Here is a 144,179-nt window from a genome sequence, read left to right as displayed (position 1 = left end):
TTCGATCGAACTGTGTACATGCGGGTTGGTAAACGATCGTGTACTCGGTTTTTCCTCTTCGTTGGCATAGGTGTGATTAAAACTCGAGCACTTTGTTCGACGAAAGCCCCGCGGAGTCCGACAGGAAAGGCTAATGAAAGCAACTTTGCTGATTTTCAATCTCCAACTCGCAACTCTGTCTCTTTTCGTTTTCATGGAAACGTTTCGTTTTCGTTGCAAATTAAGCTGGATTGCGCTTCTTCGACCCGTTTCCACTGATTGTCAGGCATACTAGCTAGAAACTTGTGTTGTTTCTGTTGTTCGGTCCTCGAGTTTCATGCCATTGATGAATTTGCCGCCATTAAGGAAAACTCTCCGAAAGGAGAGTTCCGATGGCGACACCGTTCTACCAGTCTTTTCGGCTAAATGAGATTTGAACGAGGATAGGGCGTGTTTTTCTTTGTTTTTCGAGGAGGAGTTCGCAACACCGGGCTTTTAATATCTTAGGACAGGTGTAATGAGCTTTTTCTGGCTGTTGTTTTTTAGGACAGACGAAATTGGGCTAAGTTGAGATTGTTTTGCTTGCAAGGATGGGATCCTGCAGCGTGAGCTTTTGTCTTTGCCGTGCAATAATCGTGAAAGTAACCGTAAGCATCGTGTTTAATCTTGAAGTCGATTTAAACAGCTATAATTATTTTTTGGAATTTTAGTAGATTAAGCAGGGAAGAAAGGATTAAAAATAAATTGAAGCTCGTTATAGTTTTATGTTAATACGCGTTAGACCGCGGTATTATCGAGTAAAGTATTTCTGAAATGGTCTTTAAGACACATACTTATTGCCGAACAACGACTTTTCCAAAAGAATTATCGTTGATTACACGAAGCAGGTTTGCCGAAGAATTAAAAACGCGATGCAATGGCGCGTGTTCGCCGGGAAATCTCCGCGCGATTCCTCTTTTTTAAATATTTTACAAGCTGAAAACGGCCAACAGGTTAACCATATTTGCTTGGAAGTAACAGATGATATTCGTCCGTGGGAAAACTTGCTTCGAGCGGAAAATCGAAATTTTTAATCGCGTTCTATGCAGCGATCGAAAATTCCCGTACAAAAATCTACAGAGCTGTAAATACACGATCGAAAATATACGAACCGCCGTGGAAAAGCTCGATTGCCAAGAACGTTGTAAATCCCAGTCGAATCGAAATATCATACAATGTACAATGTATAAAATATTCTATACAGAACCATCGTCAAAACGTTGAGTTAGAGTGTCGATCGAAAGAAACTTTGAGGAGTAAAACGGATAAGATGCTGTAATTTAACGAAACTGGATTACAACGAACGAAAGAAACGAGTGTCTAACGTGATTCGATATAACGACGATATATGGACGAGCGTTTGGAAAAAATGTTGGACGGAAATTTTACTTACGCTCGTATATACACGAGTCTCAATTTTAAACTTGCTTCTGCTTGCCACTGTTTCATACGGTATATAAAATATTCCAGTATATAGAATCCATCGTGGAAACACTTAACTTAAGCAAAAACCTTTTAAACGAAACCTAACCCAAAAGCCAAAGGCCCGTATCTTTTAGGATATTTGTACGAAACGGATCGAGCAACGGTTCACATCCATTCAGAGTCGTAGTATCAGACGGTCGGTCGATGTGTAAGCAACACTCAGTTTGCAGCTAGGCGCGAGGATAATGACAGTGCTACGGAGGCGTGCAGGGAAATCCAGAGAGTTAATTAGGAAGTACCACGGTATCAACCGGCGGTGGTCGACCTTCCCTCTTCAAGAGGAGAACTGATGCAAGATGCACGAGAAGAGCTAAGATCGTGACGAGGAGAGGAGAGGACGGCAGAGGCAAAGAGGAGAGAGCCACGAGTCTTACGTACAAAGACCTTAATGTACACACTCGCAGACTTTAAAGACGAAAGTTAGTTACACGGACACCGGGGGTGAGTTCTAAGGCGAGGCAGAAAGAGAGGGTGAAGAAAGGAGAGGGGGTGGGAGTCTGGAAATTTAGATACTCCTCCGTTGCGTGATCCAAGAAATTTGCCCGATAGCCTCCCCCGTTCTAAGAGGATTCCCAACCCTTTCCGGCTGCTGTCTTTAGCCTAATGAATCGGGTTTAATTGATGAGGTGACGTACGTAATTATTGATACTCCGTGAATTTACGTTTGAGGATAGAGGACAGGAAGCTGACTGGGGATTTTTGTGCGTTCGTAGGAAATTTCTAAAGGTAAAGTCCAAAGATATACGTTCACGCGCATAAATGCCTGTAAGGTCGATGCTATCGAATTTTAGGGAATTTTAGAATCAGAGAGAACGTAGTGGTTCGTTGGATTCGTGGTTACGATAGAATTGAGAATCACTGGTAAGGATGTAAACGTGATAAATAATGAAGCTGGATGGGTACAGACTGGAGAATGCTCCTTCGAAATTATGACAAAAATAAAAAAAGAAAAAACGCGACTGTAACGTTAGGGAGATTTATAGCGGGGAACAGTCGAGTAGTAAAATATGTTTTCGCGGCAATAGTAAAGCAAATTTTTATGGCAAATAAATTTTCCCCGCGATATACCATAGAACCGAACGTTCTCTCTCTTTTAAAAAATTGCTCACTCTGATAAGTACATTCTGTTACGCAGATCGAACAAATTTAATTAACTCTATTAATCCACATTAACGAAGGTTCCATTTCAATTTATCTCCTCGTGTTATTATTTTATAATAATAAATCGCAGAGAAACTTTTCCCGTTATCGAAGAATAAAAAATCAGCGAATAATTATATATCCGAAAACGATAATTTTTGCCGAGCTGTTTAACGGATCAAAGCTACGCGTCCATTAAAATATAAAAATCCATATTCGAACAAATTCCTTGAAACTGTCCTTTGAAAATCAGAAAACCTTTCCTTACCTCTGTGAGAACCTTTTTCTCGTTCAAAACTTGAAACTTACAATCAGGTCGAATCATCCGACTCACCTTGCACTTTTAAACCTAACCTAACCTCACCAACGTGTCCGTCCAAGATCCTCGTGGCCCGAGAACACATTTCCTCTCAGTGTGAAATTATCGAGAGGAGCCCTTGGGCGGTCGATTCGCGAGATCTTGATTTTCTACACGATCAAAAACGCCCGTGGCGATATCCAACATTTTCCAGCGCGGCTTCTCGTATCCGAACGGAAAAGCATAGAGTCACGTGGGACGAAGTGTGGTGGCTCGAGGATCCACGGTGTCCCATGGGCGTTTCACCTATCCAGGTGGTTTCGTATCAACTGATTTTAAAGTCGCCGTCAGACGAGCTAGTTTATGCCATGACCTTCGCGACTTGTTCCATTTTGTCCTTGCACGCCTCCTGTAACGAGCTTTCGTCTTACTCTTATTACTTCGTCCTACTATGTCGGTTCCAAGTATCGCGTTCGTCGGGATATTCTTCCAGGGTCTTTCGAAAGGCATAGGAAATGGAATAATTATTGGAGGAATATTTCTGATTTAGTCTTTAAGTTATTATTAATTCTATATTTTAATTTCTTCGGTATAAATCGCGTGCTCCTTAGTCTCTGAAAATTCTGTTAAATGTAAACCTGTAGTTTCTACGATTTTACTTATTTTCTCTTAACAAACACGAGGCTGAATAAACGGTGGTACGTTTTAAGAATATTTTATATGTAAGAATTATGCGTTAACTCGTGGCTGACTATATTTCTATCTAAATGCTTCGTAAAATTATATAGAATATACTATAGGACTAGTACGCGTACAATTTACGCGTATGGAATTTTTCCATGAAAAATTTATATAATACGTATTATCCAACAAACGTAAGGTTAAAAGAAATATTTAACTATTACTGAATATTCTCTTGAAATATTTTAAATAGATGTGAAAAATGGTTATTATTTTCGCGTGTGTGCCGAATACCTTTTTCGTTTCTCGCATTTGTTTTCCCGTTAACCTCGGTTACATATTCCCGAGCACAAAGAATATTTCACGGTGCACGCTTGGGGATATTTTAAAGCAGCCCGGGGGATAAAAAGTTTTAATAAGGTGGAACGGTATACGATCGTTAGAGGACGATGCCAAATGTAAAATTTCAATTTCAATTTTTTACTCTACAAAATTATATGATTTGGACGTATTGTGTGAAACTTCGTTTCCGAAGAAGATACCTCGCGTCGGTGAAAGCCCCATTAAAAATACTCGAACGCGTTCAAACGTTATGAAATCCCGATGACAAACGACTAAAAATATCATTACGTAATTAAAGTTTCTCAATTAACGTGAAACGAACTACGGAACTCTGTTTATTACTTGCTACCTTGTCAGAATTTTTTAAAAAGCCAATTTTCTAATATTATTTCTTCTTTAGAACGCAATAAAAATCATTTCGTTACGAGCCGTTTTATTTTTAACATTTTCCTTTTTACAATGGTCTCGTGTGATAAAAAGTACTCTGAATATTGTGATTTGATTAAATGGAATATTGATTGAATTTTACAAAAACGTAGATGGAAAATTGGAAATTGATTAATTATTTTTGATTAATAATTTTTGCGTTACACTCACCTTTCGTGACACACGAAATCAGCGATGAATTTTTATTTGTTTCGAATCGTAAGAATATAAGAAGAAAGACGAAACGCGTCTATTGCTTAAAATCTTTAAATATCCTCGTCATTTGGTTTCCAATTAACGCGATTAACTAAAAATATCATTCTGTATAAAAATATATAGACAGAGACTCGGTAATCTTCTTGAACGAATACCTGGTAGCTTTCATTATTAATTGGTTTGTTGAAACGTTAATTAATTCTAATCTCCGAAGCGATATCTCATTTTTAGTAGCAGAATACAAAATTGGTGTCTAAGAGACTAGAATAAATAACAAATATTTAACCTTAACTTTTCGGGACTGACTAGTTTAACTTGTACATGACAAAGTTAGATGCCGTTTTGTCAATATAAGCCTATGAATGAATTATCAGCGAATTAAATATGAAATTAGACGAGGTAGCTTTAAAACTACAATGCAATCAGAAGTTTAGACGCTTCGTCTACAGTAGAATACGCTATAAATAGTCGGACACTTATTTAAAAGTCAGCCGTTGTAGAGTATATTTTAAATTTCTTATTGTTTTAAGCGATAATGTTTTTCAAATGACTGATAACTAGGATTTGGTACTATATTTATTCTAATGTTAACAAGGATCCTTTTTTGCACTCGTATATACGATAACTAGTCAGACACGTATTCAAGGCGTACTCGGATCCTGTGGAATATATTTTAGATGACTAGTTTCGAGAATTTATTCCAGTAACAAGTATAAATAGAATACTCCATAACTGATTAGACGCCTGTTTTTAAGGTATACTTGAAAGCTGTGTAGAATATAATATCTTCTATCGATTGTTTCGCAACATTGAAAAATTATTTGCAATTACCTATGCAAACTCCTCTACTAATAACTATCTTTCTTCGCGGTAATAAAAAATAATTTGTACAAAATCTGTTAACGTTGTTTCGCGTGCACTCTTCGCTATGCATATACAAGGAATCATACAACAACTACTAAACGGTTTGTTCGCATAAAATCGTATTTTGTACAAATCTTTCTCGTGTCCAATGCCCGCGAACATGTCGTATGAATATTTAGTCGACGTCGGCGCGCGCGAGAAAATCGGCTATTTAACATTCGTTAAAATTATAACGTCCGAACGGGTACGAGTGGCCGTGTAATCGAATACCGCGCGTATAAATATATAATCGAACGATGGACAGGGGGCGCGTGCACGCAATTCATGCGTCAATCCGATATTTCCGTATCGGCGGCAATTTGGCCGAGCAGCGAGCGCGTCTGAAATTCACCGATTGCACGTCCAACTGAATTTCCATCCCCCGCGGAAGGATCGACACAGAGCAATCCCCCTTTCTCGTTCCATCGCCCTCCTCCTTTTCGATATTACATGCTCGATGTTACAGGCGAATGCGAGGATAGGAAAATTAATACGTTGTTATTTCACGTAGGATTATTTGTAACGAATAATGAGTCTTTCTTATATTTTATTTTCTCTGTAATATCGATAGCTATACTTTCGCCGATTTCCAGAGTATAGTTTGCTGTATCCACGATTTTCCATCACTTTTATCGCGGGGGTTAATAATTTTATTTTCTACGGTATTATGTAGCTAATGATATCGAGAATACTCGGTGTAATAAATTCGGAAAGCTATTATATGAAATATTTGCTAAATCATTCTTGTATTTTGTAGCTGTTTAATACCGATATATTTTTCAGATTCGAAGAGAATGTTTTTGAATGTCTGGCGTATTGAAATGGTTGTTTTATCAAAAATGTTGCGTATCAGGTGTCACAGGATAAACAACGCTATATGAAAATGGAACAAAAATAGAATGTTAAATGTTTATTATATTTAGTACGTAACGGGTTTAGGGGATTTCCACGATTGTCATCACCAGATTGCTATTATTGGCAGATACATGGAGTTAATTAAATGTTACTAATGTCATCTGGTGGTAATTATTGATGTGCGGTGGTAATTACCGATTAATAACATCTAATGCAAAATAATACAAAATAATATGCTATTTGCTATACTAAACGTACAATAGTAGCCTACGTTTACACAATATATCTGTAAACAGCGAAGAATTATACTTCTCTTAACGAAAATAATAATTTTTACTTACCGAGATCTCGCGAAAGTCGATTTGGTATATTCTCCCTTCGAATTGGACGTCATAATTATCTAAAGCAAAAAAAGAGGAAAAAAGTTAAATACCACGAGTGTAACTCGTAATCGATATCACGAGCCGAGTCTCCATTTTTGTTTTTCGCCCTACAGTCCAATTTACGCTTTCTAGCAAAGCGTTCAAGCTCAACAGAGCGGAGGTCGAGTGAAATACGCGAGTAATCGTCAGAGCTACCACCTACGGTACGTCGAACGACAAACAGAACGTAAGGGGGTTGACGATTCCTCCGCCACCCTCGCCCCTTACCAGCTGGTCGTTTGCGAGCCCTGCATACGCTTAATGTCAGCGCATTTGAAAATCGGGACAAGGGCGTAATTACGCGTTAAGAACTTGCCGAAGAGCTTTCAAATTAAGCGAGCGGCTGCAATTTTCGGCGACCTTTCCGAAACCCGGCGTATGTGCACACTGTTCTCCATCAGCGAACCATCTCCCTCCCAGTACGTGCGTTTTACTCTCCGTTCGCATGGTAGTGAAATGGAGTAGCGTGTGGGTGATCGATACATTGCGAGCTTCGTTCGTTTGTCTGTTCTGATTTTATGGACGATTTCGGGGAAGGGGTGAAGTCCAATCGTGGCTCGAGTGGTGTCGGATAGGGTGTAAAGGGTTGATGTTCTTTTCCATGCTAGACGAAGAATAAATTGTTACGCTGTTAAGGTGCTACGACAAGGCGCACAGACACTGGAATACTAGAACAGAGCAGGCAAATATTAAAAACACGACAAAATAAAAATTCCACCTTAAATCTTTGCGAACGTTTGGGAAATTACTGTTCCGTACACGTTCTCCATCTGCTTACCATTCGCTCTGAACTCAATCACTCCGGTTGCCTTCAAACAAAAGCAAACCGCCATAGCTTGGAAGCAAAGCGGTCTGACCAGGCTGACGATAAAGGGGGTCAGGAAAATCAAAAGGTCGCATCGAGTGGCTGGGCTTGGAGGTTAGAGCTTGGTCAGCGGCGCGCGGAAAAGTGGATAAAGTTGTTTCTGTAAACGCAGGGGTTACACACGTGATGCAGATGGATAAACGCGTGCACGTACACGAGAATCGTCTATATACAGAGGCTGTGGCGAGGCAGCGAACGCGCGAATCCGGGCGACGCGGTAACCCGTATTAGGGTCACGTGCAGATTTGCCACAGCTAGAGCCTATCTTATGCGTCCCACGTACACTCATCTCGGAATCAGAAAGCCGTCATAAACGATGCAAGGGATATATCTTCCTTCAGCCTGGTCAAAATTCAGAACCGTGAAATCTCGCGTCATACACCCGTGAAAATAGTTCGTCAGCCATGGTTCTGAAGCGCGTCTACGAATCGAGAGGCGACATTTTTTGGCTTCAAACGTTCCTCCAGTGACGTACCCAGTGCGTCCTATACCGTGTCCGTAGTAAGAGCCGAGGTTCGGTTATAACTGCAATACCGAAGTTAAAGCAACAGTGAGAAAAATGTCTAAATGGATTTTGTTATGCTTACGCTAGATGGTAATACGTAAATTCGTATTAAAAATTAATACGTAAATGTTTATATAAATATAAGTATGACAATATACTTGTTGAGGTTGTTAGATGTATGCGAATACAAAGGAACGCGTGGATAAACAGTAAGGTAGAAAATATACAGGGTGCGCCGTTAGAATTCGGACAGAATTCAATTTGTAGTTCCCACCATATTAGAATTCAGATGTTTGTGCTGATTGACTCTGAAGTTAGTTAAATATGTCAATAAGTCTTCTATAACCTCAAAATGACAGAACTCGTTAAGCAAAACCCGGAATACGATAGAAGAGCGGCGATTATAGAAAGTCTTCGCGCCGGGTGGATGCCAAAGTGAATCGGAGGAACGACCGTTGGCTGGCCCACAATCTCGAAGATGTTCCTGTTGTGGGCAAAACCAAATTTCCAGCAAGTGTTCACGTTTTGAGCGTTGTCTCAAGTGAGGGCGACGTCATGCCTCCGCACTTCTTCCAAAAAGGCGAAAGAATCACAAAGGAGGTTTATTTGGAGGTCCTGAAGACAGTAATAAAGCCGTGGATGGAAATTACGGCTTCTGGAAGGCCGTATTTATTTCAACAAGATGGCGCACCTGCTCACACAAGTCATCTTGTTCAAAATTGGCTCTCTGACAATGTGGACATGTTTTGGTCGAAAGATTTCTGGCCTCCTAACAGTCCCGACCTAAACCCATTGGACTATTACGTGTGGGGCGTTATCGAGAGACAAACTAATAAATGCAGGCACCCCAACGTCAACTCCCTACGAGCTGCTATCGAGTCAGAATTCGCGACAATTAAACGCGACCAGTTGAAGTCAGCGTGCTCGCGCTTTAGAGCAAGAATAGAGCAGGTCATAGAGGCAGAGGGTGGTTACATAGAATAAAAGTTCTCAGCAAGGACCCTTTAAATGAGATATAACAACATTTTCATGTGTTTTTGTGTATTGACTTAAATAAACAACTTTCTGCACAAAACTTCTTTTGTCCGGATTCTAACGGCGCACCCTGTATATTTTAAAAACTAAAGTGTAAATACAAATGGGAATATAATATGAGCTGATCCAGATCCGCACGCTAGCAGTGTTACCCTACGACTGAGAACCCCGAAGCCAACGTCGCCTATCTACTGTTTATGGTTTGCCTTCGACCCAGTCTTTTGTCAATGACACTTCGGTGCTTGAGAAAAGTAGAGTTTTCTTAGAAGCGATGACCACTTCAACATACTCAAATTATGAAAAATCCACAATGAGGAATTCGAAGAACAAGCAATTTTTTATTATCCGTGCGTTTCTCCACAATTTTTACGAAGAATCCCACAGTATAACAAAGATTTCTAGGAATCTAAATAATCTGCACTCGCATAGATCGGAACCTAATGTAAAAAGAAAAGTAAAAGACCAGGTGTAGAGTTTTCTTAGAAGCGATGGCCACTTCAGCATACTCAAATTATGAAAAATCCACAATGAGGAATTCGAAGAACGAGCAATTTTTTAATTATCCGTGCGTTTCTCCAAAGCATACACAAAATTTTTACGAAGAATCCCACAGTATAACAAAGATTTCTAGGAATCTAAATAATCTGCAATCTGTAAAAAGAAAAGTAAAAGACCAGATGTAGAGTTTTCTTAGAAGCGCTGACCTTTTCAATAATACTCGTAAGAAAACTTCTGTAAATTCTACGTAGACTTGAATCTTGAATAATTACAAAGCGTAATAAACACGGTGATACGAACTTAACAATGATAACCAGGACAGTGAACGCAGAATTACCTTCTCTAACCAGCTACTCGATACCTAAACTCAAAACACACATCACGCGAACATCACACGGACCTCCTAACCTCCTCGGTCATACCTCACGCTTAACCTTCCCTCGGCTCCCAATTCCACCTGGCAAATTGGAAGCAGGTGCTCATTTGGCAGTGCTGGAAACGAGACCACCTATTCTGTTCCCGGAATCGATCGCCTCGGCATTAAACCTTATCAAGACACGGGTCATCCAGTCGTCCATTAATATCTCGTCAAATAACGTGTACACACACGTCGCGGGAGTATCAACCGGTTCGTGGGGGATCAATATTGAAAGGAATTTCCAGGAGGGCAAACTAATGTGTCGTTCGTGGAACGGCGCGAACGCAAACAGCGTCGAACGAACGAGGCGCGTTGCAGACGCGCGTAATTTCCAACGATAGCGTCGCCACGCGGCCATTAGACGCCAGCTGAGTGACGCCGTGGTAATCGCGAACGATAGACGCCCGATCAATTAGACACTCGAGTAATTTGCTACTCTATCTATTGCTGTCGCACTCGCCCGCCTATCTCGCTCTATCCATCTAGGCTTGTTTGCCACGACGAAACGCGAATCGGATGTGCCCATCCGTCCAGACGTTTCCGGGCACGTTCGTTGAGCCCGCGCGCGGATATCGACGCATCCTCCCTGAAAGCGGACCAACCCGATATTGACTTTCGTTTCAATATTCAGTTTCTTGAATAAAACAACAGCCGACCGCTGGTCTGCTCCATATACCGACGACATCCTCCGTCAGTTCGCTTTAATCATCTTCGTATGATTGTCTTTCCGTTTTGTGCAGCTTTATGGCTTTGACGTGTTCACGTGTCGTCGCATTTGATGAAGCTTGAACGGCACATACAGCTCAGGCAATTGCTTCGGATATCCTATATCGAGCGACGAGGGATAAGACGAAAAGAGACGACCGTGTTTAGAAAAATTTCTGCCGAGTTCAATAAATCGGAGACACTAACTTTCCGTATGATTAACGGAAGATAGAAGAAGTTGGTGTTATTTAGAGATATCAGTACGGGAAACTTGAATATAACGGGCTGACGATAATGGCTTGAAATTAATTTTCTTCTGTCAACTATCGACCGCGTCGAGATAGAATTATACGGACCGAGTACTTCCTACAATTATCTCGCATCTTCCAATCATACGATCTTAATTCTACTGGAATGAAACGTTTTCGAACCAACGAGTTTCGCAATCGTACAAATTCCTTCCGTCGTACAACGGACGTTGTTATAAAATTAGCAAACCGGACCGCAAAAAGCCAAGACGTATCTAGCGTTTACAGGTGCAAAATGTCTCAGGAACGGAAAATAAATTCGCAGAAGGATATTAATGATCCTTAATGGCCCCCTCCGATACGTCCTCTCGCATACGGAAAAAGTTTAATCGTACAGCTTGCAAGTTCGAGCGGATATCGCGCGCCGTACAACTATTTTGCAAAGTGCAGCTGCTTCGTTTCGCGAATCGTAAGTTCCCGGGACTCTTGTTAATTTGATGAAGTGGAGGACGATGGTAGGAGGTATCGCTGTTACCCTCGATCTGCATCGATCCCTTGTGTCGGTTGGGAAGAAAGGCACCAGGATAACGATGGGGGAAGCGTTAAGGGAGTTGAAAAGTTGTCTGAAAATCGCTCGTGCCTCGATGACGCGGAAAAAACGGCTTGAAAACTTCTTCGAGAATCGTTACCCTTATTTCTTCTGTCCTTTCGTCGAACCGATAGCTTGTGCAAAGCGTTTCGATGTTTTTAATATACAGCCGTGTTTATATATATCTCCCAACTAAATATACCTTCTTCAATGGTCACAAATAATTCACAAGTTTAAGTCAATTAAAGTCAACGAATATCGATGAATTTAAAATGTCACGGAGGCTCGTTAGACATTCGTAAGGCCTCTAATATTTCGAAATTAATATTTTATGTGGGAACCATAAGTGGGTACAGGAGATCGAGAAATAGAGCAAACAGGTTGAACGATGATTTGGAGAAATACGGAATCTATTTTATGAACCTACGTGAAAGATTTAATTTACTCTCCTAAACCTGAATCTTCGAAATTTCGTTAATTGAAATACTAATATGCGAGATAGTCATTTTTCTTCATTTGGGGAGCAATATAGCGGAGATTTAAGAATATTTTGTCCCACGGAATTGCTCTCAACTCTTTTAAAACGTTGTAATTTGAATAAATGTCAACAGCGAAATTTCGTTCTAGGAGTTTTAAAGCTTTTATTAAAAATGATACGTATGTAAAAAAAAAGTGATTTTTTTACGAATATTGACTATACCAAAAGTCAGAATGGGATATAGTATCAAGGTATGACTGATATGTATGATTGGAGCCAGAGACAAGTAATCATAGGTGCACTCGATCATGTTTGAACCAGGACGTTGTCATGGCCGCGTCAATATACGTCAGAGAAAATTGCTTTTATTTTAATTGAATTTTCAAAAAAATAGGTATCACGCGCCGTGTAATCAGGTTACACTATAAAGGACTCTTCTATCAAATGCATCTGCAACATTTTATAGAAACATCGGGAACGTTTAATTTTCAGCTTATACATATGGAAGATCAATGAAAATATAAAAGAAGTGTTTTATATCGTTTCGAAAGATAAAATACTACGTAATACAAACATAATTCTTATACATAAATTTTCGTGTTAGTTTTAGGAATCAGTCGGAAAAATATCCGGCCGTTTGAAAATTTTATCTACCAAATATATACATATAAATAAAAATATAAAAGCAAATGAATAATAAGATACAATGAGAACGATGAAAAGATCTCGGAATAATAACAATCTGTTATAAACTTTTAAAACAAAATTAAAGCGTTACAACTGCAGTGAACCATTAGACAGATTACACGCAGCCTCGTTAGATAAACGACCTGCATTAGCAAACCACGAAGGAATTCCTCTTTAGCAAAATAACACACGGAGAAAACAGATAAATCAGCAATAGGTGATCGTTTCTCTTTAAAATGAATCAAACGAAGTAATAATTTTATCACGAAATAAATTCAAATTACACCTTGGAAATTTCTTTTCCGGTACATCGAATCCGAAACTTACGATCGTAGATATCCATACAAATTTATTCTAATTTTCAATTATACACGCTTATGTTTCTGGTCGTATCTATAAGGATCTAAATTCTCACACACAGTCTAATCGGAATAAATTAAACCGAGTCTTACTGGAATCACGGAAAACGATAGGTTTAAGTAACTCGTATTGCCCCTGATAGTAATTCACCAAAGTCCCCAGAAACTCCCTAGCATGCCGGGTAATCCCGAAACAAAGCAGCGACACCACGTGTCGCCTTCAGAAACGTTCGGTGCCAAGACGGTATCCAAAAGTTTTGCAGGTTACTGTACGAGGCAGGCTGTGCACAGACGGCGTGTCACGTATCAGTGTGTTAGGTAGAAGTGCGCTGTTGCGAAACGTTCCGCGCTTGAGCACGGTAATGCAAGTTTGAGCGCGGGCCTATACAGGACACGTCGCCTGGAATACCGGTATACTGGCGTGGCAACGTTCCGTGGATCTGTTTTGCGCGGCAATAAGAACAATTATGATAATAATTGAATGGTTAACGGTGGCACGGCAAGAAATTCCTACTCGAACTTCGCCGACTGTCGTCTCGCTAATACTTTACTTATTAGATTGCTAGACGTCGCGGCCGCTAATGGAAAACGTGCAATTGAGTTGGCTCGATGCTGATGGAATCTAGCTGGGCGTGTTGTTACGTCTCTGCAACTTAGTTGCGAAGCAGCACGTTTCTTTGTTACGTTCTTTCGTTGGAAAATCGAAATAGCGCGTGGAATTCTTTTATTTGATGGAAATGGAAATTTAAATGGTTACTTCACTTTAGGTTACGTTGCCGGCTATAACGAAGGATCTTTCGTTCCTCTGCGCAGTGGATAACGTATGGAACCACTTTATTCGCTTCTTTATAGGAAAATAAGAACGGTACGAAGAATTCTTTTATTTGACAGAAATAGAAGTTTAAGCGAAAATTTCAATGTTAGGCAAAGTCCTCGGGTACGATTTATGGTTTCTCTTCGATCCCGGGGGTTTTTTTCCTTTACTACAAATATTTCGTTTGGTTTAATTATTCGAGAAATTCCCGCAAGTTCCACTGCTCGAGAATAATTTTTAGAAAGCAAAGAGCGTAGAATGGATGAAACGTTTCTTCAAAACAGTGGACTTCAAAGGTACAGAATTCCTGGATTATGTGGGATGAAAATCGAGACCCTTGAAGATCATCCGTATAGATCGTGTATACTGTATACACTGATTGCAGGCACGTCTATCAATTATGCACGTACGTATCCACAACGACGCGGCAGAGATCACATATCGAATGGTGCACAGTGGCAGCGTTCAATCGCATGCCACAGTCGTGTCGATATGCCTGTGTAATCCATGCATTCTGCCAAAGGCACAAAGGTGCCGGGTCTTTTCATCCTCAGAGAACGATATTTCCAGCTGACTCGTAGACGCGGTTAAGACTCTCGCACAGCTCACCATACCGCGGTAATTTCGTCCAAGAGAAACTAACGGCAGCGAATTTGAAACTTTCGTTGATCGTTCACCTTTGAAATTTTCGACAAAAATGTGACTTTTAATTTCATATTACAAAACGTTTAAAAAATCGCTGACTTCCTGGCAGTTTTCTAAATAGAAACATCCGAACTTGAATACACAGATCAAAAGGGTTAGCTGATTCGGCACACGTAGATCGGAGGGAATATAAAATATATAAGTAGGGCAACGTAGATTCGCTAGTTGTATGCGAGGAATCAAAATTTTCTAGCCGCTAACTTTTAACGAATCGAGTTTCCCGCCAATCGTCTAAGGTTGCAGGACTTCCGTACTCTGTCTCCCTTTCACCCTCGATATCTGCAATCTTCGCCTTTGACAGACTGAGTAACTCGGCACGACTAAGAGCGTTGCCAATTTACATACACGGTTATCGCAAAACAACTTTCCTCCGCAACGTTCAACGTAACAACTTGGAAACTCGTCGTCGCCAACTTTATGGCGGTTTTCCTCAAAAACACGTGCCCAGAAACATGTAGTAGATGAGAGTAGCGAAAAAAAAGAAAAAAGAAAGAAAGAGAAAAGAAAAGAATTAATGAAAAAGCGCGGAGAGTGGAATAAAAATGTCTAACATCTGAGGAATAAGTGGAATTTTCTGGAGAATGTGTTAGAAAAATGAGAGTGGATCATTAAAACGGAGTAACGAGTTGCTCCTTTGTCCTCGTGCAAGTTTACGATTCGTTTTAGCGAAATAACTGCTTTACGCGCGGCGTTCTGTGGCTCGGAGTGCGGTCAAGTTATTGAAACACACAAGGGAAGCGTGATTTTTGAGATTTCTGTTGCAAGATTGTCGGTGACATAGATTTTAGCGGAGCTGCGCTTTGTTTGAAAGGATCGCGTTATTCGAGGTTAAGATAGGTCGAAGGCCGTGCAACGCGTTTCATTCTTCGTTATGATTCGACAAGAAGGACTTTCGTTCGCAATTTTTAATTACGTTATTTTAACGAGATTCTCAACGGAGTCATATGTGCGTTGTAAAAGTTGTTAGGGCTCGTATATTATACGTATTATTATTCCGGAAATATATAAAAGGAATTTAATTTTCCTTAAGCTTTAAAAGAAATCTAAAACAGCGAATTTAATTTAAGTTCACTGGAGAAACGAGAGAAAGACTGAAAGAGAATATCGAGTAAACATTTTCCAAGGGGTCTACAAAGAAATCCAACGCCACGTTCGTTCTATGTATGTACGTAGGAATCGAACGACTATCTTCTTCGCCAATTTCAATAAATATAGGAATAATCGCGCGCGCATGTTTGCACCATTCTCGAGAGCGTTAACGCTTCAGATTTACAGCGAAAAGCATTTCTTGACTGTTTCCATGCCGTTGCAAACGACGAAACTCTTTCGCGTCTTACCAGTTGCCAACAATGGAAATCGTTCCATGACCTGCATTATACCCATAACACAGATTTACGATGCATGCCGCGTCCCCTGCAATATTTGCGGCGAATTTGTCATTTCGCCCGCTGCGGTTATTACTTTCTCGTTGTTGCTGGCCACGGTGATATCCACCGCTGTCCACCGTACTAAACAGAGGAAAACGAATCTGTGCGAACGATCGCAACGTGTCGCCTGTCGTTAGTGTCCTTAAAAAAGCTCTAATACGATTTGATCGATTTGCTTCGTTCTTGAGAGTCGCTGAAATGATCTGAATTATCTGACAAAATTGTCCTATAAGTAGTTGCGTGAATGTTGCAAAGCAACAAAATGCACGTGGTACGCAAAAATGTCCAGAGTGAAATATTCATCGTAGCATTCCGCTAGCTTCGACGAATCTTTATTCAACTTCTATCTCTTCTCTTTTCTTCGCGAAAATATAAATTTACACAAACGTCCCTGGTCCAACTATAATTATTATTTTTCTTTCTCATTTCCCAATACAACTTTGCGATGCGTATTATGTGTCTATATAATATCGCATCGCCTGGGCTTAATTCCGCACGAATTTTCGTCCAGCCTGGTAATTAAGCTCGCATTCTCATTCCACGAAACCGTATACCATGATCATTCGTTTATCATCGACGCTTACGAACGCGATACCGCGTCTCGCCTCGCTAGGGAAAATGGTGTTGTTTCCGCCGCTCAAAAACTCAATTACGCGCGTTGTTCTCCGATTACTATCGCGTGTTAAGTGTTAAATAATTTTTTTCCCTCTTTTGCCACGCGTGCTCCACGCAGTCGGCCAGCGTGTTTAATTGGGACAATCATCATCGGACGATTTTTTTTCACCGAGAACGATTCGCTTGTTCCGGTCAAACACACGCGAGCGAGCTCAAACGAGCACAAACGACCGATCTACACGTTTTTTCCGCCGCTACAACCAGATGAAACGAAATATCGAAGTTCCTCGTTTAATTTAACTAACTTGTTGGGATGTGCGAAACACCCCCTCCCCTCTATCTACCTCGTTCATTCCTTTTTCTATCTACAGGGTGTTAAGGAAAGGGGAAACGATATTTGTATGTTAGGATTCTTGACATCGAAACGTCGTTCGAGGCTTATTTTCCAAGTCGCAGACGGTTTAATTTTTTGGTTAACCAAGAGCAATTTGCTATTCGCGATACCGTGTTGCAACTGGAAAAGTGGCTGAGAAGAAAAGTAGCGCAGAGACTGCAGACATCCAGACATCGACGAAAGTTTAGGTAGAGAAGCGTTGTTTCAGGCTCGTTTCCCAAGCTACATACAGTTTAACACCCTGTATACGTTTCTTTCAATTTTCCATATTTTTCTGTTTTCTTTTTTTCGATAGGCAGAGGGATATTTCTGTTTTATTTCGCTCGTATTATGCGTTCGACGTTTCCGAACAAGGGTACTCTCTCGCTTTATCGATCGACACGCGGTATTTTCCATCCCTGCCTTTACCCCTCTACGGAGGCTCGTCGGATCGACGGTTCTTTATTTGTAAAAATGAATTTATTAAACTTCGAAAAAAGTGCCGATACCACTCGTCGTTATCTAACCCGCCCGCGGCGGCTTCTTCCTGCGATTTCAAACTCGCAAAAACACCATGATACTCGTAGAATGTGTGCGAGGGCAGAGGATTACTTGCTTGGTATTCTCCCTTTTTTTTCGTTTTTTCCGGAAGTGGTATCTTGGTAATGTTCATTGTACCTGATAGAATTTGGTTATAATAGAAACTGGTTCGGTGTAATTGAGCATTTGTGCCTGTCACGGCACAAGTGTACGGGGAAATTGTGGTGGCAGAGGTTGATAATCGTGACAAATTGATCCTGATGTAGCTTATGCAAAATGTAGGTAGGTTACATTCGTAAGAAGGATTTTTATTCGATACGAAATGATAACGAAAATTACAAAATTCTTCCTCAAATTGTTTCAAAATGTACGCTTCACGATTTTACGTGTCATCATTCTTTTCGCAAGTTTCTCGCTTCGTTTGGTTAACCGTATCTGATTTTGTATGGCGTAAAGTTTATGTAGGGCGTGCATTCTTCTTGCTCTTTGTTTTACATAGAGTTGTGTTTTAAAGCGTGGTTAAGATGTAAAGGGGAAGTCTTGTAAGCCCACAAGGGAGGCGATAAACCACTACTGCCACTAAATTACCGTATAAATTACTGCATAAATATTAAAAAGTTCTTGAAATGATAAATACGTAGAAAATTGACTTAATCCTTGTTCAAGCTGAATTGAAAATTTGCAAAATTCGTTCGTCATTCACATTCTACGATACTAAAATAAATACAGAAGCGAGAGATCTGTGCTCGTCTGGTTCTTCGTGGACGATGAAGGATACAGGACGGTATATTCGTCGTCGGTGGCCGTCGTCCATTATACACGTTACACTGACAGTCTAATATCGTCCCGGGAGGCTGCAGGATTAACTTGAAATTTAATGGGTTTTCGAATTGCCATGGGAAGAGAGTCATTTGCGAGGGAGGTGTTGGGGGCGCAGGGATTTATGGGGGTTGCAGCCCTCTTGAAAAAATAGAAATAAATATATCGCTATCGGAGGCTTAATGGGTTATTAATTAAAAGCGTAGCTTCTGAAGCTTTTCACGGCGCTACGTGTTTGTTATATAATAAATCGGCCTTTACCACCTTGATTTATGGCTATTTAAGCTACACTCGTTCGAAAGGACACGCTTTCCAAGTTATTTATATCGTATTTTATATTGCGATTAATTCGTGTCGATATCCGTTCTCTTTTACCGGGTTCTGCAAATAAATTATTTATTAATAATGTTCCATAGAAAAGTTTATTACTCGATCGGCAAAACTCCATCTCTCAGCTCATCGGTACGAAAAAACGGATTTAAAGTTGAAATTTGTAAGTTTACCCAGATTCTTTGTTGAACTGGGGCTGCTTCTTACGTTTCAAGTTTATCTTTTCATAATTTAAATATCCATCTCTGTTAAATCGGTATACACGAGACTGGAAAAGTTCTGCGGTATTTTAAAGTTCTTTCGAAGTGAAACGGATTTTCCCTGCAGCGGCCCACGATTTTTCATCTTCAATTTCATCTTCGAATGCACGCGTGCATTTATTTTCTTTGATAATGACCACAGGGAAAATGGGAACGTAGTTAAACGAAGATATAGGATAAAAAAGGGAGAATATGAAAATTCTATTACGAACATCTGCAATTTCCGCAATAGATTCGTACCTACTGAATCAATTATCAATGCCTAAGCGATCGCTTAAAATACCGGCATTAAAATACATGTCAGTTCTATACCTAAATGATTGAATATCTCAATACCGTAATGGATATTTGGATATCAAGGTCTCCAAATATCAGAATTTTCCGATATTCAATAAGTAAATATATGTCGATGTTAAAATATCCATAAAGGTATACGTACAAAATACTAACAAAATATTATTAATGGCTCGTTAATGGTAAATTATTACTTCGTTTGAATTATTTAAAAGAAGAGAAAAAAGAATACCAAGGCAATAGAACAATGACTATTTCCGCGAACAGTCTGTGCAGGTTTCAGTTTACTTAAGGTCCATTACATTTTCCACGGGCCGTCGATATTTCATAGGGTCGACTATACACGAGCGCGCAACACCGAAATAGAATGTACTAATGTTCTTCCACGAGGTTGAAACCTTTGTAAATGCGCGGAAGCAAGAAATCAGGAAACACTAGGCGGAGCTTGTTAACAGGAACTTCTTTGAAACTTTCTGTTCGACGTTTGAACGTCTCTCTAAATTAGCGAGCTTCGGAAACGTGACTAATAAAAAGCGGTAATAATATAGCAGTTTACTTCGCGTTTCTACATCTTCAACCTTGTATGCGATTCGTTTCTAGAACCAGTCAGATATCCTGTTTCGCTCTTTTAAGCTCCACCAACTTGATACAAAATCGAAGAAGGAATTACGAATCTATCAGCTTGCAATTAACGTCTGGTATCTCGTATTTGATCGCGTAATTTATATTTTCTCGCTGGTATAATATTTATTTATTCTTTCGCCTCGTATCATATCCTATAATATCTTTATATCCCGTCGATGTAAATTTCTCTAACCACACGAAGAAGTTTCTCGACGTAGAAAATTAAAATATGTACGAAATTTAACGCGTTTAAATACGTTTCGTCGCTGTTACTACGATGCTACTGTATCGATACCATGCTAGTAGTATTACTAGCGCGATATCCAATATCGTACAATGTATCCGTACGTAATAATTTTTACTTTACGCTAACAAATCTTTACGTCACACCCTTCATCGTGCAACTACCCTAAATTTCGAATAAACTCTCGCCAAAATGCAAAAGAGTAATATCGATTTCTCGAAAATTCTCGTGCAAAATGCTTTGAAATGTTGGCGAGCCGTGGCGCATGGCCTTCGGAGGCGCCTGGAGGAGCGCACGGCCCTGCTCGAACAAAGTGTAAGTACGCAGGTAGGAACAAATTGCTTTTTGCGAGTGGCGCTACACGCGTGTATGCCCGTTCATAAAGCATGTATAATAAACACGGTTCTGACGTCGCTGCGCTTGCGTGTGTTCCGACGGAGTCCAACGGGTAGTGGGGATGGGGTGGTTTCGCATCGATCCTTCAGCTTTATCCGTGCTACCGGCCCGTACAGTGGAAGGTCCTTCATTTGTACAACCTTGGTCATCCTTCGTCGCTGAATGTCAGCCCTCCTCGCAGACGGATGGCTTTTCCTACGTCTCCACCTTTGTCCGCCACCCCTATCTGATCTTCCCTGATCGCACCACCTACCCGTGGTTTCACCTTTCAATAAGTTTCTTCCACTGTGTCATTTTGCTTCGCACCGACATTCTTTTGTTGGAGTTTGCGTTAGCCGACTATTTTATGATTCGATACTTGCATTTTTAATTCCGACTTGGACTAATTCTCAGGAGGAAAATATTTTAATATTTTGCTGTAATTTTCCTTCCAATTTAACTTCCACTTTATCAGTCTTCTTTATCCGAACATCGAGGCAAGGAATAAATTCATTCGTACTTTACTCTTAATTACCAAGTGCAAGACTTCACTTCCAAATTGTTACCTTTATCAGGTTCAACCGTAGTTTTCCTAAGATTAGTTAAGGATTCTCACTAGCTCAAACGCTCCTGTCGAACGAAAAGTTCGCTTATGTTGTAATTGATAAAACACCCAATAGACCTCACAAAAGATATAACTTAGAAAAAAAAAAAAAAAAACGAAGCTGGTACCCCGCTGGGGGTAACCGCCCACATGCTATATTATTTTTTATTTATATTTTTTTCTTCACCAACAAGATATAACACTTTACCAAATGTCCGCAAGGACAAATTGTAAAATAACCAAAATAAAATAAAAAAAAAAAAAATGTTGTAATTGAAAAATATCCGAGAATAGATTTGGTCGTGAAATACCACAGTGGTTTCTTCCGCGTAACCCAAACCTGACCGATCCCGTTAGAGTCATCTATGACCCGGTCGAGGGTTAAAGACCCGCGTTTCTGCCGTTGCGCTCGGTATCGGATAACTGTTCTTTCGAGATCAATTGATATCGATCGCGTCTCCCGTTGCAGATACATGTAAAAATGCACGGTATCCAATTCGCATCGCGCATCCTATTGTTGCATCGTATTCGTCTACGTCCGGATGTTAACAAGATTCAACCATAAGGTATTCCGTGGACGAAGGCGTGGATTTTCCTCGCGAATTTCTCCATTTCACGGGCGATTTGTCCACGAGCGTGCGAGGTCACTACGCGACGACTTTTTAAATCTCGTCTGACGTCTCGCCAGCCCCTTCCTCCGGCATCCTCGCCGATTTTACTGTCGCAAACTGATCCTAGATGCCGTAAATCGCTCGTTGTTAGTTCCGCCACATACAGAATCGTTCGTCCACCGAGTTGTCTTCGCGTTGAGAAGCCATGGTAGTTGGGAAGTTATATTGAATGGGACCTGTGACCGAATTCTTTCCAGTATATTCGCAGTGGTAGCGAGTTATTTCGTTGGGAGAAAATGATCGTGAAATGGATGTCGTTGGTTAAAAGTACCCCGACATTTGTCTGTTTTTCGTAGGATCCCATTTTGCCACCGTGGACTTCTTCTTTAATGATACTGATTATCGTTTCAAGATATTGCAGAATATTATTGCGATGTTGATGTAGATTAATTTATGCGCTTGTATAACGCATAATAGAGATTAGGTTTAGATTAGGCGAAGATTCGCTTCCTTCGTTAAATATTGTAACGTTGCTTTTAGAAAATTTTAATTAAAATTTTAAGAAATTTTTATATGCAGCTGTACGCATTGTTTATATTTGTATTATGTACGTATTATATTTTTATTTGCTATATTTTTATTTTTATATGTTTGGTTTGTACCCACCCTGTCAATAATAATAACGATAACGATAATATATGACACACTTATTACTTATCGTGTATCTTGTGGATCGTCGCACTTTTAAATTTTCCATAATCCAATTTCTCCTTTTATTGCTAAACCGAAAGTTTCAAAAGTGGAAAATTTTTGTACCAAACACCGTGAAGTACGTTCGTGTAGGAATTTTCGTTCCTGATAATAATAGCCGTCTATAAATGTGAAAAATAAGTCGAGAAATTCGATGATCGGCGACACGCTGATAAAACACGTAGAACTATGTTTTTTTCGTTTTATTAGCAAAGTGGCGACCATGCATAGCAGCCGAGCAAGTTTGGGAAAAGTCGCTAGCCATTCGTCTGCCGGTGTCGGTGCTTTCGGTCAGCTTTAAAACTTCTTCGGTGATAGTTTGTCGAACACCGTGAGAACAAGCGAAGGATGCTCGAGTTTCCAACCCCTCTGGTCTCGCCTCCTGGAAAAACGGATAAATTAATTGCTTCCGTGTTCGAACGTGCCGGTGTCACTTCGTGTCGTGCGATAATACCCAGTCGGTTATTGTTGATATTTGAAAAATCGACGTTCTTTGAATATGGAAGCTTCGAGAGATATTTCCACCGATGAAGTTATACGTCAGGGCTGATATTCAAATAAAAAGATTGTTATTTTTTGAATAGCGAAAAATAAGTAGAAATAAGATACTCGAAGAACGAGTGTCCTTTGAACATCAAAGTTAAGTGGAATATCAAAGTTAATGCTTATACGAAGGAATCCTTACATTTAGCTCGTATTAAACATCGATAATTAAGAAATACGACAAACCCATCTGCGTGAGTTCTACTCGGCTACGTAACATCTTTTCCGGACAATAATATTTAACACTTCAGGTCTATACGTATGCAGCGTTGAAAGAAAGATGTACGTACTGTTGCTTGGCGTAATTCCAGTTATCCCAGTAGCTCGAATAGACGTATGAGTAGTTGATAAGGTGGTGACTAAGATTCCGACCGAAGTAAACGAAAGTCGACCAATTTCTACGAAATCTTCCATAATTCCGAATACAGATAAAATGCTCGAACGATCCTTCTTCCGTTTCACTTTGTTCCTGAAAATGCATCCGTAGCCAGGCAATTACAGAGCTTCAGAAATTTTGAACGCGACGCACAATCAGCTGCATCGTCTGAACCGAGAGTGGGAAGTGGGCAACGGGTCCATTATCATGGCGAAAAGTTAAATGAATTATCTTTTCAGACGGTGGTTGCCTTTATAGGCTGTTCGAGGGTCATTATAACGGGAGCTTGGCGAGATATAATCCGAAGATGCAAAACGCGGAAAAGTTGGTAAAACTGACGTTCCGGTAATTAGATTCAACGGCGCAAAAGGGCAACCGCGCTGCTTGACAGCGGAAAACTTGCTCCGATCCATTTCAATGAGCGATTATAAAATCCGTCTGCGGCTCTATATACAGAGAAACTTCCGGCCCCTGGCACCGTCCCGTATTTTGCAATTATTATTTTCATTTACATAGTAACCGGCCTGTCCTTCGCCCTTTTCCTCCGACAGAGTAACATTACTCCTCTTTTTTCTCCTCTTTTCTCTCTCGTCGATCGTTCGATTACAAATAGATCTGGCGAAGGAGACCGACGTTTAACCGTCCCTTTCGCCACGCGACGGGGTAGACAAACGACACAGATTAATTGCAATTTGCGTGTATGAAAATGAAAGAACATATCCATCGATGCTTTGCTGCAGGAATATCTACGTTTCTTAATTTCATTATACAAATACACGCGACTGATACTCCATTCTCAAACGACGTATTCCCGCGAGTTCGTTTATCGTACACATCTAAGATAGATGTGAAGCAGAGTATTTCCATCGAAGGTGACGAGATTCACGAAAAATCACTCGATCGATGTAACCGGAATTTTGTAAACGGAGAAAATATCTATCCACGATTCTCTTCATTTTTACTAAACGAATCCCTCGGAGGACTTTCATCAGTGGCGATATCACCACGTCTCGTTCCATCTTAAAACCATATCGTCTCACGACATAAGCTTGCGTCGAAAAATCGTTATACACCAAGTTCCTCATGAATCGTTTGATCACGGCTGTTGGATAGCTTGGTAAAACGAAGGAAGCACCTTTGACTCCAAAACCTTGCCTCCTCTAACCCAGCCTGTCTTAAAAGGGTTTTGATATCATAGACCTCTGGCAAACCCATAAACCATTAGACGCGATACATAATTATTCACGCTTCATTCCGTTTTCCCATTTCCTAGCCACGTCATAGAAAGGAAATCGAGGTCTAGCTTTAACGACAGCATCAGTTCGGTGTGTACATCTTTCATAAGTATCACGACACTCGTGAATCGAGAATTAGCGAACGAAGGATCGCTGGAATGAGAAATTAATAGGATATTTTCCAAACATTCGACGATTATTGGGTCTTGTCTTTGATCTAGAAAAGTGAAATTTTCGATGGTCCTCGTTGAATAGTCGAGCACCGCACTCGTACCAAGTTCGAAGCTGTTTCCACAAGAGAGTGGCTATCAGAAAGTATTTCCACGTAGTCGTCTTTTCCAATGAAACGCTCCAAAGACGAATAATACAAATTTCTTCCAAATACTCATCGGTGTACCGATTACGGTATTAAATTTTTGTAGTTGCATTATACGTAAGCGAGACGAAGGACATAGTTGGATCTAATCGAATAGCTAAATGGTGCGCTCTGGTGCTTGCTTTTTGTAGCCACTATAGATTCGACTCTAGTTAAAGCTACATCATTGCTTCTTCTTTCGAGTACTCGGCAGATGCAAGTATAGTTAGCTTCGAAGCTACTTGGAATATGCTTGATCCCATCGCTACCGGAGTTGTCCTACGTTAGCAGGAGGAGAAGGGTGGCGAACGAGAGAGAACAGAGAAAAAGAGGATGATCGCGTTGCAGGGGTGGGTGGAAGGCTGGCTGCGCTTGTCCGCAGGCTTGTTTCTGCGCTTTGAGCATGCATTCTGTCGTGCCGCGAACATGGGCGAGTTAACCAGCTCGCGACTATCGCGAAAATAACGCCGTGGAAATCCGCTTGAGCGGAAACGGGTCGTCATTCCATCGATCCAATCTGCCTACCCCTCCTCCGCTTCATCCCTCCTCCTCATCCCTGTATTTCTTCTTCTTCTTCCTTTTTTTATTATTTCTATCCATCCCTTTTGATCTTTTTTCGTTCTCCTTTCCTCGATCTCTGCTAGCTGGAGAGCTCGGCCTTCGCGTTTTCGGCCCGAGGAAAATCCGACTACCAAGCGAAGCTACTTGATTTATATCGCGATAGCTTGTTTGCGTACAAATATATTCCTGATGGAAATCGGCCGCTTTGACTCGCGCCTGGTGCTCTTCGCGATTTCAGGCTAATTTTATTAGCTTCCATGTTGCGCAAATTTTCGTCCGTTTGTTTCTTCCACTGCTTTTTTCTTTTTCATTTTGAATTGCAATAGGATTTTCCTTCGGGAGATCTCCATCGACAACGCGAGGAGAATTCTTCCGCTAGGGAACTTTTGTTTTCTCGGTTACCGATCCAATGTACCATTCGTGTAACTCTTTTCTGCTTGCATTAAGGAACGTCGTCTTCTTTATGTGGAATGGGTTTTATGCCGTATTTTCGCATACGCATATTTATTTTTAATGTATATTTACATATCTTTTTTAGGAAAGTAGAAAAATTTATTTCACGTACAAGTACTTGGAGATAACCGCTGGCAATAAAAGTTTCGATAAAATATATTATTCTTTGATGGGTTTGAAATGTCTACAGCCCTTCGATTTTTTGCGCAGCGTGTGCGGTTTTACGTGAAAAACCATGTTCAAATAAAAATTCAACAGGAATATCAACATGTTCCTAGCTCGAGGAACTTAAGAGAGCAGAAAAGTATATTTTTAAAAATTTACAATTTTCATCCAATTTTATCGGAATTTTAAAACAATGTTCCATATGTATTACTCTTTGCTAATGTCATTGATATCATTCTTCCTGTACAACGCAATGATCGCTACAGTGTTCATTGAAAATGTTCAATTTGTAAATTTTTAATGGAATAATGCAAGTTTCATCGTATTATTCTCAAAATCTGATCTATCTAGTTTTAGTTTCTAAAAAATATCTATCTAATATATTTAATTAGAAAAAATAGCTCAGGAAGCGCTATTTAAAAATTCCAAGTTATTTTGTAGCCGTTGTATGTTAAGGCTCCGCGAGACACATTTCGTTATTTGTCTAGATGTCTGGAAAACGTGCTTTCTGTCTTTACAGCGGTTCTCATCCGTGTCCCATCGACGTGTCGATGACCCAAATCGGAATTTATTAGAGCACGGGGTATGGAGGTTATCGGAGAAAAATGGAGAAGCGTCGCGAGATCGTGTCTAGCCATAAGTAGCGATCGCAGATAGGGGGTGGGCCATACGAGCCGGCTTGCATAAGATATCTCCAACCTCTATGCATCCTTGTACATGTACACACGCCTTCATAAGTATTAGCACGTTTACTCGTATCGTACGAAACGCGATATTCCATCTACATTATCAAGTAAACGATTGATCGATCAGGATTTTTCACTCGTGTTAAATAACGATTCGATGTGTACGATGCAAGCTGGTAGAAACTTTGTTTTGCTAGAGTTTCAGCAAATTATTAATGGATTACTGATATTTATGATAACAATACGTTTCTACGATACTTGGTAACGTAGAACGATTTTCCACCAAAGTTCTACTTTTCTTAGTACGTTTCGGAAAATATAAATTTTCAGAAAAATTCACAATTCCAACGATAAACTAGGATATAAAATGGTGTTTTACAATGTCAAAGCGACCATGTTACGTGCGACTGTCAAAACGCGTTACCATCTAAAAAAGTGGGAAAATTTGACCAGGATCGTTTTTATCACGAAGCTTTAAATTTTTTACGAGCTTAATCGTTTTTTATCGATCGCTCGAACTCGCTCAATTTTTCCTAAATGTCCAAATACTTATGAACGGGGGTGTACACGGGGGGTCGTGTGTATCCACGAGCATTTCCATTCTGTTCGTGTACACGTGGCGGCATAGTGTGCACAACGGAGATAGGGGAATGTAGTGCACCGATGTGCCGCGGCCCCGGCATGGAATTATTCGTGTACAGATAACTCGACTTAACGACATCTAGAAGCGATACTTCAACGCACCGAGCATGGAAAATTGCGCTGATAATGCCTGCATACGTTCTTGTTATTTCGCAACCCGCCGCCGTACCTACGCGTCCATTTATCAGTATACGTGTAATTTGAATTTCGCCCAAGACACGATCTTCTCCAAGAGCAAAGAAAGATCAAGAACTGTCCGACTTATCCGCAAATCTATATTTTTATAAATCTATGGGATATCATAGAAACTACCACGCTTTCTGTATTCTTTCTACGTTTTTCTCTTTACATTATGTGCGTCTCGTGTATTTTTCTATCTTAAAAGTTCCCGTGGATGCATAAAATTCGCAGTCCAGTTATAATTCCTCCGTGTTGCGACGTGTTTCCGTATCTTCGGAAAACGCATTACGTTCTTACGATAATAGACGAAAAACCGTTTTATGGTTAAAATCGCGATGCGGTGAGTGGGTGCATCGTGAGATACAAAATATAATTAAAAATGATAGAGATGTTAGTTTTATGGGACAATTGGAAATTACATCAAAGTTGCTGTATGAAGTTGTTGCTGATTGCACACGTAGGATCTTGTAAAGACAATTACGACGATTTTCATGGTGCCAGGGGGAAAGCAGATTGCGACACTTTGCACAGAACGGGCGATATTAATATACACGGGCTGTATTAGCGGCTTGCATGAAATTTGAGTCAGGTATTAATCATATCCCAGAGCTTCCATACTAATTTGCTGATACCGATGAATCGCATTAAACATCCCTAGTACAATAAATTTCTAATACAATCGACGGTGTGTTACATGAACCACTGAACCGATTAAAGTTCCCTGTACATGTGCAATATTCGCGAATTAGAACGGTTAAATGAGTGCCTCGTCAGCCTTTGCCCGATTATTAACTGGCCCAGAACAAACCGTTAGTGTAAACGCGTGCGCCACCGTATTTATAACTTTGAAAGAAAAACTACGAAAATAGGGAAAAATATGGAAGAAAGGCTCTGACTTTGCAATTGGTAATTTCACTCGCATATTTAGCAGGCGATCAGAGGACCCGAGAATCCGGAAAACTGTGAAAACGTCTAAGTGGAGCGATCGTACGAATTTACGTTTCTTTGTTTCTCAGAAGTTTAACTTTGTAAGGACATAACAAATCACGGTGCAGCGAATCTGTGCGAAGAACGAGAGTAACACGAACGCGTTTAGGATAAACGTTGGGATATTAAAATTCGTACGACACTTTGGGATGCTCGCGAGTAAAGTTTGGTTGGCGTGGTTGGTAATAGCAGCCGGCCACGGTGGCTCGTAAAAGATGTTATAAAATTCTAGTAAGGAGTTATGCGTGTGTCTAAAAAGCGTTATTAGGTCGACTTTATAGCGGCAGAGCTAGACTATCGAAGGAAGTTCTCGCCGGTAGCGTTTCTTTAAACTTACTTTCGGCGTGCTCGCCTGTGCAAACGTGTTCGCAAACTCAATCGGGAATTCTCAATGCACAGTAGACACCTTTAAGGAGAAATTGGCGTGCTGTTGAAGCCTCTTAGCGCGTCTACGTGCCCCGATGAATCGGGCCTTTCTTAAATATCGTCGGACGCCTGCCGTCTACTAAATCTACCGAACACGATCGATTTTCCAACCTTGGAAAATCTGTCCGAGCCTACGAACAATGACGATAATAGTAATAACAACGACGATGTACGATTTCATTTACGGTTACAAAATTGTAGTTATTACGCCATCGATAAACTTAGATTTAATTCGTTGTAAAGATATTCGAGTTGCGATACAAGTCGGAATTATAGCGCTTGGAAATTAAATTTCCAGACTCGAGTATTTTATGCTTAAAAATGGTATCGGCAATGAGATACGTCATTGACACGCGTCAGTCGAGTTTTAAGTGGCCTCTAAGCTCCCAGATAGTCAGCCATCAGGAAATGTTTAAACCTGTCCGGCAACCTCGCAAACCGACCAGCGAAATTGCGGCGTCTTCTGTTGTCGCCTTGTGAACTTCGCCATTGCGCGAAAGTTAAAAAGACAATTACCGTGGAACAATATAAATGTTAGAACAAGAGCGTCTCGGGATCGTAACTCTTCAATGCCAGTTCTCGTTCGCCATGATAAAAGGCTCGTATAAAATATCGCTATGTCATTAAAGTTACGCCACTATTACACCCAGTTACCTTTTCTATCCGTTGCTTTTCCGCAAATGTGTCGAAACGCGACACTTTCCATATGGAGATTAAGGAATCGAATCTTTCGAATATTCGAAAAGTTGGCGCAGTATGCGTATCTGCTAGCGAAGACAAGGATCGCTTGATTCGTGAAATATATTTTTTAAATTGAATTTTTAAAACTGCTTCGCGATCTTCCGATGGAGAAGCGACCAATATCGTTATTAATAGCTCGTTACGTTATACGTGTACTGAAAGAACACGTTGCGCGAGTTCCATTACAGAGTTGAACAAAAGGAATTCTACAAAACAATGCATCGTTTATGGCGCAAAACGTGGATGGAAAAAAAAAAGCGTGACAAGGAAACAAGATATCATTGTTCAAGCTGTGATATTGGTTTACGCTTTTCTTGTTCCAATCCCCACATTGTATCCTGCTTTATACATAACCGATCGTGTCTTTAGAGACGAGCGTTGAATTTTCGTAGGGATTAAATGTTGCTATCCTATGTTTTTAAATGTTTCATACGTATATTACAACAACTAATTTCTCTGTGCTTTCGAAGAACAAAAACGATAAATTTCCTACTTAAAACCTAGCAACAATGGTGCGTCGCTTTTTGAGAAATTGTGCCGGGCAAGGGGAATTTCCTGCGCGTCCACTTTGTCACTTCGGCGTCAGGAATCGCGTCGTAAGGCGAGTGGTTAATATTATCTGCGATCAGACGATATTAATTAACTTGCGATGGCGCTTTTCGAAAAACTGCGCCGGAAAAGGCACTCTGCGCGTCCTTTGTCGCGAACCTTGCCTCTCCCGAAGCATTGTGGCATCGAGGGGTGGGGATATGGCGCGTCAGGGGTAACACGCATGCGCGGCGCACAGGGTTGGTCGCGTTGCCTGCCGACTCTCCGACCCGGCGTCGTCGCCAGTTATCGGCGAACCGCGATTCGATCCTCGTCGTTTCGAGCCGCGCTAGCGACGAGATGTAAACGCGACTCGACAAAGTTTCCTCGTACACGACGTTGCTCTGGTAAACGTGGCGTGTCGGCTATACACGCGTGTTCACTCGTCACGCAGGACCATATTTTCTCGTGGTGCGAACGAAAACCCTTGGATTTCGAGGCGTCTCGATATTATTATAAAATATACTCATCGCGAAAGGTGTTGTGTGTGCTACGATCATTTCTATTCATTTTCCTTTTTCTTTTTCTTTTGGAGCAAACTTGTTGTCTTTGGTTTTATTCGCTGGTGACATTTAGGACATCGAGGTGTACGATTCGAAAGGAGCGTGCGGTGGACCACGGTGGAAAGCACGAACTGCAGTTAGGTAAGTTTATTCGTGATTTTCAACGATTCTGATGAATGCAACGCACACGGTACCTATAGCGCTTTCGTATGCAAGCATTTTACGCGTCGACGCGTTTTAAGGGAAAACGCGAATCCAGATACTCGATTTAGATATTTTAAATTACTCGATTAAATGAGAATCGGCGATTGTTATCCCGACAAGCGACCGTTCACAGACCTCGATGATCGTCAAACGTGTTGTCGGGGTCACGATCTTAAACAACTTGCTTCTGTAAACATAAACGTCGCACGGTTTTACTTTGTACTCGTAAACATACTGTTGATGTTTTCTTTATCCCCATGTAGATTACCTTTGAATTTGCTTTATGTACGGATATGACGATAGATATATACGTTGTTTTCGCATAACTAATTGTAAGCCGAGTTTCTTTCTTACCTCTCTGTTTACAAATTGAAACGCGAGGCGTATGAGCGCGTCGCGGTACGAACACAACTACAACGTCGTCGTACTCGTACATAAAGCTACCTGGAATCTGAAAAATAGCTCAAGACTGTTTACTGAACGGCGGCGGCTACAGTGTAGGAAAAAGTTATGCAGCGCGATTATCTTAACGTAATTAAATATTTTTAGAAATAGGCACACTCTCGCTCGGATAATTAATTAAATAAAAATTAGGAATTTATGTACGTGTATTGTAGTAGTTGTAACGTCGATGAACGACTTATTTCTCGAGAGAGACGATCGGGGAAATGTGCAACTCGAAGCGTCGAGTAATTGAAATTGCCACATTTTTCGCAATATTAATTAGCGTGTGAAATGATCGATAGAGGAATTTACAGAATAATTTCTACAGGATAATTTCTCGATAGTTCGGATAGTTAACAATTTAAAACATGAAGTTTTTAAATGAGTATCAGGGACGTAGGAGTTTAGGAAGCGATTTATTAGGGAACAGTCGTAGTGCGCAATTACTACGTTCGTTTCATCGACAGAGGCGATTGTTGTCGTCAGCCTTCTTAATCAGAACGCTTAATTCCAGCGGTGCAATAGCTTTAACCTTCGCGACGGCCCTTGAACTCGATCCGATCCGAGCATTGTCGTTTACCATTCAAATCCGCATAGAATGTACGCGAATCGAGTTACAACTTTTCGGCAAAATTTCATTGATAGCCACAGACTTCTATTCTCCTTCGCTCCTTTCTATCCTCTTTTGTCTTAAAATATCGGCTCAGGCTCGCGATAGATCATTCTCCAACCAGTATGTATACGAAATTTATTTCGCTCGAATTTTCAATTTGAAATTTTCGCCTCGACTTATAAAATCGAAATACGTATTATAATATTTGGTATCGAGTTTTTAAAATGAAACGTAAAATAACGACGTTAGTTGCTATAGGAATACACTTTTGTTTAAATAATTATTTGTATTTTATAATTATTACGCACACTACTTATTTAAACGATTGTAATATAAATTGTATTTGCCACTATATTTCTTACATTATCTTAAATGAAATAAATTTGGAAAATGGATTATTTTAATGCTTGTTATGTAATTTTATTTAGTGACCATAAAGGAGCTTATAGGGCAAGGGGTTGATATTAATGTATTTCGTTTATTATCGTGAAACAACTTTTTACGCGAAAAAGATCGTAAAAGATTCTTGCTACCCTTGCTCGAACCAAGGGTTGCTTTACACCGTTCACTGCACTGTACTTGAAGCATCATCAAGCCTACGCAGCTACGTTTGAAACCGTAAACGCTAACCAGCCTACATTTTGTTGGAATACATAGAACGTGGAGAAGACTAGGCGCGTATGTTATCGTAGAATAACTTTGAATCTTAAAATACGTTCGCTGCCTTCGTGTAAATCGAAGATCGTTCTATAGTTATTCTTGTATACAGTACGTTGCATTCTACTTCGAGCTGCAGGACAAACTTCGTGAATTGTAAACACTATTTTCCTTGAAATACATAAAATCTACGCAACGATCAAGCGTACTAGGTGTTTTTTCGTTCTATCGTCGTACCTTCAAGTTGCGAGGCCACATTTAGGAACGTAAACAGTAACCAGTCTATTTTTCTTTGAAAACACAAGAAAGAAGTTAACGATATTGTATAAATGTTCTTCACACAAGCGATGTACTTGCTTTAATTTTAATATTGCGACATATTTAACAATTAATATCGCAAAATAGCTTTTTCGCGAAATCAAATCGTGAAATATCTCCGTTACCTTTGTTCCAATTAATCTAATAATCTTTTTTTTTTTTTTTTTTATTTTGGTTATTTTACAATTTGTCCTGAAGGACATTTGGTAAAGTGTTATATGTCATTGGTAAATAAAAAAAAAATATATAAATAAAAAATAATATAGCATGTGGGCGGCTACCCCCAGCGGGGTGCCAGCTTCGTTTTTTTCCAAGTTATATCTTTTATGAGGTCTATTGGGTGTTTCTATCTAATAATCTGGTGCAATTCTTAGAGTTGGTTGTATTCTATCATCGAGCTTATTTTTCCCTCGATGTATAAGATCGATAACGTCAAACATCTATTAAAATGCTTACCGACAATTTGTCTTTGAAAGTCGGAAAATAGGGACGGCAACTTGACGATTTAACGTAATCAGTATTCAGTATTATGGAAAAACACCCTTGCACAGAAACTTGGGCTCTGAAATACACCTGTTACACTTACTCGAGCCAATAATAATCGTTGTATCATGATCCTTGGGGTCCGTCGCACCCTACTTTAAGTTTCAAGAACCGCCCTAGCTCTGACATTGCAAATACTAATTTTTATATATTTTTTTCTTTTTTTTTTATCCTCCGCGGAATTCGAAATTTCTCGAATTATAAAAGCATTCGCAGAAAGCGGGTTGACTTTGGAGCACGTGATACGCAGATAGATTTGCTCGGTCGTGAGCCGCCACGTCGATTCCGAGCTCGTTAACCAGCAACGTTATTGTTCTAAGGGGAGCACTAATTATGAAACGGGGTGATACTTACGCCGGGTTTGGTAGTGGTTCTATCGCGGAGAGTCGATGAACGCTAATGTTTGGAGCGTGTTCCTGGGCGCCGCGTGTGCAGTCGAACCTCGGCGAAGCATAGTTCGCCGAGATATAGGCGAGTTGTGGCATCGGTATGGCTGATATTACCAGGCCGGTAATGTACTGGCCGTCCCGTGCGCGCTGCGGCATTTCTCAAAACTTTGAAGCGGTCTGTGGTTACAGTTTGAATTGCTTCATTAGATCTTACTTGTACGGAACTAAAGCCATCCGGTTCAATCCAAACGATGCAACGTTTCCTACCCTCTATTCCTCTTCCTATCTTTCTCTCATCTGTCTGTCTGGCTGTCTGGGTTACTAACTACCTTTGTGAGATTTCCTACTCGCATCGGTTTCGGTTTTCGCCAGAGTAAAGGCCTCTTCGTTTGTGATTGCCACAGGATCCACTGGTTGTCCGTTGAATAGCTAGTTCCCGTGTTAGCGTGTGTAGCCTATTCGCAAATGGATTACAGTGCGATTGTATTTGAGGATTTTTTCTGTGGGAGGAAAGTAGGACTTCTTAATTGGAAATTTGCAACAAGATGAACGACTCGGTCTTGATTTTAAGGGACGAATTCGGGGGTAAATTTTAGTTAAAAATAGAGAGAAATAGCGATGTCAAGGGAAGTATGTAATCATGGAACTAATTACGGGTTAGTAGAGTTTCCGTAAAAGTGTGTTGGAAGGGATTTAATTTCTTAATTTCCCACAAGCAATCGCCATTTTTCACTCGTGCTGCAAGTATCAAACCATTTTGTGATATACGACGGAGGATCGAAATTTGTGAAAGATTTCCAACGTCTTTCGGTGGACTTGGAGATGGTGCGTGAGAATCGAGACGACGTTTATTACAGAAACGAGTCGAAAAGGAAATATGGAAAAGGAGCTGCGAGGAAAGCTGGCTAACGTTTCCGGTCGCCGGAATGAACTTTCGTTACGAATTCAGCTTTTCCAGCAATTTTCATGGGAACACCGAACGACAGGACCTCTTTCACCCCTTTCACCCCTTCCACCTTCTAGAAACGCTCGATGTAGCGTGAATGCTGATCGTTGTGAGAGGGAAGCTTCGTGTGGCGAAATTAGCTGTCGAGAAACATTAGCATTTATTAATATTCATCGTGAATTGTTCGTTGAACGCAATTCTTAAAACATCGATATACATATGTAGAAAGAGGTATTTGTAGGACGGTGCGTTGTCGATGTTTTCTGGATTGTATTCGTTTAATCCTGTGCCATGTTTCAGAACGATATCTCGATCTTTCTTCGTTCCAGTTGGCGTGTCTCGAATGTTTCGAAAGATTGCCTCGATGCGTTGGTCGTAATTGAATTTTTTTTTTTTTTTTTTTAACATTGCAGATCTGATAAATGGGAAGTCATATTTTTATATCCGAGTTCTCTTGCATGATTGACCTCATATCGTTAGTCAAAATTTTACAAGTCACGAATTAAAAGTTATCGGTATTCGTAAATCTTGTTGCGAGAATAAAGCGGAGATTTAGAAAGAAATTTCGCAGATTGAGATATTTTACAAATTAGTTGATCGTTCTACTCGACGTAAGATTATTTCAAAATAATTCTCGGTAAATAAAGACGCTTGTGATCGAAGTATGTACGAATGAATTTTAGCAAACTTTTCGAATGTAGACTTTCAATTTCTTTAAATCTGTTTCTGTATTCGTTCGCAGTATGTTTGTAGTATTATTTCGGTCCGAGTATTTCTCCATGTTTTTCGGAATATTTGGTCAAATATTTCGTGGAAAAGTTCGTTTAAGAATTGCTTAGTTGTCAATTGAGAGAATAAAATAAAAGTAAATCGTTTCCTTTTGTAAAATTCCATAGAAAATTTTTCATATCTCGGGTCTTTTAAATCTTCGCGATAGATAAATTATTCCAAAAGGTATTTTTAAACATGGTACAAAAGATTTCGTAAAATTTTTTGCTCCATCGAGGCAAAGGAAACTCAATTTTCTCTCATTCGCTACACGAAATTTTCAATCTTCTAGATCTGTAAAAATAAACTAAAATTACAACCCATTGATATTTCGAACCACGCGTTTATTCTATCGAAATTCTTTTGCGAATTATTTCGTTGCTCTGGTCAAAACTGTCAAAAAATCTTCGTTCGCTCTGTTAAAAATGTTTTGAATATTTTCGATTTTTACGTCTCAAAGGTTAACAGAATAGACGTATTGAAAAATATTTCAAAATTTTCGAACGAAATAACGTTTTCTGACTTACATATAGCTGTGAAAGGAAGGAAAATATAGAGGAGGATAATATTGGGTTCATTCTTGTTATTGGATGAAATTTATATACGTCGTTAATAGGAGACAGCAGGGGCCAATACACGTATTAATTAAAAAATAATTTGTTTTTCATTTCTGTATCGCGATTCGCGGAGCGGCGGTGTTTTAATTGGAACTGAAAAGTTGCCTGTGTTTCCGTGCCATTAATTACTCGGCTTCCTTTGATTTTCCGTTCCCCTATCTTCGATATTAATTTTCAATAAAAATGTTTGCACCAGAATACAAATGGATTCTCCGTTATGAAGCATTTTATCTCGTAATAAATTAATTACTTCTTTAACAAATGTACGATGTTGCACTAAACGCGAATGATTATCGATCAATTACGTATTAGGCTAAGTATATAAAAAATTTCGGATCTGAAATTTACCCCAAACTAGACCGTTCCGTATCCAATCTAAATGACAAAGCAAATTACTTTACTTGGCTGAAATAACCCTAGTTTTCGTCTATTACGTGCACTTGTACGCTTGATACAAGCCTAGCGCAAAGTTTAAAAGACAAATTCCATTATTCAACGACCTGTATCCGCGACACGGCAGCCTCGAAAGAAACCTCGAACCCGTAAAAACATAAAAGACCAAGAAAGGAGTCGAAGTTTCCCCAGTTCCATCTTGGTTAATTCCCGCCTAAAATTCTTCATCCCCTAGGAAACTTGAGTGGCACCCTCTGTCGAGGGTGATCGCTTCGCGTGATGTAGAACGCATAAAAATTACGATTCCTTGCACGGAAGGAACCACCCTTGTCAAAAAAGAATGGAAGAAAATGATCAGATTCTGAGGTGGCAGAAAACAGAGCGGGGAATGGAGGGGAGGGGAAAGGGAAACGACGAGAGGAGTATTTCGTCGGTTGATTTACCCAGAGCGAGCTACGTGGCGTTCAATCTCCATTTGCCGGCACTTTTGAATAATAAATCCGCTAATAACAACGGGGCTGGTATTAAATTCCGCGTAAACGAAGCAGCCGTACCCACGAGTCGATACAACCCGCACGCCTCTCATTTCCTTGCACCTCTCTCATTCTCTTGCACTCTGACACGCACGCACACGCTCAAACACACGCACAGATAATACACACATATCGGTTGCTAATTGAATACACGTCCGGCCCGAACTTTAATAATATCAACAGTGATGCATACATTAAGCGACGGCTAAATTAACCAGCCGTATGGTCTCTACCTGTACGATGACTCGCGACCATCATTAACGTCCTTAATGAAACAGGATGAATCGCTAAATACGGATATTTTATTGGGCGAGGTTGTAGGTTACTCTTAAAAGTACTTAAGGATTGAATTCGAATTAATAATCAAATTTTAGATTTTTAACTTTCACCAACGATATCTTACTGGGAATAGGGGTGCAGACTCTTGAAAGGGTAAAATTCTCATAAGACGCGAAAAGATTTCAAATCGAAGTAATTTTTTATCAGCAGCTGATAAACAAATGTCATTAGACACGGGGAAAAAGTTGGAAAATCTCCAGTAATCCTGCAATAATAACATTGTTAGACACGATAGCCGAGACCGTCGCACACGAGACTTAACCTCGAAACCTACGTTGAGTTAGGTCTCAACGTGTGTAGGGTGCTTGACAGAGAAAACGCGCGTTGAGATGAAGGCAATAGAGAAAAAAGCTGGATGAACGGAAAGAGAAAGATTCGTAGAGAAGAGCCGGGTTGGAGTGGTCTAGCGGCGGAAGAGAGGCTCGCAAGGGCAAAGAAAAGCGGAGGCAGAGGGAAATTTTGCTGGCCGAAGAGAAAGGCTTGGATTCCACTCCCTCCAGCTTTAGCCACCCTTTCCCCTTCTGCTCGACCTTCCCCAAAACATCAGCCTCCCTCCGGTCTCCGGGGGTCAATGTCTGCAACCTTGCTTCTCGCGACGGTGGCGCCGCACAATTGCAAATCCTGCGCGTGCTACGACGCGAGGCTGGTCCGACGGATGACTTTATCTCTCGAATGGATGCCGCAGAAACAACACGGTCCACTGCCGGGCTATGATCACCAGCCGTCAAAGTTCCGATAATTATTTTTTACTAGAAGCGAAATTTCTGGCAAACGACAGCAACGACGAACGAATTTTACTAATTTTATTATTTCACTCGTACAGTACGAAATAGCCGCTCGTTACTATGTTCCTAAAAACATAGGAAATTTTCCTAAAGAAAATTTTCCTATTCCTAAAAATCCTAAAGAAAATAAAGGAAAATTTTCCTAAAACGAGTCAAAGTCGTAATAACCTTAACGGAACCGCGAATAAGGCTGAACAATAATTAACAAGGCCCAGGGAGACGACCAAAAATGTATTCAAGTTAGGCCACTTTATCCGTGCTTTTATATTGCATCGTAGTTGCGTGCGCAGTCCACGTACATATATGGTGGACAGGATTTGACTACATTATTTTTGTATCCGGATTTCGACCTCTCTTCAATCCCTGTCCTCGTCTTTCGCGGATTTCTTTCGTCGGCAATTTTCTGCATAATATATCCGAGGCTGCGGTTCGCGGGGTCAATGTCTGCCAGCTCGGTTTCCGTTTTACTCGGGACACGAGATATCTACCTGCGTGTGTGCACACACGGGTGGATAGGTTACGCGAGTCGTGAGATCCACAGGGTGTCTGGTTTCTTGCTACGCTTTGTGCCAGACAACGATATATCCAACTGCGTGCGAGCAGTTTCGCAAAAAGCAGGAGAAACGACAGCTGTAACGCGGATCTGCTTCGAATTAGGCCCTGTGCAGCTTCTGTTGCCAAGGTAGAAACCTCGCTGAAAGATTTTTTGCGTAATTTGCACGTTAGAATGCGAGATGTTAATTTAATTTGAGGATTTCGCGAAGAAGAATTTTGACAAAATCGTTTGTATTTGGAAAATGGATTGTTCGGTCGATTGGAACTTTCTATTTGTTACCAGCTTCGATTAATACCAAACCTGTCGCTGGATTTATTTTTTACTGTCGCTAGCTTTATTTATTACTCGGTTTATTGCTGATTTGTTAGAAACCTGCCACTAGATTACGCAACTTTGCACAAAAGGAGAACCGAGAAAATTGCGCTATTTTCGATTTTACGAATTGTACGAATGCCGAGACATCCTGAGACATCCTGAGACATCCTGAGACACCCTGAGACATCCTGAGACACCCTGAGACATCCTGAGACACCCTGAGACATCCTGAGACATCCTGAGACATCCTGAGACATCCTGAGACACCCTGAGACATCCTGAGACATCCTGAGACATCCTGAGACACCCTGAGACATCCTGAGACATCCTGAGACACCCTGAGACATCCTGAGACATCCTGAGACATCCTGAGACACACTGTATGCACGGTGACGATACACATGGTGTGGTATCAGATCGCAATACCGATCGACGCCGGATAAATCGCGATTATGGGCTGTTTGGACGAGTGCAAAGGGCGAAATGGCGCGTATGGTGGCGTATGAATGACGACACAGGTGTACTTAGCATTTTCGTTTTATCCGAGCTGCGAAGTGTAACATTATCGTGATGCGGAAAAGGCGGTCGACGGAAAGTGCAAATTGGCTTCGATCGTAATCTCTTTGACGTTAGGATCGATCACCGTCTACGTATCCAACGTTTTGATGTTTTGGCGTTTCGGTATTTCGAGACGGAAATGCTGAATTCCAACAATTTCCTTTCGAGATAATTTGGCCCTGCCGATACGAGTCGTCGCTACTCTTTCGACCCTGTTTTTCCGACTCGATTATTTTAGCTCTTCCACCGCCTGGTTTTTTCGTACAGAGATATTGTTCATTTTGTCACTCGTCGAAATGAAAAATTTTTTAATTAAGACGATCTCGCCAATCAACTTGGCGTCCTGTCTTCTGTCACCATTGTTGCTATTTTCCAGCTTCGCGGCAACGATTTTCCACTAATCCGATTATATATCGAGTAAAGAAAAATGTAGATTCTCATGAAAGATGGGCGACGTGTATATTTACCGAAGTAGGTTAAGCTTGGATCATAGGTACCAGCTTTTTCATTAGGTCTACATTTGGCCAAAGTTTCCATTAAATTTTAGCCATCGAAACCTTCTTCGATCCATTTTATTTAACGCAGACCGCATCTCTGTAACTTGTAATTGTATCGATAATTAGAGAACACCCTGTACATTCTCACACTTATCATTTCAGTCACCGACTAAACACAAACGGAAAGTGTAGTCATTGAATTATTAATCGAAGAAACAGTTTTCCTCGCGCATACGTAACGAAAAGGTGTTGCGTAAATCCTTCACAGCCTTCCTTCCGGAAGGAACAAAATTGATTTAGAATATATTCACTGGATTATCCACGACTGCAGAAACGAAAGCCGAGTATCGACGTTCATCCGGTGCAATTCGAAACGCGAGCTTCGCGGGGATTATAAACTATTGTTAACGCGGCGATGTTTGACGAGTCGCGAGGGGAAAATTCTCGACGAGCTCCTTTGGGTACAAGGTACAATGCAATCTGGCTGGAATGTAAGTGGAGCCGAAGGTAGCCGACGATGAGAGGGCTGGAACTCTCGCGAGATTCCCGTGTCAATCAGTCAGTCGGAATTCGAGAACGCAAGATTTTTTCTGTCTCCCTTTACAGCAGCACGGCATCTCCGTCTTTCTTTCGCTATAGGCGTCTTTCTCGCAGGCTGAAAATCTCAACTGTTGCGTCCGTTCGATGGAAAATGCGAACCCGCTGCGAAAACCCAATTACCAGAGTCTGGCGTATGGTCGAACCGCGCGCCTCTTTGAACTCGTACACGGCCAGTCCGTCGATTAATTCCGCGTTTTTCGCCCCGCGCACCCGGTCCATGGGTAATCGATCGCCAAGGAGAGACCGTTCAAAGTGAATTTTCCTTTCTTTTTTTTTTGTTTGTGGTACGATGCAAATGATTTTTGAATACGCGTCTCTTGGATGAGAATTTAGGGTACTCGGATTGGTCGTGCCGCATCTGTGGAAAATTTGAAGGGGCGAGGAATACACAGAGTATCTAAGGATATATAAAATATCCAAAGCATAGTAATTGTAGTACAAAGCGGAGGAAATAGATTTATCGAAAATTATTTTTGGAAATGCTACTCGAGGCTGTAAATCTATCCTGCAATTATCGAGCAGTCAGTTCTTCTTTAACCTTTTCGTGAAAGAAACGAGACTACCTGTAAAGTTATTTACGCCTTGAAGTTAGAAGGCAAAATTCGTTGAAAGTGGCAAAAGGAGAGGAATTTTACAAGACGAGTGTAAGTTTCGTCTTTTATCCTGTCTAAATCTTTGTAAAAGAAATAACGCGAGCATATAAATTAATTACTTGGATGACTACGAAAAGGATGACTCAGGGTCAAGAGATCCGTGAAAGCCTCTAATTGGACGAAAGTGAAAAGTTGAGCGGCGAAATTAAGCGCGGAGTTTAAACGCACGAGCATTTTTTTTCATTCGGTGGAAGTTTGAAAGCGTATTGCGGAGCGCAAATTTATTTTGACTGTTGGAGCTATCGATGAATCTATTTTGACCATCGATACTGCACCGCTCTCGTAAATTGTACTTTGGCTTTGGTTCCATGCGTACAGTGAAAAAACAAGCCAAAGCTATTAAATTTTACAGTCCAACTGTTTGAAGCAGCCCGCAATATTTCATATTGAAAGAAGCTCGTTTCCCCGATCCTTTCCTATTTGCACCCCTACAGCGTGATTATTAAATAACTCTAACAAAAAAATTACGAAATATTTTTACGACCTTTTATTTCAGCTTTTCTCACCGTAAGATATTTGTAGCGTTACGATATTTCCAGAAGCGAAACACGTTGACACCCGAAAACCATATTCTTCGCGTATGTTTGAGATTCTCTCTAGGAATTTCTTAGCTGTCTGTGCCGTGTACGCGCGCGGACTAACAAACAATTCGCAAATAGACAGAAATTTCGCATTGTAATATGCGGCATTTTGGACGTCGAAATTACCGACACTAGAGATATTTCACGTTATATTTATTCGAAGACGGTTTGGATTCTTCCTTTGGAACGGTCCCTCTAGCCATTTTACACGTATTAGTTTTTTCACAACTTTGTAAGAACGGGTTTTAATTAATGAAAAAGTCATTTTCCCTCCGACTTTCTATAGGGATTACGTGTTAAAAGTTTCAGCTTAGAAGATGAATATCTCCGTTTCGGTAAGGCTGCACTCCGTTTGAAATTGAACAACGTATAGATAATGTATAAAGTAAGCGATCGTGAAAATTTCAAAGGAATCGCAGGAAAGTCAATCCGCGCTGCAAATAACTTAATAAATTACAGCCACTTGAACGTTTCTTTTATGTTGCTGCAAGTTTTTCCAATTCTCAATTGTTTTAAGGATTCAGCAAAGAATCGAGGAAATATCGTCAAATTTTCGTGGCAAGTAATTGCGATTAAAATTTACTTTCTTGCATATACAAGCATATTATTTAACGAAACTTCCTCTACCTGTCCACTTAATTCTGCCCCCGATATCGTACATAAAAGCTTTTTTATCATGAGCGTTCAAAAAATACACTCGTGAGCCATTGGACGTAAAAAATCCACGGAATATTCAATTAGAAATTCGCGCATGATCCCGTTTACGTATTCCTTTTGTTTCCGGTTCTGCGACGGACTTGGAGGAGCAAAAAGGACGGCCATTCGCGTAATGCACCGTGCAAGTATAGTAATGGTGGATAAATGATTTAGTATCGATAACGTACGGTTCGCTGGATATTAAAGGAACAGGGTTTCCTAAATAGTAAAATTTCTTTTTCTTTTTCTCTCGCTTTCTCTTCGAAGCAATCAGCACGATAAGACGCTCGAGGCTGAATGGAACCGTACGCGACGACATATTAGTGACAGATAGGGTATTAGCTGGAATTCTCGCTAAAGTCAATTTTACACGCGAGCAGTTCGATTCCATTCGTTGGAAATAATATTTTTCTCTTCTACCTCTTATTTATCTTCCTTTGGTACTAATATACTGGAGAATATAATAGCTCGATAATGGGGCAGATTCGGTTTTAAAATTATTGCTTGCTGTTGCAAGAAGCATTAGAGCGTGAGACTCGAGCAAATATTCTTTCCACGGTACTCTTTGAATTGAGAAATTGGATTGCGTTGTTGGTTTTGAGAGATAAAAGGATTTTAATATCTACAGCGTGTAATTAACAATTTGACGATTGCTCCTGATTGATATTACCTTTTGTTTATACGGTTTAGATATATTTTTGTTTAAAACACTATGCGTTCCTCGAATGTCTGTCACAGCCTGCGAATATTACATTTCACGGCATAATAATATTAATTTACGAATAAATGGTTAGACATAAATATGAAATATCACGTCGCCACATATAAAGTATTCGATTTCGCTGTGTGTATCAATTTCGTAAACCTTTTGTAAAATAAATGCTTTCATCTTTCTGTGGATCATTTTACGTATAGCGTATCGTATCAAAATTGAAAATTTTGACTTTCGTAAACGATTTCAATTTTTCAGGACTCGCATCCAACCAAGTACTTCTCGTTGGAAATCGAAATAATTTCGTACATTGCAGCGTACAAATATAAATAAAAGTGCCAAGCACAGACACGATACGAATATTAAAATCGGCTGTAAAAATCGAGAATTCCATGTCTGCTTTCCTCCGTCATCAAAAATACTGGTATTCTTCGGGATGATCATCTCCTAAATCGTTCATTCCAAAGTCCCAAAACGATCAACACGTATGCACGGTTTTTTACTCCTGACGTCGGAAATATAAATATTTTTCATGACAAAAGAAATACTAAATTATTTTTTAAACGACAAATTCGCCCACAATGATTAAAAACACGTGTACTATTTTTCGAAAAAAAAAAATAATAATAATAAAAAAGGTAACTGGTCAATTTCAACTGCAATTTCGAAGCTATCCAACAAATCTCTTCGTACGAACGAAACTAAAAGAGGCGATCAATCTGGATGCTGAAATATGGCGGCATTGGGAACCACGAGATGGAATAATCGAGCGAGAACGAATTGTTCGATGGAGTAGTCGTCGCCGTCCAATTAGGCGAACCGGTAACGATCGTTTTTTCCCCCGACGAAATCTCGACAGCGCTTTATAAGCTAGGTCTGATCCTAGATTAGCGTTAATTTTGAAACGCCGGACCGATCGACCACTCGTAAGTGGATTCTTCCGACGAGTGGCGTCGTACTCGATGAGTAGGATTACGTATCAGCTCGGTGCACGACGTATAATCGAGTAACCACCAGTCTATTAGTTTGATCGAAAAGTTCTGTCCCCAAATTTCTCTCGTACTTGTTACTTTATTTCCAAATTTTCGTAAATCGCCGGTGTTTTTCTTTTTTTTTTTTTTTTAAGTATTACGCGATTCAGTCACACGTGGGACGCACTTTGGGAGTCGTAGAAAAGAAAGGAAAATGTTCATACAAACGTATGGTCTGTCTGCCTTTGCTTATGAGATGCAACGAATTTTGTAAGCAGAGCAAATTTATCGAAAATGGTGAAACACTGAGCAGCAGGATCCATTACAGGACGTTCACAGGTTTGTCTTGAAACGCAACGTGGTCATTTTCAGCATCCTTCGTAGAGGCGACTAGATAACACGAAATCGATACAGAAAATTGCTTTTCATCGTTTTCAGATGTACAATCGGCTGCAGAAGTAGGTTGCACGCGTTCACAAACGTATCTCGCTTTACGTAATTTGATTTTTGAAGCAACTTCTTGCGTCTGTACATTTCGTTAACGATCGTTCAAAAAATCAAGCGATAAAAATTTGTATCCATGCGATACCTTTTCTTCTTTCGCGAGAACTATCTAATACTTCAGAATGGAATTCACGACAGAAGATGGTATTTCTTGATGATAACGAGATATTCGAATACAGTCACGTTCTTCTTAAATCATTTTAGAGTAAATGCTAGACGGTTGAATGGTCCGAGAGGTGTAGAACAATGGTAGAATTTAGTAAGAAGGAAAAGTTCTAAATAAATATCAGACAGAAAGGAAGTAAAACTCGAGAGATACAGGAATATTCTGTGAAAGGAGAGAATGTATGAAATTGAAACTTCAGAAACAGTCTTGTGAAAAATATCGCGTGCCAGCCTCTCTTATCAGACATTCTTTGCCGAGTAAACTTTGAAGATGTGCCTGGAAAACATTTTTTAGATTTTGCGAGCGAGCAGATTATAACATAGAGGATTTAACCGAGGAAATTTACAAATTAATCCGCTGATTAAATAATTTCAATGCACTGACTCGCTTGATTAATTATACATGTGTACAGTTATATTATTTCATATTCCTGCAAGATATACAACGCGTTATAGAATAGTATTTTTTAATAAAACCTTGAGTGATTTGAATTCTACTTTAAAGATAAATGGTTTATCCTAAAAGTGATTTATGGCGATGAAATATAACGAATTTTTACCTTTCTCTTGTCACTGATCGCTATAGCGTTCCTCTTAGTCGATTTTTATTTATTTTCGCGTAAGATTTATTTCTCTTAATTATTATCGCGAAGACACGATAGGAAAACAATTATTTTCTTTCCCATAAATCACGAATTCATTAGGGAACAAACCACTTACACCGCAATTAAAATTAACAATTGAAATTTGCTTAATGGAATAACTGAAAATTTCGTCGAATGGTTCGGTATTCTCATAACAGGACAATATAAGTTCTATCTTTTTTGACTTTTGATTTCGTTCCATCAAAAAGTTCACCGGCTAATTAATTTGACAACGAATTTCCTTGAATCCAATAAAAAAAAAATCGAGTTACCTTTCTACGTAATATCCGCGATAATCTTCCTTTATTATTATCGCAAAACCAAACACGTTGATCGTTTTATACGCATTCGTATCTCTCGTCGAATAACAAGAGAAATTTCGTCGTTATATTTCATACGTCGTATAATACGACTGGAATCATCCTGATTAGTCGCATCTCTGGTTCGAATAGGCGGCCGTCAAACGCCATAAATCCGGCTCGATTCATCGCCTAATCTGTAAATTCAAAATGAGTTATTCTCTGCTAGGTAGTTGTGTATGCCTTTCTGGAACGTTGGTTGCCTGATATCCTCCCTCTACACGGACGCTCACGCACACACATAGGCACACAAGTTGGACGAAGCGTACGAATGTCGAGTGTTAGCTGGTTGACCTTTTGACCCACAATTGGTCATCGAAATGCCAGCGTAATCGGTCATTGTTGGCAAACAGTGGAGAAGTGGCCGTAAATGGAGGAGCTGCTGAAAATTGAATTCAAAGTCGCGATTATCGATCCGCCTCTGTTGCACGCGTCTTCTCGACGATCCTTTCAAATGGGATTGATTAACCCCGCTTGTTTCCAGAAACGATCCAGTAATTAATTCTTGTTCGTTTTACAGTCTTGTGGAGTTTGACTTTGATGTTCAAAGTATCGATCTGCCACGTATATCCGCGTATGTGCCTGTTGTACGCGGATCACTGCGATTAATTTCACATTGATCAACGATGTTAACAAGGTACTTTCAAGTTCGCCCGTAGCGTACATTTCTAGCTGTGTATCAAGTTTGCAAGCTCGAAAACTCGAGTCTTTGTAAATTTCAAAGCAGAGAAGCAACCCTTGCGCCACAGTCTTTCTGATGGAACGAAATCAAAAGTCAAAAAAGATAGAACTTATCGCTTATTCTGCGTTATATTGTCCTGTTATGAGAATACCGAACCATTCGACGAAATTTTCAGTTATTCCATTAAACAAATTTCAATTGTTAATTTTGATTGCGGTGTAAGTGGTTTGTTCCCTAATGAATTCGTGATTTATGTGAAAGAAAATAATTGTTTTCCTATCGTGTCTTCGCGATAATAATTAAGAGAAATAAATCTTACAGTCCTCGCCATATTTCCATTCCACCGTGTTAATTTGTGGAAATTGGAAATTCCATCGCCGATTCGACAAACTTTCCAAACGAAGAAAACAAATTCAATAAAAGTGTGGAACGAAAACTTGCCACCAACATAAACGCGAAATCCAAAACATCCTCCAACGCCAGCCTCAAAAATTCCCACCATACTCTAATTTCCCCCAAGGATTCCAACAAATTCCCCACGCATTCAATTTCGTAAAAATGCCCGATCGATCCAATTTCACCATCCATTCTACGAAAGCGAAATAAAATTCCCAAAGCGACAACAACGGTGGAGAGAGCCGTTTGACAAACAGCGTTGGTAATTAAATCGAACATCGGTACACGGGAGGAGTCAAGCGGTTGGAACAGTTGGTAACTAATGTAAGCAATAACGTCGCTTTAAGCTGGACCTAATGACTGTAACTATGGCCAGGATTAGCCGTTAACTTGGCCGTAAACGTTTCCTTCGGGACCTTTCGACCAACACACGGCAGCGAAGCCGCGGAACATAGCTGACCGAAAATGTGGCCGCACTCGTTGCCCCAAAGTGTGAAATACGATCGCGACGGAGCACCTCTTCGAATCCTGCAGCCCCTCGTTTCCGAAGAAATACGCGACTTATACACGGTGGCATCGTACGAATTCGATGTAACCAAATCGCTGTTTACGAGGAATTTCACTTTCTCGCGAGAACCGAGCTGTCGACCTTCCCCTCGATGGCGTAGAATTTTCTGTAAGCTGCGAAATGTGGGTGTTACAGGGGATTCGAGACGCGAGCAATTTCTATTTCCTACATTTTTGGCTAGCAGCTTGGATACTTTGTAATCGAGGTGCTGAAGCGACGAACGAGGGCGTGTAAGTGGCAGTGGACGAAAGAGTGATTTTTAATAAATATTTCAGTTTTTTTTTTTTTTTTTAATGATGAGGAGGAGGATTTTTTTTTTATTTTATTTTGGTTATTTTACAATTTGTCCTTGCGGACATTTGGTAAAGTGTTATATCTTGTTGGTGAAGAAAAAAAAAATATAAATAAAAAATAATATAGCATGTGGGCGGCTACCCCCAGCGGGGTTAAATATTTCAGTTTTTTTTTTTTTTTTATTTTATTTTGGTTATTTTACAATTTGTCCTTGCGGACATTTGGTAAAGTGTTATATCTTGTTGGTGAAGAAAAAAATATAAATAAAAAATAATATAGCATGTGGGCGGCTACCCCCAGCGGGGTGCCAGCTTCGTTTTTTTTCTAAGTTATATCTTTTATGAGGTCTATTGGGTTAAATATTTCAGTGTCGTAGATTTTCGACGTTTAACGTTCTTGCGGATTTAGAGGCTGAACGAATGGAAGAGGAGTTTGGTGGGTTTGTTAAATTTATATTACCATCGAGTGTATTTATTGCATTTGCGCAACTATTTGATACAAATGCGAGCGTTTGATACAATAAAATTGTATTTAGGGTACCTGATATTAAGATAAGCGTGTTAAATCCAAGTCATGTAGAAAAATCCACATAAAGGCACGCGTTGAATGTATTTGTTGTACATGAACTTGCAAGGAAGCGAGCGAACGTATCCATTAATCACACGGGGCGAGGAAAATCGCGTTAACAAGCGGAAGCTCGCGGTGACAGGCGAAAGACACCTGGTAGACGGATGTAGGAATTTTTCCAGCGAGCCAGGAAATTTCGTATCGATCGTGCAGCCAGATTAGCTACGCGTACACCGGTTAATTGTCGGTGTATGAAAAAGAGCAGGTGCCTGGTCGTGTCGACCGAGCTTCAAATTGCGAACGTTTCCGCGTTCCTAAAGAGTCACGGAAATGCGAAAACAAGCGAATCCGCGGAAACTCCACGGTCGAGTATAATATCGTCGGTTAACGTTATTATTCTGGGCCAAGAGAGTCGAGAGGGAGGAAGCGGAGCGAGTTAGCCCGGTATTGTGCAACTCGTGTCGCTTGTCGTCGGCTGGTTCGTTAAATTTTTTAATCCCATCGACGGCGCGCCCGTCCCGACGCCATTAATCTTTCACGCGTCCGGCATGCCCGATGATCGTATCTCGCGGTTCCTCGCGAATGTTTGCCGAAAGGATGTTTGGCCGGTGATACTGGAACTTTGAAACGCGCGCAGACACTTGGAAAAGAGAGAATAAGTACGGTAGTGTCGTCGCAAAGACAGACTTTTTCTTTCTTAGATGGCTGGATTGGAATTTCGTATGGCGAATCCTTGTACGATAACGGCCATACGCGTGTTGATTCGTCACCGATACTCGCTGATACTTGCGTAAAAAGAGAAAGTAAAATGAGTTATCGTAGTAAAAGCCGTGGATTTTTATTTGACGCGTTGAATCTTTATACGATAGTGTCACGGCTCAAATTCGAGATTGCTATATTGCTACGTCGCGTGAGATGGTCCGCGGGACATCCCTCATGGTCAGGCCACCTAAGCCTGCCCATCGTCACGATGCCCCGTATTAGGCCCAAGGAACCCCCATAAACCGCATCTGTTAAACATTAAGATACAGTCATATAGACATCGCCGGTTTATGAAGGTTCCCAAAAATCCGCTGGTCTGTTGCACATCCTCGCTAATTGCGAAGAAAGCAGATGTGCCCTGCGAAACTGCTGGGTTTTCCCCAAGAACAAGGACACCCATGAGCCAAATTTGCAGGAGACTTTCTCCTGCATTGTATTTATTAACATTGGCCATAAGCAATGGGCATCGCGGATCGTTACCCTCACTATTCTACCCAAAAGTGAACAGCGAATCCGCGTCCTTAGTTCAGAAGGAAACACCCTCACCGAGTTTTCCTCAGTAAGAGCAGTAGAGCAGTCGGAGAGTCTTGAACAGTGACGCCTAGAGCTCGGAAGTACATTGTAAATACAAGAATAAAATAAAAGTTTCTTCTCTCATTAAATTCATTATTATTTTACGTGACAATAGCATCGACGCTAAAAAGAGAGAATAAGTACGGTAGTGTCGTCGGAAAGACAGACTCTTTCTTTCTTAGATGGCTAGATTGGAATTTCGTATGGCGAATCCTTGTACGATAACGGCCATACGCGTGTTGATTCGTCACCGATACTCGCTGATACTTGCGTAAAAATAGAAAGTAAAATGAGTTATCGTAGTAGAAGCCGTGGATTTTAATTTGACGCGTTAAATCTTTATACGATAGTGTCACGGCTCAAATTCGTTACGCGTTTTATCAACGATCGAGGTGCTTCAAAACGAATTAAGTTTCCTTAAGATGAATTTTAGTAGATTCTTTAATTATTTTTATTCTTTTATTATTATTCGAGTTTCTTTTCTGGATGGATTCGAAGTTGGCGGGTCATTCGTACGATAGCCAGATAGTTGAAGCTACTAACGAGTTATTAAATTACTGCAGAAAAGAGAGTTCTTAGTGGCCAATTTCGCAAAGGGAAGCGAGACATCTGTGTTAGCCGGAAGAATAATCATGCTACTGCGCAAAGCTCCAAGATATATCGTTTCATTCCACTCGATAAAACTGGGAAAAAAAACTGTACTATACGTTTCTCGAAGCGATATATACATATATTCGAAATATCGAGCTTACAAAGCCATCTTGCAAAATAAATCGCTTCGAACGAGTATTTTCTTTTGTTACGGCGGAAATTCGATCGATAGACGAACGAGGCTCGATCGTTGAATTTACCGCAAGCCTATAGACTATTTTTTCTGTTTCATAGAAGTTTATCAAGTTGGAAGTGTATCAAATAACGGTTACAGATCCGCTAAATTTACGAGATCGCGTGTTACTGGCAGATACAGGCATAACTCGTAGGAATACTATGGAATGTGTTTCGCAATACTGCTGACACTTGTGAGCCGCGAAGAAATATTGGCAAAACTCGCGTAGAATCGTGTAGCTTCGGGCTTTACAGAAAACATTCTTCCCCGTAGGATATTCAAATTCTCTTGCTCCGCGAATTCGTTAAATTTTACGGGTTAAATGAAATAGATTATTATTATTATTCGATCTATTCTTTAGAACGCGTTTCCATGAAAATGAGGTCCGACTAATGGAACGTGACCAGATGGGAAGCGATCATGATAATGTGGCGAGGTAACAGAGATTTTTAGACGAAGGTCCCGGGATTGGGTTTGCACAGTATTCCTGTTCCAATTGAATTTTTATCTTCCTCTTTTTAGAATAATTTTCGTAACTAAAAATGTAAAATAATTTTCATCTAATTTCCTTTTTCAATTTTTTCATTCCATAAAGCACATAGCTTTCGATCAATTACGTCGAATCACTCGAGTTATTTCTTCTTTCGACTATCCCAAATGTCCGGTTATGCGAAACACCCTATAAATCAAATTCCAATCAGAAACGAATGAGATCCGAATAACGTCTCGCTTATGCGGATCGAGTTTGTACGTTAAATAGAGGTTAAGTATATTTTGTAGGAATTGCACGTATTAAATATCTGATATATCAATAGAATTGGATTAGGCCTGGTTATCGTAGAATAAAGTAGATTAAACTCGATCAGTAGTGAATTAAATCGGATTAATCTGGATTAATCTGGAAACTGGTTAGATTAGCTAGGATCTATTCTGTTTCAGGTTAGGTTAGGTCGAATCGTTTCAACATTATGTTGAGCTAGATTGAAATAGTCATACATTGTGCCGGATCCTGCTGGATTAGGTAGCTTTAGAGTGGGTTAAACTTAAATTAAGCCAGGTTCGGTTCAGAGCTGCCTAATTTTTCACCATAATATCTAACATCCTTGCTTCGCTTGCTTCAATGATCTTGGAATAAACGTATCGTGCTATAGATTTCTCCTCAGCTTTTCTAGGAACGAATCCTCAGCGCATTCGTACGATCGAATTTGCATTTATAATATCGTTAACCACATTTGAAAGATGAGGAATTTTCAATTGAACTCGAATTAAAATGGTACATAATATGGAGCTCGTATGGCTATACGTGTATGTGTGCAGTAACTCTGACGTGGTTCTTCGCCGCATGGATAGAAAAGTATCAAACGGATAACCAAGCCTATAGATGACACACATCATCGGTGTAACTCGATCGGATCGCGAGAACCTAACATTTGTTTTCGTTATCCATAGACTACACGTAGCTAGCCTGACGCATTCGCCTAAATCCGACCTAACCTACAAATCCATCTTAATATAGAGAATTTCTTAGAATAGTTTTGTCATTCGCGTTTACACGGCACCATCGTAAAATTATATCCGCGGCTTGGAAACAATTTCTCCAGCCCACGAAACTCCTCTTTATCCGTGTCTACGTTACAGCGTATATCGATTTCCACTCGAGGCGAACGGGATCGGTTCGCCTTAAGAAGGGAATACAAAAATATGTGCTTAAGCCCTCAATCGGCCCGTCTACGTAGCGATTTACATGAGAAGACAAAAACTTGCTTTCGAGGCATCCTCTCCTTCCTTTCTACTCTCTTCTTCTCCTCTGTCTCCATGCTTCTTCTCATCCTCGTCGCCCGAACACACTCTGCACTCTGCACGCCGAGTGCGAACGCGGCGAAAGGAAAAGCTGGCTCAGCGAGACTCGTGCGGTACTTTGCATTTTACAATGGCAAAGATATTATGTAAAGCGACTGCGCGCGCGCGGGCCACCACACACACACACACTCTCTCTCTTTCTCCATAAAACGTCCCTCGAAATTTCTTGATTTTACGGTGCACGCGTTTGTCAATTGTTTCGGAGAATGGTTCAGTTACATTCTTCTAATAGTCGTGCTAAGATTATTCCTTTTGTAGAGAGGAATGTTTGAGGATGTTCGCGGCGGGAGTTTGATTTTTACTATCTTGTCTCGTGCATAACAATTATAAAATTAAATTGTACGAACAGACGCGTTCGCTTTAAAATAAATCCTAAGGGAATCGAATTCTCTCAAGGAAGATTTATAAGCTTCGAAGTTCTTAGATCCATTTTTATCACTCTGTATGCAATCCCAATTAGTCACTCTTCGTCATTGTTAATCATTAGAAAAAATTCCGCTGTTGATAAATTTATCTAACGTTTCCTCGGCTGACGTGAAATTCGACGTGGTTCTTTTCTGCTTGTTATTATCGATTGCTTTTATAATCACGCTCACACTATCCTCGTCTCTTTTTTCGTTTTAACCCGTGCTGCCCTCTATCTAGGGCATCACCGCTGTCCCCGGCAGCCGTCTTTACACACACACTTCACCCGATCTAAAGATCCATAGATCGTTGTTTAAGTTTTATCCTCTATCCACTACAAAAGCTTTCGAACCGTACACCAGGTGACGTGTATAGTAAATATAAAAAGAAGAAAGAAACGCGCTGGAAAGTTGTCGTAATTTTATAGAAAATACGCTCGTCAGCGTAACAACGAATAATTAAAAGCAGAAACGAAAGTAATTCTACACGACTGTGTGCAGTCGAAATCTAATATTTTTAATCAGTATTCACAGTGCCGAATCAAAGAACTTTTGTTTGCGATTTTTTCAAGAAACCTCCTACTGTTTTATAGATCTGTTGAAACGCGCTCCAATTCCTATTAAAGTAATTGGAATGGATTCGTTCCAACTAACAAAATCGCATTTTTCTTTCAATAAATTTATACGCGAACATTTGTTCCCGACTTCTAATGCATTGTTCTATCCATTGGTTGCTTTTCACGTAGCGGTCCGCAAAAAAAAAAAAATTGTTTCTCTCCTTCTAGCTTCTAGTACGGTTGAAAATACTACGCAAAATATACGATAAAGTACGATACACGATAAAAATTCAATGGACTTCACACACGCTGTAAAGTAATATATACCGCGTGACGTTTTGAAGGCAACTTGTATATCGTCAAAAATATCGATCGCGCGGCACCTCACCAAGATCGAAACGGATCGACGATATTGTTGCGAATATCGTCTGTCGCGTGTGGCTCCCTTTAGAATCGTTCAAAAATAACAGATTCTAACCGATGCCAATTACACGAGCGTGCGGGCGATTTCGGCGCAGTTGTCGGAAACAATTTGCCGCAAACGTATCGTAGAAGGTTGGTGTGGAACCGATGCAGGTCCGTATCCGCGCACTTGAGCGCTTAAAACGCTCCCTTTCGCCCTTTTTTTCCCCGGTGTCACTTATCCGCCGTAACGCTTTTAGTCCTTTCCGTGTCTGTGCCTGTGTACAAAGTGTCTACACGCTGCTATTCTCTAAACTGCACACCGTTGCATATGGAAATGCACGCAACGTCGCTTCTTACATTGCACGGACACGTTGGGGCATTTAAATTTATTTTTCCGCTGTTTCCTTTTGTCCCGTGTCTCGAGCAACGTTTACCCAAGTTTGGAACTTGCACCGCCCGTTCTTCAGCAAGGGGACGATTGTTCTTTTGTCCTCTCTTCGTATTTTTCACCCTGTCCGCCATCGGATTACCAGGAATTAGGAGACTCTTTCGTTTTACTGGTTTTGTAGGTTACGCGATTGTTTGCCTCTCGTTCTGTTAACGAAGCTAATCGGGTGATTATTTCCATTACAATATCGCGCTACAAGCAACGGATATTGTCACGATAAAAATGTCAATGATCTTAGAATAGTGCTGGAAAAATAGCCTTCGATGTTCGATCTGAACGAAATGCCTGATACACGGTGATTTGTGTTTGCAATATCAAAGGTAGAGTAAAAAGAATTTGAAGACAAATACGTAAGAATAATATATTAAGAAATGGTTGAAAAAGAAAAGACTTCTTCCTCTTGAGCGATTAATTACGATCGATCGAGCAAAGTTCGAAACAATTAAACCTCCAATTAACTGGACTACGCAAATTTATCCGTTTCTTAAATTTTAATTAAGCGATCCGCTAACGAAGGCTAGACTATCAGGATATATTTAGAAATTGTGTCGTGGAAAGATAAGTTGGGAACGACCAGAACTTGTTTTTGTTCCAGTGAACCGGAAGACCGGAGAAGGTACATACTTGACTTCGTTAGGGAAGTTAGGTTGCTCCCTGCTGTAGCTAAACTTTCCTCGAACTTCGATTATCCAAACTCATTGGAGAATACATTATTTGAAGAATTGATTTGTTTGAACGATCGAACGATCGGGTTACGAGTATATCGTTCGCTAACGTAATAATCTACAGTCTAGTAAGAGAACCTTGTAAAACGAAGAGTATTTCGTTACACGTACTTGCCTATCTCCCCTAACATATTTTTCAAAATCTACGCATAAAGGAATCTTCTTAAAAGTTATCCGACGACGTACGAATGTTACGTCTTAGCAGACTAAAACGCTAAAAATCGCCAAACTCCAACTACCCGAAAATCTGACCCAAAGTCCTCAGTCTCGCGAACAACCCCAATCTTTCGAGTTTGCGAAAACAGGAGCCAGGCTAGGCTCCAAATAGACTCGAAACCGAGAGCAGCTCCAAGCTGTAGCAGAGTTAATGACAGGGCACGGTTGGGCCAATTATTTAACCAATTATTTACTCGGCGCAGGCCGGTAAACCGGTTTTATCAGCAGGTCCCCTGACCACGGCTCGCAATGGCAAACAAGCCGTGGCGTTGCAGGTATCTCGTGTGTCTCGGGCCATGCACTCTTCTCGCCGCGTATCGATTTCTCGCGTCGTTACGTGGTACGCGTGTACACGTTACGTTCAACCAGGCCACCAGGTTATCTATACGGGCCGTTTTAACGCGGACCATTGTCCTTACTGAATCGCATTCCACAGATACTGTCAGTTTCCCGCTGTCGTTGCTCCTCTGACAACGCTATCGTTGCTTACATCGAATTCATTATGCGGTGTGTAGATCGTTTTCATGTTGGTACCGTTATGGATCTCGAAAATTTCGAGCATCTCACCAATGGTATCTATAGGTGAAAAAAAATTGAAATTTATTTGATGACTCGGCTTGTATTTGGGATCGACTGTCATTTCCTTTGACGTATGACGTTAGGACGATGTTAGGGGAATGACACAGAATGGCCAAGTTTACTAGGAGCAAGAAACTGTAAAACTTTGTTATTTTTTAAATTTTGTTACGTCAAAGGGTGGATTCAAGAGACAAGGGACTCGTTGAATCAAGGAATTTGGCTATCGTTGGATTTGTATATTGGAAAATTAAACGACTTGTGGACCGGTTGAGTCGCTTCCAAAGCTACAGGTTACACATTGTATCGTTCAAACGATCTCCAAGATTCATTATTTAAATCGATAATTCTTCGCTCTCCTATTTATCGGATTAAACGGTACAACCTCGGAGCAGTTCAAACATCTTGCCATCTCGAACATGCGTCGCAATTTACAACACCAAACACTCTGTCACTATGAAAACAGAAAAGGGAGGAAGAAAGGCCATACAGAAAAAATTCTCTCTCTCTCTCGTGCATCAGCTAGGGAAGGACTGGTGAACCTCCTCGCTCAAAGATGCATAGAATTTTCCCCGGCTGACGCCGGATGATTCAATGGGTCCATGAACAACCTTCTCCGGACGGAGGAGGTTATGTGTGTCAGCCGGTTCTTCCATTGTACCAGTGCACACGTACACGCAAAAACGAAGGTCCTAGAAACACTCGTCGCGGATTTGTCATCGTAAATCGTCGGTTGGGATAATCCTAAAAGGAAGAGGGAGAGGAATGAGAGAGAGAGAGAGAGAGTGTGGACGGCGAGGGAGTTTTTCCGGTGCTGTCTTCAGCCGGGACACATTTCACAATTAGCTCGGTATTACGTCGACAGGATTAAAGGCGCACGACGGAAGGTTGCCGTGTGTCTGGTATTCTTGACGCCTGGCGCGTTATTTATGTGCCAGTCCCTAATTAAGTTCAGCCTGTAATCGCCCTAATCCACTTTGCCTAGGAGAACGCTTCCGATTCTTAAGTGCGATCTCTTAGTCGACCCCTGTTCTATTTGTACATGAGTCTTCGATATTGTTCGTCGAAAAGCTACGATCGTGTTCTTGGTCCGACTTTGATTCCAATTGCATCGACTATAGCGTTTTACGACGATCGTTTATTATATTTGTACAATTGCTGCATAAAGCCTGTTCTATGGCTACAAGATCAAACGTGACTCGCAAGCGTGCGTGGGACGTAAATATCGACTGGGAGCTTTGTATTCATTGCAATATTCAGAAGTTTGGTAATGATATTAGGAAGTTTGGTAATCTGTTAGTTCGTTATCACCCTTCTCTCTATTCGCGTTAGGTCTGGCCCCCTGGATTTTGTACTTCGTTCGACGCTGCGTCTACCCATGGTTTCGCGTCTAGGTGACGTTTTATTTGCTCCCAGTGCGAAGTTGTAACGTACGTGACTCTTGGATTGTAAGGGGCTTGTTCTTATTGCATCTGGGACCTTGTTCCAACCCCGTTTTACACTTTGCACTTCCGCCACGCTTCAGAATCGTAATTTCCGATGCCGCTTTACCTTTGCTTATACGTTCCGCTAAAATTCCTCCAGTCACTTTATTATTTTCCGCTTTGACGTGTTATTACCTTGATCCTCTTCTTCGGTGTGTCGGTGATGGACGATCACGAGCTTCGAAATTTAATTACAGAGAATAGATTGGTTTATCGCTTATCAATTATCAGTTGCTTCGACCACGTCCAGATGAATTTTTTCTTTCAACGATGGAAACTATAATAGGATTTTATAGACTACGATACCTACACGAGAGGAATTCTCCCAATCGCATCTTTTGTTTCAAACGGTTAATAATCAAGGTAAAGGGAAAGGTCCTCGCGAATACTTTATCAGAGTTTCTTCGATTCGTGGTTTCGGCCAGATTTTTATATCGATTCCTGCGGTCGTTTCCTCGAGAATCCAGATTTCTGGGAAATCTGACGCGAGGTAGGATTCTTTCATTTCGCATCCGCGCGTCCGAAAGTTCGTTTCAGCCGCAACTCCGGGCTTTTGCATAAACGCGAACTCGCGACCGGAAACGTTTCAATATCGCGGCAAGTTGTAGAACTAATATTCCCCGCTGTGTGTACGTAGAGAGCATGGAGCTCACATATTTACCGTGACACAATTTTGGTAAATAGAAACGATGGAACGTGTAATGGAAGGATCGCGAGTTCCCTTCGAGAATCGATTCGGACTCTTGTTTAAACTGTTCGGAAACGTTCTTCGCTAAAGTTTCCTGTCTTTCTATCTGTTACTTCCTGCAGCGGATGCCCGCTGGGCGTAAAGTTGTTTTATGTAACGAATAAATCGAATTTGTCAGCTTCGAGTGTCCCCCGTACTCTTGGATATATGAAATTTTTTGACCAAAGGAGAAGGAAGAAGCGAAGAGCGAAAGAAGAAAATTAGAAAACGGAAAATTGAACAGCGTGTACTTAATTCTAGAGACACGAGGATTATTACAAACGTAACGTATATGGTTGGAGACGTATTACTCGTAGCGGACGGATAAATATTTCAGTGAATTATCGTTCGATATAAGCGAAACGATATTAATCGATGGAAGAGTCGTTTCGCCATGAATACCCGAGGGATTGACGTTCAATTTTTAGAGGTGTACGAGAACAGACTCGATAATTAATTCGATCAGATCAGTCCATAAATCGGCCCGTAATTTCCTGTCGTAAATGTTCGATGTCCGCGGAAGTTTGCCGAGGATGATTAAGTGTACACAGTCATTTAATATAGGCGCCTGCTTTGCTTTATTAATCTTTCATCATTCCCTGTTCCGTTCGCTTCGTTTTTCCTTTGTTCTTAGACCCTGCGAGCCGAACTATTATAAATTTAAGCTTACACGAAGCCTTATGATTCTATGCTCGACTTTCCTCCGATAAAAAGCATCGAAAATCAAGAGTAAAGGTTCGATAATCGTTTTCTTTAATATCGGATCGATATTCGCCTGGCCTTTGAACCGAAAGACGGCCAATATCTATCGCGAAACACGCATGGAGGATAAATCTGAAAGGCTGTTAATAGGATTTACGGGCGTATTGTGTGCCATAAAGCTAATAGAAACTTGTCATACGGATCAAAGAGGAGACTGGGAAAGATGAAAGAAACCTTGGCAAAGATGAAAGATAAATTGGCTTCGTGTTAAAACAAACCCATCGCCGGTGCCCTTCGAAACCGTGGAATTAATAGAAACGACCTGGCATTTTTCTACCTTGACAAACTCGAATTTACAAGGCAGCTTTGTCTGTCGTGGTATTGGATTTGAACGAGAGGTTTTGTGCATTCTTTAACATACCACTATCGCGTCGTGTTTTTAATTGCCATCACCGCCACCACCAAAAAAAAAAAAAGAAACAAATTTCAATAGATTTTTAAGTATACTTTGTAGAATTAAGAATTCGGATAAAGATGTCGATGATGATGTGTTACCATAAATATAGCATGTGGGTGGCTACCCCCAGCGGGGTGCCAGCTTCGTTTTTTCCAAGTTATATCTTTTATTTTTTTTTTTTTATTTTATTTTGGTTATTTTACAATTTGTCCTTATGGACATTTGACAAAGTGTTATATCTTATTGGTGAAGAAAAAAGAAATAAAATAAAAATAAATATAGCATGTGGGTGGCTACCCCCAGCGGGGTGCCAGCTTCGTTTTTTCCAAGTTATATCTTTTATGAGGTCTATTGGGTGTTTCCTTTTTAATCTTCTTGCGATGTTTGTTGTGTTGCACGTTTCAGCTGCCAGCTGGTTCGGGTGTGTTTCTATCCTTACTCTGTATCTTGTTGCGAATCTGGTAATCTCTTCCTTGACCGTTGGTATTCCCAGGTCTTTCCGTATGTCCTCGTTTCTGACGTACCACGGGGCGTTTACCATTGTTCTAAGGATTTTGGCTTGAATTGTTTCTATTTTGTTTATATGGCTCATTGCTGCTGTTCCCCATAGTGGAATTCCGTATGTCCAGATTGGTGTTATGATTATTTTGTATATTTTCAGTTTGTTTTCTGTGCTTAGTTTGGATCTTCGGCTTGTTAACCAATGCATTTGTCTCCTTGTTGTCTGTATTTTTTCTGTTATTGATTTGATGTGCCGTTTCCATGTGAAGTGTGTATCTATGTGAAGTCCAAGGTATTTGACTTGCCTTGTTTGTGTATGTTACCATAAGTTCATAAATAATGGCGATGCGCATACGTGGATCGATTTACCCAAATCTAATTTCAAATCAAACGTACGTGTCGATAAAAGAAATTAAAAACCCGAATTTTTTTTTTTTATTTTATTTTGGTTATTTTACAATTTGTCCTTATGGACATTTGGCAAAGTGTTATATCTTATTGGTGAAGAAAAAAAAATAAAATAAAAATAAATATAGCATGTGGGTGGCTATCCCCAGCGGGGTGCCAGCTTCGTTTTTATATCTTTCATGTAAAAACCCGAATGAAGGTAACTCTAACAACTCTGAACTCAAAGATGACGAACACGTACATAGTTGTATTTATTCGAACATACGTTCGACAAGCACGAACGTGCCTGTTAATGAAATTTCATTGAATATTACGAGGACAAGCGAAAGATTGGCGAATCGATATGCCGAGAGACGTTGGCGTAAATTCAGAGACTGATACAACCGCTTCGAATCCATTTTACAGTAGTCACTTGCCCATTTAAAATCCCTGAAAGCAACAATTATCCCATAGCTGGCTGACAGCATGAAAAGGCTACTATCCCCGGTCCACGAAACTTCACCCGGTCTTTCTATTCTCCTGCTCTTTTTCTCGAACCTGCCATACGCATTCCTAACCTGCCTTTTATGCCAGAGTTTTACTGGGAAAGGAATGACCTCGCTATCCTTAACAAAGAATGTGTGTGGCTTACAACCGAAGGCTGTGGCAGAGCCGGGATTGAAGGCGCGTCTGCATGAAAGCTGCTGCCATTTACTCGGCGAACATCTCAGAAACTGCGCGTCGAACGGACGCAAAACGTCCCTCTGAAACTGTCTACCTATGCGCGTGTTAATGTTTGCTCGTGTATGTTCGAGCATGCGTGTAAAGAAACTTCCTACTACGTGTTCATTTTACGTTTCCATTTGCAGTTGCGGTATTATGCTTCCTCTCATTTTTTGTTTCAGGTGAGTCATTGGATGTAGCCGTAACGAAGCTACCATTGTATCGGGCTGTGAGGTATGAAATGTTCGTTTCCTCGAATTAATCTTTTAACGTTAGTAGTACTATTAGCGAAATTCTAAGAGTCGCAAGTTACGAATTGGTACCGTTGCAAGTTGTCACACGCAAGTGTATATCAGAGGTACGATATTAAAAAGAAAAAGGATGAAATTTTACGAACTACGGAGTATCCGATTGTTCGATTATATTTGATAAACGGATTATAAAATAGTATAGTAAAGAGTACGGGGAAACGACGTAACGTAATAAAGAATTTGAAGCGTTCAAACGAGCATTACACGTGTTACGACCTAATATATTTGGTCCAGATGACGTTGCACGGATCATCGAAGGTTACCTCGATGAGTCACTTGCAATTATGAAGCAGCCAGAGGTTAGAATTTGAATATCAATGAGAAAAAGTGAAAGATTGAACGTTGCAGTGGATTATACGGCGTGTGAGGTTTCCAGATGGCCATTGACCGAGGTAAATAGGCGGCCATTGGGATTAAGTTTCTATGGGGGATAACTCTGACATGGGGACCCTGAAAGAGTCTTTAAAACTGGTTTTCACTGATCTTTGACTACCTGGTTCGGCCCGATTCAGCGATCCAATCGTCCCATTTTTCGTAGAGCGCTAGTGAAAATAAATAACAAGTATCGCTGCTTGAAACGATATTTTATTTACCGTTTTATTTATTGATTAGAAAACCTCTGAAAGCAAACACGATGTATAGCGTTTAAGGGTTTTTATTCTTCCGTTTTGCAGTTTTCCTGATGTTAAAATAATTCTCAATTCCTTTTCGTTGCGTTTATGCGCGTTGACGTATTTTTATACAAAGTCACCTTTCAAAAAAAAAAAAAAAAAAAATATCCGTTCTGCCAATTGCGAGAAAAAATTACGGAAGGACAAGTAGAAACGCGACCACTGCTGCGAAGGTGGGATGCTTTTTTCCCGTCGTTTAATCAAATTTCCGGGCTGAAATTCGAGTATTGATTCGCGTTGCCGTTTAATCGACGTGTTCTAACGTCGAACGAGGCGGTTTCCGGCCGCGTAACGAGATTCGAATCGTTTGTATATCGGTGCAACAACGAACAGGTAGGGGCTACAGTACGGGCAATATTCCAGCCAGCGTGCTAATGTATTTTTAATACGTTTCCCCGGCGATTAATCAGACGGCGTGTGGCCGGCCGTGTGTTTTTAATGTTCGACGCAAACACCGGCCACCCTTTCATGCCCGGTGAAAATTTAAATAAGCCGCACCAGCGAACGCCACCGGAGATAAAGAAAATTGGCAGGAAAAGGGAGAATCGTAAAAGCGTTACAAATCGTGTTCCCTATGCATTCTCTTCCTTCCCTTCTTTTGCCAGCTGAACGTTCAATATTTTTGCCCGAGTATAATTCACAAACTGTCGGGTTTTCATATTCTGAAATTATTCGGTTCTTTTTTTTTTTTTTTTTGGAAATTCATTAAATCGAACTATTTGGAATTACGTAAGGTAGCTTCTCTTGAAGAAATAATTGAGAGTTAGGTTCAGTGATGCACAGAAAATGAAATATTTTATTAATATCGTTACGAAGAGACTCGGTTTCCAATAACGTAAAATTGAAATTAACGATGGCTATTGACATTCCTCATAAAATCTCCGTCGTTATTGACCTAGATGAGTATTGACAAAATTAAGTTTAATGTACTGAAATCGTTCAACGATCCATAGAGATTTGAAATTATCTAGGTGTTTACCTTAAGCGTTTAATTTCTGTACACATTTTCACACAATTTAGTTTCAACTATGTCGGTTATATAATCATGGCCGGGAAATATTGCGAATATATCGATATTCAAAAGGTGTGTCTACAAGCGTTGCAATACTTTCGTAAGCCGCTATAGCCGCGTTACTTGTTTCTATCTCACACTCTTCGTTCGCCATATCCACAGACCGCTCTGTTGGCAGAAAAAAGGGGACAAAAAAAGGAAAGAAGACAGTCCAGTCGGCGTGAAACAATAATTCCCCGAACGGGGGTGGTTTTTTCCGCGGCTGGAACGCCAGAGGAGGCCATTTAACCGCGTTGTAACCGGTGGCTTTAATCTGCGCTGACGGGGTGCGGCTCATTAGATGCGATTAGTCTGCAAGCAGACACGCTCCTTTATGTCCACACGTACATGCTTACGCAGGTACACGTAGACGCGCGAATAACCAGCGCAAACTGCTCGGCTGTCCCCATCAGGATTCAAGCGGCGTGTGTCCTCTGTTGCACACGAGAGTCTGTGTATTTGCCCGCCTGTAAATCTATAGACGTACACTAGTCGAGTGTGCATTTCTCTATACGCGTGTATGTACATTAATGTTGGTAAGTATTTGGCCGTTCTGCTCGATCCGTGGAAATGGCATTTTCAAATCGAAGCAAAGTGCAGTTACATGCAAATTAACGACGAATAAATTAGTCGTTGCGTATCGCTTTTGAAAAATCAATTTCGACGATAATGCAATTAAACTATAGTACTTTGTGACTTGATCTTGATACATTCGTGGGAATCTAAAAGGTGGAAAAATGTATAGAACGTGCCGAGTAAGAATATCGAATATACAGGGTAAAAGTAATTGTAATATTTAGCGGGCGAAGAAGAAGAAAATTGGAGAATCCGAAAACAAAGACTTTCGCATCATTCAGCATCGTCGAAAATAATGGAGCGTTCAGATACCTTTGAACGATAATACAGCCAGTTGGCGAACGTGTATTCGTCATTATATGTACATGTGAGAATAGATAATAACGCGCATGAGAGTACGAGGCAGTCGTCTTGCATGGGCACTGTCAGCAGATTCGGTGACAATGAGGATGCGCTTTTAATAAATTGCCAGCTTCCAGCATGCACGATTTCCGGCCTCCTGCTCCTACCTCCATGAACATTCTGCGTGTAGAAGTGACGTTTAATGGCTGGGGATTAATGGGGTGCAGGTGCGCCACGGGGATGCCGCGAGCTGCGAATTGCTGGGGGACTTTTAGGTGACGAGGCTCTTATTTGGCAAAGCGATTAATGGTTGCGCTGGTGGCTGGTTTCCGAGGTCGAGCATTCGATTTTGAAGAAGTTTGTTATGGCAAGGAAGAAAGTTACGAAGACAGAAAAATGGGAATAGGAACTTTGCGCTTAACTTGCGAGGGATAGGATAATTAAAGGATTATTTAAGAGATAAATTTCCTTCTCATCCGTTATTTAGTTGACGTACGAGCAGTCGGTGAGTTAAGAAAAGATACTTGATCCAACTGGATTACGTTCCAATGTCATGGTACGTTTTCATGACCTAAAAAAATATGACGAAGCTCTTGGAACGATGATACGAAAAATATCAGCGGATGTTTAACCTTCCAATTAATCCATGGCCCTAAATTAATCCTTCTCGTGTAACACCGTGTTTCCGTTTTCGTAAACGGTTCAACAGCATCAACGCCATTCGTCCTATCCAGAATTCTTCGAAAGCTGGCGTTCACGGCAATTTGCATTTCGTTAATGTCGCGCCTTGTCCCGTTTAACGACGCAGCCGACTCCGGAGAACAGCACCCGCACAATTAAAAGTTGAGGCCGACTAGCATATTTGCATATGGTGTAAAAACTCGTTGTTACATGGCTCGCGTGACGCACGAAGGATCAAGAAAAGTCCCTTGTATTTCCGAGTTTTAATACCATTGGTCCACGGAAATACTACTTTAACTAGTTTATGCCGTGGATACGTGCGTCGGTGAGCTACGCGATTTCGTAACCATAAATAACAGGCGTTGGATGATTTGTCACAGTGAAATAGTGGCAATGAAAATTCACAATAATACAGAAAGTATTCGGAGAAATTATTTTTAAAACTATCCGTTATTGGCAAATATTACGTTAAAGTACTAACGCCCGTTAAACGCACTTAACAAACACGAACCAATGGCGTGAAACTCAAGTACCATAAAACGCTTTGCAACGTTAATCCCCGATTTAAATAATATAGGAAATGAATATGAAAAGCAGGAAAAATAATCCACGAAACGTTGCTAACTCATCCTACGCGACACGTAATTGCAAACTAACGACTCGAAGCTCCGGTACTTACTTCGCGTTAAACATTTTACTTATTTGATTATTCGACTCTGCTCTGTTTCAACTTTCTCACCTTCGTCTTCTTTCAAACTTTCTCTCAACTCTAAACAACTACATGGTTGCTTAATTCTTCGAATTATGGCTTGGAAACTCTTTAAAACACCATACATGCCAGTCGTAAAGAGCAATTGGACGATGGTAACCCGAGACCATAAAAGTCACGAATCAACTCTAACTTGGCATCATTTAACTAGGATCGTGAAGTTCGTGGTTGAAAGTGATTAATCTCGTCGAACGACCGCGTTCCTGACGTGTATGCTAGTTACGAGGTTGGCGGGGGCGCCCGAATCGCCGTGAAAAACCGTGTGCACAGAGGAAAAAAAGAAAGAACGGAAACGGGAGGGCGCGTCGAGGCGAGCACAGCTTCGAATTCGTGTTTTTCACGCTTCTACAAGAACGCGACAGTCATAAAGCAAGCGGAATGGTGCGAGAACACGTGTATCGTGACGTGATTTTCAGCTGGCTGTTGTGAATGACTGAGACGTTCCTCCGCTGCGTGGCTTGGCTTACTCCTTTTATCGTAAACTCGGAATACGAGCTCTCCTCTTGCTCGTCCAATCCGATTCCTGCCTTTTAACAAATTTATTCCTAGGCGATTTGTTGCCCTTATTTGCCTTCGTTTCTCCGGATGATCTGGAGTATTGTTGTTCGATACATCTGTGCGATCGTATCTTTGATATTTAGAATCGTATCTTTCGATTTTGGCGCTTTTCTTTCGGCTATTAATTATCAGTGACGTTAATCAAAATTGACGATAACGGGAAATAACCAAAAAAAAAAAAAATTGCGTCTCCCACAATGGTTCTCAGCAACAAAAAGGAATTCCATTCTCGACGATAGTCGCCAGGAACCAAGAAAATTTTCTCGTTAGACCGCGATCTTCTGAAATTTGAGTTATTACTGTTACGATGCCTGAATGTGAGGCATTGTATTCTAGAAAACATCATAATAAAAGCAATATTCCAATGTATCTTGGTTAACGCAATAAAGATGACAAACAACCAGTGTTGATGATTACCGGCGAATAATCCACGAGGACAGACTGTTCTTAAATCACGCCGCTAGCTAAACGAAATTTCCAGAGCTGCGCTGGAATTCTGCGGTTTCCGCGCGGCCTGCAACACCGCCGGTAAATTCTCTCATTTCGTCGAGCTTCTTGTTATCCTTCCGCTCTCTTTCGGCGTTCTCTCTTTCTCTCCCTCCCTCTCTGTCTGTCTCTGTGGCCCTGTTTCTCTGCCTCTTGCTCGCCGGTTTGTCACCAGAAAGCTTCATTATCCCGGGACAGATGACGAGTAAACGTTCGCTTAATGAAATCTTCGCAGTGATTTTACAAGGGAAGTTTCGCGAACCGGAAGAAGCTGGCGTGCAGAGAAGGACGCTCGAATACCAGTTCCAAGCTCTCCATCTTGAGGTACGTTTGCAAGGACGACATTTCGGGCCAACGGTTTTCCAGGTTCCGGAAACTGGCGATCGCTTGGAAATCGAACGGAAATACGCTTGGGACACTCGTTGATTACCACGTGCACCATGTTTTCGATGTTATTCTTACTAGCCTTAGCAACCGTTGACGTTAGATGAGCTGGTTATCGACGACAAAGGATTCAGAGATTAATAGCACGATAAAGTTTATTCGTCGGATATTGGGTTTTGGAGTTTCGGCGCGTGTACATTTACAGTTTGAAACGTAACACGGACATGTTTGGGATTTTTCTTTATTTTTCGTAAGACGGTATGCGATAGTCGTTCCTCGTGGTCCGGACAAAGTAGCACTTTGCAACTGGTAGCGTTGGCAAATTTTCCACAAAATATGCGCACAAAGGATAATAATCTTTTACGAACAGTATTCGAATAGCTTTGCGCCTCGCTCCTTCTGTCTTATATTTTAATAGAAAAATACGACACAGATTACACGAAGTGGAAATCGTAAAGAAGCGTCTCTTGTTTCGAGTAGCCATCCTTCTCGCGAGACACGTGTTTCCGACACGGTTCTTATTTTAACACGTTCGGAATCTCAAACTTCGTAAATCAACTGGCAGTAAATTTGTCAGTCTTTGGACAGGCGAGCTCCTTCCCCGTTGGTCTACGGTGTACGCGAACGGCCAACGCGGCGCTGGACGTTCGGAACGCTTAAAATTGTAAAGGTTATTCCGGAAGGAAGGTAGCCGCTAGGTCCGCGACACCGTAGGCCGCAAGATATTGAAATAATTTATGTCGGTCAATTTCTACCGCCGCGACCCTGGCCTGAATCTTTCATAAGGTCGTTCCGCGCTAGAATGCAATCGCTGCACCACGTTGAATTTTAAATAATGAAGTTCAGATTACATCCGCAAAGGGAGTTAAACCCTGTAATAAACCGGAAGGCAAGTTCTCTGCGTAATTCATCCGAGCTTCGTCTCGATCTGGAACTTCGTATCGCGCTTTCCACGATCCTCTCCTTCGCATACACGTTCCAGCTGATATCAAAGAGGAATGAAAAATCAGAAGGAATCGCTACTGCTGCTATCTGTTCGCTTCTTCCTTATCAGCGTAATTACTTGCGGCGACGAACGTCTGCGAAGATAGAAATCATCACAGATTGCGACGGATTAGAAAATATAATTTGCATCTGTTGAACTGTTTCTTAGATTCTTGCCGATCGTCCATCAATTTATAACGTTATAACGCTTTATGTTCGAGACAGCTGCTCGCGCTGTTGTGCGTATATAATAATTTTTTATCGGATATACGTCTACGTTTGCAATACGCGGTCGCTTGCAATTTTTATCTACATTTTCGGATGAATTTTCAATTTTAGTATTGTAACCGCGCTGGCCGTGACTCGTTATAAATATGGTTCATAATATCGCAGAAAGTTTCACACGCCTTTGCTGTATATTTTTAACGCACGCGATAAATAAGCGTTCGAACAGTATCGTGAGCGACTGTACGTAATATCCGAGCTGGTTTCCGCGTTTGAGATACACGTTGGATGCCGTGCAGCGTCTTGTGTATCGGCGAATCCACTAGCAAGTTGCGGGTAGAACGCACTGCCCTTTCCTCTTCTATGCTAACGTCTCTGTTTCTTCCGTTTAATTAGAAGACTAGAGGAAGAGCGGAGACGAAGCAAGCTGCTTTTAACAATAATCCGACGTTAAGCTCGGCACTGGAAAGCAACAGATAGTTAGAAAAAAGGATAGTACATAAGGATTGTGAGCGAGAAGTAGCGCAAGACGAACGAAATCACGCCGGAGGCGAGGGATTACGTCGCTGCGTAAACACCAAGTTACTTCAATTAAAGCTCCGCTGGCACAACGAGTCCCAAGCTATTTAACACCCTGTTCAGGCGGATGGAAAATTAAGATCGACTGGCTGCACTGTCCTGGGGAGGGAAACTTCGTCTGGGGATCGTCGGCTATTCAAACAACTTCCGAATTATTCGACGATTTATCCGACCTCTCGCTTCCAGACGTGTTTTAAACGAATCTAACCTAAACTGTGTCATTTAAAATCGCGATCGAATCAGCAATCTGTCCAATCAGTGGACCAAGAGGTGAAACGCGAGGAAATTATCACGGACGACCGTCGTTAGCCTTGATTCGAACAGTTTTTGAATTGTTCGACGATTCGTTAGGTCTCGCAGGGTTCTGTCATACTTCGAACGATCCCAAGTCGCGACCTAATCTAAATCGCGTCATTTGGTGTTGCGATTTAATCAAAAATCGTTTCGATCACTCGGTGGACCATTTTTACCTGTAAAATTTTATCCTATGTTATTTTGCACCTTATACGAGGTACAGAGCCTGTAGCAGATTTTACATAAACTAGTTTTACGAACGTAAAGTTGGATAATTTTTCTTTTTTTTTTTTTTATTAATTTGGATATCGGAGTTGAGCGAAACATTCTGCGTATTATTTAGACGTTCGGTTAGAGCGAAACAACTTCGTACAACACGAGGGTTAATCAGAGTTAACCTGCATACCTCCTCCGACAATTCCTCGTTCTAACCACAGACTTTGCCACTCCAGTTCCGAAATAAACGTGTACGTCCCCGAAACATTTCCGTGGCTTCGAGGATAACGAGGGTAAACGCGATTTCCCAGAGCTACAGGGTGGAAAGATCCATCGAAAAACAGGCTCACTATAGTATATCGTCTCTAAACCTTGCTCTTATCGCGGGACTAAGCCCAGGCTAGCCGAGAGGACATAACCTTCGTTGACCCAGAGGGCAATCTTTTATTAAATCTCACCCCTGGACACTCCTTTCTGTTGGCTCGATCCCTTTTCACTAGCTTGCAGTAATCAGAACCTGATTTTCAGATGATTAACGACACGCGTCTCTCCTAGCTCTTTAATAAATTTTAAGATTGTCTTATAAAAGCATCATCGATAATAAGTGGTTTGCGGATATTTCTGCATCCGTTGTTCCTCTTTAATTGTCAAAATAATCCTACGATTTGATTACGATAGCTCTGTTGGAATAATGTTAAACATGGAGCGTGCTTAAGCCACGCGTCCCATTAAATACGTAAACTCGTGAATGAACAATCGACTAGAAATTACGAGATTGAATCTCGTAAGACGAGATAAACAAGGAGAATAGACACGTGTAATTGATGAGGTTAGATTTATCACCTACATATTTAACGCGACGATAGGTAGGACGCGTGGTCGAATCGTAAAAGTGGCGACCGTTCCTGGCATGATTCATCAGGCCGGTAGTTTCAGCGGTAGTTTCTGCTACTGAAATCTTGTGTCCCCTCGATTGGTCTCCAGCGTCTCATCTAATCCAACTTAATCAAGCGACACACTCCCAATGCGTGTTCTCTTGTAATTTATTGGGAACGTGACGCTATTAGTGGCTTGACATTCAACTTGTATATTCTTGGACAGTTTCGCTCCTATTCGATCGCTTTAGGCGTTAACCTCGATAACTCGGAGAGTTATCTCTTCTTCGTACCGAGTCATTTTACGAGAAATTAACACTCTTGTAAATTGGTACTCGGCGGATCGTCTACATCGTGGTGTTTAAGAATCTAGGGAAAAGAATTCTAATCCAGCCAAACATAAGCCACTGCCCTGGCTCAAAAGAAACAGTGTGACGAACGACTAATCACGGTTCATAGATCCTTGAGCGGTGCGTGACTCTGTGAAACGTTGCCGAAAGAAAGACTTAATCGACGGTTAATTGATTCGCGTAAACACGCCCCGGGGAGCAAGTAGCACTCCTCTCTCCCTCTCTTTCTCTCTCCCTTATACATTCGCGTCAAGGGCACTCGTGGAGGCAATTACTCGCTACTAATGAGCAACGTTGCCGGGGCGCAATCGATAGCGCGTCAAACAAGTCAAACTCCGCCGGTATAAGCGGAAGTTAAGTCGAACGAATAGGAGGTTGGGGCTCGAGAGAACGATGGGTTAGGGAATCGAACCGAGAGAGAGTACGAAGAGAGAGAGAGAGAGAGCAGGTAGCTTCGGAAGCAAATGAACCGAGTCTTCCCCAAATGCCGTTGTCCTTTCATCCGCCCTGATTCCAGCTGGCATTGAACTGCACACGGGGAAATCTGATCCCCCGAAGGGGCGAGATTTAGATTGTCGCGTTGCAGGGTGAGGGCTACCAGCCAGGACAACGGTATTAGACAAGTTGTTTGATGATCCGGCAAATTCGAACAGCGATATCCCTCTTGTAATTTCACCTGCTGCCACCTCCACTGGCTGCTCTATCCGATTATGTCGCTTTCCTTACCGGCTTTACTGCTTTTTGGGAAAGGGTTAGGATCGTTCGCTCTCTCGCGACACAAATCGATTTTCTTTTTTCACGATTAGGTAGGAAACGGTTGTTGATCTTTTCAACCGATTGGCGGACGTCGAGGAGAACATTTCGGGTGTTTGGCTTGGTGTGCACATTTTTCACGACTGATTCTTCAAGCGATACGATTGTTCGTGTTTTTAATAGACGGGCGAACGTTGGGGCAAATGTTTTGGGTATTTGATTTAGTATGACGGTTGTTTGAGGTTTTTGGTGGATAGTTCTCGAGGCGATGTTGAAGAATTTTATTAATGGTTCACTCTATCGAGAATATCGATGAGATATTGACAGGTAGCGTTTAATTAAGGCGCAAAATAAGACGGAATGTGGTTGGGACGAGGTTGTTAACAAGTGACGGTAAAATCGGGATGAATAGAGATTGGAAAGATGCGGTTGCTAACCAGATGCGGTAGAAAATTATCCTCTTCTTTGGGAAAGATCGGGACGAAGGATCGAGGGTTCTTATATCGCTTTCACGATAGAAATCCTCTTTTGAAAATTTCTTTTTTAACGCGCCGTAGATTATATCTACACCTGCTTTGACTTCCTCGTGGTAATTCGATGGCCATCAAAGGAAATGTGTCAAGCGGCAAATAATTTCATTTCCCCTGTCTGTTCCTCGATTATACGCTATGTCAATTATAATACCCACTCTTTGTCATTTCTCTGACTTGGGAAAAGTGCTCCTTGAAAATCGTCGAATTGATATTTGAGAATTGAACAGATTCGAATCAGAACCTTGCGATTACAATCGATTATTAATTCAACTTTTTTTAATTGGTTTTATCATTTTAAACCAAACTCTATCTCATTAATATTATTTATATCGTATTATTTGGTTTTTATACATATGGATCTACCAATAATTAAACCCACGGACAAAATTTGCTTTTCAATTTCAAAGTAGCTTTGCGATTAATCACAAATTCCATGAAAATTCTTTGACGATAAAAACGACAGCTTTCATTAAGAATTTTCTCCATTTGAACGTCTAGTGGTAATTAATTCTTAGTGACATGTACGCGACAACGAGCTGCAACTAAATTTATGCGATATGAGAGATATAGGAATGTTGGGTGATTCGTTATCGAGATTTTAATTCCGACTCTTAACTCCAACCGTGATGTATCGCGTTTTAAATCCGAGTTTAGACATGATACGCGGACCATATATAAAGGCGAGCACACATATGACCCTTTCCTCCAAGGCGGAAGCAATTTTTTCAGATTTAGCGAAATAGTCACCTGGCTCGCCGTGTTTCACGTAGGATTTTCTGACTTGGAGATAATCAGTTCTCGGAAAGGACATATTGACGATTGAGATTGGGGACGTTGAAGAGTGATAGTCCGTTTCGATGTTTGCATTTTTTTACGGATTTCCCGACACAATCGAGAGGATTGTCATCGCGAGTTATCGCGCGACGAAAATGTTGGAACTCGTTAAATCGAGGGGGAAGTAGGTTACATTCATCAAGGTGTCCGAGGTCTCAAGAAGTCGCAAATTCGAAATTGCCTCAGCTTGCAAAGTAAATTTTCAAGAAGAGCTGTACGATAGGAGAAAGGGAAGATTGAAATTTAGAAGTGTTGAAGTGATCGTCACTTCTGAGAAAACTCTACATCTTGTCTTCGATTTCTCAAGCGCCTAAGGTCTTCGAAAGCGCATAGACAAAAGAATGCGTCGAGGAAAGACCATAAGCGGTACACGTCCGACGTTGGTTTCGGCAGTTGTCTTTAGTCTCAGGGTAACGTTGCTAGCGAGAGGATCTGCATCGGCTTACATAGTACCACATATTTTGTATTTTACTATTCACAATATATATACTTTCAATACCTTGCAGTTTGCCCACGCATTTCTTTAATTCCATCCACTGAATAACCTTAACAAGAAGGAAAATTTTGAAAGAAAGGTTCAAAATAGCAAGGAGATTAATTCATAGACAGTTAATTTGTTCAAAAGACTCATCGTGTCTCGATGTTTAGTCAGTTCTCTATCTTTTCATTCTTCCCTCTACCACATCTTTTTCGGAAATGCTCCGTCTATCCAATTTTTCCCAGTCAAGCATAATGTTCGCTTAAATGAACATTTCCACGTGTTAAAGATTATCTGTGGTTCATAATTCCCGCCACAAAGGCTACCACAGCGCCTTCTGCCCGTCTCAAGGACCAGACGCAACTTCTCCAGCGCTAAAAAATTAAGAAGGATCGATCTGCTTAGAATTCACTTCCCGAATTCCCGTGTAATATTGCCAAAAAGAAGACCACGAAGAGAGAGAGAGAGAGAGTTATTTTATATTCGCGACGGCTTTCCACTTTGTGGATCGGGGTTCTTAGCGCGTACAAAGTTGGGCAAAGTGCGACTGCGTGGCATAAAGGGAGCAGGAATCCCGCTACAGGGCTCTCTCGGTTTGTTCGTGACGCGAGGGAGGACGCGGCTATATTAGATAAGTTCTGTCGCGCGAAATAGCGCACAGGAAACTGGCTGCTCGCGTCAGGCCAGACCTCAGAATCTCGAGGGGATCCCCGGCTGGTTACCCTCGTTTTCTTCGCGTCACCCTTCCACGCAGACTGGTCCTTCATTATGGCCTAAATGGAGAAAATTGAAAGCATCCCCCGCCGACGTTCCTCCGTCAGTTTCATGCTCTCTTGTTATTTTATTAATACTGCTAGATCGATGTCTGGTCGGTAATCTATCTTTTGCTCATTGTCGGAGGAAATCGACGAGGGTCCTAACGAGTGGTAATCGCTAGGGATGATTTTATGAGCTTGGATGCGCGGATCTTCGCGTGGCTAGTGTCGAGAAAGACTAGCAGGTGGATAGGTTCTTTGGCTGGACGAGGATTGATTGGAATTTATTGGGTGCGATGGAGCTTGAGATAGCAACCAGTGTGTGTGATAAGATAGGGCAATTACGAGACAAGGGATGCATTTGAAAATAGCGTATATACATTTAGCTCGATAAAAATAGAATAAATCTTTGGAAGAAGCCTTAAAATTAGTCTTAGAAGCGTTAGAATTTCAAAGCTAAACTAAATTGTCTGAAAGATATTTCATTCGTTACAACAAATACTTGTACGAATTCGTGCTTTTACGAACACGATTAAGAAAGAATAGAATTCATATAGGATATTAACACTAAACCTACCAGCGCTGGGCAAATTGACCGCTTTCAAACTTCTACGCAAATTGAGCCATGTTTAAACGTTATCATATCGCTTCATAATTGTTAAGAATTGTGGATCTTTGGTGCCGAAATAATGTTGAAGGAACATTGAATATACACTGAGGTCTAATATTAACATAATGATACATTTATTACAAGAAGGATTTCTCACATATTCTTCGATTCACACTTGCACGCGTCTCCGCACTTTCTCTACACTCGACTGCTAACCGACTCTTCCAAATGCTTCTAAACCACTGTCGATCGTCTTTTGTCCTAACTAAGGCCTGGACACACTAATACTCACATACTAGTAACTCTAATACGCATTTAACCCAGTCCAGCACGAAAAATTATACATATCTCAACACGAATAATTTACATTCACGATGTACCAACTCTCTAGGAAAGTAACGCGTTGCTGCTAATTCGTATTATAAGAAAACTATCAACAAGTTCAGAATCATTACTACAAAATACTTGTCAAGTAAAAAGATATATCTCTATATGAATAAAAGTGTAATTTTATTTAAGTCTATAATTGAAATTAAACAAAAGTAAATTTGGACGGAATTTTATGAAAGTTTATCGCTTTATATACATTTAATTATAAATTAACCATCATTTAAGTTAAATCATAAAAACTATTACTTCTTTAATTACCTTTCATCACCTTTATTCACCTTTAATCGTCTTTAATGGCAAAGTATCGGTAGGTTTAGCGTTAATGCAACAACACCTAATCACGATTTAGAACCTGTCGTTTCGGCGAATATAATAATTCCGTTGCCAAATTACCGAATCGATGAAGGGAAAAATTTGATGAAAACATCGATCGCCGACCGTTTGATAAATTGGCGCTGAAAGTGGAAGTGGCGAGGAAAGGCACGTCTGTGTCAAGGACTTCCTCTATGTCGCCCTCTGGCGTGGGTCATCTCTTCGTTAGAAGCTAAATGGAGAAAATTGAAAGCGCCATATTGAAGATGCTGCGCTCTGGGCGTCGTTGCTCGCCCGGTTGCCGGGTCCTTAGGCGTTGTATCTGCCGAACAACGGAACTCAAATCGAGTCGAAATCGAGGAGACGATGGCATCGTTCGTGAACGCACGACGTTCATTTAGACGCCTCTGTTTATCAATCGCTTTAATCGCTGCCGCCAGGTTTCCATTGGCGCTTCCCAGAGGCTTTGTGTCAGGAATGGTTCACGAGTGTTTCACGAGGGGACGACGAGGAAGAAGGGTAACGAGACAATGCGAAGAGCGAAAGAGGAGATCGTCGAATGAACAATACGCGCAAAGATTAAACAAGGAATATTAATTAACTGCAGATTTTTATGCAAATTCATATCTCGCTTAGTCAATTTTCTTAAAATTAAAAATTTTATTCCCTGTATTCGATTTATCTTTCCGCACGAAATTAACACTTTTTTTCGATTAACCGAAGCGGTCTGTACATTCGGTAGCAACATCGAAAAATTGATACATTAAACGAAAAACACGTATCGTCGCAATCTGCCCGAAAAAGGACGAACAAATGAGAAAAGCAAGATAATGCCGGGATCTAGGCTTTATTACGCTATACGGTAACACATGCGAGAATTTTGAAATTTACGAGCGAGAAACAGCACGGTTTCACAGAGAGGGAGAATTAGTAGCGAAATGGGACACTTAAAAACCGTGCCATTTTTAATTGTAACCAGGAAGAAAAACGCCGCGGGTACAAAGGATAACAACGAGATTTTGGCAGGGTTAAAACGCGACGTTCTCATAAATCCTGATAATCGCGGTCCACTTTACGAGCCATTACCGTTCGTTTCCCAACATTTCCGCAATTTTCGCGGCGCACGACAGCCAGAGCCAGGCCAGCAGACGGAAAAGGGAAAATTCTGTAAGCAATGGGCTATCATAGCGGCGACCCGATTAAATGATTATCGGTTTCGGTCACCGCTGAAATCCCGAAAACGCGTACCATGCGAAAAACGACTTCTAGGTTAGTTTTTGCTCCATCTCCTTTGTGTATGGCCAGTTTGGCCGATTTCGGGACTCGTATCTTAAGCCTGTACCGTAAACTGTAACGAGGGATTCAAGAAAATTACTAAACTAGTCCAAGAGTATTCGTCGTGGTTGTACGGATTTAATTTCGAGGTTATGTACGAGTGGAATGCATACGGCAGCTATGAAAAATATTTGTACACCACCGTATTTATATTGATTGACTAGGTTCAAAAAACATTAAATTTCGTGTCATTTAGTAGTACGTGTATGGTTACAAAAAGCTGATATCGTGGAAATAACATGCAGGTCCTGTTGAAAGCACGCTTCGTTTCGGGAACATTTCGGTTTAAAAGGTCGTCGGGAAAAAGTAGAAATTTCGTTTACCGTTTCATTTCTCGACGTTATCAAAAATTTCAACGATCCACAGCAACAGCTTGAATTACCGCGCAACCTGCCCTATAAATCGCCAACTCGCAAAAGTATATCTAAAAACGCACTACCCCCAAGTTTCATTTTGACAGCTGGCAGAGGCAGAAGGAGAGATAGTAGTCTGTCAGAAGACAGCTGGAAAAAGCAAGTACTCGCACGCCTCGTCGCTGTCCGGCGCCGTGTAATTAGTTAATTAACGCGAGGAAGCGCTCGCGTCGAGGGCCATCTAAAAATCGTCACCGTTCGACTGTGCTGCTCTGGTAAAAGCCTAGCTTGTGAAAAGGCGGCCTACGAAGGCGCGAAGTGCAACCACTCGCGCACTCGGGCGCACCTTGTTAATTCTCCATAGCCTGTGCCATTTTATGGCACGGGTCTGCTCGAGGACAACCGCTTAACACGCTTCTTGCGAGCTGTCTGGCTTCTGCTTTTTATTGTCCAACTGGCTGCTGTTTGTTTTTAGCCTGACCAAGCAAGTTCCACGAATGCTCTTTCATCGCGTTATGATCGTTGCTAGAGGCCCCCTGGCACCCTTTGTTCCAAGAATAATTGTTCCTCTTTGGGAGACCGTTACGGGGTTTTTGTTAAACGTCCAGCCATGCGTTAAGTCGGTGCACAAATTTTCAAAAGTGAGATCGGTTGAGAAAAGTGTCGCAGTAGTTGCACCTGTGTTTCCCTTTCTTCGACGAACGCATCGGAGATTGGAGAAATTCTCGATTTTACGATCGATTCGACAGTTGCCTCTGACAGCAGAATCTTCGATAGATCAGCTACTTGGGAGATGCACTGTGAATGGAAAAATTCTTCAAGTTCTTAAAGACTTTTACGATGTTCTGGATATTTTCATACGTTACGATCCGCCACGCATTAATCTTTTCCCACATTTGCGCGCATTTAAATATTCTCGTATAATATTCACTGTATTGTAACTTTTGATAAACGTAACAGTGCATTTCTAGGAAGGTTTGTTAATCGATGTTGAAGACGAGGTCAGATAAAACGCGCTGAACGCTATGTCGAGATTCTTCAAAGGGGGCTTCTAGATGAATGCATAAATTTGCTAGCAGGAAGAACCACTAATCCATGACCGGGGCAAGTGCTTTAACGTGAAACGCCAAAACCGCTGCATAAATTGTACAAAGACAGCCAACTAACGAAGAGCGATTTAACTTTGAGACGATTATGAAACGATGAATAAAGCAATCCTATAGTAATCCAAGAAAATCCAAGGGACGATTCCGCGAGAAGATAGCAAATATCGCTTCTGATCTTTAGTTTGCCATTAACTCTGCTAATCTTCTGTCTAATATTGAATCGAACAAAGTTTTTCCATATTTACGAGCCGCAGTGTACGCGTTTATCCGTGCAACAAGATCGTCGAGGAAATTCTTACCTCGTTCTGTGGCGGCCGTGCAGTCGGTTAAAAATATTCGCGACCCCCCTGGCAGAATTACGCTCGCTGCATGGGTAACCGGTGAGAGCGTTAATTGCTCTCGCTCTTAAAATAACACTCGATTACTCGAGCAGCCGAGCTAGCAATTTCCTAAATACGAGAGTCGGCTAGAAAAGGCCGGGGAGAAAGAAAGAAAGTCAGGCTGCGCGGAAAGGGACAACGCGAGTGCAAAGGGGTTGGAGGGATGAAAAACGAGGGCGGTCGCGAAACGCTCGCCGCATTTAATTCCTGGCTTCTCGTGGCACACGATGAAAAAGAAAGAGACATGTCCTGCCCCTTTCACGAAGCTTGAAATATTCTAAGCAGCGAAACAAACTTCTGCGATTCTTTGTGCGGCAGCTTTGCGCGCGCGCAAATTTCCTGAAATCTCGCCTTTGTTGGCGTGCGCGGGCGCGCGAGCGCCAGAGTCAACGCGCGCTCGTCCCGACCATGGAAAACGTTTAGCCCCGTAAAATGCTATTTTCCTTTCGTCTTCTTCCCTCTCGTTATCTGCTTTCTTTTTTCTGTTTTACAGCGCGAGAGAGATTTCACGATTGTTCTTCGTTTTTCTCGCGAGACCCGATGAAAGAGGTAATTTCACTGGCTATGGCTTGTTGTTACAGTGGAATTGGTTTCCAAGCGAGTAACGAGTTGCGTTTTTATTCAATGCAAATGTTCTCGGGCGAGTTTCTGATTTTGTGTGTAATTATCGTGTAACATCCATCACAGAACATTTTATATCTATGTTGTATGAGCTTTGTAGGAAACATTTCGAATTTCATTAACATAACGATGAAACACAATTCGGATAATTATATTGCTAAAGTTTGAATTCCATCTCAAAACGTATATAGAAATTGCGAGATATTTATCGCGAACATACGAGCAATCGGTAGCGAATAATTACACGTTCCATGGCTACGTTTTATATTTGCGTTGACAGGCCGTTATAATGGGAGAATTGTAGAGGTTTTATTATCGTAGATTTTAGTGCATAACGAAACTTTACATTGAATCTAACAATAAGTATAATTAGTTAAATTGGCTACGTAGGTGCAATATCCACTGATACAACCTTTGTTCCTCGTAAATTCAAACTGTGGTGTTAACCTAATATTAACTTAGTAGAACTTATCACAGACTTAATATTAATTCCGACTTAGTTCACTGTGTCGGTCTATCCTAACTTTCTTATTAGCTTAATATACACTTAGACGTTAGTTCTAACCTCATCTAGTTTAACATTAATCCACACAGGCCTATCAAAAATTACTATCGTTTCACCCACCGAAATTCTGAAACATTCACCTAATTCATACCTAACTCGATCGTAGAAACGCCAACTTTGTCCCAATTCGCACTGAACTTGGTCTAATGTGAGCTTCGTTTCGTGTAGTCTAATGCAGGGGGCCAATTTCTAGCCATTTTGGTTTAATCTAAACATAACTGGGTTTAACCAAATTCGACATTTACTAGCGTTGTCTTACTGCACAGATTCCGATAGTGACCTAATCTCAACCTAGTTTCCGTTGAACCTAATTCTTGATTATGTGTGGCTAATTACCGTAATTTCTTCACTATTCTATTTTACGGGGTCAGAATTGGTCATATTTAAAAGTACCGCGATTTTTTACTTTTTTTAAATGACTTTTCAATTTTAACTACATTGCACATTAACCAAAGTTATACAATCATCCGGACGTTAGAATTTTTCAAAGCACCAACGTTTCTGACTCCCGTACGAAGAAGGATAAATTTCTGCCACGAAATTTTCTTTTCTTTTTGTCATCGCTCGAAACGATTTCAATGTCAGTGCCATCTTGATTTCCCCTCGTTCCGTTCTAAATAAAACTAAGTAGCGCAGACATGCGAAATTTGCAACGGGGGCTGGCATTAACATTGAATTTTCCCTGGCGTGGAATTCGCTCAAGCTAATTGGCCCGCGAAACAGCGGGTGCTGCGTCAGAAATAGCATTCGGCTAATCTAAATTCTAATTTCCGTGTAATTAGCATGTAGTTTCCAGAAGCTTTCATACCGATGCTCTCCCCTCCAGCGCGCATTATTGCATTAGTCACGTGTCTCGTGAATGTCATATTACCTAGTCCCGTGCTCGTAAGATTACTCGATATCAGATCGCATAACGCGAAAGGGAACGTGAACCAGCAGGAATTGCGATATCGGTATCATCCAGGGATCCTTACATTATCAGAAGACGCTGCGTGCTTGATGTTGCCGCTATATTTGCTGATTAATTTTTCCCCGTACACGGTGTAAGGAAATTGCGCATACACCGGTTCATAAAAGTATCTCAACGGACACAGTGAAAGTTCATTAGCACCGCAACGAGACTCGTTTTAGAATCAATTTCAATTTACATTATAACGTGTTGAGCTTGTTAGATGTATGTGAACACAAAGGAACGCGTGGATAAATTGTAAGGTAGAAAATATCATTTTTAAATACCGAAGTGTAAATACAAATCGGAATATAATTAAGCTGATTCAGATTCGCACGTTACCCTAAGCCTGAAAACCCCGAAGCCATCGTCGCCTGTCTACAGTTCATGGTTTGCCTTCGACCCAGTCTTTTGTCTGTACGCTGTCGATGGCTTCGGTGCTTGAGAAAACTAAAAGACCGGATGTACAGTTTTCTTAGAAGCGGTGACCGCTTCAACATAACTGAATTAGAATTTTTGAAATCGTTCGTTTGTGTGGATATTTTTATCAAAATTTGTCGTATGGTATAGCGCAATTTCACTAACGACTTGGTCGATTTCCGCGAATAGCGAACAGCAGCTGCATATATATCTGGTGATAGCTTCTATCTAGCATTTCCGCTCGACAGGGCAAGCTTCCGCTACCTTTGCGTAAACAAACGGTCTCTGAACCTGAAACACACGCATTCCTACTCTAATGTCGTGTCCTGCCATCATCCTACAGCCATCACCTCGGACATTCCACCAAATGTAACCTATCCGCAGCAAATTGTCACACTTTTACTAGATGGCCCACACGTATTACCAACTGGATGTCAGCGAGCGATAAAACCAGCGGGAGCAGCAATGACATTATTTCGTGTGGCCGCAGGTTGAAATTGAAACTCAGCCAAAACTGCCCATACCGGCGTAATTTGGTAAATTCGAAATCTCGAGGCTCGACGAAACGGCATTTTTATTTGGCCGTGGCGCTTCCAGACTCGGTCGTTTCTACTTTCATTATTCAAATTGTTCGCAACTGTTCGAATCACTCTCTCTTTTTCTCTCTCTATTGCGTGTTTATGTGTGTATGCGTGCGTGTGGAACGGAATGGTTATCATTATACGCAGTGAGGGAATGTTCGGAAACGCGCGGCGTTATTAACATCAGCCGAGGAACGCGCGTGCAACAACGAGGAATTCATCGAAAATTAGTTGGACGTCAGTCAATTGAAACGCTCGTGCAACCTACCGGCTTTAATTAATTTAGCCCGCGAGCTCGGTCTATCTGTTTGCTTCTTTCTCATGCGTGAAAGTGTTGTTTCTCTCGATCCGAACTCCAGATGTACGTAGATACGTTCGTAGTTTAAGAATAGTCTTTGGAACGACAGAAGCAGAACGACATTTTAATTGATTTTATTTTATCATGCACGGTGACTCGCACAAATTGTACATTTATCATAGAAAACTTTGATGATGAGCATCGCGATTAAAGAAAGACGTACGCGTTGTTCATTTTTGGACTTGCAATAGCTGAAGCGTGCATAGGTCAACTGAACAACGAAATTTATCTATCTAGCAAGTTTTTGAGGCCAAGATGTTCCGTATGTGAAGTGAAACGCAATTGCGCGCAAGCTAGAAACGGATAGACGTGGTTATGCGACAGTAAATTTTAATTGTGCGCCTGCCTTCATCCACGCCGCGATATGGCGTGTTCAGTTGCCGGGCCATGATCCCTTGTCCCGATTCTGTAGTTGGCACTGCCGTCGTTGCTACAGCATGGTGTGTTGGCTTGTCTGCACATGTGTGCACGTATGCGTGCCGTTTAACTCGCCACCGGGACAGATTAGTTTGCAAACAATTATATTTCTGTCTCTGTCGTCGTCCATTCGCCACTGTGAATCGACCCAGGAGAAGCTAAAGGATTCGGCAATCCCAGCAAAAGGAAAACAACTCGTCCAGGCTTTTCGCAATTAAAAATCGCATTTATCGGGTTTATTAATCGGTGTACGTAGGTTCGACGATCGAAAGAAATTAGTATGTTTACCCATTTCTCTTTTTTATGTGTAAGGCTCGATGATTTTGTTTTTTATAAGCATCGTTTCCCGAAGAACACGTAGTTTGTAATTATTCCTATCACAAGCCGGCTCTCAGGGAAGTTGTAACAAAGCATTCAGAGTGAATTCAATCCGCGGAACATCCCAAATGAACACGCAGAACATCTCTTGCGAGTCAAACTTTTTCAACGAGCGAAACTTTTTTATTAGCGTCCTCCTAGAAACCGACAGCACGGTACGAGGAAAATAGACGTCATAACGGGGCAATAATCGACGAACTGCCTGACCAATGCTACCACCTGTCCAATGGAAAGCGTAAAAATCTCCATGAAGCGGATTGATTTATAACCACGCTTGTAAAATCGTTGAATATCGTTAACGGGAAACGACATTTTTGTCATTCGCTGAAATATTTCGTCATTCTCTGCCAAATGCTAAATAAGAATATTTTATATATATATATGTAAAAAGAAACGAAGCTTGTAATCATTTATCGATGTAGGTGAAAATTTACAAAATTCTTCATATTCGGACGATATTCGTTGCTTCGGGAGAACAAAAGAAACGCATTTATCGATCAAAAGAACGACGATTCAGCGCAGAGATGCGATTATTCGCGTTTTTTGAGGTTATGTTTCATTCTAGGGCGATGGTGGGAGTAAAAAAGCTGCGGCCAGCCCTCTGGCGGTATGTTTATGTACTTTATCAAAGTAATAACGGATCGTTAGGGGCGGTGGAATCGCGGCTGCACGCTGGCCTGGATCTGCACGCGATTTTTAAATGTGAAGATCTGCGATACGGGGCGGGAAAACAGATTTTAATGCCAGCTTACGACGAACCGCCTTTCCAAGTTTGTTATTGAAAGTAGTTTCGATTATATTTCTGCCGGTAATGGAAGGTTGTTTGAGTCTCTTATCGAGAGGAGGGAAATTCGAGCCATAATTTGCCTTGCGTGTAATTAAACTATCTTTTGGTCTTTTTAATATATACGTTGATGGGCTTTGAAATATTTAAAGGGATTTAAAGATGATAGAGATCGCAGCTCGTTTATAATTACTACTCGGATTACGTCATTCTTTTAATGAAATAGGTTTCTCGTCGAGTATCTGATACTTGTTGGTATTTATGTTATAGCTGAGAAATATTTTAATAATTACCGCGTCCAGTCAACTATCTCTAACAAAATATGAATTTGCATAAACATCGTTTAAAGTACGATACGCATCTCAAGCTTTGTCAATAGTATATGAATTCTAATTATATCACATTTTCATTAAACGCGTCCCTACCAAAGCAAAGCATCGTTTGAACCCAAAAATCCAATTCCATACCTAATTAGACGTGCATTTGCAGCCCCCCAAACATTCAGACCCGCCCCTTAGCGAGCGGCAACCAGGCTGGTAACGTCAGAGACGTCCGGCCATTCTTCAAAGAAGGAACACCATAAACGGCTGTCCCTCAGGAATTCATATATTCCTGTCCAGCTATAACTGTAACAGCCATTTGCTCAGCTGTCAGCTCGCCTGTACGTCGCGAAATCGTTTCGTTCAAACGTTCTTCCCTGGATTCAAATTGCACCGAGAGGCCATAAAGCGAATCTTCGGTCCCCGGGTGTAGCGTAGCTTTTCACTGTTTCCCTTCAGTGAAACTTAACGGTTCCCCGTCGATATCGATGTTCCGCTGTCCGTAAGTTTCTTCCGAATGTTGCGTGGAAACTCGGGCGTAGAGTCTGAAACCACGTTCGACCGATCGCGAAAACGCCGTCGACGTTTGCCCGGCTAACTCTCGCGAGACTGAACCTCGTATGTGGCTGTCACCACCGCGGAGGTGGCATCGATATATTATTTTTCGAGTCACCGATGAAACCGTTTTCTCAAGTTCTGGCCCACTGGGAGCCCGTTCTTCCTTCGATTGTTTCCTCTTTCATGCGCTCGATCGATGGAAGTAGTATTTTAACGCTTGCAGAATTATTGGACATCGGATATTTATGCAGAAATTTATACGCTTACTACAACTTTTGCTTTTGCAGAATTCTTTTATACGTTAAAAATATCATAAAATGTGGTCCAAATATCGTAATCGTAAAAGTTTCTGTGTGGATGAGAGACGGTTACAGGTTGATGCAACTTCTTAAAACGCCCCTTTATTTCCATGTCGATGAAAGTCGGAAGCAAAACAGGAAGCGAAGCGACAACCCTTGCGCTTAAACGCCTGCAGGAGCCTAATCCCACGATCAGCAAACACGTTAGCCGCAGACGTATTCCCTTTAACCTCAATTCTGACCGAAACACTCGTCCAACCCCCCGCAACGTGCCCCCCAAAATCACCCTATTCTAGTCAAACGGAAGAACAACAGCCGAACATTCTGATCGCATTATTTATTACTCGGTGGCGATCGTTGAACGCACGCTTTATCGGAAGTATGGGGAGTTTGGTTGCACGTGCACGCGAGCAGAGCTTGTGCAGCGCGCAGCCAGGCCTCTTTCTCACCCCCGTGGCTTTTAAAAGGCCTCTATCGAGCCAGGGGGATGGAGAAAGAGCGGAAGAGGCCATTTAAGCTGAACGTGGCTCGGTACCCGACTGAATAACACAAAGCCACCGTTCCCGGTCCCCCTTCGCTGTGGTTAGACGGCTAATGGCGTAAATAGTCACTCTAACTAGAGACCACCCCCGCTTCTCCCAGTCTTGTCCTTTTCTTCGTCGGGCAAACTCGATCGCCGCATGACCCCTGTTTTAAGATGTTTGCGGACGTGTTTTCGGCCTTTTTCTTTCCATATTGTCGATTCGATCTTCGTTAGATTCGCTTCGTACATTTTCTTTCGATTCGGTCTACCCTTTCATCCCTTTGCCACCTCCAAATTTCCCACTCGCACAGTCACCACGCTTTCCACTAACGAACCAAACATTTAATGGAATTCTCTTGGAACATTGGAACAAGTTTACGGTGGAACTTTTCAGGGCAGAGAAAATTATCAATTTCTTTGAAATTTACAGTTCGTAGAAATTTATAGAATGCTTACGACATGGTTGAATATTTCGATGAAACCTTGAGCAGCGATCGTAGCAGGTCCAAGGCAGAACACTGTTCTCAATCAGAATCTTCTACGTCATTTCCTGGGATCTCAGGTCTGCCAATTAATGCGCTCTGACCTTACTAACGAGTGCTGGGGTTATTGCGCGGCGCGTTTCGGATGATAATGAGCGCAGACGAAACACGTGCTGCGCGTCCATTAGCAGAAACGAGACCGTTAACGTATCTGCGCGGTGTTTGTGTCGAAATCGATAACAGACGATGGCGTGGGTAGCGCGAATCAGCCGATTGAAACCCGACGTTGGCCCCAATAACAAGCAACTGCCACAATATTATCGATGTGCCATGATGGATACACTTGCCGGTTCTCCATTCGGTCTTGTTCAACGAGCAGCTCGTTTCTTCGCTTTTTTCACATTGTTCTTTCCTCGTTCAGATGATTTTTCTTTCAAATCTTGGATCTGTAAGGTTCTTTCGTTTGAAAAATTTCTTTGCAACGAGATATCTTGAATTTATCTTGGAAAGCTTTGGTGGAATAGCTCGCCATGCTTGGTTCGAATATTTATAAGGATTTTTAGATTTTTCGGTTTCCACGATTGTACGATTTCTCTTTGAAATCTTCGGTTTCTGACGCGCGAAGAATTTCTTTGGAACGAGCTATTCGGATTCCATCTTGAAATAATTCTCGGGTATTGCTTGAAATATTCGTAAGAATTGTTAGATTTCTCGATATCTGAAATCTTATCGCTCCTTTTCTATATCTTCGATCGGTGGAAGGTTCCCTAATTAGAAAAATTTCTTTTGATCCGGACATTTTGATCTTATCTCGGATATTTTTAACAGAACGATTCCTGAAAATTTATACGAAGAGAAATTTCGACGGAGTAATACTACTAATGCAATATGAAAATAAAAAAGAGCAACAAAAATTCACCTCTATCCTGATGAGAAGTTTTAGGAAAAATCAAATTTACTCGGAACGAAACAGGAATCTTCAAGTTCCGTGTTTCTCTCGGTCAGAGAAATTCCTAGAAATTGTTGAGCCGGTTGTTGCAGCATTGTCCGATAATTCACAGAGGCTGCTCCGATCGTAACGAAGATAGGAGAGAGGCACGCGTGCCAAATCAGCTGATTGAAACGCCACTGCCATCATTATTCGTTATTACACCACGTGATGGTGATAGGGACGCCATTGTGATGTGCTTTATGGTGTTCGTACATCCTCTGGCTGGGATCGGCTTATATAAGAAGAAAGGGAGAGTTACGGGCGTAGAAAGGAGGGAAATGAGAAACAGAAGACAAAACGAGGAATTCTTCTTGGGAGCGAGTCGCTTTCAGTTCCGCGAGCAAGCGTGTGCGTGAGCTCTTTTGTGAAGATGACAAGCGAACGACCAACGGGGATTTATCTCTGTTTAAATAATTCAAAACCGTGCTGCTGCCTCGTTTCCGAGCGGTTGATCGCGAAATACGTTCCTTTTAAAGAAACCCGAGGATGAGAATTTAATTAAATAACTTTATCGTACAAATCGCAGCTAATTGAGCAGTTCAGAAGCCGCATCGACCGTTTTCATAGATCGCAAAGCGGAAAGAGATATTCTCGCAAACACCATTTTCTACGTATATCTTGCAATTTGTCAAACACTTTGACCAAAAGTCAAACCACGTGAAACGAAGTCAGCAAATCCTACCGGCCGAATGATTTCGATAAATTAAAAGCTTTGTGCTTCTCCCAACGGATAAAATATCACTGAACAGTGCACGAAGCAGGAATTTGAAAAAGGAACGCGTAGAACGTTCGTAAAAACAGACGGAACACGGGGGCGAACATGGGAGACTAAACATCGGTGGTAAAAACGCGGGGCAACAAAAATAGCACGGCGAAGAATAACGAAACTGAACAAAGAGGAAGGGAGAGGAAGAGAGAAATAACAGGTGGCGAGGAATAAAAAATTGGCGAGTATGAAATGTGGCCTGGATAAAAACGAGGCTTCGAGGGAGAGAAGAAGAAAAACAGACGGAGGAAGAAAATGACGATGGCATGAAGACGAAAAAGCGGGAAGAGATGGAAACGGGGTTGGAAAGGCAAGCACGAGCGAGGCAGACTAGTTCAAAAAAAAAAGGAGAAGAGCAACGCTGATAGAAGAGCTGGAAATTCGACAGAGAAGTCCAGGGCTTGTACGACCATTAGGCGTCATTCTCTTCCTCCTTGCCTGAGCTTGCTAATAGTAAAGCACTCTGAGCGTCGACGACCGCCGTTGCGAAGCTCAGGGCCAACGGATTTAATACAGCTGCTACGTTGACCCAGGTTAATTCTGCTTGACTGAAGGTTGAAAGGCATCGATGGAAAAACGACTGGAAGCGTGGAAAATTCGTTTCCACGTCAAGGATGACCACGTTGCGATTGGGTACTTTGGAATCGGTCCTGGTCAAGTCTGCTGTGGGATGATAAGGCTTGTTAAAGTTGTAAACGAATTGGCAATTTGGTGTTTGTGGAGTTTCGAATTAGACGTTTAGAGCGAAAGCATTGACGCTATCGAGGATTAAGATATTTTACTGATTAAACGAAAGAGAGAAAACAAATATTTTAACAAAGATGAAGCTACTCATATTCGAAGCCAGGGTAATCAGAACTCTTGAATATCCTAATAAACCATAAAACGTCTGATTTACCTAAACAGTCAGTGCTCCTGGCCCGTGTGATGCATCCCCCGAAGGCTGTAAAACGCAAAGTTTCGGAATTACGTGTACAACGTTATAGACACATGGCTTTTTTTTTTTTAAATAGTTTATTTAGCCAATATTTGATTTTTTGTACATTTTTGAGATTCACAATAAACAATGAATTTGAGTATAGTGTGTTTAGGCAAAAGTACCGATTCGCGTCGGTACGACGTAGCCATGGTCTAATATGTGTCGTGGATTTTCGGTTTTTGCGTTTATTTTTTTGTTTTTTTGGGTTTAAGTCGCATTGGTGCGTGATTTTTGTGTATTCTTGTGTGTGTTGTATTTTGTCCTGAAACTTGGCCGCAAAACAGGACTCCTCGGTGTATTACTTTTATGCGTTGTGGGATTTTGGGGGGGGGGGGGGGAGGAAAGGGGAGGGTATAGACACATGGCTCTTACGTTTGTTATGACCATACTCGTGGAACCCCAACGACGGATTCATCCGCAGAAATCAATCTTTAACCCTCCAGTGCTTACATCCGTTCGAACAATCCTATTTTCGCCATAGCGTTCACGGTCTTCCTTATCTTTCCAGTCTTTCAACGATCCCATACCACTCTCTGGTCCCTCACATGCCTCTTTTTCATCCCGCCTGGCCATCTTTTACTCGCGGCCAGGATGGGTCGGGCTTGCAGCTGGCCTGGCGCCTTGGAACGTCACAGAGAAAATTTTATAGAAGCGGCCGCACCCACTGCTCGTTAAAGCAATTAGTACCTGTAGCTGGTAGCTCGGCTCATCTCGCTCGTCCATTTCTGCCGTCGCGGCATTCCTTTCGCCTTTTCCACCCTTGTACGCTTTTTTCCGCCGCCAAGTAGGAAATTAAGCGAAATTTTTTCGCCAACACGGACAGGTAGAACGCGTGTGGTATTAATCCATCGAGGATAACCCTGTCACCCTGCTTTCTTGAGATTATGCCCGTGAATCGTCGAGATTTCTGCGCGTTAGCTAAATCACGTGTTTTTATATGATAAGCGCTTTGTTTCTCGCCTGGAATCAGTTGTTGTATTTTTTCACGTGCTTAAATCAGGCGACGTTTTGTCAAGCTGTTCGTTCAGGATTATAGTATGATATTTGTTCGTTTTTTAAACGGAGATTGCAGTATTCGAAGAAGGGAAAAAGAGAGTACGAAGAATCGGCGTGGAAACAAAGAAACAACAGCAAGCGCGTTCCATCGGACTTTCGATGGGCATTTCTGACTGTCGATTTCGAGTTGCTCGCTTCGCGAGAACAGTCCGCGTTCTGCCTGGAGATCGATAGCGATATCTTAAAAAAGTGGCTGTGTTTTTAATTTCGATGCACCGGGAAAGCTTCGAACCTTTTACCAAAGTACCTGGTTATCTGGAATTTCATTGTTATTGAAAAGAATGGCAATAAATGGATGATACGTCAAGAAAGTGTAGACAAATGCTTTTCCGAGAAAGCGATTCCGGGTAGATGCGATGTTCTACCAGTTCCCGCTCACCCATTTTTCAAATCCAATCGCGGCCAAACAGGCGAGCGAGCGAAAAAAAGGCGCGGAACTAAAGGCAGAGTAATCAATAGTCGCAATGGGGGATGAAAAATCACGCGAACTTGGGAACATGCATTCGAGGCGCATTCCGCGGACAACAACAGAGGGGAAAACGAGAAAGATAAGCGCGGAAGGAGAAAAGCTGGACGGAACAGAACGAAACGAAAGCGGGTCAGCTAGTCCGCGCTGAAAAATATGTAACTTCCGTCAAATGGATAACCGCGAATCCTAGTAATTTCTCCGCTTACGTGCCTCTGTTTAATGCCACAAATGCTTCGTAAACATACGCTCTATGTACGTTGAAAGTATCGCGCCATTACTCGAAATTAAACACGAAAATACACAGTGCACTTTTCTGGTTCGTCAATGGCTCAAGATCTGCACTTATTTATGTTAAGATTATTCAGTGGATGGAATTAAATAAATGCGTGAGCAAACTGCAAGGTATTGAAAGTGTATATTTTGTGACTAGTAAATTACAAAATATGTGGTACTATGTAAGCCGATCCAGATCCTCTCTCTAGCAACGTTACCCTGAGACTAAAGACAACTGCCTCAACCAACATCGGACGTGTACCGCTTATGGCCTTTCCTAAACGCATTCTTTTGTCTATGCGCCTTCGAAGACCTTAGGCGGTTGAGAAACCGAAGACCAGATGTTGAGTTTTCTCAGAAGTGACGATCACTTCAACAATTTATTTTCATCGTGTTATTTCGTAGGTTGGCAAAGAACGACAAAGAACGAGTTCACTTTATCGTTATCGCGTGGTCTCGAAGCCGTAAAACCGCAAAGCGGATCAGCTGACCCGCCAAAGTGGCGGGGTTCGTTCAACTGCGACACCGTGATCGGACCGTGGCCCGCTTAACCCCTTTAAAAACTAGGCGGAGCTTTGTGTCCCATCCTGTTCCCTCTTAACGCCTTTTGTTTCTACCATCCGCGAGCCGTTTCGAACCGACGTGTCTCCTTTGATGTTGACTCGCTGTCTTCGTCTTTTCGAGATGTTTCAACGTTCCATGGAATTCTAGTTGCTCTCTAAGCCAGGACCGTGACACCGTTGGCATCCGAAGGTCCTTGAAGCTTCGTGTAAGAAGAATACACTGAAAAATTGTAGAAATCTTATTATTCCGAAATGGCAGTCCTATTATCATTTACCGCCATCGTCTCACCTGGTCCGTCCAAGTGGAAAACGAACTCCTCCTTGATTTTCATTTAGGTCTGTCAGCTGTTTGGAGAAAAACGGGCGATTTGGTAATATTTAGGTTAGACTTTTGGTGTCGTTGGAGGAGAGAATAGCCTATCGTGGTAATTGATAGGTCAATCCGATAGTAGACGTTCGAAGATTCTGAGTGTAAGATAGTAGATGTTCCGTGCGAGAGATGCGAGTTAGAAATAGGTTGAGTGGGTTCTTCGTTTATTAAAGGAAGATAGGAAGTTTTGTAGCAGAGGCTTGTAACACTGGATTCAATTGTAACGGAGTCTTCGATTTCTTTTGTTTCAGAAATAAAGGATAGCATGGTGTGTTATGGCTCCTTGCGTATTGCAGCTGTCTGTCATAATTGCTGAAGTTGCACCGAGAGCAACGTTTCGAAACAGGTAAGTGAATTTTCTCTTTACACCTAGCTTCGAGGAAGATTCCAACACCGGTATAAATAAAGGTTCTTATATTTCATGAAAACTTATATATAAGCTCAAGCTACGTTTTATCCAAACTATAGTTGCTTCGCCATCACCAAACGTATCAAGTCTCCCTGAATTTGAATTCCAAAATTCCAAGAAGCTAATCGAACTCTATCCAAATAGCCTGGAAACTCGTGCAACATACTGACCCCCGCGGAGATGTTATAAAAACATGGGAAAGCAGGTCATGTGACACACAGCAGGGGTTGCTTCGTGGAAATTTGCGAGCGCGCGGTTATTACCAGCGCGAAAGAAGACGCTTTGTGTCGGCTGTCTCCCCTTGTCAGATTCGTCGCCCATGTCTGCGCTAGGCGCACAAAGGATCCTCCTTTGTGTCTGGTCATTTTTGCCGCGGACCTCGAGAGCGTGTCGGGTCGTTTTATCGGACGCCATCCGATCGCTGCGCGTTTCGACGAGTCGCAAAAAGACCGATTGATCGACTCGGCTACACTCTCGCGCCATTGTTACCCAATTGGAGGAGAATCGTTCGCTCTACCGAGCCAGGATCCACTTTCTTTTGCATTCGTTCAATAGACGACACCAGTTTTCTCCAATCTCCTTTTTCCCCCCAAGTCTTTCCAAGACGTCTATCTTGGTTCCGACTGTTCCTTTCTGGTCAAGCTGCTTCTTCATCCGTGCTGTCTCGCAGTTTTGTCCCGGTTCCGTTGTTTGGATCCTATCCCCTTCCGTCTTCCTCTTCAACTTTCTGCTCCTTTTTCTCGAGTGCTTTGTTTCTTGGACACCGGGGCCGAATACTCGCGACCGTCAAAATTAAATTTCGTTAAAATATCCAACAAAGCTTCCACGCTTTATCGACGTTATCGTCAGAGAAGTTGGATTTCAGTCATACCCAAAGGTTGGATAGCGTTCTGGTATCTTTACGCGAATTATCGCGTACTTGTATCGACGTTTCGTTCGAACTGCGTATCGCAAAGAGAACAGGTGTCCTAAGACGTTCGAGCGAAAGCGTAGCTGTATGTGTACCGTCTCGCCAAGCGAATTTTGGCTCGGCCATTACGTTGTACGAAATGTACACCTTAAAGCACGTCCATCATCCTGGAACGTTATATATTAGAACACTAACTTTGGCGCAATAACGCTTCGCGGGTTATCAGTTGCAGGCTGGTCGTTCGTTACCAAGACAGCCGCTTCTTCCACTGTCGGAAGGCTGGAAAATGAAGCGAGGTGGGCAGTATCGAATAGTGGAGCCGCGACTATAACCAGCCAGCCACTAACCCCTGTTCTAATTAAGCCAGGCTAACCCGCGAGTTAGGATTATTACTTGCCCTTGCTGTTGGATGGAGAGAAACCGTCCACTGTTAGTATCAAGTTGGTGCGCGTGTACGTGTGTGTAGAGTACAAGCGAAAGAAAGAAGTTGGAGGTGTCGTCTGGCGTTCTGCCAACCATCGGCTTCCTTTCTCGTTCCTGCGGGAGCTGCCGACAGGAATTCAACGCGTTTAGACGTTACCGAGAGGAAACTCTTTGAAAATTCTTGCAACTACCGATGTAAGCCTGCCACCTCTCGCTGCTATTCGTCTTGGTTTAATGTAACGTGGCTAATATGTACTGGGTGGTTAGGAAAAGCTTATGAAGTTTGTGGGTCGGTGGTAGTGGTTAGGTTCGGAAGTTTATCGCGAGGTTAGGTTTGGAAATTTATTGGGGGATAGTAGTTGGTAAGTAGCGCATAAAGGAGGTTTTAATAACGAATGTTAGTCGACAAATTGATATTTTTAGCGTTACGAAGAATTTTCGCTTCTTTCTTTCCTCTACAGAATCAGCTAAGAATTAAAGGCATCTCGTTTGCAACTCCTTTCACGTAATTCTGACTGTCTTAGTCTCTTTTAATCCTGCTTTACGAAAACATATATTTCAAGGATTCGGGGTTTGAAAATGGAAGCACCGAGTGGGACAGGTTTTCCAAATTGTAGCAGTTCATCTGGCAACAAGCGTAGTACGCAAAGGGAGCGTTTGCGTGCACCAACGTTTCAAACAAAGTTTTCGACAACTACCTACACTTGCTCGAAGGGTCCCTCGGTTGTGTATAAATGATACCTCTCGCGTATACAGTGGGTGGTACAACTTTTTCAGACTCCTCGCTATTACGCCACCCCCCGCGAGTAACGTTGTTTTATTTTCTGCTATCGCCTTTCCGTCGAATTTTCAATTCCTCTCGTTCAATATCTCCATCCGAACGAATTACTTCATTATTTTACAGACACGATCATTTTCTGCGTCAATAAAACGTTAAACTATCGTACTTGAAATACGCCGATCAAATTTCCCCAGTTTTATTCTCGATATAACGCGATCCAACGCCTGTTCCATCGGCGAAAGTGACCGTTGTTGAGGGAATAACGAAGTAGCGCGGCTAATTCGCATTCGTTTTAAGGCAAAGGGACGATAAGCTCGCGAGAAGGATCGGGAAAGCAGAACGAGCCACGATAATACGTCTTTCCTGTCACGTAGCGGCCGATGGCATTATGATAATGCCGCGAATAAGAAGGATTCAGGGGAGGAAATGTGAACGATGAGTGAAGTGGCGCGGTAGAGGCGATGCAGCCTGCCAGCAGGATCCGTCTAATCGAGATTCGATTTTTCATTTTGTTTTACGTGCCAGCCAGACAGAGTATGATAGCCTACCCTCTTTTCACCCATCAGCTAGAACACGTAGTCTAGCGATCGTGTGTGCATCGTGCTTGAACAATGGTAACATGTTCCCCAGCTTGTCCGAATTTTGAGGTTATTTTTCTACTTTTATTGACAATGTGCGGTTCACCGGTGTTTATTTGGTCAGGTCTCGAGCTGTTCAGGGAACAACGGTGATCCTTTTTGGGGGAATTAATGGTCAGACCAGGTTTGTTTCGACTTTCAGTTGGTCGCGAGAGTGCAGCGATGGAAATATCGGCGGATCGAATTATCCTTAATCGTAGCTGAGGGAAACTGTTGTTATACAAGCTGACTTGGTGATCGTAGCGCGAAAGGGAAGGATGTGATTCTGCGTGGAAAAATAAAGATAAAGACAAGGCATGAATAGCGCTTTTTGGTAGTATAGGAACATTTGGGGTTGCTGAAGGGTTCAATTGGGTTAAGATAGCCTGGTACGCGAAGTTTTGCATGCAAGTTAGGTAGTCTGAATCAAGATTTCTCACTATTTTGAACCTAGATTTTACTTGCCGAGGAAGCGAAGGTTATCTTCAGGTTCAGTAGATGATCAAAGGATGAATACTGATGTAGAAGATAAGCCGCTTTGAAAAGATGACTGCAAAGTAACGCGAAGATTCAGCGAAAGGATAAGCAGAGTGAAATGATTAAATATTTTGATAATTATAACGATAGCGGGAATTTCATAGTAGGAAGTCGGGAAAGGATTAGAGCGTAGATTTTGAGAAATAGTGTGGCAGTGGTTTCTCGCAAGACACTTTTATTCTCTATAGAAATAGGCATGATAAATTGATTCTGACGATCGGCTCTGCATATACGTAAGAAAATCGCGAAATTATTCACGATGTATGATATTCTGAAACGGTTCATATTTTATTCAGCGGCGATAAATCCGACCTATTCCTTTAAGTCTGTCCGCGAATTAAATTTTAAACCTGAATTTTCAAAGTTTTATCCATTAAAGCGAGCTCGTGCTATATTTGAATCGAAAGAAATAAAAGAAGAATCGGATTTACAGCTCCGATCGAATGATTAGATTAACGTCTGCAGATTTTACTGCCGAATAATAGATCAAAGATGTGGGGTAGCTGTTTCTCGTACAACAATCGCCTTCCGAGAAGATCGAAATTGAGAAAGATGCGGCAAAGTCGAGGAAGGAAACGCTACGCGTTCGACAGATCCTAAGGTCAAACTTTCAAGTAACGAAATCTTTGCAGAGATATGGTATTTTTGTCAATCGATGGTTGCAAACGAAGAAACGCTATTACACGATGTGCCAAGGTGTCAGCCTGATTTCCTTGCCTTGCCAGGATCGTTTAGGGTGGCCTTAATTGGACAGAAAGCTAATTAGACGACGGTGGTTCCGCGTCCGGCGAGGCAATCCAGACTGAAAGCGAACCGTGAGATTTACGGCGAAGAAAAGGCCACGTAAGAGGGCGAATCTCTCGGGGGAGGCCGTGAAGATGTATGACTCCTTCCGACGGTGCACGATACAAACACGGATAACCTGGATACTGTGCGCAGAGATAAGAAGCTGGCTACCGGAAGGAATGCGAGTTTGATTGGTTATAGCGTCATAGGATCAGCTACTCTTATAGAATTGCGAAGATAAGATAAAATGGAACTTTTATTATTGATTGAAATTGCATTTGAACGTTTATCGTAGGAAAGTTTTACGTGGCTTCTGAACAAGCCGAGCTACACATTTTCATCGGTAGATCGTTATGCATTTATGAAGGAATTTGAAGATGAAGATATTTTTGTATCCGCTGAGTGCACATTTATAATGCAATTTATAAACTATATATTCGTAAAAACATGGATTTGCATAAATATCCGCAGTCTCGTCGCTTTGTTTCGTTTGGTATGATGATTCGTCCAGACACCGCAGACTGTCTATCGTTGCACCAGGCCATCCTCGTACGTCTTACGTCTTCCAATATATGACTATAACGACTATAACGATACACCCGTTAGACTACGCGCGACACGGCAGAGATTGATCGTGGAAAAGCTTGGGTGTAGCGGTTTATGACAAATGTTCGATGGATTTTCAGCAACGACTGTGTGGATTATATAAAACACGGAGTTCGCGAGACCCGAATCGATAGCAGGGAATCGTAGGAACGTTAATTCGAATTGTCAAATATTGAAGCTGCCGGCCAGTTGAATATCTAGTGGAAATCTGTCGCTGGACATGGTGTAATCCTATTAACGGGGCTTACTCTTTTTCACGGTGTGCACCGGCTGGCGTTGGGTTCTCGCGCCCATTTGACCGCCACTGGGCGCCGTCCAACGATCCAGTAATTTTCTACAGTCATTAAAAGTTGCAGCGAGAGATTTGAATAATAGCTAGGAAGCGATACCGACCGCGGTAGTATCAGATTTTCGACTTTGAATTGCTTCGATAGCACCAGGCTTGTGTTTCAACGATGGCCTTAAGTAACGACCAAACCGACATTTTTAGCTGTTCCGTTTATTCTTTGAGTAGACCGTAGTAAGCGCAGAGACGATAGGAATTTTAGATATTCTCGATATTTGATTCGGTACGCGATATAATAAAGATCGTGGAAAACTGTCGAAGAGCCCGAGAGGTACCGAAAGGTCAGTTATCTCCCGGAGACTTCGACTTATCAGTGAAATCGAACAAGGGAAGACACGGTAAGACGAATCTTATTTCTTACGACTCAAATTTGCATTTTCTCGGAAACACTCGGTGCAACCACATCGAACGACGATACTATTTTTCTCGAACGGCCCTCGATTTTTCTCTGTCCGCGGAACTAAAACGTACAGTGAGCTCGAGTTCTCTGTGAAATGCAGGAATTCGTCGTATATGGCGTGTCGTTAATCACGACTTTTCCTCCTACTAAAACGAGGATTATTTTTAAGCCCATTGTCCAACCTTTCGATCACACTGAAAGAATCTTGGAACAATTTCAAATGTAATTTCTTTTTTTTCTTCTTCTTTTTTATTACACTTTTATTACGATTTAGTATCAAACGTCTTGGGAAAATTATATCGGCTAAAATGTGTTTTACAAATTTACGGTATTACGGCATTTTCTGGCCTCTCGATTCTCGATAATTTGTCTAGCGGAATGAAGCAACTCGCTATCGTAACACAGTTTTCTAGCTATTCAACGAACAACTTCGGTTATAGCCAGCTAGTACTTGGAAACGCTATAAATTAGCCAATATAGCAAGCGGGAGTAGCAACTTAAAACGTCTTACAAACTTCTGAAGCGTTCCACGCGTTCACCTTCTTCCTCGGCTTGAGCTTGTTTCGGTTTTCTACTCCTTAGGAACATTAAATATTTTCTTCTTTATTTCTTTTCTTTTTTTTTTCTTCTCTCCCCTTAGCCACGATGGTTTTCGAGGTGGTTCCATGGTTGTGAAGCCGCGCGTACAAGGACTCGTCTTTATCGAATAAAAAGAAGCGAGTCAGGTGGAATTTCCAAGCGGGCACGTCGTCATTTTTGCCAAGTGTTTTTCTCGCGAGGTGGCCTCCTGCTTCCGTGAAATATTAATCTTCGGAGCGGAAGACTGGCGGAGCAGCACTAACAGGAACTCATGCAATATTTAATTATGTCAGAGGGATCCGGCGACGAGGGAAAACTAAAGTCGACAGCTGAGATTTCGCGAAAATATCCCAGCTCCTGCAGACCTTCTGAAAACCTTAAAGATTCCGAATTCTTTGTCCCTCGCCACTATGGAACTGTCGAACGTTCGACGTTTTCAAAGTTCGCGTGAAATTAAAGTAGAGCGCACCTTTGTTCCGTTTGAAACAGCATCTTCCGACCTTCTAACGCCCAGTCAAATTTGCTTCGATTCCCAGTTCTTTGTCCTTCGACGCTGTCAAAGCGTTAAACATGGAGTATTCTCAACGTTGTTGTAAAATATACGTTTTGGTAAAAATTCTTGCTGGGTCAGAACGAAGTGTACTCTCTCTGTGAAACACGTGCAAATTCGTCGACACAATGAACTATCACGAAGAAATTAGCCATGGAGCGAACGTTTGACTGTTGCCGGTTGCGTGTTCATCCCGAATGGATGCTCGTTCGTACCTTCTCTCATGGTAATCGCAGATAGGTACAGGTTAAGTAGCACGCCCATAGAGCAGCGTACTCGAAACCGGGGACCTCCATTAGCCACGATAGAGAGGCTGTGTTAAGAGTGTTAATGCGACTCTCGGGGTTCGTCGCTTCGCTGCCTCCAGTTAGGGTCGATTTCGGACGCAAACTGTTCCTTCGATTAACCGGCGCGAATTTTCCACCTCCTTAATGCACCTGTCTCTTCTTCCACGGTTTTCTCGTCACGCGTTGCACCAGTTTCTTCGTTTATACAAAATTGAATCTTCCGAATTTAACGCCAGTAGCGAGTTGCACGTTTCCACCGCGCATTTTTCCAGGTTCACTGCTTAAAAAACAGAGAAGTGTAAAAATTATTTAAGCGGTTAATCATACTTTACGGTAATGATTTTGCATAACTGAAAGTATAAAGAAATATAGGTGAAATTAGAAACATTAGAGATGACTGGAAATAAGTAACACGCGAAATGAAAAATTCATGATGCATTTTAATATTTGTTTACGATATGGTATCGTTACGGTAGTGTAACTTTTTAAATAATTTCAACACCACTAGATCGCTGTATTTTATTATACACTGTACTCTATAAAAGCAGAAAAAGTGGCGCGACTAATTGGCAACGATTCCAGTTAAACGATAACTGATAATAACAAAAAGAAAGAAAAAAAAAAAAAGAAAACGAGTTGGTAAAATCAAAAAGGGAGATCTCCCCGTTCGGTCACGCAGCGATGTTCTTCGCAGAGGGGAGACCTCCCTATTTGGTTGACTAAGTGTTAAGAGTAATATCGTTTCTATCGTGGCTCGTCGAGAAGAGAACAAAAGAGTAAATTATTTCGTCATAGACGAATAGATTTGAATTTATCACCGGTTAGAGAGCAATTGAATTTAGCGTACCTGTGAAAGATCGAACAAAGCTACAAATGGTTGCGGGAGACGAAGAAAAATCCCACTAGAACGGATCAAATCGAATCGCCTTGAAAGTCGACGTTAAGAGAAAGCACGCTGCGACGACATTAAACTCGCCGGTTGGAAAGATTAAACACTCCATGTCAAACACACAATTCCATCGATCGAGTCGGATGGAAATTCCAGCGATGTCCGCGGTTTAAGGAGAAATGGATCTCTTTCGTCATAGATCGATCGTCGACTCGACTGCTCCTGCGACTCGTGATAGCTTGAATAAATGGCTCTTCCTTTATCCTTAATTCCACGTTACTTCTTCCGAATAGATCGTAGTTAGAAATATAGAGAAGTTGCAGTAATTCAAACAGATATTTCCATCGGAGTTCTTTCAATTCGAGGCAGTTTTCCATTTAATTAAACGGCAAACATAAATACAACGCACACGAGATATTTTAATCGAACATTGCAATTAGTAGGAAGCTTTAATGGAATATCACACTTTACGTAGAATATATCAAAATATACGTAGAGAAATATTTTGTTTCAACGAACCGTACGCGTAAATGATTCTTTTTTTAAATATATGAAAACTAGTAAGATACGCGAAAGAACGTACAATTCCAAGGGAAAATCCTCATCCACGTATTTGACAAAAAGTCATTTAAATGGACAAACACACACCGTCGTGTAATATTTCACAAAATTTCCATGAAAAAGGACGCATTGCTTGGACCGTTCTAGTAATTCTAACGGTGCATAAAAGCTTGTCGCAATAGCAGACCACAGAAATTCGCAAATCATCCGAAAAAGGTTAAGTAAAGTTTGAACAAGCCGTGATTATGCAACAGGAAGCGGTAGAATCTGGAACACGTCGCAGGAAACAAACCTGTCCTGTGTCCGCAAACGTAGTCGTTTGGGCGATCAAAAGAACCGAGCCGACTGGGTGTCGGTGGTTAATCGATATTCCACGAACGAGCGTGCCGCATGCACGGCCGATTATTTGGATTAGCCGAGCGTGTTCTACGAGTGGTTTCATCTTGAACTTCGTTTCGGCCAGGTTGAAAAAGTTGGCGAGCCGCGAACGTTCAGCGGCCGCGAGCATAGTCCGACGGTATCAAAGGAGAAAGTTACTCTATACTTAGGAAATATCGCTTTTAACGATGCGCCAACCCCCGCAAAATGTCGGGGCGGAGTTGGCAACTTGTACCACGGAATTCAGTTCACACCGGTAAATTATTCAGCCTTTTCACAGGACCAGACGTCGTCCCGTGCCTCCTTGGTCTGTTGGCCAACATTGTCTCGGCTTTTTCCTAGAATCTTGGAAAATAGGCTTTCACAGAAGGTTACGTACGAGTGTCTTTGCGTCGGTTTCGACGACTCGCTTTGAAGTTTCTTCGTTCGATGGAAATAAAGGTTTTCCACGAGAGGTCGATTCGTTCGGTTTTTACTAGCACGTGTTACGCTATAAGACGTCGATCGGCTATTATGAAACACCGACAAGTACGAACGATCGATCCTAGTTCGCTCTTTTGCTCTTAAATAGACACACGACGATTACTTTAATAATAATTTCAGACCAGTGTCTCCGAAGACTACGAGAAAGTCAATTTAGAAGAAGTAGAAGCTGAATTCAGATGGAGAATTTAGTTTCTCTGTTAAAATGAAACCCTTTCTTGCGGTAGAAATTAGATTATTGTAATGTAATTAGAATGCCAGGACACCCCTGAGGATTGTATGGGCAAATTAGAATTCTAGGATACCCTTGGGCGTTGTGTGCCGATCTTGAACATTTGGCGGAAGGATACCAAGCGAAAGCTAAGCTTAGCCCTTTAAATCTTTGTATTTGTAATTCACCTGCAAGACCTCCGGTGACCTAGATTTACACATGCGCAGCTTCGTTTATTCAAGCAAGTGGAGTGCTTCCGTTTCCGATAATATCAAGTTATTGTTTCATGAACTTTCACTTGCAACCGCCTGGGTACGCGTTGCTTCAGGAATTCTTCTGTTCTCTTATAAACTTGTAGATGCTAGACGGTAATCTTCAATCCGTTAACTTTTGCGAATTATATTAATCAACGACTTGTGATTTGTCCCCGTTGTCGTACGTTATATCCAATACGTAATTTTCACTGGAAATTTATTTCCACATCGCGAAAGCTTTATCGAGAAATAGAATAGAAAGGTGTCTGTAAATATTTCTCGCAACCATTGTATATCCATAAATTCTGTCCATAAGCGTTCGAATATTTTGACGAGCCTGTGCATATCAGCATATAACTATCGTAGAAAAATTTCTAGTCAAATAGGAAGCCTTTTCTTTTGGATTGGAAAGTGCCTTAGGCCACGTTTCTATCAGGTTGTACGTTACGCTAGGATTTAATCCGGTAAATTAAGAAGGACAGCAGAGATTGGAATACGTTTTCCACGGGAACAACGTAACGGTGCTATTCTCCGTTACTTTATAACGTCGCTTTAGCCTTCTTCCCTCCTTTTTTCTGTCTTTTCTCCTCTCTTCTATTTCTGGCTTTCGGTCAGCGTCAGATCCCGCGGGATCCTCGGCTACTCGTAGTCCCTCGTCGCTTTTGCCCGTCTTCTTTGCCCGCCACTATCTTCATTTCCATCACGGTATTTCCCCGCTGCTATCTGCCGGCTCTATCGGGGTGTCTACTGGCCGCGGCTTTCATCCTCCGTTTTCTTTCCAGTCGCGGCTGGCCCTTGCTTCGATCAAACGACATGCCCTGGATTCCTTTTCCCCCGGACGAGATTTGCATTCGACGCTAACGATGTTGCCTTTCTTGTCAACCTGCCTCGGGTAACTTTCCCTCTGGAATCGGTTTTCAGTACTGCTTTCTCGGACTCTCTCCATTTATTCGTAGTCCTTCTTTCCGTCCAATATAATCTTCCAATTGTTTCGTTTCATCTACCGACTTTCGACTCGTTCGCTCCTGAGATTCGACCACCAAAACTATCGCTTGTCACGTTTAAATTATAGTCCTCTTCTCCATTGGCCTAGTCCTAGAAGTGGTTTCTTCGTATTGTCACTGATCTTGGATTAATCAGCTTCCGGTAATAGATGCAGCTACCAAAATCAAAAATTTATTCAGCACATCTGCGATCCTCCGTTCCACCAAGATCAAAGTGCCAGTCTCCTGTGCTATATCGCGTAACGCTTTTCCCTCAACCCTCCACTCTTCAACAGCTTCCAACAGAAGCAAGAATCAAGAATCAAGCTGCTACGGTTGTTTCCAATCTTCCTGCTTTCTCGCTATCCTTCTATTTTTAACATCTCCTCGATACAACCCAACTCCCAACTCTATCCGTAGCTTCACCTTGGCTCACGTTGAACTGTTTTCAACGGCGAGCGCATCACGAAATTCCCCAGAACGCCGGAGCATCCACGGAGTGACGGTTCGTCGAAGAAATCCGACTCATTCCCATTCCGCTTCTGCCCGGCAACTCCCGTGTCGCTTTAGCCGGTGGCTCGTCTTTTCTCTTCCATTTCTGGCTCTCGGTCAGCGTCAGATCCCGCGGGAGACCAGGTACTCGTGGTCCGTCGAAGGATGCTTTTCCACCCGGACCAAGGGAGAGAACCACTCCTGCTTCTTTTTCCTCGATGTCTCCGTCCCATCCCCGCCTACCCGCCATACTTCACGGGATAACGTGGCACGACGATGGTATTCCCGGCTCTCCTGGACCCCTTCGTCGAAATCCTTAAGGACGTCGTTGACCTCCTTTCCCCGACGCTTCTGCAACTCTCCCGTTTTCAGGCTACAACCCTCTACAACCTGTCTCCTTCTCTCTTCGTCTAGTGGTTTCTTTTCCTCTTCAATTTCTTCGTTCACCCGTCTCTTTCCCTTCTCAATTTCTTCATCCGGTTGTCTCCTTCTTTCTCTGCTCGCTGATTTTGGTAAAATATTCGTTGGCCCGATGGGATAACGACACGATTGGAAATTCGCGAACGTCCACGACGCCAGCGATAATGCTACGTTCGTAGATGTGCACGCCGTGTGCCTAATTTTAGAAAATTCCAATTGCGAAATTGTGCCAACTTTTCCGCTTAAAATCGTCTTTCACGGAGCTACGACGTTTTAGCCCGAAGGCTGGGGCTCTCCTTTTAACCGGACTCTGCAGATTCAATCTTGCTTCGAGCGGATCCTGTCGTTCCTGGCTGGCAGATGAGAGAGCAAGAGGGTAAGAGAGATATAGGGTAGACTCGATCTCGAGACTTGGTTTTCGAGCGGGACGGGTCGACTCGTGTCCTGCCCCATCAACATAGCAGCGAGATGTTATCTCGTGACTCTTGGAGGTAGGTTCTTGGAGCAAAAAGGAATCGAAGCCGGGGCTGTCGACTCCCTTAACTCTTTCCTCGGCTTTGTTCACCCTCCAGCTTTTAGGGGATGATCGTTATGGCGTCTGGCGTTCCGGTGACTCGCTTTCCCAAGGTTTTCTAGCACCTTTCGCTTTAGGCGATGCCGTGATTGCTGAAAAACGAAGCAACGGGATTTTGCAACGTTTTAATACTTTTGCCGCTGATTAAGTAACTTTGTAGTCTTTGTCCCTTTTATTTAAAAATCCCGATTCCTGCACCCTTGTGTTATCTAACGATTTCTCGTTGAAAAATTGTCTCGTTAGTTGAACGTTGCGTACCTTCGAAAGTTGATCTCACTTTCACGAACACCCTATAAGCATTCCACGTTGTACGTATCCACCATTATACCACGAAATACAATGGATTTACTGCGTCAGTTAATTAGTTGTCCGTCATCGGTTAATTAATCGTCGGCCCATTGGCTTCAATTAGTAATTAATCAGACGTCTGCAGAAAAATTACTTCAGATATCTAGAAAGCTCCGAAGATGTTTCTTATTTAGTTACAAAGTCTCAAACGCTATTAGCTTGAAATATACCGTTGTTTATAGGCGAAAGATTCAAACGACATTTTTTCACGCGCCAACTTTCTCCATCATTTTCATACGTAAAATCGACTCTGTAAATATGTCTCGCGTATTTCGCGATCGTTTCATATTTAATTTTACGACTACGCCATATGTTTTCCCAGGAATAAGCTTGTTAACGCGAAAACATTAGCCGTGTGATATTTTACAATTTGAACGAGACGTTGGAATAATAGGTTGATATTGATCACAGGTTGCATTACAATATCAATCGGAGTTCTGAGCAGGTACTCTCAGGTTGATTGTACGTAGTATTGCGATATCAATCAAAGATCTACATGCTGTTGCTATATTGATTGCACATTGTATCGCGGTATCCAACCGAGTTTCAAACAATATATTCATATTGATTATATACGTGTGTATTATTGTACAATAGCAATCTCACGGTCCTAAATAGCATTTTCGCGTTTATTGTATAAACTATATTGTCGAACAATTCGTCAAAATCGAGTGCAAATCATATAGTATAATTAGGTATCAATTAATATTCCAAACAATGTTGATGCAATATTGGTTCTGCTTCGCATTGCAATAGCCAAGACGACTGTTAATGTTTAGTTAATATTTGCGACGAATCGATTTGTACGACACAAATATTAAATTGTGCGGAAAATCCGTGGTATTTCTTACAGATAATACAGAAGTTTTGCTCTGAACTATCGAGAAATTGTCGATGTAAGAGGTATAGTATTTTAACGAGACAGTTTCAGGCTGAAGATATTTTAAGATAAGAAAGTTTAAGATATTTCATTCTCGTTTATTTTGATTTTTGGATCCCACCGTATACGGTTTTCTTTCTAATAGATCGTTATACTATTTGAGCGTGTATCGTAACTATTTACAATTGAACTGAACGTAACTTGCTGCGGATGCTAAAGGAAACTCAAACAGAACTTCAGAGGCTGCAACTTTTGACAAACATTACTGTGTATTTGCCTCAAAATTGATTGGTATAGATAAACACCGAAGACGTATAAAGACACGAGTATCGAACGTTGTATCTCTTTTGAAGTTGCAGCAACACGCGTTAACTAATTGGCAACTCGATAATTAAAACGTTATTCCATATTTCCATTTCGAAGAACAAGAGATTCGTCAGAAAGAATCGTCAGATTGCAAAAGTCTTGGCAGGCAAATTTCGTTATTGCGCGGAACAGCCACCCCATAGAGAATTCCTTTGCCGTTGGTAATTTATTAATTTAAATTGTTATTGAATTTCAAACAGAATTTAGCAGTTTGGTGGGAAAGAGTGTCTATTGGCGCCAAGAGACACAGCGCACAGTTATCTTATCGAATCGTAGGATCGTAGTGTTCATTTATCTCGCACAGCCACTCCGTCATCGAGGACGTTATCGTGGAATGGGTAATTTAACTAAACAAGCCGATTCCGCCGTAAACACGGTAAACAGGATTCCGATTGGATTGCAATAAATTCGCCTAATGAATAAGTTCCATAAGTCATCGAGGAGCGCGCGCTGAAATCGTTCGTTACATGGTTTCCGTTTGGACACGTCGGTTTAGTCCGGTTGAGTCGGATAAACACCGATGATCCTACCCGCAGGGTGGAAATAGCTCGACGACGATTTTGTCATTGGAATATATTTATGCGAAACGCTGTTTGCCGCGGTCGTTCGCTCCTCGTTAGTATCCAGAACAACAGTATAAATTACATGCTGTCGTTGTTAACACTAAGCCTCCATGCTATTACGATCCAAAATTATATTCGTTCTTGGAATATCGGCTGAATCGGTAAACAGTTCCGGTTCGTGCGTGTCGAAATTAAAGTATAGACAAATTTCTACCAAATAGTTTATCCATACATTGCATTATACACGTACGTGAATGGACCTTAATTACAAGGTAAATTTAAGGCATAGTTAATACTGGCTTTAACCCGAAGTCGAATTTCGTGAATCTTAAAATCCCAAAATACTTTGTCAGATTCTTTAGATCCTTTACAATTCGACTTTGACCGTGTCGCGTAATTTCTGAATAATTACACAACTGTTGATTTTTTACTATAGTCTTTATTCTTTAGACTTAGAGTTTTATTACAAAGGTCAATATTGTAACTGAATTGGAATTGAGAATGGAACTGTTTGAACGGTCTCGTACCATCAAAGAAGAAAGCTCGGTGTGGGTGTTCCCTTTGGAACTCAGAACGCGGATTCGTTGTCCACACTTTTTGGTGGAAAAGTGAGGGTAACGATCCGCGATGCCCATTGGTAAATGAATTAGGTAGTAAAGACAAGGAGAGCTAGATATGGCTCGTGGGCATCCTTGTTTATGGGAAAAGTCTTATCTTGCCAGACACCCGCTTTCTTCGTATTAGGTAAGAGTCGAGTGCAACAAACATAAACCGAAAATGTTTAAGTGAAGAAAACTGAAACTGAACAGATTCGGTTTATGTCGTCTTCTTAGGCCTGCTGCGAGTTATTAGAACAATAGATAGGTCTTGGCGTCCGGACTACGGGGAATCTCGCAAGGGCCGTCACATCTGGCGTACCACATGGCAAAAAGAAAAGTTGATTCGTGACAACCGATACGTGCTATCAGGTGCAATCTCGATGTTTCCACGATTCGAGGTCATTTGCATCGTACAGGGGATTAGCGAAATAATTATTGGCACAAGGACGCGAAGTTGGTCGGACGTGTATTATGTTCGCTTTGACTTGGCGGCGTGTGTCAATTAGAATTCTCCAGACGAGATCCGCGAAAACGCCCTAAAAAGTGGATCTACTTTTCATATCCTTAGTTGGAGCGGTCGGCGCTAATTAAAATTCGCGCTACGGATTCCCCTTGGTGAATTCTTCCGCGAAGGGGGGCGCTCGTTACGGAGCCGGGCGTAAGCCAAGCCAAAAAAGGCGAGCCCCGCACGAAATTCTCCTGGACGGATTCAAAACACGCTCGTGCTTCGTTTCTCCGGCGAAACTTTATTAACGCCGACTGCGGGGGTGAGCACGGTTCCATAAATCCCTACCATCGAACCCCTCGGGCCTGCTTCTGTATATTTTAAAGCCAAAACCGTTCGTTCGCTATTGATTAGCATTCTTTGCTCCGGTCTTTTGTTTAGCGCTGTTTGTTCATGCAAATCGACCCTAGTGTACCGGAGACTCTTCCATAGATTCGGACGCTATGCAAATGGAAAATATCAGGACATGTTCCACTTTTAGTGATAAATTGTCAACGTGTAATGTGGGTCATGATGTGGCGAGGCCGTGAATTAATCTGTGAAGTATTGTCACTGACTGATGTATTAGGGTCGTACACCGCGCTTTGTTCAGGCTTCCAACAGTAAGAAAAAACTGGTAACTGATTTCCATTTACAGATAGAGACACCGTAAGCATTAATTACCGTTTGAGCGAATCGAAAAGGCAGCAAAAATTAGATTCCCAGTTCCAAACACGTGCTTTGAACTCTGATCTTTAATTTAGCGTTATTGGACCTCTGATGATGGACCTATAGCAATGGATCATAGATTTTTGCTCTGTATTCTATGGATCCTGTGTTTATAGACATTTTTTATAGACATTGAAAAGGAGATAATGGAGCTGAGTAGTCATTCGCTTTGCGTTTGTTAGAATTATATCTATGCCGGAAAATAGCAGATTTCCAGTGGCAATTACACCGATTCTACCAAATGCCAGAGTCGGTAGAAAAATTGGTGCGGTACAACGCAAGAAAGAGTCCCACAATGCAACCAGTAACAATCCCTAGAGTCCTCCGTAATCACGCATGAAGCATCGTTTAGATCTTTTAAAGCCGGCGCCTAGTTTTTCAAAAGGAATCCCACATGGTACCCTGCTCGTGTTGAGGAATCCAAATAAATTTTTGCAGCGGGTAGCACCGTCCGCATCGCCGCTTTAGTAAAACCAGTACGAATAATCGTAGCGTCGCATCCAAGCGACCCCAGGGTCTACGAAGGACAAGAATACGATTTTATCTGTTTCAGGGGAGATTAAGTTCAGTGATGGGATCAAGTTCAATGTGTCTCTTTACCAATCTGGCAGAATCTTTTCTATCGTACTTATACAGAGTTTGACACTCAAACGAGCTGAAAATAACAATCTCCTTAAATAATAAAACTGCTGCATAGTATTTCACACTTACGGATGTCGATATTCTTATTGCACGTTAACTTTTCAAAGTAAATTACGTCGTATGGCAAGAATGGAAGGTCCTTAGTCCTCCCATTTGTAACGTTGGAATAATAACGTTTCTGTTAAACGTGTCCACGTACTTGCGAGCGGTAGTGTACACGCTTAAGCCCATCGCTAGTCACGTTAGCAAGCAGCAACGCTCGTCAAGTCGATGTCGCTCCAATTTGTCAGCGTCTCTCCGACCAACGAACGATTCTCCAACGAGCGAACTCCTTCCCTTGACGAAACTGTGACAGCAGTTCTCCCCCAGTTTTTCCAGGGGAACGTAATGAACCGCATTTTCGCGGCGACGCGGTGTCACGGCGTCAAAGAGTGGGTTGGGGGAGCGGAAAGAAGCAGGAAGAAATGGTCAGGGCTTTGTCAAGCGAGCCGATGGCAAGAATTCTCGCGCCATCCCACTTTTCACAGCAGCCAGGAATTTCGTGAACGTCTAATGGCGGCTCGTGGCGACGTTCCAGACTGATAATTCGTTTAATTACTGCCGAAGAAATTCCGGTCGTTAAGGGGGACGATTGTACTCTCGGACTCGCTGTAACGACAGCGGAATACTATGCTGGTTCGAAGGATTTATGATACATCCTGAAGGCCTGGTGAAATAAGCTCAACTGTAAATTTGCAAATGGCTTGCGATGAAAATATTTTCGCGCATCTTTGCATCCACGCTCCAATCGTAATTAGTAGTCCGAGTATTTAATTTTTCTCCTGGTTCGCGACGCTGCTCGGATATCCAGCATTCCGTTCGTTTATACGCTTTGGTAATATCATCCGTTTGACTGACTTTCACGTATCGTTACTCCAAATCGCAAGTCCAAAGTGTCCAGACACCTATATCCCCCGTTCTCCCTAAAACTTTCAGTCAGATAAACCTCTCGACGTATGACTTTCCAAGCCGGATACATCTCACCATACAATTTCCTTCCAATCCAAGTTCGCGAACTTGCCACTGTATAACGGCTATCCAGGAACTGCTTCTTGGCTGTTGAATCAGGGACGTAGCCGTTATTAAAAAAGGACTACGTGTCTAGCATTTTTGGCCGTTCTTCAAGCCCACAAAGTTTCATCGAAATCGGAGCCTGACTGTCTGCGCTTCTGTCTCCGCAAGACATTTCTCGGTTTGATGCACAAATCAGGATTAATGACCTTTATTCCCGAAATACGCTTAAGGCTCGCCGAAATCCCAGAGTTTCTGGTACATCTGACTTGACGTCTTGTTCGAAGACGTTAATTAATGCTTGGCAACATGGCGGTCTCTTTATCGGCTTTACTATCCTAACTATTTCCATACTAAATGCCAGCAAAATACATGTTCCACCTCCATAGAAACCATTCACCGATATATCTTCTCGCTTTCTCGGTATATTCGCGCGTTCCAGAACAAAGGAATTCCACCTGGCGTTAGCAACTGTAGAATCAGTCGATCGATTAAAAACTCGTCTTTCGATCCAGGATAATTAACGATGTTATGAATATGAAATATATTTTATTATTTTGTATATATTTATTATTTTATTATATAACCCCCCTCCTTCCCAAATCCCAAATCCATTGTATCGTCCTATGGTTAAACAAAGAGAATTTGGTTTTCATGGAGGTTCCACGAACGATACAGAAGAATATGATATCGAAAACTTACAGGAGCGTTATAATTTCCAATTAGTCGAGACATAATTGAGGATTTTCATTAATCTACATCAATTATTCCGTTTATATCAATTGAAAACTTGATATTAATTAAATACCTGTGCATATTAATTCAATTCACCCTCTTTATTGATTAATATTGTATTCAGCATATACACAATACCTTTTACCCCTTCCATGGCATCTCTGCGATACAATCTCAAGTAGAATTCATCGACATGCTGTCAACTGTTCACCATTCGTCGCCATTGTTTCAAAGTCACTCGAAAATCCATATAGTTGCGACGTATTATCGAGATAACGTTAATTAACGATCCAGGAAAAGTGTCTTAATTACGACGTAATTAAGTTCGTTGTCGCGCTGTTCATCCGCTTACCGATAGATCCGATGATCCATAACCTAGGGGAATGAATGTTCATACTCGCTATACGCTAGTAGCACTCTCACAGCGAGCCTCACTCACAAGCGACGTAAATATTTTACTAATTCACCGCACTCAAATAAATCTTGGCTAGCTACAGGAATAACGTTGACCCATATTTGTAGATCCTTTCGTGTTTCTACGTCCTGTATACCGAAATTTATCCTGCGAATAGGTTACGTTGCCTGGGCGTGTTCGCATTTGTGCCTCCTAGTTTCTAACGCGCAATTTTTATTTCACTCGCGATGTACGAGTCTTTGAAAAATTAATTCGTCTTTTGTTTAACATCGCGCGTCGTCACATTGCAAAATCAAGGATAAATTGATATTTACCAATACCACCGACTGCAACTTCTCGCGTAGAAAATTTTAATTTTACTTCGCTAATTGTATCTCAAAATCAGCATTCCACACACGTATCACAAACCACCAGGGAAACTTCAACTTCACGGTTTGCAGAAATACGGCATAAAGCTGGAGCTTGAAAAAAATATCGACCTTCGGAATTTCCGATCAATAGCATCGTAATTTTGCTATGTAGTTCTAATGAAAAAAAAAGAAATAATAAAAAATAGAAAAATGGAGGATGGCGCGTAATTCGATGGAGGAGCAGGACCGCGTGATCGCGTATTTTTACTTGGCGCGAATCCATTCTTCGAGCGGAATTTTGCGAGAGGGAGGTCCGCGCGCACGTGTCGCGGCACAATTCTCGCGAAATGACATTTCGACAATGAATGCTTGTAAACGAGTGCAACGGCGGCCCGTAATTCGTGCGTGGGATAAAATTCCTCGCCCGCTTGTCGCTCGGCTTTGTTAATGCAACTTCCACCCCTTGTGCACGCGCGCGCACGTGCTGCTGTTAGTTATCGATACTGTCGTATTTCCTTGTCGTCGCCGAGAATTGTTCCGCATGAAAAATGTACTTGTTCACGTCGCGGATTAGCGCAACAAAATTTTATATTTTATAATTCGCACGTACATTCGTGAAATACGATTTTCCCCTTGTTTGGTAGATTTTCAGCAGATTTTCTATAGTATTTGTCAGATTTTGCTAGATTTATCGTGTTACATATGAATTCGAATACTTGGACAAATTTATTTGCCGATGAAATTTGATACAAGCGAAATAACGTTCGATCTCTGCTCGGGCGGCAAATTCAAATCGTCGAACCCAAAATCGATCAGCTTAAAAAGTAAAACAATTCAAATTTAGAACCAGGAAATTATATATAATTATATATTTATAATCGACAGTTGTAAAGTATTCTAACTGAGAAACGAAGACGATCGTGTCCGACTCAGGAAATGGCGGAATAAAAATACTTTGCAACACGAAGCTGATGAAAACGAAGAAAGTTTCGGACACAGGGGATAAACTGTTGCGATAGATCGAGAGAAATGAAATTGTCGGCAGTTATCGGGGCCAACTGCCAGCTATAATAATCGATCTCGGTACAGTCAGGTCTTCAATCGAATTCGAGTGTTTCGCTATGGAAGCACGAAAACAATGACAACGAAGTATTGTGCCATCGTCGTATCGATGTTTCATCGATCGTATTAACTGTTTCCAACGAGAAAATTTTTCCCTCTCTTCTGGTACAAAGTTTCCAAACTTTTCCACAAAAATAGAATTAATTTTTCCAAAAAAAAAAAAAAAAAAAAAATGTTTCTCACTGAATCGAAGTTCAATTGGATAATCGTGTTATTTCGATGGTGTTCCATAAATGGTCCGATTTAATGTCTAAATTGTATATTGAAAACATTGACCAATCTGAGGAAGAATAAAATCATCAATCTGTTATAACGAATGTACTGCTGATAACTTGTTGATTGGGCATGGCGTGTTTATTAAATTTAATATAGCTAATTATTGGTTAATTAAGTAGCGTCAAATTTGCTGTGTGCGATGACAATAATTGACGTATTCGTGTAATTCCGATCGAAATTTAAACGACGAGCGAAACTTTTGTCCCGCACAAAGTATGAAATAAAACCAAATGAAATATCGTGAAATTAAGCAACCTAAATCTAATCCAAGTCCAACGATATCTATGGAGGATTAGTTTGAAGAATTATATATAACCACGAAGGTCAAGTAAAATCAATCGAACCTTCAGAAATGGGAAGTATACCGTTGCTTTGAAAAATCACGAGAAAAGGAAATTCAGCCACATGTATGTGACCATCTTTTTAAATCTGCCAACTCAAACCGATCACGATGTAAAATTCTGAAAATCAAATTCCCCTGTCATCAAACAAAGCCAAGATCCTCGCGAGGAATGTACACGAAAGAAGAGACGAGTCTTGAGAGAGTAGAGTCTATGTTTCAATGAGGAAATTAAGACGAGGCTCTTACCTGTGCCGAACCACAAAGAAGCCACAGGGAGCTCGAGTGGCCTTTCATACGGCCAGAAAAATGGCGAGCATCGTCTCTTTGGAAGAAAGGGAGGCGCGGACGGAACTGTCGTCGAAAGGGTTGACCCAAATGCACAATAGCGAAGAAAAAGACGACGAAGAAGTTGAAGTCACGTGTTGGACGCGCCGATACCTGGGTGGATCGGTCCTCGCTTGATCTTGCTGGGGGATGAAGAGGCAGAGTGGTGTGTAGGGCTCTTGAGAGCCAGCCGGTATCGTTTTTACGCGGGTCGTGGTAGGCTGACAAAAAGCCATTGTTGCGTTGACTTTAAGTTTTCACGGCGACGGTCCGCCTCTTCCCTTCGTGCTCCTTCTTTTTTCGAGCCGCGACGTGACGTGAATGCAGCCCTTTGTGCCCAAGTTTGACGGATCAATCAGCGGCCACGCTCCGCGACGTTTAGCCCCTGTTTCAGTTACGTGTCACGATAAGCAGAACAAATCGCTATCGACCCTCGGCCTACGATACCAAAATTTTGAATAGCCCGAAATACAGATAGTTCCTCGTCCAGTAGAATCTCCACTCGCACTTAATTCGTACAATCTGTTCGCACTAACTTCTGGATCTGATCCAAGATCGACGATATTTCAAGTGCCACTCGTACAACCTAAAATAAACTTTCATTGCCGGTCGAGACGCTTAATGAAAGAAGATACGAGAAGCGAACGATCATTCCAATTTCTCCGTTTATGTGATCATTCTCCTTCTCGTGTCTCTTTTTACGTGTATCATTCTAAAGTTAATATCGCGAACCACGAGCGTAGATTTTCGAAGCTAGGGTCTTTGAATCTTGTGGCTGATCGACGAGGAATTTTGGTTAAATTTCGTGATATCGGTTATTTGCATATAATCGTGGCGGTAGTATCTTATAAAGCTGGTGGATGGAAGTGGATTCGATCGGTGGACAGTCGATGCACCTGTGTACGCATGCATACATGTGCATAACGTAATGGCGCATATTGTATGCAACCAGGGGGCAATAGTGTGCTTCCGGCAACGCACGTCCTCTCTCTCACGTGGATACGTGAAAGTGCTGCCTGATTTGCATGTATGCGTGCATATATCTTGAATATCGTACACGAAGATGCATAAACATCACGCGGCCGAATCGCGGATGAGGAGGTTTAAACGGGTCGTTGAACCGCGAACGTGTTTTTAATCGCGTGTGCGAGACTCCGTGTATAATGCGAATATGCTAGCTTATGAATAAGTTTTTCATTTAGGAAATTTGGCAACCAGCTTCAAATCCAATCTAAAATTAAACAACATTTTGTCGTATATAATTAAGCGACGCAATTTTTCTCATCTACTCCTATCAAGCTTTATATGTTCAAATTATTCGAGAAGAAAGTACGCGTAGGGAATGGTGGTTCGTGAAAGAAATTGTTTTCAATATTTAAGATCATTTAAAACGATCGGAAAAATAATATCACGTGGATATAACGGTATGATACGTTAGAGTATAGAAAAAGAGTGTTGCGATCGTCGTTAGAATCGGTAACCCCGGGTGCGGACGCCTTCGGCAAAAATTATAAAATCCTCTTCCATCGGCGACGAACATTTTTCAAACAGTCGTAAATCCACTTGGAAATCGATCTGATCGCGCTGAGCCAATATCCATCGGAATTCCGTCGAAATGAAATTTCAATCTGTCGAGAGAGTGTCCAAACAGTCCCGATACAACTCTCGGGGCTTCCACGTCGACAGGAGACGTTCTCGCGTCTATTTCTGGCTTCCATTCTCGTCTGTCGGACGAGAGACACACGAATATGCGTAATGCTATTCTCTTTTCGCTTGCCCGTGCCTGAAATATGCATGGCAGACGCTTGTGTGACCGGCAGCAAAGAGATTCGAATATTTCTGTTTCAATTTCGAGATCCCTCGATCAATCTCCGCCGACCGTTGACATGCGGTTAGCAGAAAGAGGGGAAAAAAAGCAATGGCATCGTGTGGATGGTAATGACGGCCACGTGCCTCCACATTCGGCTTTCCCTGCTTTCTCGACATAACGAGGTCGTAAAATCGGACAACCGTCAAACTTTACATGTTTCGAGACATTTAAACGGGAGAATTGACAGAAGTCTGAAATAATTGAGACCAGAAACCTCGGTCTATGCGTGTGTGAGAGCCACGTAGTATATATAGCTTTTGGTCATCGAATTGGGACAGCCCAAAATCGTCAACGTTTCTCAGTTTCTTTTTATTTTTATTTCAGAGATAGGAAAATTATAATTTTAGTTGTAAAATGTAATTTTGAGAGTAAACGGAAAGAAGAGAAATTGTGTTCTAATTTCATGGAAACAGAATGTTTAAGCGCAAAGGGCGTGGCTCGAAAGATAGCAGCAGTGTTAATTTAATTCGATGGGAATTAAAATCGAATTGATGGACGGCGTGTCATCGATAATTTGATCGATGAAAAATTAGAACGTGAACGCATTTCGTGTCAGCGATTCGTCATAAATTATTGGCTTATTGTCGGATGGTGCACAGCCTGGCTAATTAATTAGTTATTACACGGACGATAATCGAATAATCGGCTTCGCATTAAAGGCTAGCAACAACTGGCGAAATACTTCGAAATTTGTTATTTAATCGGCCATAGGAGTATTCCCCTCGCATCGGTTATTCTACGTATATCGAAAATATCGATTATATAGAGGTGCGTATGAAAAATATCGTACAAGCGAGCAATATGAGCGAAAAATGTAGCATATAATTTTTTCGTTCGCGACAGTTTTCTGAAATTATTGTTACGCGATATTCAAATGAAACTCGAACGACCAACTTTGGTACGAAATATTTCTTTGCCAGCCCATTGTATTAAAATCAGCTTAAACTTGATGGCAACAGAGGCGCACTTTGTATGGTAAAGCAAAGGAACTTAGGAATATAATTCCATTGATGGAATAAAATCAGCGGTGAAAAAAGGGGGTTGAATATCGGCGAAATAAAGACAGTTCGCGCATGGCCGTCCAGCATGAAGAGAAGTTGTTTATCTGGACGATTTAATTAAGCTTGGCGCTAATTCGATGGACGTGCCCCGAGCAACTAACGAATTACGGTTGCATCTGCGCGCCGGATTAGTAGGCACGTCGTGCACACCGTTCCCACCGACTAAGGAGCGTGTATCGTGTGCATGAATATGCTAGTAATTAACCGCAATTGTACAGACAACCCTCAAAACGCGCCGCGGACGCAACTAGCGCCACCAGACCGCTTTATCTGCCCAGTGTCGCATTTGGTCAGCCCATTTACGATTCTGTCCACCATGTCTGCTGATTCTTCTTCTGATAACGTTCGTTTCTCGCGAGTAGTCGAATAGTTTAGGAGAGAAACACTTGGATAGATCATTTTCGATCGTATTTGTCATTCGTCGATGGAATAACGGCGCAGTCGCATATGTGCAAATTTTAAGTTTCATACGTACGTGCGTCATCGATGTGCGAGAACAGTTTCTAATTTTTAAACAAAATTTACGTATCTGCGAAAAAGCGGTGGACTCGTGGATAAATTGCGACCATGTTATTTCTGACTAATTGAAATTTAGAAGTAAATCGAGAACGTGAATAATCGTTTCAATCTCGGTATCAACTAAAAGTACGGTTGTCCGGAGAATCGTGTTCGATCAGATGAAATGTATATAGGAAACGATCACGCAAGTATCATTGTGTTCTTGTATCTTAACTGGCAGATCCTCTGGGATTCCGTCCTGATGTTCACGCCATCCATCTTACGTAAATACAAACGCTGTGTGCACACAACGTCACGGATATTGATTGAATGTGATCCCTTTATGGTACGTTTGTCAAATACAGTTTCGACCCTTCTACTTTTTAGATCAATAACCTCAGTTCCTAACTCCCTGCAGCTATTGAAAGCCGAGATACTCGCGAGTCGACATTCCATAGACAATAGAGCATTACTTTACGCATTTACGTTTGTTCCTTTGCACCGATGAATTTACGATTAGAATTTTTTAAATTTGTTCTCATATTAAATATAATTATTATTAAATTATTATATTATTAAATATTATATTATTATTATATTATTAAATATTATTATATTATTATTATATTATTATTATATTATTAAATATTATTATATTATTATTGTATTATTAAATATTATTATATTATTATATTATTATTATATTATTAAATATAATTATTAAACAAATTCTTATTTCGTCACTTTACATTTTATTTATTTTAACCCAGATTTCGTCGCACATAAATCTTTCGAAATTCGACAATATGCAATTAATAATTTAAATGTGTGAAAAAATCCAGTCATGTAACAAGAGACAATTAACGACTGAATCTAACGGAAAGCATCGAGAAGAGTCATCTCTATTATTCTATTTAAATTACTCCTCTCGGTTAATGGAATCCTCTGGCAGCTGGAAGCTTAAGAGCATCGACGAATTCATCCTGCTCTCCTAGCACGAGCTGGTATTATTACAAGCTGTTTATATTTATCCCGCCACACCGGGGCCGTGATAAGCCGCAAACTGGAATTCTCCTTTTGTTTACGTTCGCGGAAAGTGTGACCAACCAGCAAGTTCTCAGATTAATACGCGATCTCTATCAACTCCACCTCCGCAGCATCGTCATTAAGCTCGGATCACGCGAGGACTCTTTGAAGCCGTACTTATTATTCATAAATTCGGCTGAAAAGCCAGCTAGGTTTTCATCGAAAGGAGGAACCTATAGGAACAGGACCATAGGTCTCCTTCTCTTACGATTACACACGATAGTCGATAATAATAGTCTTTGCAAAAATTCTGTTGCGAGCTTTTCTTTAATCAGTAAGCGTTAGAATTAAGAATTGTCGAATACTGTTTATTACTGGTTACTAAAAAAAGTGTTTATACGAGGATTTGTTTCATCTACTGAAAAGCGGAATGTTTAGTATTTATGGTATTTTTGCATACTACGTGCATCCTGTAGATTTTTACATTTTTACATTTTCCATATACGCCACGAACGCTTGGACCACAGCCCATGAACCATCTCATCGCTGACCAATAGCAAACACGTCCCCTTGGTGTTGAATCTAATAAAATACGGCCAGTCTTCAGACCAGACAGCATTCCGTCAATTCAACAGACGATGAAGCATTCCGACAAAATAATCCGGCTGGATAAACGAGTGTGGGCATCCAGACGCGGAAAAGGGGGGCGGAACAATCCTCGAAATCGTTCCTTCAAAGGCTGACGATCCGCTCACATTCCGCGTTTCATTACGCCATGGAAACTCCATGAAACAGTTTGGCGGGGGAGAAGGGGGGTAGAATCGCCGCGGAATCCGTGAGCAACTCAACGGATTTTCAGCGAGGCAAACTGAATCAAATAACAGTTATCCTTCGTTATTTCTGACCTGGTATACGAGAATCACCGGAGAAAAACACGGTAAAAATGTTTTTATCGATTTCCCAATTTTTATTTTATCTTACGGTTAAATGGGAGAACTTTAGTTTGGCGTGTTTAAAAATAAAGGTAGCTTGTTAAAGACGAAGATGAAAGTTTCTTAAAGATAGCTGATAAATTGTGCAAGGCTTGTGAAAGCTAAAGTATAATTGTTAAGGTATTGTTTGAAAAGTTCGACGAGGATGAAAAACGCGTATTTAACGCTAGAATTTCCAGTTACGTTATTATATTAGCGGATTGGCGATATACAGTACTATTGCTTCAAGGCCAAATGATGATCACGGAAGAGTGAAACTTCAGGTCAGGTGTCGGACTACGGTTCCCTCGTTAGCGGGCTGGTCGCCATTGTTGTAACCATGTAACAGGCAGGCACGTTGCATGCAGCCTGCCAGGGCAAATATCGTCGTGTCCCGTGTAACTGTACGTGGAACAAGGCGATATTATCGTGGTAACGACCGTGATAACAAGGGCCGCAAGTTTTTTCCCGCTTAATGCAGCCCTCGACAGTGCTGCCCTCTCATTGACGAACCAACTCGCTCTGTTCAGCTCTGAGATCCTTTGCGCTGCTTTATTTGCATTTTCTTTAGTTAGCTTTTTAATTATTTACCCGTACCGGGAAGATCGCGAGCAAGGTTCGACTACGAAGGCGAGAATGATAATACATCGGCATAATTATTGGGCTGCGATTGTATTATTCGTTTTATGGGTATATGACGAGACTAGGGACTTTCATTAATGGGGTTAGGTTTCGTAAAGATACTTTTTCAATTTTTTTTAATCATCTTTCAGGGTTCATAAAAGATATAACTTAGAAAAAAGAACGAAGCTGGTACCCCGCTGGGGGTAACCGCCCACATGCTATATTATTTTTTATTTATATTTTTTTTCTTCACCAACAAGATATAACACTTTACCAAATGTCCGCAAGGACAAATTGTAAAATAACCAAAATAAAATAAAAAAAAAAAAAAATCTTTCAGGGTCTCGCTTTCGTCGATTGTTTAGATTTGTCAGTTCTTTCCGTTTTATTTACTCGGTATATGTTATGTTAACATATTTAATTTCCTGTATATAGAACTTATTAACTGCATATAGAAATATTAACCGTCTGCCGTATGCTTTCACGATATTAATAATCTTAACTCCCTTGCAATTACACTCGTTTCTCATTTGCAGCAAAATAACTTCCATATACATGAACCCAACAATCAAAAAGCAATTGCTCTAAACCTCCAAAAACCACCTAAAATTCCTCCGAGAGCTGGGAGGATGAGAGTGAGAGCAGCAGCCTTTCCATTCGTATTAACCCAGAAAACAGGTGCTCGAACCGCGACTCATTAAAATTTAAATCCAACCCCACGTATGTAGGATACAGTGGTGAGAAAGATAGAGAGTAGTCGTGGCGGCAGCTTGTGGCGAATTTTCACTAACAATAAGTGTCGCCGGAAAAGGGGTGGTTTCTGGCTGGTGTCGACAACCCCTGACACACAGTTTCAGCGTCGTCCTACCACCACATTCAGTGAGTCGACGTAAATGACGATGGCATCGATCTGCCATTTGTCTCGGTCTCGTCGGGGCAACGTTATTTTCTAGCGGGCCTCCGTGTCTTACGTCTGCCTCGACCATTTGCTGGGAATTCGGCCCGCGTCACGTGATGCGTGCTGGTATGCGACGTGGACGTTTCCACAAAGGTGGCCGACGAGAAACGCGACCATGGGAAACGCGTTCCTGACACCTGACGACGAATGCACGTCGTGCTTGCTTATGTTAAGCCTCTGTATAGCGGCACGATGCCCAGCTGGACACGCCGCTTTTCGTGAATGGGCATCGCGTGAATCGACGACGGCATGAATTCGGGCTTTTTGTGGGAATACAAGAGGATTGTGGGAAGGAATTGGACGGGGATGAGGAGGTATGCGAACGAAATTTATCGGCGAATTATCGATTGAATGTTCAGTCATTCGAATGCAGTGATTTGAGATTGATGGTTTTCATAGGTTAGGATATTGTAGGGAAATAATCCTGAAAGTTTATGCAATTTTTATTGACACGATACAAATTTAGATTGTCGATTTGTTGTAAAATTGTCGATGGGTTGTAAAATAGTAGACGAGTAATCGTGAAAGTCTACGTTATTTTTTTATTGGCGAAGGACGAACTTGGGATCGAAAGTTGAAGCTCGATGGAAAAGAATCGTAGCGAAGGATCTAGATAGGTTAGGTTGGTGAACGAAATTTGCGCGTATTATTGATTCATGTTTTAGTACGATGGCGTGGTTAAAGCAATTTATTTACAACGAATCGGACTTCTGATTTGTTAACATTGTTAATAAATAATAAACATGCATAACGAACCGAATCAGAGTTCCCTTGGAAATAAATTCTAACCTCAAAAAGTTGCTCGCGATGAATCGCCTGTGTGATTTGTTGACTTTATTCCAACGAGTATATTGAAACGTAGCAACGTCGCTATCGATCAAAAGAGCACGCGTTTTCGAGATTCGCCCCATTAAAGTTGGAGTACCTCGTGGATTATGCGCGCCCCAGCCATACACCGCGTATCGATGTACGAGCATATTGAATTCGTCGGGACACGACGAGAACGGTCGCGTTTGCATGAAACTCATCAAGAAAACTCCGTATCGCTGAAATCACAAGGAAACGTCCTGGTTGCTATAGAGCCGACCCCATTGTGGCAACCGGATTGGTTTGTAGGTGGATACGATACGCCAGATAGAAACGAGGCAACGTGACCATAACACACTGTCTTTTCCATTTGCGTTATGCTTATATTCTAGTCTTTACACGGTACCTAACGAACCACAACTTCTATTAAATTTTCCACTACGAATTGTCCTTTATGACATATGTGAAAACACTGGAATTATTGTCGCACGAATTATCATGTAATATTGGAAATTTTGTGTATTTATAGAAAGATAAGATTCAACTTAATTCAAAATGAAATTCTAATCTTGAATTCTCGTAATTCGGATTACGATATGAAAGTTTGAGTAATTTCTTTCAACAAAGTTTCAACAGGTTATTTTACCCAATCCAAAGCTAACGTTCAAATCTCTATAGCTCAGACTACAATTTACAATTTTGCTGATTTCTATCAGCGGATTTGAAGATGTCATCCTAACCTTCAAGCAACACGTATATACGTATGGCGAATGTAAAAATATTTTTTAAATAAAAGAGGATTAATTTACGCTCTTTTCGTACACGAAACGAGATGATAATTTCCCAACCTGCCTAAAATCTCCAGTTTCAAGCTACATTTCTCCATCCAACGGTCCAAATTCTCTGAAAACACCTACACCTAGCGCATCGCAACACCCAGACCCATGTACAGAAGTCGACAGAAGTCCACAGAGGCATCAAATTACACCAAGCATCGCGTGTCCACGCGGTCTGTCGCGCGAGCAGAGAAGCCGTTCTTTGAGGCCCCTGATTATCGATAATATTTCATCAGAGAGGTGGGCCGGCGTTCTATCAAAGGCCTGGATGAGCAAGCAAAGAGGAGGCCTAGGTAAATGAGCTTTCCCGGAAATCTCGCGGATTCGATCCATAAATAAGTCCGCAGGAGCTTATCCGCGCGATCTACGCCGGAACTTGTAACCCTAAAATAGTAGAGGAATGGCCGCTCGTCACGAAGTCTCGCGAGCTCAGGGAGCTTAGTTGCTCCTTGCGGTTTTACGTATATGTACACGCGTTCCTAGTACGTACTGCGAGCGATGGAACCGCCGCGATATAATCGATCCGGTGTACGAGAGATGAGAGGGCAACGAGCGTTGTTACGACACGGCTCGGGAATCTTGATAGACTTTGAGGAGAGGATAATGCAGGTACGAGAGTTAGTTTCCAGGTTTATTTGTTACGAGTTGTACGAGTTTCGAGGGCCAGATATGTGCGGGTTCAGTTTTTGAGGTTAGGAGTAATAGAGGAATATGTAGCAACCCAAGCATAAATATGGTAATTTTCTCCTAATCTCCTCGCTGTAAGGAGAAAACCATTCTAACGAGGCAAACAACTGGGGGAAAAATTATAGATGGATTATTAAACTGTACAAATTATTCTTCGTAGAATACACACCTGACGAATGAAATATCGTCTCAATAAAAATCGCTGGGTGGCCGAGATAAAACCGACGTCCGCGAAAAATATTTGCCAGTCCATCGGTTTGATCGTCCTCGGTATTGGACCACAGATTTTTTGTTGTTGTTGCATACATCCCGATGTGTGTATTACCGTGTATGCGTGCGTGTTACTGTGTACGCGTGCGTATATTTTTCTATATGCAAAATAACGTCCGGTATATTTGTCCTGGGGCGCGTTACACGCAGCGTCTGTTCAATTGGCCCTTCTCCCGTGTAGCGAGCTTTAAAAACCGATCGACGCTCCACCGACACCTGTCAGACAGAAAATAACTCTTGTCATCGTCGCGATCGACGGGGCTCGCGGGCTAACTGCAAAATTGTCGCGCTACACGTGGACGACATCAAAGCCCCGCGACCTCGTCGACGAATGTTTCTTTGATCGCGAGTCTGGAAATTGAAATTGTCGATATACTTCTCTTTTTTACTTTTTTCTTCTCTCTTTTTTTTTGGAACGAGAGGGGGAGGGGAGAAGCGATACAGGATGCTGCGTCTTTGATTAGGGGCTTGGTAGTTTCCAAATTTGTTTCGAAGCGAGTTTCGGTACTAAAAGTGTGGTCTAGTTATTTTTCTCGGTGTATTTGGCAGCATTTAAAGGTTCAGATTTAGAAACAGCGAGTCGATGAGTATTCTAGCCAGTTTTCTGCACGTAGTTAGGTATATTGGGAGTTTGAGGTGAATATCGAATCGACAAATCGAAACTGTGATCTATTAGTGATTTTTCTCTGTGTGTTCGGGATTCTACAGCGGGAAATATCGAGCTTCTGGAAATTGAAACCATATTCCACGCTTCTTTCTATATTCCAAAAGCTCGGAGCTCTGAATTAAACAAGAATCAGAACATTCCCCAAAGTTCGTACATTAAATCTATCAATTAATTTTTAATTATCAAGATTAAAACTACAATACGATAGCTATACACCGTAAGTTAAAGTTTCTTTATACTGTCAGACTTTTATGAATTTTTAAGATTATTCGATAAGAGCTAAGCGGCGGGAACATACCGGCAACGTATGGGCGTGAAATTCCCTAGGACACATAAATTGGGCTCGTAAAAGCTCCGGTGTAGAAATTTTGTATCTGACCGTTATTCAATTATCTGATTTCCCTTTAAGACACCTACGTTCGGCTCGTTCGCAGTTTAACGGCTCGCAATACCGATTCCTGTACCCCTACCACCCTTGCTTGCTCATCGCCCGACGCAGAATCGTAAAACCGGTCATATCGAGCGTCGTAAAAGCCATCGAGGTTCGGCTCTGAAAGGGGCAAATTACAGTCGCCGCGAAAATGAAAGTAAAAGGGAGCTGAGAACGACTCTGGGAAAAATTCTTTTCCCCTTTCATCTTTGCTCTTCATTACCGAGTGTCTTTATTACTCTCCAGCTCTTTTACTCGACGTGGAAATGTACGAATAAATATAATAAAGGGAAAACCAAGTCGTTTCGGGTATTTCTGTTCCTTTAAAATTTCCTCCATTAAGAGTGTCTCGTAAATGAACTTGCAAGTTAGTCAGGCTCCTGTTAGGTTGGTAATCCGTTGGAAGCTCTTTCAGCTAAAAATATAGAAATTTAATCAGTTGATCGTTTTTTTCCTTTATCTTTGTTTCGTCGAATCATAATTGGTCCTAATGTGCCTTTATAAAATAGTAGAATGCAGATTACCGAGGATATTCGGATGCTAAAACGATGAACAATCGAAAGAGCCGCTTTCTAAGAGCCATTATAATCAAAGTTAATCAACCTATAAATCTATCCTTTATTAATCCTCAAACTGAGATCAGCTCGAACCTGGCGGAAGCATTAAAGCAACAAAAAACTTAAATCCAGGAAAGCAGGAGCTCACACGCACGCGCAAACACAAACCGAAGAGGCCAGGTTTCTTAATCACTGCCTCTAATCGGTCGGAGCCCGGGCTCATCAATCTCTTCGCGCCGCGTCAAAGAGACTGGGAGTTGTATAGTTAATGAGGCCGAAGCGTAACGCTCGCGGGTCCGCCAGGAGCTCTCGTGTCGGCCTTTCAAAGCGAGCCAGGGTGTCTTGTTAATTATTCGACGTTTGCTTTAGTTTAGACCGCGTAATCCGCGCATTATTCAACAGAGAGCCGCGCGTTCGCGGCCCCGGTTATCAATAACATATGACGCGAAGCCCACGGCCGATTTGAAATTATGCGTTTAACGAGGCTTAAATATTGCACGCGTACATATGTCGTAACGCCACGCTCGCTAATCCGCCCGCTGGATTTACGGCAGACTGACTCCCCCCATCCTAATTATGTCGATCGATCGTATTATATCGAATAAAAGCCCCTTCTGTTCCCCAGGTGTGTTTTCCTGATTACGTTACGTCGAAACGATGCTATATCTGTCCACGTGCATTGTTATTTCGCGTGCAATCGCCGTCATCTACAGATCCTTAGTAAAATGCCACGAATCTTTGCGTTGGATTGGACAAGACGCGTTGTGTCGTTTTTCGATGTTAGGACCATAACTGATCATCGAACGGCCGCCAAAATTTTCAACCTTTCGCAGCTTTTTTTAAGTTGAGAGGCACTGCTGTTTCCAGGAGCTCGACGCTTGTCGATGTTCCGCTTATCAATGTTTTAGTGGCGTAACGATCTCTCGTAGCTCTTTCAACAAATTTTCATATTCCAATTAAGAAAATAGAACAAATGACAGGGGATTTGCTCGCAAATAATCGACAGACACGAGCCGCGAAGGACAAAAACACGCGAGTATCAATTTTCTGAAGTATCCAGGTTGAGCTTCGATTTACCAAACAACCTGAACAAAACACTACATCAGCGTATCAACGAGGGTAATAATTAGAACGCGTGTACACCTCACGAGGGGAGGATTCACGTCGATTCTCTGATCACGAGTTGCTTGTATCGAAGAAAGGCTCGTTAATTGAACGCCAGGAGCAACGTCTCGTCGCAGTTGAAAATTAGTCGAGTCTCTCGACCCATCGCTGAACTTCAATGATCCACAAAGAGACTAACTAAACCAGCCTAACGAGAGTTCAGAAAGGACGGAAAATCTGAATTTCCAGCGAGAAACACGTTAACACACTACCTTTAATTTATCATCAAACAATCTTAGAAAGATTCCAGTTCGAAGATAGCAAACTAGCGCCACCTGGATCCAACATGGCCGCTGTTTGCGCTGTTCTGACCCAAATATTGACATACGGGTTTAAAGTAGGTCCTGTAACTGTTTTAGCCGATTTCTGCAGGCGTTATTTATTCGTTCGAGATTCTTAGATCGAAGTAACGATCGAGGTACAAGAAAAAATTTTATACATATCACAGGTATATGAAGTAACCTAAAAATCATTAACGTTAGAAAATGTTCAAACAAATGAAACTTTCTGTATAACATACAGAAGAAAATAAGTTTTGAATATTTCGTAATTTTAAGCGATGTCCGGAAAGTGAAGAAGGATATTTGGAATGTCGAAAGCGTAAAGCAGAAATATCATATCCTTCTTACATTGGAACGTTCACGTTGGTTTCCACGTATCTGTGCTTCGATCGTCCATTCGGTGGCGCAAACAAACTCGCCTAATTTCAAAAACGTGCACACAATTTGGCAAACAGCACGTCCAAACATCAGTGCCGGGGCTCATCAATCGATCCGCTCATCAAAACTCGCTTCCGCGCGCGTGGCTAGCGTCAGCCATTTTAATTCCAACTAATAAAATCGCCTGGAACGTGCTCAACGAAAGTTGTAACGAAATTCCATCCAGTGTTCGTGGGAACAATGTGCATCCTGAGTGTAGTCTGAACGCGACACGCAAGCTTTCATGAATTGCCGATGAACAAAATGGCGGGTGGCACGCATCGACGCACCGTAATGGCGTCTGCGAGACCTTCGACGCGCCCTTTGTCCGTGGAAAATTGTTTCTTCCTCGCGAGAAATCTCTCAAAGCGACGTTAGAAAATAACGCCCAGAAGGAACAATCACTCACGAAGTTCGAGATTCGGCGCCAGCCAAAAACTTTGGCCTGCCGATGACTTTGACTTTGTCATCGGAGAATAAAAAGAACGGCGTTTAAGCTTCGACATATTGGAATTGTCATTTTCAGATAAAACATGATTTTTGTACATCAATGATTTTCCGAGATCTTTTATAATAGTGAAATTTCTAATATTCTTTACCACGTTGTGGTAACTGAATAAACAAATGAACGATTTACAATTGTAGTTAAAATCTGAACCAGTTTCGTTAGATTATAGGTTATGTTTAATTTGTACGAAAATGGATCAGAGAGATTAAAGTGCTATTGTAATTAATTCGTTAGAAGCTATATAAAGAGGAAACATTGAATTTTTAAATACATTAAACGATGTTACAAGAACATTTAACTTCGCTCAGGGACACTTTTATGGAAACTAACATCCGACACTGGGGCCCTTCTTGCATTCAACGGTGCAATTAAGGAGTAACGCTTGTAACTGGTCTTGGCTGCGCTGATTTCCGCTCGTTTCTCGCACTCTGCATGCTTGCCCGGCAACTACTGAACTTGTTCAGGGTGATTTTCCGAGGGATGAGTTGGAAAGAAGGGCAATTTCATCGCAACAGCTTCTAATGGAATAAATCGTAGATTTGCTGATTAGTAACGCGCGGAAGATTGATCGCAGCTAGTATCGATCTTTTAAGTACTTGAAACTTTGTTCAATTATATTGTACACTTTCCTTCTTGAATCAAATATCGGCGTAGAAAAATATTTCTTTGAAAAATATCAACTATTCTCTCATAATAATACCATTAGAGATTGTTAATATTTCTTAGAAAAACTTATTTTTACAGAACTTTATACACGCATTTTTAGTCAAATATTTGTATTGACAAGTTGATCGAAGCTGACAGATTTTTGAAACATCAATTTCTCTTTTACGTATATTATCATATTAATATATTTATTATTAAATAAAAATTAAAAGTGCTAATGAGGTACGCTAATATATTTCATGTAATAATAGGTACACGATATTAATGTATTAATAAATAATTAGACTGAAATTGAATTCATCATCCAAAATGATAAATCCAATAAATAGCCTCGTTACAGTAACGCTGGGCCAGACACGAATTAAGGTTACTAAACAATGATCGAGCGATTTTTAAAATCACTAATAGGCAGAAACAATATCATACGTTATCTTTTATTAGCCTTGCGTTTTAATTATTTTTATCTAAACGTTCTGCATTCCAGCCTACTCGACAAAGACACATTTGTTCGTTGAATGATTTCGCGGTATTCCCGCTACAGAGCTATAAATTATGAGTCTATCTACACACCCTTGAAATCGTGAGCGAACTCAGTCGTCATCGAAGTTTCATGGGCGTCGTATGTCTCGCGCCTGCCTCTATGCATCCGCAACGTCTAGTGATTTTTGTTTCGCGTTCTCTAGTGTGTGTGTACGTGTACGTAGCCTCCTTAAAATAACGCGTGCTGGCTGAAACAACGAGAATGAAAGATGCATATAAATAGTAGTTGTAGTACGTATACAGTCAGCCACAAAACTTTTCGTGCTACTTTTAAAAGGGTCGCTTTTATTTATATAAAACAAGCAAGCAAAAGCATTGGTCAATATATACAGAGACAAAAACATTTTTTTTTCTTGTGTGTGTGTAATTCATACGAAATTTATTACAATGTTAGAGAAACTATATAAATTTTATAAGAAAATTTTACCGTAACGAAATAAAGTCATTATCAATTTTGTATTATTCTTGCGAACGTGTGATAGACATATCCGGATTAATTACTCGAAATTGATTAGAAAAAATCAATAATTTTAAATAAGAAAATTCTGCATTTAGTTAAATGTTAAATGTTTAGTTAAATAAATAAACCACTGTAGGGAATTAATTTTTTGTTGCCCTATAAAGATGGTAAATTAGAATAAATATGAAATAGAAGGTTTGTGTACACGTGAAACTAGGCGAGTCGCTGCTTATCAACGAGTTTTCTTTTTATCAGTGCGAAAAAGGAATTTTTTTCGCTTAAGCACCGCCTCGCGGGGGTGGATTGCTCTTTGAGAAACTTCCGACGGATATTGGGCTGCCGCTGAGAGAAAAGAATAAAATCAACTATGTCCCGGAATTGACCAAAGTTGGACTTTCATAAAATCTCAAGGTTTCTATCGGAATTAGTGTTTTTATGAAAATTACTCGCGTAAGAAACTGAAACACTGACTCCATCACAGAGTATTCCCTGAATTAGAAATGCCAGAGACGTTTTGCTTCTCTGGTGAGAATTTTTATTTCCCGGCCATCTATATAATTAAATTACCAATTGTCGTTTCTACCAGTTCCTTAGCCTTATTCTCGTCTATAGCGCGCCTCTTTTACTACTTTAAAATGTATTCCAAACGAGAATTACTTTGGTAAATACATTGCGGGAAGATGCATTTGAGTTTAATTTATCGCTAAACTTAATCTTAAAAGGTTCATTTTCTTTTTCGAGCACATAATTTACAACAACGTATTCAATGATTTTTAATTAATCCAGCCCCTTTCTTCCAATTTCAGAAGAAACCAATGAACGTTGATCTCTTCGTAACACGATCCTAACCTCAAACATGTTCTCCTGGACGAGCGACTAACCATCCTATGGAACGTAAGTACCAAAGAATATTTTCCAATAGTAATTCAAACCCAAAAGGACTCTCAGAATTTCTTTGAAATTGGACGAATCATACAGTTTAATTTCTCATGAAACATCGCCCATTGTTTCGAAAACGCAGCTAAAGTTTTCCAAACGTTGCGAAACGAACGCTCCTTTTTACCGTGTCACGTGGATCATCCTATTTTCAGCGTGCCGCGAAATTTGAAAAAGCAGAGGAGAAAAATAGGAAAAATGCGTCGTGTAATTGCTTACTCTATCGTTCGCCAGCCACGAAATGCCGAAGCTGTAATTGTTCGGTCTCGTTCTTTTTCTTTTTTTCTTTTTTTTGTGCTGTTCACGAATCAGGTATTACGACAAACAAAGAACCGAGGAGAAAGAAAATGTTCATGAGCGTTTTCAGTGGCACAATGGGGCGGTGCGACTTCTTGAACGATATGAAACTAGGTTAGACCAGGCAAAAGGGCGTACCTGTTTCGCAAATAAATTTCCCTGGCACTTGTTTGTATTATATTTAAACAAATTTCTAGGTGTGCGTCTGTTTAGATGTCATTAACTCTTTAATTATTAAAGGAGACTAGAGTCACAAAAATTAGGAATGCGTTTTATATTAAGGATGACTACGGGGTGTACATGCAAATGGGCGGCTGCAATTTCTTTGAAAATAGTTAGGGTAGGAGAAATTTTGGAAGGACGAAATTAAACGGCGATACATGTATACTTTGCTCAGTTTGTACATTTTTTCTCATTTTAGTCCCTGTTCCTTTCTTTCTATTTTTAAATTGAACGAAACGTTGGGTATTTTTAGGCTACCCTGTATGTATGGATAAGGCGTGTTTTAGAAACGCGAGGTCGCCGCAAATGTATTCCACGCCGCGATTTCGTTTTCGTTGGCCGTGTCTACAAAGTCGCGGCATCACGGAACGTAAATTCTGTCGCGCGATTATCTACATAATGGGCAAGCGTCGCGAGAGTACGGGAAATTTATCGTCCGACTTCCCGATGAAAATTCATATCTTTCCCACCGTTGAAATTTTCCTGGTCCTTTCAACCAAGGAACCAGGCCTTCTTCTTCCCGTCCTTGGTAAATTCTGCATCCTGGTTGCTGCCTTCAAACCTTATTGCCCTATGATTCTTTGTCCTCATCTTGCCTTTCAATTCCATTGCTGTTATTCGGTTCACTTTTCATCCAATTGTGTCCAATTCTTTTCTGTCGTTAAAAACTGTTATACTTATCATTCTAACCTGATATCGCTATGTCGAGAAGGTTTAAGAAATCTTCTTCCGAATTTTTCTATTTCAATTTTGCCTTCTTTTCGATAAATGAAAACACTTTTGTGTAAAATTTCCAAAGCAGGGTCGGTACCTTTTAAATTCACTAATTGATAAATTATCGTGAAAGAGGTGAGCATTTTGGAACGAGAACCTCGTCTAAATATTTTATATTGTTAGGAAGATGATACAGTTACACTGTACATGTGAATGTGTGTGTAAGCGTCAGAGGGCGTCCAGGCCTGAATTGAGACAAAGGACGATTGGCAGTTGTTAAGAAGCATCCAGAAGGGCCAGTTAGCTGTCGAGTGTAGAGAAAGTGCTGAGACACGTGCAAGTGTGAATCGAAGAATAAGTGAGGAATCCTTCTTGTAATAAATATAATATTATTCTAGTATTACACCCCAGTGTATATTTAGTGTTCCTTCAACATTATTTTGGCACCAAAGATCCACATTTCTTACATATATCGTGCTTATTATATCGATAGTTCTTTGTGAATACACTTTGTCTGTCATTATTTAATAGATTTTGTTATTGTGCTTCGGAGAGGGTAAATAAGGATAAAATTAGGTTAACTAATTATTAAACGAACCAGTTGGTGCTAAATTGTAGACCAGATTAGGTTTCCTATTAAGTTAATTATTTACTAATTACAGTGCCATTGATTACCACGGGTAATCCATAATCTGAACCAACACAGCGCATACTTTCTATATGTAATTCTGCAATGACATTCTAGATGGGTCATTCGTATTGAATACACGTGAAGCAATCTAATTAATTATTATCTACGATCAAATTTTGAATCAAACGTTCAAAATGATCAGGAAATATTAATATTACTCCAATTTTTATATTCCCATCTCGCTCTTTTTCCAACAAATATTTCAATGTTTTACTAAAGAATAGTCAAACATTTAAACCAGTTTCCTACTTTGGGTCATTTTATCGCGTAATTATTCTTCTTCTTCGTTCTTATAAATATTCAGCAACGTCAGTAACGTATTCTATTCAGTTCGATGACAATTATGGGGTGTTTAAACAGTTTCAAAATCTGGCGCTAAGGATTTTTCGAAAAACTTCATCCAGCATTGAAGACGAAGAAAACGTGTTTCGTAGATAGACACCCTGTATAACGCATAAGGGATGTAGGTGCGCCCGCGCGCGTATGCACACAGGAAGCCCGAAGGAAATGTCTGGCAGACGCCGGGGAACGTGATATCCGAAGTCACTCACGAATTCATAGGATCCCTTTCTTCTTTGTTTTCCTCCGTGCGGCCGTGTAACTCGCACGCGACCACGCGTACCGATTCGGTAATGTTCCCGAGGATTTCCCGGCAATCTCAGCCCGCTTTCCGCCAAATCTCCCGGCAATGAGCCGCGTGATGTTTTTCTATCCTATCCAACGTCTCATCCTAACCCATTGTTCGTCTCCGCGTTTCCTGGCTGACGGTCAGGAGCTGAATTTTGGATGTTGCCTGGAGCATCGTATTTCTTTCTACCAGCAGCTATCGTTTTATCATTTACTCACGCCGGATTTTCAGCCTGGAATGGATGGGAATAAAGAGTCTTAGGATTTATCGAGGGGGAATTGGGTTTCTGTCGAGAGGAGTTAGAGGTCTCATGTGAGAGTAGGGATTAAGGAGTTAAATGAAGATTGTTATTGATTTTTGTCCAGATTGTGACTACTCAGAGTTCTGTTTAGCTTATGCTTATAGAAAAATATAATTAACTTTTAAATATAGCGAGTCGCAAATATTCTAATGTTAATTTAGCAATGGTAACTATACGACACGAGTTAAGGCCCACGTGGCGCTAGTATCGCGTTATTGGGCAAGCTGAACCCAATCATTGCAGTGGTAAGACATTGGTAAAGAGAATAGCGGTAATCAATGTGGAATTTAATAGTTAACGTTACAGATTGGTTTGTTCTTATTTATCTACTAATTTTCATCCTTATCTTAATTTTATTAAGATTTCTTCCGAGTTCATTTTGAAATAATTGTTCTTTATTGGTTTTACACATAAATGTACGGTGATAATTTGTTGTTATTTTCATGGATAATAGATATTTTTAAAAATCTTGGTGAAAAAGGACATTTTAATCAGAAGGAAAATTACGGTGTACCCTTATTAACGGACAATTCAAGTACCCGACGAAACCTTACCCTCGCTGGCGTTGTATTTCAAATTCAATTTTCCGATTCTCATTAATTTCCGAGCGCTTCAAACGTTCGCCAAGATTAATTTTCTTCGTCGTCGAATCGCAAAACATTTAGCATAACGCACGAGTCTGCCGCTCGTTCTTTAAATTACTAAAACTTCGTTCTTCTTCCAGTGATTGAAAGCACAATTAATTCAAGCTTCGATGCAAAAGTTAGGAAACTGAAAAATCCAAAGCTCGGACAAAAGAGTGTACCAAAGTTGTTTTTCAAGTTGCCCAACTCGAAAACACTTTTAATCCTGAATACTAAAGTACTCACTGGTCGAATCGCTTTGAACCCCATTAACAACGGGAGCGTTACACAGTAGTCAGAACTAACCGGACCAACGTGAGTCCAACGCGCAGCAAAATTTCCCGTAACATTTTATTTTCATCGATCGGAACAAAGAGAATGTCAATAGAGGAGAACCTGCGTACACAGAAGGTAATCCTTGTAAATTCCTGATAGCAGTCGCGTTTCCATCCGATGGCTGGTGCAGTCTAACCGGAAACGAAGAAATTGGGTAGAAGGGAAACTACTGGCTGGTTCTCGTTGCACATATACACCAGGATTTAGGTCAACAATGCGGAAGCCTCGTAGAAATCGCTCCGGGGAATAGACTAGGGTAACCGATTGAAAGTATTCTACTCGATTTGGCCGCGATTCTATGGAATCTCCTGAGCGTGGTAATACAGCCACCTGCTTTACCACCGGTTACGTGTAACAGGATAATCGTCGACCCAGTTCGCGAATGGAACATGATTCACCGTGTGTTCTAGTCGTTGATCTTCCACTGACGATCCTAGTTCCTGAATGGAGGGTAATCGAAATCGTATGGAAGAGTTTCGATTCACTCGAATTTCTAATGGAAGAGCGTTTCTGCCGTTGGCAAGGATCCGGGAAAAGGGAGCTGAAGCTGTATTGTAGTATGCACAACCCGAGTCATAAATATTAGAACAGCTGCTAGTTTCGTATGGAACGTGATAATTAATTTAAAGTATCAAGAAAACGATTAATCTCTGTCAGAATCTTACGTTCGTGCAAGGTTGTATATCATCTATGGGATATTTGAAAATTCGATATTGCAATTTATTGAATCCAGGATACAGATATTTTCATAGAAATATGAAAATTCATCGAGCGTTAAAGTTTCATTATCAAACTAATTTTAGAGAAAAATGAGAAAACAATTAAAATGGTCGTCTCACCGTCTCACGCAATTAAATTCAACAACAAGACCAGGCTGACCATCGTCACCTGTTGTCGACATATCCGAAGGCTTTCGAGTAACCGTAAAACAGCGAAGTTGGTTTCGCTTGAAGTTTCGAAACGTTTTATCGGCCGAATTGTATAGTGTGCCGCCGTTATGAGTACTTAATTTATACTCAATAAAACGGGGCGAGGTCTCTAGATGAAAAATCGTAGCAACACGACGCAGTTCAAAGGCGTGGCGAGTTAGCGGTTTCGAACAATGTCCGTGCAAAATAAATTGAGTCAAGTTTTTTACGGTTTCTGCTTAACGTTTCCGGAGAAATAGCGGCTAAAGAGACGTTAAACCGGGATATTTTCAGCTGGTCAGCGCGCAGGATTCGTTTAATTGGAATTGTGAATCGATGGTAGGGTTTTTATTTTTAGAAATTGCCGTGGAAATTGGAAAACACCGAGTAAATTTTCATCGTTAATAGCGTCAATTTGTTTGTAAATTGTGAAGGTTGATTTTTCCAGTTTAAAGTTCAATTTAGCTGGATTAAATAGCGGATATTGAGTTATTCCAGGAGTAATCGTGCAGATTATCCAATTCCATAGATTTTACCCTATTGTTATCGAGGCTCGAGTAGCGTGATTGTTACACTGATAAACACAGCGACAAATTTAGTCAAGTACCTCTAGATGTACGTAACTCTGATAAAAAATATCTGGATAAAATTATTAATACAAAATATATTTTAAAAATATACCTCGACCCATTACGAATCTGGAAACAAAAATAAGATAATTAAAGATTTGTATAATCTAGAACAGCCATTCTAAAGATATTCAAACCGAAAGGATCGACTCAGGTGATAATTGAATTTCAACCAATTTCGATCATCCTGGTGTCAAAGGAATAATAAAAAAGTCAAGACTGTGACAGGCTGCCAGAAAGTGCGTTGACCCAGTTGGAATAAAAATACACGCGCGAGTATCCAACGGCGATCTACTGAAACGCAGTCACGCCTTTTATTTTTTTCTTCTCTGTGGCTGCCCGTTTTTCTCCGTGTCTGACTCCCACAAGTAGATAGTTATGTCGCACGGTTTGCATTTTAAAGAGCCGAGCAGATTGTCGTCACATTTTAAAGAACCGTAGGCTAACGACGCGTACATCCTCAAATAGAATCGGGTTCCTGACGAGGATTCCTCCAGGCTGTCTGAATTTTTTCTCCTGCACGCCGACCAATCTTCAGACTGTCATCGTCAGTAGTTAAGACGGCTTTCCCCTCTATCTTTTTTTAAACTCTCGAGCATCCTCTACTTGACGGTTTCGAGACGTCTTCAACAGTAATTAACACGTTCCTTTGGTAAATTCTTTTGGAGAGGGCGTTATTTAGAGTCTGATGTTCTGCCGTGATGTCTGCAACAGGTTTCTGAGAAGTTGGTTTCGCAGCTTCGTGTCTTTCAGGTTGGAAATCTGATATTTGGTTCGAAGTTTTGAGGCTGTGAAAAAAAGTAGAAAGTAGATGGAATTTTTAATTGTTTCAGCTGTTCTGTTCGAGTGCAAAATTCAGGGGAATTGTTAAGGATCTGTTGACAGAATTATTTTTAGTTGCAAGTGCCCAGAAGCCAATTTCTTTTTGTTTAAAAAACAAAATATTGAATACCAACGTGCAAACGTAGAATCGAATAAAAGTAAAACGTATAACATAACGTTTATAAAGGAACAATTCGAAGGATTGTGCAGACGGATAATCGAAAGGAAAGAAAAATGATCGTGCCGATGCATTTTCGTAAAATTACAGCGAATGTAGAGCGGCGAAAGGCAACCGAAGGCTAAATCATTTCAGAAACAAAGTTATCCCGCGGTTCATTCCGACGGGGGCTTACACGAATACCTCAGATATTAGTTCGTAACAAAATTCCCGTGCTGCCAACTTTTCCAATAAAAACTTCGGACATCATCAAAATTAACCTCCCCAAACAGATTCCACTTATTCAATATCCTGACGAATTTCAAAAGCCCGATACTTCCGTACGGAATTCTTTTCCCCTGCAGTTTCGCTCAACTTCCTGTACACCTTATCAGCGGCTTAATTCTATCGTGCAATTGTTTCACCATCTTTAGAAAATCTCTAAAGACGTCTTAAATATTACTCTCAGAGTGGGACGTTTGAGAAACGACGAAACCTGATCGTGACCAATTGGTGAAATAATTCGAAAGTTGATGTTTAACGAACGAAATATTATGCTGCTACGTAACTGATGTTCTTAACATCTTTAAGTGTTCAAGAGAACGACAAAAGTCATATTTAACCTGAGAATCAAGTCGGAAGACGAATGAAATTAGTAGAATCGATTCGCAACATATTCAATTTTAAAAGTGCATTTCTACAAAAGACAGGAGATGTAACTTATTGAGTTCTTTATCTTTGGTTTTCAATTACTATATTCCTTTCGAAGTATCTCTGAAATAACTGGAAGTGACACGTAGGTCGTCGAATACCCCATTGTTCCAACTAATAAGAGGAAGAGCCTCCTAGTCGAATTCTTAGGCCGTGCGCGGTAGTAGCGTCGCGAGACGGCGCTGGCGAACAATGGACAGGTATGACAGCGGCGGACAAGTGTCCTGGGAATACCTATTGTTTTTTCCAGGCTGCTACAACCGCCGGCAGCGTTAATGTCCCCGGTAATGGTCGGAGAAAGGGGCTAGGTAATGCGAGCTGCAGTCGTCTCCGCGTCGTCCTCGTCGTGTACGTGCAGCAGCAGCAGCAGCAGCAGCTGGAATTGCCGGCTGCTTTTTGAATTTCACCCTTCCTCGAGCTTCTGTCAGGCTAATTTCGGAGACCTGACTCTGGAACGAGCCGGACGACTCGTTTTCCAGTCGCTGCACTCAGAGCGAGATACGGGGTTCTTCCCGGTTTTTGATGAACCGAGGTTAGGTCAGTATTCAGCAGTGAACAGCCTGATTGATTCGGCTAGAGACGAGTTCCGGAGAGAGAGGTTGGAGGGTACCATTGTCTTCCGAGGGGAATGTTAATCTTTGGCTTGTGCGATGAAACGGAGAACCAACGAATGCTACGATAAGAAAATAGTGATGCAAAGTTCGAGGTTACGTAGATTAATAGCAGTTAATTAGATCAGTATTGGCCTATGAGATAGCCGATGCCTAAAAATTGAATAAGACTGTTCCTCTTGTTAGCACAAACAAATGCGAGGTATTGGACGACTTAGGGAGGCAAAACGTGCCTTTTAAGCGGAGCAAATAAAGGAATCCACCAAAATCGAATCTCCTCACGTTTTTTTCCTCAGTCTCCTTCCTTCTACTGTGTCTTATTTCACTCTACGCGTGTTTGCCACCTTTGTCGAGGGGTGAATCCATTATGGCTGGCTTGTTCTCCGTCGGGGATACGCCGAGCGAGATTTTCTTTGAGCTGCTTCGATTCCTCGCTTTGAAGTGGGTCGTAGGAAGCGCGAGAGTTGCAGACGAGGACAAAGTGTTATGGCTGAGGAATGATTGACCAGTTGGTCCGACTATGTGTAGTTGTCTCTGTAGAAGACGGTAATACCTGGCGATGTAGATAAAATGGGGTCGGAAGGAAAGTGCTACGAGCAACAAAATTTTGGCGTTGGACAGACGAGTCTAGAACGCAGTTTACAATATAGCAGTTCCGGAAACTATTGATTTGAGAAAGTCGCGCATACTTTATTTTTATTCTTCGAAGATAGTACTCGCGTAGCATTTTTCCATTGGGCAAAAGTCAAATAGTCGATGAAAAATTTGTTATTCTCATAGAGTTCATGTCAGGACAACTATCGAGTTACTTGGAGGAACGTTCTGTTGCTATCCAGAGTTCATCGAGAGGAAAGCTAAAGTTCCGACAAAAATTGTAGTTTTAGGAGCGAAGTTGGAACGTTCGATGAGAAATCGTCTTTCCAAGATAAACACAGGCGCTCGTTAAATCGAGCACGCGGTTGGTTATGTCCGAGTTCATTGTTTTCTTTCTTTTCGGGCCTGCTGGACCGCGTTCGATTAATCTATTTGTCAGAGCCAACTTTGATGGCTGCCCAAGTTTCAAGACCGAAAGTCTTTTTTTCTATCGGGGTTGTGGTCCTTTTACCGAAGTTATATTTATAGAAGCGGAAGCGTTCAACTTTTCGTTTTCAAACTTGTATTCTATTCTTAACATGTAAATATGGAATTCTTAATCGGTCGTAAAATTGACTCGAATTAGTTTCTAGAATCTGCCGCAAGTATTCGTATCAGGAATATCGATCCGTAAGGTAACTTAATGCTTTTCAACACCATTGATCACCTCCTTAATTAACGTTCCATTATTCGAACACACGTTGAGTAGTTATCGTGCTACATAATTAGATCGTCGACGTCGTAATTAGATGTGCCTCGTGTACCAACTGAATTCAGCTGTGCAATAAATTTTCGCACGCCATTCGAGCAAATTTCAAAAATAGATTCATTGCAATTCCTTAGCTTTATGAATCGGAGATTGATCCGGTAGAGCTTCATTTATCTAAGTTCGTCGAGGGACAAACGATTCGAACGATAAGAATTCATCGATTTTTCTCTCAATTTGTATCTCTCGAGAGTTGTAGAACGTCGTCAACGATAAATTATAACGTCGTTAATATAAATATCAGCCCTTTACCAAAATGTCGATTAAATTCTTTCAAATTCCCCTCCTTCATGAAAGATATAACGTAGAAAAAACGAAGCTGGCACCCCGCTGGGGGTAGCCACCCACATGCTATATTTATTTTTATTTTATTTTTTTTTCTCACCAGTAAGATATAACACTTTACCAAATGTCCTTGAGGACAAATTGTAAGAAAACCAAAATAAAAATAAAAATAAAAAAAATTCCCCTCCGATCTGTAGCCATTCACACTTGTCGTAGTGAATCGTAAATATTTCTCTAAAAAGCTGCTGTATAATCTCAAGCAATTTTCTCGCGTATCTTGTAACCTTGTTCCGGAGATTTCACAACTCTACGAAGCACAATGTTTATTCCCTGGAGAGGTATCGTTGTCGAACATGTTTTAACCGACAGAAACACGAGTAACTTGTACATCACTGGCAGTTCTGATAAAGCGTAATCATGCACGCGAATGCCAGTCGCCTGTAAATTAGCCTGCGAGTGGATGTACGCGCTCGCAACTGGAATTCTTCCGTATAATTCCCTCTTTCCCTACCAAATAACACCGATAACGGATTAAGCGTGCCGGTTCTCTGCTATTAAATTACGCCGGTATCGCGTTAATTCCGTTTTAATTTTTGTATCATTGCTGTTCATTGAGTCGCGTCACGAACCAGTACACCATCGCGATTTATTCCGGGAAACGTCGCCTCGCCGTAGTCATGTAATCGTGCCAGCTCTAATTATCTCTGAGATATGGCTTTCGTCGAAGTGAATTAATAATTCAAAGTGGTAATCGATTTTTCAAGAATCTTTTCCTTCGTTTCGTTCCGAGAACTCGAATTTTTGGCCAAATTGTCACTTGATAAGAATATCGATCTCTTTCGCGTTGATTAAAATAATTAAAGGTAGTAACAATATTTACGTAACAGTATTTATTTAGTAGAGACATTTTTCGATCTTCAATCTTTCAATTTGTACTCTGTCGAGATTATTAGACGTATGTGAATACAAAGGAACGCGTAGATAATAATATATATTTTAAGATACTAAAGTGTAGATACAAGCTAGCAGTGTTACCCTATGACTGAAAACCTTGAAGCCAACGTCGCCTATCTACCGTTTATGGTTTGCCTTTGACGCAGTCTTTTTTTTTTTTTTTTATTTTATTTTGGTTATTTTACAATTTGTCCTTGCGGACATTTGGTAAAGTGTTATATCTTGTTGGTGAAGAAAAAAAATATAAATAAAAAATAATATAGCATGTGGGCGGCTACCCCCAGCGGGGTGCCAGCTTCGTTTTTTTCTAATTTATATCTTTTATGAGGTCTATTGGGTGTTTCCTTTTTAGTCTTCTTGCGATGTTTGTTGTGTTGCAGTCTTTTGTCTATACGCTGTCAATGACACTTCAGTGCTTGAGAAAAGTAGAGTTTTCTTAGAAGCGATGACCACTTCAGCATACTCAAATTATGAAAAATCCACAATGAGGAATTCGAAGAACGAGCAATTTTTTTATTATCCGTGCGTTTCTCCAAAGCATACACAAAATTTTTACGAAGACTCCCACAGTATAACAAAGATTTCTAGGAATCTAAATAATCTGCACTCGCATAGATCGGAACCTAATGTAAAAAGAAAAGTAAAAGACCAGATGTAGAGTTTTCTTGGAAGCGGTGACCACCTCAACATACTCAAATTATGAAAAATCCACAATGAGGAATTCGAAGAACGAGCAATTTTTTTATTATCCGTGCGTTTCTCCAAAGCATACACAAAATTTTTACGAAGAATCCCACAGTATAACAAAGATATCTAGGAATCTAAATAATCTGCACTCGGATAGATCGGAACCTAATGTAAAAATTCCCGCTTCAAGGCTACAGTACGACTAAATTAACCTGCAAAATGAGGACTATGCCATTGAAACTCGTAAGCATATCGCAAACATCGTCCAATTAAACGATATGCCCTCTGACACGCTAGAAACGTAGAGACTCCGACGTTGAAAATCGAGCGTCGAAATTCCCCTCGCCATCCCCGAGCCCCGCCATGCTAATTATTAACATTACAACAACTCGACAGCGTCGTTCGATCCCATTCAACACCGCCACGGCTATTATCTCGATCAGCTGAACCGTATAATTGCCGCCTAATGATCTTCTCCGAATTATTGACTATAACTCGCTGTTAAGTAACAGCATGTCGTGAACTGCTTTAATAACGTTACGACGAATGAATAGACACTGGTCCAGTCCATACTTGTTTCGGTGTTTATCGTACGCTCTCTTGCAACGCCAATTATCCACGGCGATTCTGTGAAATTAGTGCTTTGATCGCTTCTGTGGCTCCTCGATCAGAATTCCACGAAATTATCGAAGCAAATATTTAGTAAAACAATATCGAAGTATAAAAATTCGCAATTACGCAGTTTACTAAGTTTTCCCAATTTTCGCTATTTGGCCTGCGTAGATTTGGCTCGGGCGTCAGTAAATTTATTTAAAAGTATTTGAACAATCGAAAATCCACAAAATTGTTGGCCCTCGAAGGAGCCAAATATTATGTTTTTCACAAAATTTAACAAAATGCTGAATTTCTCTCAAATTTCGCTACGTGCTTCCTGAACAGTCTGATATTTGTTATTTTCATTTGAAAGGAAGAGCGCTCGACTCTGTTTTCAACGGAGGTAGAAAATATTCTTCCAATATGGCTGCGATATTCTGCGTAGAGGAACGCGGAAATCTCCACTGGGAAGATAATCGCGGCCTATTAACGATGCAACGAGATTTCAACCGCGTTATTCTTCCGCCTTCGTTCCAGTTATCCCACTATTGGCATCGGCTAATGCGGCGGTTCGGTTTCATTTCGCGGCGGCTAATCTGCTGCTACTGCCAGCCAGATTCATCGATTAATTCGCAGCCAGTGGTCTAGGGAGATTGCGTGTTCCTCGTTGATTTTACTCAGTGGTAACTTAATAAGAGAGCAGATTATGAGTCTTGTCGGTGGGATGATCGTTTCATGTTTTAGTTGATGGCGAATCTGTTCTCGTCAGGCAATTCGATTCGCTGTTATTCACGCGTGTGTCGTATGGTTATAAACAATCTGTATATGTTACGATCGAATTCAGACTCTGCAAATTTTTCTCTGACGTACCTCGTTGTACGATGAATCGTCTCCCTGACTGATTGACGAAAACTTAAACATTTTTAATTGCCAGAATTCTCCATTAGGAATACTTACAAAAATTCCTAATAGATCGGAGAATCTGCTTGCATCCAATTAGAGCCTAATCAGATCAACATCGTTGTTCGGACAAACGCGAATTACTAACAAGAAAATCACACAGCGTTTATCAACCACCCAATTCATCATTGACAAATGAAACATTTGCGAAGTGGATGACGTCAATCGAAACGGTGAGAGCACGCACAATAAGTATCGTTTGCAATGGTAGCCTCCGATAGACGGTGTTCAGAGGACAAGGTAACCGAGCAGCGGATCGACAGGGCTTAATTAGTGAATTAATTAAACGCCAATGAAACAGCGGAGCAATATCTTTCCACCGGTCAGTCGGGTGTCCTGAAAGCCGCATAATGCTCGCGTCCCTGTCTGTCGGTGACGTGGCAAACTGGAGCACGAATAATCGGCGGCAATTAAATGGTAGAGCGGCTTCCGATCAATTTTCCGGGCCGCGAGCCTGCGGGGGGATGAGTAGCGTGTGCCTGAGATAGCGATTCGCGATCAAACCCGTCACCAGGTACGCCGTGTGCTGATCCACGTTACTCTCAGGTGGCCACTAATTGGCACCTGTTTCGAACTGTATAGTTCGCCAGAGTCATAGGAAATTGCGTACAACAGTTCCTGCAAGTACTCGAACATTTACCGCGTGAAACTTTTATAAATACCACGCGCGTATTTTACGAAACACATTGGGAATTTCGTTAGAACTGCGACGAGACACGACTGTTTTCATTATGCTGACAAAAGTTGCAACCAATCCGAGAACGTACGATAAATTACGAACGCTCGTGGCTCAGTTATTACATGTAGATAGAAACGAGATTCTTTAATCGTAACGTTGAATACGAATTCGTCAAGTCCTTGAAGATATAGGCGACAGTAATCGCTTTTCCACGCAATGTGCTAAATTTGTGATAGTCTATTATTTGAGACGTAGCTTTTCAAGTTTAATACGTGGATATCGATAATTGCAGCCCTTCTAGATACCTAGCTGACCCTAGCTTCTGCTACATCGAGAACAGAAATCAACAATTCCAAGCTGTAAAATAGCAAAAATAACACTGAACACGTACGAAGACTACATCACTCGAAGGATCCAATTCCAGCAATCGTCTACCTGCCTATACTCGCCATTCCATATATCCAATCCCCGGCAAAATGACTGGTCTCCAAAGACTTTGGCGGTAACGTTCAGCTCACGTTTCAACCTCCATACCGCTATCAGTCGCGTATTTCTCGCGTAACGTGTAAGCGTGGCGATAAAATTCGAAAATCGCGCAAATATATCGATCGCCCTACTTTTCGATGGAACAACGACAAACGGGTTTCTCGTCTATGTTTTCTCGCGTCGGTGTGGCGTCAGGTCGATTGATGGGATCGCAGCTGTCGCGTGACACTCGCTTCTACACGATCAGACGCGGACAAACATACACACACATACTCGCGTGTCTCTTTTCTCGGCTAGATTTATCGAGGTTTAAGGGGCGGTCGATTCAATTACGCTTGCGAACAGTGCTCCTGCATTTCGTCTTGCAGCGCGAAGACAAAGATTTAAGCCGGCAACGTGGCCAACGTTCGGACGGTTTAATGGCGTTACCGGGGAATTACAAGATAAACAGAGATTATCTGTTCTCGCGGGCGCCTGGCGTCTTCTTTCCGCCGTGCACGTGCTAACTATCGGTTGCGCTGGTAACGGCGCGACCAGAATAGATGGCGCCACGTTCGAAGGATATTTAGCGTTATCGTAGACCTTAGAGTGGACGCGAACGGAGTCGGATTTAACGGCGGGTTTCGTCTGTCTCTTCAAGCGTTTCGGAGAAATTGAATTTAGACGAATGTGAGAATGAATGGCAGAGGAACGACTATCGACAGTTTGTCGCTTTATAGAAGAGTAGAATCTGGTACGTATACCTACTGCACGGCAATGTTGCATAGTTAGTGTGTAGTTAGCGTGATATTAGATTTCAAGATTAGAATTTTTATTCGAGGCTTTTCAGCTCCTTTAATTATTGTTGACGTCTGTTTGTTGCTTTATGGAGGAGTAGGATGCTATATAGTACTTAGTACATGTAATCTGGAAGTTTTAAATTGGATTTCTTGCGCGAGGGTTTTGACGTTCTTTTAATTACGAATGTCAAGAGGAATGTTTTTGTACGAAGGTTGTAATAAGAGGTATCATATTCATAAAGAAAAGATTAATTAAGAGAGAGCGTCTCTTTTATATCAGAGTGTAAGTTTTTTGTAATAGTGTCCAGGGGAGAATTAAAAGAACTAGATGACACCACTTGTTAATTTTTTCTTAGTCCCGTGCAATTTTGTTGGGTTGTTCCGAGATTGAGTTCCACGGAATTGCAATGCGTGGAATTGTTTGAAAATCGTTCTCACATGGTACTTTCACCCAATAGACCTCATAAAAGATATAACTTAGAAAAAAAAGCTGGTACCCCGCTGGGGGTAGCCGCCCACATGCTATATTATTTTTTATTTATATTTTTTTTTCTTCACCAACAAGATATAACGCTTTACCAAATGTCCGCAAGGACAAATTGTAAAATAACCAAAATAAAATAAAAAAAAAAAAACATGGTACTTTCAAAATGATTCG

The 144,179-nt window shown here is 41.3% G+C and overlaps 1 long non-coding RNA gene across 1 annotated transcript; it reads left to right on the top strand.

Moving 5' to 3' along the window:
- Positions 1 to 30,726: 30,726 nt before the first annotated feature.
- On the top strand, positions 30,727 to 129,001 carry LOC132914449 (uncharacterized). Its single transcript, XR_009659593.1, has 3 exons — positions 30,727 to 31,140; positions 91,364 to 91,458; positions 128,919 to 129,001. It is a non-coding gene; the product is annotated as an uncharacterized LOC132914449 (long non-coding RNA).
- The last annotated feature ends 15,178 nt before the right edge of the window (positions 129,002 to 144,179 follow it).

Source organism: Bombus pascuorum, chromosome 15 (assembly GCF_905332965.1).
Source record: "Bombus pascuorum chromosome 15, iyBomPasc1.1, whole genome shotgun sequence".
NCBI classification, from domain to species: Eukaryota; Metazoa; Arthropoda; class Insecta; order Hymenoptera; family Apidae; genus Bombus; species Bombus pascuorum.
Note: the sequence above shows the minus strand (reverse complement) of the source record. Positions and strands in the feature narration are given on the sequence as shown.